Genomic DNA, 130,170 nt, shown 5'->3' on the forward strand with positions numbered 1-130,170 from the left:
CTCTACCCCCCTCTCTCTCTCACTCTACCCCCTCTCTCTCCCCCTCCTCTCTCTCTCCGCCCCTCTCTCTCTTCCCTCCCCTCTCTCTCCTCTCTCCCTCCCCCCTCTCTCTCTCTCTACCCCCTCTCTCTCTCTCTCTCTCCCTCCCCCTCTCTCTCCCCCTCTCTCTCTCTCCCTACCCGCCTCTTTCCCCCTCCCCCCCATCTCTCCCTCCCCCCTCTGCCCCCGTCTCTCTCCCTCCCCCTCCCTCCCCCCTCTCTCTGCCTCCCACCTCCCACCTCCCCCTCTCCTCTCCCAACCCCTCTCCCCCTCCCACCTCTCCCTCCTCCCTCCCTGCCTCTCTGTCTCCCTCCCTCCATCTCTCTCCCTCCTCTCTATCTCCCTTCCTTTCTCCCTGTCACTCTTTCTCACTCTCTCCCTCTGTGGTTCTCAAATTCAAATTCAAATTCAAATCGCTTTATTGGCATGATAAGGTACATCTTATGTTGCCAAAGCATCAAAATACATTTATGGTTGAACACATAAACGCAGTTCTATTCATACATTGTATAAACAGGTATATCCCTGAGTGTATAAATATACATTCGCATTTTTTATATATACTCTTTTCTTAGTTTACTGGTTGTCCCTCTGTTCATGGCAAGCTGTAACATAGTGTGCTGCCAGTGTTACACAGCTTCTCTCCTCTCCCAGTAGGTATGGGAGTTTTGGTTGTCATTCAGATTTCTGAATTCAGGGCATATTTGTGAGAATTTTTGGTAGAAATTCTCCCTGATGCCTGATATTTTTCACAGGCTGTGAGGAAGTGCATCTCTGTCTCCACTACTCCCTGACTGCAGTGAGAGCATATCCTGTCTTCTCTTGGCAGCCTGGTCTGCCTGTGTCTGCCTTTTTCGATCGCTAGGCTATGTTCGCTAAGTCTGTACCTTGTCAAGGTTCTTCTCAGTTTGTTATCCTTTACCATGGTCAGGTAATCAGCTATGTTGTATTGTCTGTTTAGGGCCAAGTAGCAATTGAGTTTGCTTTGGGTTTTTGTTGTTTCTGCCCAATATGTCAGATATTTTTCCTTTTGCTTAGCGACGATTGTGTTGGGTCGAATTCTTTGTGTTACCCTGTCACTGTCCTGGGCTGATTATTGTTAGTATTGTTAGTAGTTACTACGCTGAGTCCCAGGACTAGTTGACTGAGGGTATTCTTCTTTATGGTCTGCTCTTGGCATTTCAGGGCGTCATAGTGATAGCATTGGGGGTTGCTCATTTGAAGGTGATTCAAAATTTGGTGGCTCTTTTTTGGATAGTGATTATTAATGGATATTGGCCTAGTTCCGCCCTGCATGCATTGTTTACTGTTTTCCTTTGAGTCCGGAGGATACTTTTACAGAATTCTGCATGTAGGATCTCAATTGGGTGCTTGTCCCATTTTGCAAATTCTTGTTGTGTTAGCGGTCCCCATACCTCACTGCCATAGAGTGCAATTGGTTCAATTACTGATTTGAAAATTTTGAGCCAAATGCTAATTGGGATTTCTATTTGGATTGATTTTTTGATGGCATAGAAAGCCCTTCTTGCTTTCTCTTTCAGTTCATTCACAGCCAGTTTGAAATTTCCCGTAGAACTGATTTTTAAGCCCAAGTATGTGTAGTTAGTGGTTTGTTCAATTTTGGTTGTTCCTAGTGTGAAATTTATTTTGGGTCCCTGATGTTTGGATCTTTGCTGAAACACAAGGGCCTAGAATTCAGTGGGTTGCGCCAGCCGCTCACGCCATAAAAGGGCTATATTTCTGGCGCTAGACACTTAGCACCTGAACGCAGTCCGATCTGCGCCGACGCCCAAATTCAGTTGACATTTAGCGCCGGCGCAAAATGTTTGCGCCCACTCAGGTGCGCGCGCAGCTTATCACAGAATCACAGAATCACAGAAACCCCACAGTGCAGATAGAGGCCATTTCGGCCCATCGAGCCTGCACCGACACATATCCCACCCGATCCCTGTAACCCCTACACCAACACATATTCCCACCCTATCCCCGTAACACCACGTATTTAATCCCCCTAACACTAAGGGTCAATTTATCATAGCCAATCAACCTAACCCGCACATCTTTGGACTGTGGGAGGAAACCGGAGCACCCGGAGGAAACCCACGCAAACACGGGGAGAATGTGCAAACTCCACACAGACAGTCGCCCGAGGCCGGATTTGAACCCGGGTCCCTGGCGCTGTGAGGCAACAGTGCTAACCACTATGCCACCGTGCTGCCCATATCGTCGCGCAACGCTGTTTGTGCGCCCCAAACCGGAAATTCAGTGGCGCCCGCCCAATGTGGGCGTGGCGCTGCTAAGAACTGTGAGGTGGAATGCAAAAGAGGCCCTGTGGACCTCGGGGAGCGCAAATTAAAGGGCACTTACATTGACCTATAAAGCCCAGCCATTTTGCTGCAATGACTTTACTGCTTTGGATTTCTGGACAGAGACCAAGGGACAGAGGTTACAGATTTGGGACAACATAGGAGGTATTTTTGGCTTCTGGCCAGTGCTTTGACATTTGATTCATTGTGATTTATCTGTTCTCAACTTTATTATGGGGCTGTATGGGGGGCCAACCCTCAGTTGCAGCATTATGTGCGAAGGGCTCGCAGACGCTGTGAGAGAGGGCCAGCCATGCCTAGACGCAGAGGGGCCATCAGGCATCTGCAACGTAGGCCTTACCCACTCAGGCAATACCGGCAGCAGGTGTCCTATCTCACCATGACTGCGGCGCATTGTGTGAAGAGGCTGCGCTTCGGAAGGGAGGTGGTTGCAGAGATCTGCCAGCTGCTTCACACAGATCTGCGTCCACAGCTGATGTGCAGGACGTCTCTCTCGGTGGAAGTGAAGGTCACAGTGGCTCTGAACTTTTATGCAAGCGGCTCCTTCCAAGCCGCTGCTGCGGACATAGCGAACATCTCCCAGTTCGCCGCGCATCGCTGCATCCGGCAGGTCACCGATGCACTTTATGCGAGGAGACACCAATTCATCTCCTTCCCCATGACCCGACAGAGGCAGGAGCAGCGTGCAGTCGGATTTGGCAGGATCGCGGGCTTCCCCATGGTGCAGGGCGCCATTGACTGCACGCATGTGGCTATGCGGGCACCTATCCACAATGCCGAGGATTACCGCAACCGGAAGGGCTACCATTCCTTAAATGTACAGCTGGTGTGTGACCACAGGCAGCGCATCCTAGCTGTCAATGCCCGCTTCCCAGGAAGCAGCCACGATGCATTTATCCTGCGCCAGACTACTGTGGCTGACATGTTCGAGGCACAGCCTCCACCAAGGGGATGGCTTATCGGGACAAGGGCTACCCTTTGTGTACATGGCTCATGACCCCACTCCGCGCACCCAGGACCCCAGCGGAGGAGGCATACAACGAAAGCCATCAAGCCACAAGGAACATCATAGAGCAAACGATAGGTGTCCTCAAGCAACGGTTCCGCTGCCTGGATCGTTCCGGAGGATCTCTTCAGTATTCGCCGGATAGAGTCTCCCAGTTCGTCGTCGTGTGCTGCATGCTGCACAACCTGGCTATCCGCAGGACTCAGGCACTGCCACCTGGCATGATGATGGAGATGATGATGATGGAGGAGGAGGAAGAGGAAGAGGAGGAGGAGGAGGAGGAGGAGGAGGAGGAGGAGGAGGAGGAGGAGGAGGAGGAAGAGGAGGAGGAGGAGGAGGAGGAGGAGGAGGAAGAGGAGGAGGAGGGAGCGACAAGGGCCAAGGGCCGTCCGCCGGGGGCTTATTGATCGACACTTCTAGGCCCCTGTCAGGGAATGGCCTGTGGCAATGAACGCACCTGAGGCAGCCGCTCCGCAAGCCCTCAGCCGGTTAACGCAAAAACCACTTCAAACATGACACCTGGACATGCTGAATAAATCAAAAGCTTTATTTCACAAACTCAGGGCCCTTCCCACATGAAACAGAAAAACAGAAAAGACCCCCAAAAAACAGTCAAAAACGTCTGTCACTCCCAAAAACCTGGGAGGACTAACAAAACTTGCCCATCCAAAAGGCCTTCAACAGCGGCCTTACAAAAATAAGCCCCCCCCACAACAGAGACACCCCCATGAGAACAAAAAATGCCTTGATCCTCGGCCTTAACAAAATAATGCACCCCACAACACAAGCCCCCCAATATAAAAGAAACCGCTCTCACCACACTCTAATGGGTGTGCCGAGAGGGCGAGTCCTTAGACAGGCTTCTCCGGCCCCTGGCCGACCTGCTGCTCCGCCTCAACCTGGGCCCTGCGGGTGTGGCGAGGCTGGGGGAAGGCTCATGAGGGCCACAAAGCGTGTCGGCAGATGCCCTTGGGGGTCGGCCTAGACGAGGCCCGGCCCGGGAGGGGCCGGCTGGTGACTGCTGCAGCTGTCGCTGGGCAGCATCAGTCTTAGCAGCAGCTCGTCGCACCTTGGCTGGGGGAGTGGCAGTGTCGGCAGCACCATTGGGGGCAAGCTGGTTGATGGCAGGTGCGCGCTGCTCGCCAGAGACACTGGCACTCGGCCGGGCTGGCAGTGTAGCAAGCGCAGCAATCTGAGGGAGGCCAGACCGCTGTGCTGCAGCAGGGCGGCGGGTGCCATGGCTGTTAAGTCTGTGAGTTGTTCAAGTAATTAATACTCAGACTTAATCAGTAACAATAAAACAGGTCTTTACTGGTTGGAGGTAGGGACTACACTGAATACAAGATTACTGCACAGTGCTTATATACCGGTGTGTTCACCCCCGGTATTACGTCTACAGCAGCCTGAGAAAGTAGTACATCTCTTAAGGTGGAACAGGTTACATACACAACACTCCTCCCTTCTTAGCTTTATAGTCACCCCCCCATTTAACATAACGTAATAACATATATACATATATAACTTCATGTTTAACGTAACATATCACAGATTCAGTCTCTGCGGAAAACAGTTCACAGATTCAATCTCTGTGGTGTAGTCGGTTCACGTTACTCATTCAATAGTCCTTTCATGGATTTAACAGCTTGAACTTCCGAACTGATTTGGTTCCGTTCGGAGGGATCACGTGTGTGATCTGGTAGAGGTGATAATGGTTCAGATGGGTCATCTTCTGTTTTTACTTTTCCTTTTCTGCTTCTTGGAGACTCTCTGGGCTCCATTGTCAGCTGCCACAGCTGCCAGCTGCATGCGCAGTTCCTCCTTCTCTTCCTCCTTTTTTCGTAGTAGAGCCACCTTCTCCCAATGTTCCGTAGACTTTCGGTGCTCCTCCATGATTTCTGTATGGTGGGAGTCGAAGTTACAAGTTGGGCAGGACAGGACATAGTAATATTCGGAGTCGTCCGACAGGTCAGCGAGAGGGTCGTCTATTTCCTCCATACCCAGCTGGACGTTAGCCAGCTCTTGTTCCAAATCCAGACATCTTTCCTGAAGAGACTTCTTCATGTGTACCTCTGCATCCAGCTTTTTCTGGGCTTTCAGCAAGTCGTTTACTAGTGACCTCATTTGTGATTTTAATACTTCAACTTCCTTTGGAGATTGATTGATCGGACTATGCAATCCCTCTACCGGAGCAGCTGTTTCAGCGGTCTGTTGTTCTACATTGACATGAGTCAGCGTACTTTTGGCATCCAATGGCTGCTCTGTTGCAGTCGTTTCAGTCTGTGTCGTCACATCAGCCATCTCAATGACTTTTGAGAGCTCCGAACCCTTTTCCTTTGAAGATCGCAGCTCGTGTTCAAGTTTTTCCCATTTCAGAGTCTTGTCCCTCAGCATATGAAGGAGTTGGCTGACCGTTAACTCTTCTGACACCAGATTATGGCTCGCACCTTCAGAACCTGAATCAGCTTTGATTCGTTCGGCCTCCTCGCGCAGATGGTTGGTGTGCTCCTGCTCCATTTTCTCCATCAGTTGCTTCTGTTGCCTTTCCAGATTCTCCCACTCTGTAACAAAGAACTTTTTTATTTCATTCATCTCTTGCTCAAAACGGCGAATCATTTGTTCTAATTGCTGTTGTAGTTTGAAATGGAGTTGAGTTCGAGCCCAGTGTCCCTCAAGAATGTGCATATCAGTAGACTTGACAGACTCAGAATTCTCTGTTAAACTATGTTGTTGTTGCTCAGTGGAATTCTGTGCTGAAACTTTGTCTTTTGCACATGGGTTGGTCTTACCATCATCAGTTCTAGAGTCTGGGCTGATTATCTGCACCGAGTTCTCACTCTTTATGGCTTTTAGCGAATGCCAGTCCATATTTATGTTTCTAAACCACTCCCGGCCTAGTAGTGGTGGACCTCCCTCCGGTAGCACATATAAGTCCATTATTTGACTTCCTTCGCCCTTGTTGGCCACTGCAACCTTTATTGTCCCGATGGGGTACACTCTCTGCCCCGTGTAGGTTGTCAATATAATCTCCGTATCCTGTAGGGGAATATGTTGGAATAACCTTCTGTAATCTTTCTTATTCATGACCGACAATGCCGATCCAGTGTCCAATTCCATTTTTACTTGGACTCCTTCTATCTGAAGAGTAACCCAAATTGTCTGGAGGTCTGCACCCTTACCAACGTTGAGTACCCTTAAGCTAGCCAGTTCAATACTGCTTAAGCCAGCCAGTTCATTACTGCTAGCGTCTGAATCGGACTCCTGTTCGGCCACCTTGTGTACTTTTGCGTATTTTCCTTGCGGTGACTTCTTGTTGCTGGTCTTCTTCCCTGACCTGCATACTCTAGCTATATGTCCAAGCCTACCACAAGTTCTACATTCTTGGTTTTTAAACCAACACTGGTTCTGATCATGTGTTGTCTTTCCACAACGATAACATTTGCCAGAACTCACACCCAATTTGTGTGCACTGAGCTCCGGTGACCGTAGCTGCATTACTGCCGTGCCTCTCGCTGCGGCTTCGTGTGCTGCTGCCATAGTGACCGCCTTCTCAAGCGTCAGCTCATTCTCCTCGAGCAGTCGCTTTTGTGTATCCTGTTTAAATAAACCACACGCAAATTTGTCTCGTAGTGCATCTGTCAGTCCCGTTCCAAACTGGCAATATTTTGCTAATTTACGCAATTCCAGCAAATATTCAGCATTGCTTTCATGCTGTAGCTGCCTTCTGTCGTAAAATTTAAATCGTTCCGCTAGCATCAGCGGCGTGGGGTTTAGATGATCTTTCAGGACAGTAACAATCTCATCGAACGTCTTATCTGCCGGTTCATCTGGTGATAACAGGTGTTTCAATTGCCCGTATGTCTTCGCACCCATTAAATTTAATAATGTTAGTGCTTTATCAGCCTCACGAATTTTATTGGCCTTACAATAATTTTTAACTCGTTCAACATATATGGCCCAATCTTCGATGTCACTATCAAAGTTGCTAATATTCCCGTGTTTAGGCATTGTAGTACTTTATCAGATTTGCAATTTCTCAGATTTTTTTTTTTACTGCTATCAAAGATGGCGGCTTCCCGCTCTTGCCGTCGTCCTCCGCCCACAAAATGGCGGTTTTTCCGCGCTTGGCGGTCTTCACCCGTCCCCCGACGCCGTCTCCCTTCAGCCCCCGAGTGCGGCCCTTATCTCCGCCGCGATCGATGGCCCGCGCTTTTCACCGCGGCTCTCGCGCCTTCAGTGTCTGCCGACGCTGCGCCTTTCAGCCCGAGTGCGGCCCTTATCAGGGATTTCGATCGATGGCCCTTATACCTCCGACTTCCCCCAGCCCTGTCTTTGCAGCCAACGCTGCTTGGCTTACCCACCACCGAGGTTGAAAAAGAAGCTGCAGGATGTCTTCTGTCCTCCAGTTTTCAGTCGCTGATGGAGGCTTCAGGGTCCTAATGCCTGTCGCTTCCAGTGGGGTGGTGAGATTTGAAACCTCTCTTCAACGTCCTGTCTGTGGACGAAGCCGCTGTGGAATAACTGCCGCAGGGTAAGAACCTGAGTCGTCGCCAGTGTTAAGTCTGTGAGTTGTTCAAGTAATTAATACTCAGACTTAATCAGTAACAATAAAACAGGTCTTTACTGGTTGGAGGTAGGGACTACACTGAATACAAGATTACTGCACAGTGCTTATATACCGGTGTGTTCACCCCCGGTATTACGTCTACAGCAGCCTGAGAAAGCAGTACATCTCTTAAGGTGGAACAGGCTTAAGCTCTCTTAAGGTGGAACAGGTTACATACACAACAATGGCGATGCCTCCATGCCACAGTGAGTGTGGCAGAAGTGAGTGCCCGAACTGCCCTGGTATGTGCCCGCATCAGCTCTGCCAGTGTGTGGACGGCACCACTCATCTCGCGAGTCGCGTCCTGCGCTGCCGCCAGTTGCTGCACACCCCTGTCGTGCGCTGTGGCCAGTTGCTGGACACCCCTGTCGTACGCTGCCGTGAGTTGTTCGAACCCCCTGGCCTGTGATTCCCCGAAAGCCACCACACTCTGAGCCAGGGACTCAATGGCGTGAGGCATCTGTTCGACCACCCCCATGAACTCTTGGTGGCGCCGCTCAGACGCCGCCGACATCTCATCGAGGACGCGCACCTCCTGGGCGAGGACCGTGTCCGGACTGGAGGGCGGACTCTCCCTTCGGGGAGAAGGCCGCCGAGCTGGCCGACCCTTCCCGCGTGCGTCGACCCCACTTGGGCCAGGTTGTGCCCTCCCCTCCAACACCTCCCCCCTCTGGGGAGAAGGCTGGCGTGCTGCCGGACACTTCCCGCGTGCGTCCACCCTACTGGGACCAGCTTCGGCCCTCCCCTCCAACACCTCCCCCTGGCTCTCCTGCAGGCCAGACGTCTCCCCTCCATTGCCATCCCCTGGCGAGGAGGAGGGTTCCCCCGATGTGCCGCCTTCCTCCTGGTCCTCGACGTCCTCCTCCTCCAAGGGCCTGGCTCTCTGCGCTTCAGGGACCACCTCCTCCTCACCAGCTGAAAGCAGGAAGGCACAAGAGTAGCTTTAGAGTGAGGACAGGCCGTCAGCGAGGGAGGCCTGAGTGGTGCATTATGCGCATTTGTCGGTCAGTGGGAAAGGATGTAGATCTGAAGCGCGAGGGCAATGAGAGAGGTGCAACCGGTCATGTCCTTACCAGTGGGTACCAGTACAGGGTCCGCCTCGCCGATCGCGACAGGGCCAGTCACCCGGCCACGCATGAGTCGTGCCACGCTCTCCTCCAGATCAGTGAGCGCCTGGTACTCGGGACGGCCTCCACCAGTGACAGCCTGGCTCCTTACATTGCTCGCCAGCTTGGCCTGCAAGAGAAAGGACGGCCTCTAAGTACAGTGTGGTGCCCTGTCGCTGTGTGCACTGCCTCCCATGGTCGAATAGCTTGGCCAGTGTGGTGCCCTGTCACTGGGTGCACTGCCTCCCATGGTGGAATAGCTTGGCCAGTGTGGTGCCCTGTTGCTGGGTGCACTGCCTCCCATGGTGGAATAGCTTGGCCAGTGTGTTAAGTGCAGAAAGTGCTATTGATAAACATGCAAGTGCCATTGCTGCGGGAGTGGTTAAAAAGGCTTATGGGATACTTGCCTTCATTAGCAGAGGCATAGAATATAAGAGCAGGGAGGTTATGATGGAGCTGTACAAAACGCTGGTGAGGCCACAGCTGGAGTACTGTGTGCAGTTCTGGTCGCCTCACTATAGGAAGGATGTGATTGCTTTGGAGAGGGTGCAGAGAAGATTCACCAGGATGTTACCTGGGATGGAGCGCCTCAGCTATGAAGAAAGACTCAACAGGCTGGGGTTGTTTTCCTTGGAGCAAAGGAGGCTGAGGGGGGACCTGATTGAGGTGTACAAAATGATGAGGGGCATAGATAGGGTAGATAAAGAGGAACTTTTCCCCTTAGTAGGTGGTTCAATAACAAGGGGGCACAGATTCAGGGTAAGGGGCAGGAGATTTAGGGGGGATTTGAGGAGGAACTTTTTCACCCAGAGGGTGGTTGGAAGCTGGAACTCACTGCCTGAAAGGGTGGTAGAGGCAGGAACCCTCACAACATTCAAGAAGCATTTGGATGAGCACTTGAAATGCCATTGCATACAAGGCTATGGACCAAATGCTGGAAAATGGGATTAGACTGGACAGGGAGGGATGGGCGGCGCAGACACGATGGGCCGAAGGGCCTCTTTCTGTGCTGTAAAACTCTATGGCCTAGAAATTGGGTTCTGGTCTTGCCAGGGCTGTAGCGCCAGAAAGTTTGCGCCAGCGGTAATGCGGCAGCGCCCGACGAAAATTCGGGTGCGCCGGGCCCAGACGGCGGCGGGCGCTAAAACCCTCCTTTAGCGCCTCAAAACGGGCGTCAACTTGGGTTTCCCGGCGCTAATCCCCCGCTGCGGCACCCGATGCGGTGCGGCAGGCGGGGGAACTGCAGGCCTCCTCCTCCTGTTAAGGAGGAGCTGCCTGCAGCCGACAACTGTCCGGCGGATTGACCCGACATCTGAGCCCGGCACCTCGGGGAAGTGCCGGGCTCGCATGAGACACTGATCAGGGCCGCGGGGGGGGAATGCAGGAGTCCGGGAAGGGAGGTGCGGGCAGGCGGCCGCCGGGAACGCGGCCGGCTGCCGCTCCACCTTTATGCGCCGGCGCACACTGGGGGAAGACTCTGTTGCCAGAGTCTTAGTTGCGCCTGCCACGGGCGAGGCGGGCGCAACTGAATTTCGGCTTGGGGCCGGGTTACCACGGCAACCGGGACGCTGCGCACACCGATGACGTCATCGGTGCCGGCGCAGCGCTACCGGTCTACCGCCGCGGAAGGGCCCCAGGCAATTTAGGAACCGGCGCCAATTGCAGCGCTAGGCCCTCTAGCGCCGCAAAATCGGTGCTAAGGGCACTGAATTTCTAGGCCTATGACTCTATGACTATGATTAGGCCTTTGAGGTCCCTTTGCCCATAATGTGAGGTGCATATGCAAGGATGAGGGGGACACTGGAAAGGGTACTCACCTTGACCATCCGAGTGAGGTCGTTGAACTTCTTGCGGCATTGGTCCGCACTCCTGGGGACATCACAGGTGGATGACACCCTGCGGGCGATTTTGCCCCAGGCTCTCCTGTACTGGCTCCTGGGAGCCTTCCTGCCACTGTCCGGGCACAAGATCTCTCTTTTGTTTTCGACACCATTAATCAGCACCCTCAGAGCATGCTCTGAGAAGCGCTGCGCTCGTTCACGGGCCCTCTCCATGGCTCCAGGCGCTATTTTGGCCCACCAGCAGTGTTGAGGCCTGGCTGCAGGGCTCCAGTATGCAGGGCGTGACAGCAGTCAAAGTCGACCCTTCCCCCTTTAAGAGCTGGCCGGCGTCAGGGTGTCTGCTGTCAATCAAAACATGACCGCACCTGCGCTGCGCCCGGCTTCGGCGTTATTAGGCCGCATCGCTGGCTTAGCGCCGGAACACAGCATTTCAACGCCAGTTTCAGCGCTCGGCCAAACTTAGGGCCAACTCTACTGAATTTCGGCGATGTGGCCTACACTTTCCGGCGGGCGCTAACTTTAGCGAGCGCCCGACTTTAGCGCCCCAAAAATGTCCAGACTGAATTTCTAGGCCAAGGACTTTGGTTTTTTGGGGATTTATTGTCAGGGCCCAAGTCTGGCAGTACGACTCTAGCAGGTCCAGGTTCTGCTGTAGACCCTCCTTAGTTGGTGACAGCAGAACCAGGTCGTCTGCATAGAGGAGGAATTTAACCTTGGATTCATATAGGGTGAGGCCGGGTGCTGTAGATTGTTCAAGTAGTTTTGCCAATTCATTTATGTAAATATTAAAGAGTGTCGGTGAGATTGGCGAGCCCTACGTCACCCCCCGCCCCTGTGGAAAGTATTTTGTTTGTTTGTCTCCAATTTTAACTGCACATTTGTTGTTTGTATACATTGATTTAATTACATCATATGTTTTTCCTCCTACCCCGCTTTCAATAAGTTTCAGGAATAAACCGTCATGCCAGATGGAGTCGAAAGCCTTCTGGAAATCTATAAAGCATGCGTAGATTTTGCTCTTGTTATTGTGAACGTGTTTGTCAATTAGGGTCTGTAGGGTGAAGATATGATCTGATGTTCTATAGTTTGGCAGGAATCCAATTTGGCTTTTACTCTCTCTCCCACCCTCCATCTCTCTTCCTCCCTCTCTCTCGCACCATCTCCCTCTCCTTTCACATTCATTTGCTTCACATTTCTCTGCTGGCAGTTGAAGGAAAGGTGTTGAGACAGGTTGTGACAAAACTGAACAAGAGAATAAGCAAGTGAAGTATCAACAACAACAATTGTTTTTATATAGCGCCTTTAATGTAGGAAAATGTTCCAAGGTGCTTCACAGGAGCGATTATCAAATAAAATTTGACACCGAGCCACATAAGTACAAATTAGGGCTGATGTCTGAAAGCTTGGTCAAAAAGGCAGGTTTTAAGGAGCGTCTTAAAGGCTGAGAGAGAGGGTTTAGGGAGGGAATTCCAGTGTGTAGCCTAGGCAGCTGAAGGCACGGCCGCCAAAGATGGAGTGATTATAATCAGGGATGCTCAAGAGGACAGAATTAGAGGAGCGCAGAGATCTTGGAAAGAAAGAAAGAAAGACTTGCATTTATATAGCATCTTTCACGACCACCGGGTGTCTCAGTGCTTTACAGCCAATGAAGTACTTTTGAAATGTGGTCACTGTTGAAATGTATGAAGCACGGTACTCAATCTGTGCACAGCAAGGTCCCACAAAAAGCAATGTGGTAATGGCCAGATAATCTGCTTTAGTGATGTTGATTGAGGGATAAATATTGGCCAGGACAATATTGGAGGGTTGTGGAGCTGGAGGAGATTACAGAGATAGGGAGGGGCGAGGCCACTGAGAGACCTGAAATCAAGGATGAGACTTTTAAAATCAAGACTCTGCTTAACCCGGAGCCAATGTAGGTCAGCGAGCACAGGGGTGATGGGAGAATGGGACTTGGTGCGAGTTAGGACACGGGCAGCCGAATTTTGGTTGACCACAAGTAGGGTGGAATGTGGGAGGCCAGCCAGGAGTGTGTTGGAATAGTCGAGTCTGGAGGTTACAAAGGCATGGATGAGGGTTTTGGCCGTGGATAAGCTGAGGCAGGGGCGGAGACGGGCGATGTTACGGAGGTGGCCTAAGTAATGGCGTGAATATGTGGTCGGAAGCTCAACTTATGGTGAAATATGACACCAAGGTCACGAACAGTCTGGTTCAGCCTGAGACATTTGCCAGGGAGAGGGGTGGAGTTGTTGACCAGGGAATGGAGTTCGTGGCAGGGACCAGAGACAATGGCTTCGGTCTTCCCAATAATTAGTGGGAGGAAATTTCTGCTTATCCAGAATTGTATGTTAGACAAGCAGTCTGACAATTTAGAGACAGTGGAGCAGTCGAGAGAGGTGGTGGTGAGGTGGAGCTGGGTGTCGTCAGCATACATGTGGAAACTGACGCTGTGTTTTCGGATGATGTCGCCAAGGGGCAGCATGTAGATGAGAAATAGGAGGGGCCCAAGGATAGATCCTTGGGGGACACCAGAGGTAACGATGCGGGAGCGGGAAGAGAAGCCGTTGCAGGTGATTCTCTGGCTACGATTAGGTAGATAAGAATGGAACCAGGCGAGTGCAGTCCCACCCAGCTGGACGATGGTGGAGAGGCATTGTTGAAAGATGGAGTGGTCAATCGTGTCAAAGGCTGCAGATAGGTCGAGAAGGACTAGTTTACCATGGTCACAGTCACAAAGGACGTCATTTATGACTTTGATGAGAACCATTTCGGTACTGTGGCAGGGACGAAACCTGATTGGAGGGAATCAAACATGGAATTGTGGGAAAGATGGGCACAGATTTGGGAGGCGACAACACATTCAGGGACTTGAGAGGAAAGGGAGGTGGGAGATGGGGCGGTAGTTTGCAAGAACAGAGGGATCAAGCTTTGTTTTTTTCGATAGAGGTGTGAAGATTTGAGGGAGAGGGGGACTGAACCCGAGGAGAGAGAACCGTGAACAATATCAGCTAACATGGGCGCAAGGAAGGGAAGTTTGGTGGTCAGTAGTTTGGTTGGAATAGGGTCGAGGGAGCAGGAAGTGGGTCTCATGGACAAGATGAGCTCAGAGAGGGCACGAGGGGAGATTGGAGAGAAACTGGAGAAAGATGCCAGTTCAGAGGAATCTTAGAGGAAGTTTGGCCCGGTTAGCAGTGGATAATAGAAGCCGGGGGGTTATCTTTGAATTCCAGACAGGTCCTGGAATAGTGAGCAGTTTTGCTTTATGTGGTCCAGCCAGATCTGGTGATGAATGACTAAACCAGTTGTTCTCCATATCTGTTCAAGTCTGCATCACTTGGACTTAAGGGAGCAAAGATCAGGGCCGTACCGGGAGAATGGCCAGGGTGAGAGAGAGTAATGGTTTTAATGGGGACTAGGACTTCAAAGGTGGACACGAGGGCGTGGTTAAGCAGATCGGTAGCTGCAGTAATTTGGTGAATGGAGGGCCAAAGGATAGAGTTGGGATATTGAAAGTGAATTGGGAGACAGTTTTTTGCAGGCATGGACACAGAAGGAAGTAGGATTGGTAGGGGGAAAAGGGATGTGGGTGCAGAGTGATACAAGGAAGTGGTCAGAGTTGACCTTATCTGTGATTCACACGATGGGAGTACTGAAGCCACGAGAAATGGCAAGGTCAAGGAGCTGGCTGTGAATATGGATTGAGAATTTTATATGGAGGGAGAGATTAAGGGAGGATAGCAGGGCAGTGAACTCAGAGAAGAGGGAGCATGATGTATGAGATGGAGGTTGAAATCACCAAGCATGAGAAGTCACTCAGTGCAGAGGCTAAGTTAGGAGAGCAGTGAAGATATCTCGGTGATAGAAATTTTATGGTACTTGGGTGGGCAACGAGGATTTTAAATGAGAAGTGACAGGGGTGGAACAAAGTGAGATGCTCAAAGGGAGAAAAAGTGCTGGACGAGTAGGGGGACAGACCAAGGTGTGATTTGGTGATGAGAGCCACGCCATCACCACGGCGGTTCAGAGCGGGGCGAGTGGTGGAAGGTATAGCCAGGTGGGGACGTTTCTTTTAAGGATAAGGTGTCATCACCCCTCAGCCAGGTTTCCGTCAAGGCCATGATGTCGATGCAATCATCCACAATAAGCTCATGGATGGCAACAGCCTTGTTCATAAGTGAATGGACATTCTGGAGGGAGATGCAGAGAGTGGCGGTGATTGCTGATCCACTGCCAGCATCCACAGGGTCAGCGCTCGGAGGGGTGAGTTGGACGGGGAGATTAGCAGGAATGACCCCCCAGCGGGCACGTTGGGTGGGAAGTTTGGTGAGAGATTTGGATGGGACAGTTGGGGTTGCTGCTCGTAAGGAGGCAGCGATGAGTGCCTCGATGGGCCCTCTGGAGGATGCCAAGAGAGGCACAGAGGGAAGCTATAGGCTTATCTAAGAGCGAGTCAAGCCTGGCATGGCAACAGGAAAGTAGGAAGTTCGAGGAGTAATGAAGGAGTGGGGTAGGGATTTGGAAGGGCAGAGCACCCGAGAGAAGAGAGATGAAAGTCGGCATGATGACAGGAGAGAGTGGTCAGGGAGGGATAGAGAGAAAAGAAAAAGGGGCAGAAAATAGTTCAAATAGAATTGATGATCTCGGGTACGGAGTGGCAGCCATAACGAGCAAGTGATTGGACATAATGAAAACTCAAGTTACATAGGCCTGGTTACATAGCAATTATTAGGATACATATATCCTGGTAGTAACAGAGAGTTAAAGTCAGACGTCCCGAGGTGGGATAAATTTGATGCAGGTAGGGTGGAGTCGGCATCGAGCATTGACAAACTATTGTCCAAGTTCGGAGGCAGGTGTGACGGGCAAGTGAAGTCCAGAAGCAATTTGAAGTGTAGATTATCGGAGGACGCACTGCTGGAGGTATTTCCGTGGGAGTGAAGATCCAGGAGGTGTGCAGAACCGTTTGTGGGCCAGGAGAAAAACGGCGGCGAAGTTTGAGGTCACCCTAACATCCAGAGATGGCGGAGAAACGTACTTCGGCCCAGGAGAGTAAAACGCTAGCCAGGAACCAGATTGTAGCTGAAGCTGAAAAACCAGTAGAATCAGTAGGCCAGTCACAGGCCCTGCAGGAACACCAGCCGTGGGGGAAGGGCTGAGCAAAGTTACCTTAAAATTTACGCAACTGAGCAGCAGATCAGAGGCACAGCAGATGAGTCTTAGCGCGTAGTCCTATTGTAGTCCAGTACAGAAGCGTAGTCTTGATGTCCAGAGAACTCCAGGAATGTGGAAGCCAAACTTGAGAAGAGATGCAGTGCTCACAGAGCAAAGCAGACAGCAGGCATGGTCGGGGGATGAGCAGTGACGGTTTAAACTAGCAGTTAACTTGTAGTTGGGGCTTAAAATGCACCCACTATTGGAGCCAGGGGATTGGGGAGAAAGGGTCAAGGATGAGAGCGGATGGCCAAGGACAGAGGTGTAGAGTAAGGAGCACCCGAAGGAGCTGACTGCTCAGGAGCCATCTCGAACACTCAAACAGCTGACAGCTCCCTAAAAAAGAGAAACAAAACAGGAAGACTTTAAGTAAAGAAAGCCAGCACAAGCATACGCTGAAGATCACAGTACTCAGGGAGTTGGTTAAGAAATGGACCGGAGACAGCCTGGGAATACCAGGTGCAGTAGGCTGTTCTTGCCAGCAGAGGCTGCTCTCAGCCATGCAAATTCACCCTGCTTTCATGCACCAAACATTGTGCTCCTCGCTCTCACTCCCTTGACATTTAGCTCTCACACGCTTTATCTCTCCGTCTATTTTCACTTGCTTCGCTTTTCCCTGCTGGCACGAAACAGAGTGCGACAAATCAGAACAAGAGAATAAAAGTCTACAGCCACACTGCAGACTCTGTCACTGTGTGTGTAGTCTCTGTCACTGTGTGTGTAGTCTCTGTCACTGAGTGTGTGCAGACTCTGTCACTGTGTGCGTGTGTGTAGACTCTGTCACTGTGTGCGTGTGTGCAGACTCTGTCACTGTGTGCGTGTGTGTAGACTCTGTCACTGTGTGCGTGTGTGCAGACTCTGTCACTGTGTGCATGTGTGCAGACTCTGTCACTGTGTGCATGTGTGCAGACTCTGTCACTGTGTGTGTATTCTCTGTCACTGTGTGTGTAGACTCTGTGTGGTAAACCACTAATCTGCCTGTACAGAGCATGTCTGGGCATGCCTCAGCTGGCTCCGCCCCTGGCTCCACCCCTAAGCCCAGGTATAAAGGTGATTGACCTCCAGTCCCCCTGGCTTTAAGGATCGGTCTACCAGCAGAGGCATGCTCGTATTCTTTTGTTAATAAAAGCCTACTTGTTATAAGTTTAACTCTTAGTCTTCTGGAGTTATTGATGGCGCATCACTCTGTCACTGTGTGTGTGTAGACACTGTCACTGTGTGTGTGTAGTCTCTGTCACTGTGTGTGTGTAGTCTCTGTCACTGTGTGTGTGTATAGACTCTGTCACTGTGTGTGTGTAGTCTCTGTCACTGTTTGTGTGTGTGTAGACTCTGTCACTGTGTGTGTGTAGGCTCTGTTACTGTGTGTGTGTAGACTCTGTCACTGTGTGTGTGTGTAGGCTCTGTTACTGTGTGTGTCTAGACTCTGTCACTGTGTGTGTGTGTAGACTCCGTCACTGTGTGTGTATAGACTCTGTCACTGTGTGTGTGTAGTCTCTGTCACTGTTTGTGTGTGTGTAGACTCTGTCACTGTGTGTGTGTGTAGGCTCCGTCACTGTGTGTGTATAGACTCTGTCACTGTGTGTGTGTAGTCTCTGTCACTGTTTGTGTGTGTGTAGACTCTGTCACTGTGTGTGTGTGTAGGCTCTGTTACTGTGTGTGTGTAGACTCTGTCACTGTGTGTGTGTAGACTCTGTCACTGTGTGTGTGTGTAGACTCCGTCACTGTGTGTGTGTGTAGACTCTGTCACTGTGTGTGTCTAGACTCTGTCACTGTGTGTGTGTGTGTAGACTCTGTCATTATTAAGTACAGAAACATATCAGAACATGTTGTGGAGCAATTTACTGCTAAAATGAATGGAGAAACCAAAGTAATAAATATGCCTCTAGACTGGTTATTACCGGAGATTTATTCCTAATTTTGCTTCAATAGTGTCTCCCCTGACAGACTTGACGCAGAAGCGCAGATCCAACATGGTGCAGTGGTCTCCAGATGTGAGGCCCTTTGGTCTGCCTGCGCCCCGTCCCGGAGGTCGGAGCTGAGGGGGGAGATATGTGAGCTATGGGGGCGGATTGTTCTGGATGGACGGTATGTGGCCACCAGATGGAGACAAAGTCCCCCTCTCACTCCAATTCAGGTGAAGGCCACACCCACCTCCAACACACCTGAGGCAAATCTACCAATTAGTTCAAAAGGCAAACTAGTGCATCCCTTCAGGGCCAGTGCCTGAGGACAGAGCCGGGACTGCTGTTGAGGGCCGACTTGCAGTTGCCACAGAGAGGTCTACTATTGAACCCGGGTGGAATATTCTTTACTCCTGAGAGCCTGTTATGATCCCTGGACCGGCTAAGAAAGATCCAGTGGTAAAGTAACTCTGGCTTATTGTTTTTTGAAGAAAATTGATTTAAGGACTGCCGTCCTAACCACCCGGGGCGGGTGATGGTATTGTTCTTCATTTTTCTCTGAACGTCGTATGTTTTTTGGATTTTGCCAGACGTGAACCTTTTTTTTCCCCGTTTCCTAAAAATAAAACACAACTAATTGCTGTTTTTCATTTACCAACCTATTGACTGTGCTTGTGTCCTCACCGCCCCCCCCCCCCCCCCGCATCAACACACCCTTCAGTCTAGGTTGTGGTTGATTACAGTATGTAGACTCTGTCACAGTGTGTGTGTGTATATAGACTCTTTCAATATTTGTGTGTGAGCGGCAGCGGAGAGCCAGAGTGACCAAGTACTCTAAACAGAGCGGGGTCAGCGAGCCAGAGCGGCAGGGTACTTTAGACAGAGCCGAAGCGGAGAGCCAGAGCAGAGTACATTAAGTCTGCTAAATAGAGGCAAGGCAGGGCAGCTCGGTCCCGTGATTTGGCCATGTGTGATATCCTGGATGCTTCATGCGGCCTGGACGACCACATGTGCCGATAATGTCGGCAACTGCAGCAACTCGAGCTCCAGGTTTCGGACCTTGAGCGGAAGCTGGAGTCACTACAGTGCATCCGCAAGGCTGAGAAACACTTGGAAAACATGTTTCTGGAAGTGTTCACCCCGCAGCCTCGGAAATTTCAGGCAGAGAGGGCATGGGTGACTGCCAGACAGGGAAGGCTGACCAGGCAGGTAGGGCAGGAATACCCAGAGTGCAGCTCGCTCGCTAACTCGTTCACACTTCTGGAAACTGCTGGGGGTGATGGCTCCTCTGGACGAGCAGCCAGAGCCAAGGCCGCGGCATCACGGGTGGCTCAGGTGCACAGGGGTGGAAGGAAGACACGTGGAAGAGTAATAGTGGTAGGGGATTCGATAGTTAGGGAGCAGAGAGGCACTTCTGCGGCCATAGATGTGACTCCAGGATGGTATGTTGCCTCACTGGTGCCAGGGTCAAGGGTATCACTGAGTGGCTGCAGGACACTGAGGGGGGAGGGTGAACAGCCTGAGGTCGTGGTCCACATCCGCACCAATGACATAGACAGAAAAAGGGATGAGGTCCTGCAGGCAGACTATAGGGAGCTAGAGAGAGATTAAAAAGCAAGACCTTAAAGGTAGTAATCTCCGGATTACTCCTGGTGCCACGTGCTAGTGAGTACAGGAATAGGAGGATAGAGCAGATGAATGCCTGGCTGGTGAGATGGTGCAAGGGGGAGGGCTTTAGATTCCTGAGGCATTGGGACCATTTCTGGGGAAGGTGAAACCTGTACAAGCCGGATGGGCTACACCTCAACAGAGCCTGGACCAATATCCTCACGGGGAGATTTGCTAGTGCTGTTGGGGGGGATTTAAACTAGCTTGGCAGGGCGATGGACACCAGCTTATAGGAGTGGAGGGGAGGAATAAGGTGCATAAAAGAGTGAGTGTGTTGGCTAGTACTAGAGAAGAAAGTAGCACCAGAGGTGGAAGTAGTACCATATTAGATCGGAGCAGACTAAGAAAGACTACGAAAAATTCAAAAATGGGTTTAGAATGCATGAACATAAACGCACAAAGTGTGGTGAATAAGGTTGGTGAGCTACAAGCACAATTAGCTGTGTGGCAATATGATGTAGTGGCAATAAAGGAAACGTGGCTTAAAAATGGTGAGGACTGGGCACTTAATATTCAAGGGTACAAGGTGTTCAGAAAAGATAGGGGAAGAAAAAAGAGAGGTGGGGTGGCAGTGCTGATTAAGGAAGACATTGTAGTGTTGGATAGGGAGGATATTCTTGAGGGGACAAGGGCAGAATCCATTTGGTTAGAGTTGAAGATCACGCTCCTGGGGGTATTCTATAGGCCTCCAAATAGTGAGAGGGAGGTAGAGGAGCAAATCTGCAGGGAAATCAGAGATATGAAAGAGCTATAGTGTGGTGATATTGGGGGACTATAATTACCCAAATATCGATGGGATAATGTTAGAGTAAAGGGAAAGGAGGGGGAGGAATTTCTGAAATGTGTTCAGGAGAATTTCCTTTACCAATATGTTCTTGGCCCAACTAGGAAGGAGGCATTGCTGGATCTGGTGCTGGGGAATGAGGTGGGCCAGTTCGATCAAATGTTTGTGGGCGAACACTTGCGTACGAGTGATCATCTTATCATAAGATTTAGATTAGTAATGGAGAGGAGCAAGGAACAATCTAGAGTGGAACTTCTAAACTGGAATAGGTCTAACTTCAATGGGATGCGAAAGGATCTAGCCAGGCTAAAGTGGAACATAGAAACATAGAAACTAGGAGCAGGAGTAGGCCACTCGGCCCTGCTCCGCCATTCAACGAGATCATGGCTGATCATCCAAACCCTAGCACCCGGTCCCTACACCGACAGCCATCCCACCCAAGCCCTATCCCCGTAACCCCGTAACCCCACGTATTTAACCCCCCCTAACACTAAGGGTCAATTTAAATTTTTTTTTTTTTTATCATGGCCAATCAACCTAACCCGCACATCTTTGGACTGTGGGAGGAAACCAGAGCACCCGGAGAAAACCCACGCAAACACGGGGAGAATGTGCAAACTCCACACAGACAGTCACCCGAGGCCAGATTTGAACCTGGGTCCCTGGCGCTGTGAGGCAACAGTGCTAACCACTATGCCACCGTGCTGTCCTAGGACCAAAGACTGACAGGAAAAACTATAATGGAACAATGGGTGATCTTTAAGGTGGAGATGTTCCATGTGCAGGCTAGGTACATTCCAACAAGAGGGAAGGGTAAGGGAACCAAAGCAAGTTTGGATGATGAGGGAGATAGAGAAGATGATGGGAACCAGAGCAAGGGTTCCTTGGAAGACATGGGAGATAGAGCAGATAATGAAACAAAAAAAAAGGGTTTATGATGAATGACAGGTGAATTCTTCAAGGGAGAACCAGACCAAATACAATACGGAGAGGGGAAGTGAAGATGAAAATAAGATTGGCAAAGACAGAATATGAGAGTAGAATGGCAGTTAACATAAAAGGGAACCCAAAAAACTTCTACCGGCATGTAAACAGTAAGCGGGTAGTACGAGGCAGGGTGGGGCCTATTAGGGACAAAGACGGTGATATATGTTTAGAGGTGCAGGGCACGGCTAGAGTACATGATGAGTACTTTTTATTGGTGTTTACTAAAGAGGTGGATGCTGACAAAATATCGGTAGAAGTGGAAAAGGTAGAGGTAATGGATCGGGTGAAAATTGATAGACTGGATGTACTAGACAGACTGGGTATGCTTAGAGTGTACAAGTCACCTTGTCTAGATGGCTTGCATCCCAGGTTGCTAAGGGAAATGGGGGAGGAGACAGCAGAAGGGCTTGCCATCATTTTCCAATCTTCCCTAGATGTGGGGTAGGTGCCTGAGGATTGGAAAGTGGCAAATGTGACACCATTGTTCAAGAAAGGGTGTAAGGACTGTAAAGTCTGTGGGTTGTTTAGTTAATTAATACACAGACTACCAGGGTAACTTAAAACAGGACTTTACTATTCGAAGGTCAGGGCGAATCTGCCCAATAAATCCTGACACAGCACTTATATACCGGTGTGGTCACCGTCGGTATTGCAGTATACAGAAGCCAACAAAGTAGTGCAACACCTAAAGTAGTTCTCTTAAAGGTGGACGGTTACATACAATAGTTCTCTTAAAAGTAGACGGGTACATACACTACAATCCTCCCTTTTTAGCTTACAACATACTGATTCCCCATTAAACATACATTATAACATATATACAACTTTATGCAAGACAGTTCACAGATTCAGTCTCTCTGGAGGTTTCCGGACTCTGTCCGGATAACGCCTCGGTGGTGTCGTAACTCCCGGCGAGGTAGCAGGTGCTTCTGGCAAGGTCGATTCGGCTTGAAGGACAGTGTCAGGTTCATCTGATTCCAGTATTACCAGATCGGAGGTAGGTGTTCTGGGTATCTCTGTCTCAACATTAACCGTGCAAGGTGGTGGAGTAGATTGGCCATTTGTGGCTGACCCTATGATCTGGTCAACATGGCGCCTTATTATACTGTCCCCAATGTCCACCGTATACATCAACGGCCCTAGCCTTTTTCCAATAGTTCCAGGCTGCCATTTCTCGGTACGGTAGTCCCGGGCCAAAACTTGTTGACCTATCTGAAAAGATCTAGTTGGCCTTTCATTCATGCCCTGGAATTGCCGGTTCTCTATGTCCCTTCTGATGTTTGGCTTAAGCAAATCCAGCCGGCATCTTAGTCGTCTATTAAAAAAACATCATGGCGGGAGTTTGATTTGTGACCGCATGTGTTGCATTCCTGTACGCCAACAAGAAGCTATCCACCTTATGTTGTAAGTTAATGGCTTCATTACCCATGGCCTTTATGGCCTTCTTGAAGGTCTGGACAAACCTTTCAGCCAATCCATTGGAGGCGGGATGGTATGGGGCTGACGTGTAGTGCTTAACCCCATTGCTCTTTAAGAATTTCTTGAATTCTTCGGACACAAATTGCGGTCCATTATCAGAACAGATCTGTTCCGGCAGCCCATTCCTAGCAAACATGGTCCTTAACACTGTGATGGTTTTTTCCTTGGTGGTGGTGGACATCTTTATTACCTCCGGCCACTTGGAGTGTGCATCCACCGCTATTAGAGACATTGAGTCCATAAATGGACCAGCAAAGTCGATGTGTACCCTTTGCCAAGGAGATGAGGGCCACTCCCATGGATGCAGAGGAGCCTGTGGTGGCGCGTTTTGGACCTTCTGGCATCCTAGACAGCTCTTAGTGATTTCTTCGATGTCCCCATCAATGCCTGGCCACCACACAAACGCTCTTGCTAGGTTCTTCATTTTCACTTCACCCAGATGTCCCTCGTGCAGCTCCTTTAACACCTTCTGTTGAAGTTTGGGTGGAATCACCACTCTAGATCCACACATCAGGGTTCCTCGACACACTGACAGCTGTTCTTTTCTCTGCGAAAATGCTGGCAGCGTTGGTTCGCCCTGTGCTGGCCATCCCTCCACCGTTAAATCATAGACTCGTGAGAGAGTCGGGTCATTTCTCGTTTCGTTTTCGATCATCGAATTTGTTACTGGTAGACATTCCACTATGGATGAGTGGAACATCTCTACCGGGTCCACTGCAGTCGCTTCTTCTACTATCGGCAATGGCAAGCGCGATAACCCATCAGCATTTCCATGCTGTTTGGACCTTTTGTATTCGATGTCATATTGGTGTGCCCCAAGTAACACGGACCACCTCTGTAACCTTTGCGCTGTCATGGTGGAAACGGCCTTGTTAGGGTTGAATATGGACACCAACGGCTGGTGGTCTGTCAGTAATGTGAACTTCTTGCCCTGCAGGTAATGATTGAATTTCTTTACGCCCCACACAAGGCTGAGGGCCTCCCTATCTATTTGAGCATAATTTCGCTCCGCGGAGGTCAATGATCGGGACGCGAATGCCACTGGCCTTTCCGAGCCATTTGGTAACTTGTGTGAAAGTACTGCTCCAATTCCATAGGGGGAAGCATCGCAAGCTAGACGAAGAGGTAACGTTGGGTTGAAATGAGCCAACACTTCTTCAGAGGTAATCAATGCCTTGCTTCTGCGAAAGGCCTTTTTACATTCCTCACTCCACTTCCATGGTACTTCTTTCCGCAACAGAGCATTCAGCGGATGCAGCACCGTGGATAGATTCGGCAGAAACTTGTGATAATAATTAATCAACCCCAAGAATGATCTTAACTGTGATACGTTTTCCGGAGCGGGGGCCTTCACGACAGCTTCTATCTTGTCAGGTGACTTGTGCAGCCCCTCTCGGTCAATGACATGACCGCAGTACGAGATCCATTTTTGGAAGAACTCACATTTCTTGCGATTAACTCGAAGGCCATATTCCTTCAACCTAGTGAGCACCAGTTTCAAATTTGTGAGGTGTTCTTTCTCGTCTTCTCCCGTAATCAGGATATCGTCTAAGTAACACTGCGTGCTTGGAATTCCTTGTAATACCTGCTCCATGGCCCTCTGCCAAATTGCTGGAGCCGAAGCTACCCCAAAAACCAGTCTATTATAACGATAAAAGCCTCTGTGTGTGTTGATGGTGAGGTACTGACACGACTCTTCCTCGACTTCCATTTGTAAGTATGCCTGTGCCAGGTCTATCTTGGTGAAGTGTTTCCCTCCAGTCAACGAAGCAAAGGTATCTTCAATCCGCGGAAGCGGGTATTGTACCATGTGAAGCACCGGATTCACTGTGATCTTGAAGTCTCCGCAGATGCGGACCTTCCCCGGTCCCCCTGGCTTGTTACTTGGTGAAGACTTCATGATGGGAACAATGGGCGTGGCCCACTCACTCCAGTCCACTTTTGACAGTACCCCTGATCGTTCAAGTTCTTCCAGTTCTGCCTCCACAGCAGGTCGTATCGCGTAAGGTACCGATCTGGCTTTGAAAAATTTTGGGCTTGCATGTTCTGCAATCTTAACCTTTGCTTTAATTCCTCGCAGTGTTCCCAGTCCTTGCTGGAATACCTCTTTAGCTTCGTCTAATATTCTGGACAACCGTTCAGGTTTGACATCTTCCTTTCCGGAATCTACCGTCATGGTGTTTAGTGAATGCCAGTCTATCTTTATTTTCCTGATCCACTCCCGTCCCAGAAGTGGTGGACCTCCCTCAGGCAACACATACAGGTCCATCCTTTGGTGCTCTTTGTCCTTGTATCTCATCTTTCCGATGGGGTATACTTTGTGCCCCGTGTATGTCTTCAATACTAATTCCGTATCCCGTAGGGGAATATGCTTGAATAACTTTTTATAATCATGCTTATTCATGACCGTCAACACCGATCCGGTGTCCACTTCCATTTTCACTTGGACTTTTGCAATCTGTAGTGTGATCCAGATAGCTTGTCGGTCAGCTTCATTACTCACATTGTGAATTCTCAGACTATCCAGTTCCTTGCAGTTGGAGTGTGAGTCCGAATTCTGTTCTTCCGGACTCTTCCTAGTCACCTCATGTACCTTTCTGTACCTCTTTTGTGGTGACTCATTATTGTTGGTCTTCTTTCCTGACCGGCATACCTTAGCTATGTGACCGAGCTTGCCACATTTCCTACATTCCTGGTTCTTAAACCAGCATTGGTTCTGGTCGTGTGTTGTCTTCCCACAACGATAGCATTTCGTTGTACCCGAAGTAATTTGCTGCACCCTGAGTGCCGCTGCCTTTAGCTGCATTTCCGCCGTTCCTTTCGCTGCGGCTTCATTCGATGCAGCAATAAGGACAGCCTTCTCAAGTGTAAGATCGTTCTCTTCGAGCAGTCGTTTTTGTGTTTCTTCCTTCGACATTCCGCACACGAATTTGTCTCGCAATGCCTCTGTCAGATTCCCTCCAAACTGGCAGTGTTTCGCTAGTCTACGCAGTTCGACCAAGTATTCTGCGTTGCTTTCGTCTTTCCTTTGCGTTTTCGCATAGAATTTGAATCGTTCCGCCAACATCAACGGTGTGGGGTTCAAGTGATCCTTCAGAACAGTCACAATATCATCGAAAGTCTGATCCGTCGGTTTAGCTGGTGCTAGTAGATGCTTCAAGAGCCCGTATGTCTTCGTGCCCATCGAGTTTAGCAAGGTTATAGCTTTGTCATCTTCTTCTATTTTATTGGCCTCACAATAGATCTCAATGCGTTCCACATACGTGGCCCAGTCTTCTACCTCGGAATTAAAATCGTTGATGTTACCACGCTTAGGCATCTTCCTCTCTTCCGGATAACACCACGAAATATTTCTTTAAATTTTCTTTTATTTTTTTTTCCCCAAGATGGCGGTTCCCGCGAAAATGGCGGTTTCCCGCGCTTATCTTCTCTCCCCGCCCACTTCAATGGCGGTTTCCCGCTTCTGTCTTCTTCCCCGCCTAATGGCGGCTTCCCGTGTTTCTTCCCTAGTGGGAGGGGTACACTTTCCCCACGGGCGACGGCCGCTGGCTTTCAGGTTCACAGCCTGCGCGTCGGCTTCAGTGCTTTCCCTTTTCTCGGCAGGGCAACCGGCGCTGGGTACACCCCGTTGACGGCGAACAGTTTCAGCCGCTGGGCTGGCTCTCGCTCAGTTCCCCTTGCTCGGGCTCTGTCTCTCTCCCGCTCGCTCGGCTCTACCGGCGCTGGGTACCCCCCGTTGACGGCGAACAGTTTCAGCCGCTGGACTGGCTCTCGCTCAGTCTCCCTTGGTCGGCTCTGCCTCTCCCGCTCGCTCGGCTCCCAATCGCACCTCCCAGCCCTCTCGCAGTCCGGAGCTTCCCTCCCCGGCTGCGGCTGAGTTTTTATATCTTCCCGCGCCTACGCTCCCGGTCGCAGCGCTTCGTGGCTTCGGTCGCTGCCCGGCCTTTTTCGCCGGTCGCGGTCTAGCTGTCTCACGACGCCGTTGCGTCCCCAGCCTGTCTGTACCGCGGCTTCCTTGCTCCACGCTTCCCCAGTCTGAGCGCCTCTGGGCCCGACTTCTGTCCAGTTCCTTTCCCCCTCGACCGTGGTCGAGTGCACCGCCCTTATCCTCCGGTTATTCTTTTTACTTTTCCCTTACTCACAGTCACCATGGCCGGCTTGCTTCTCGTGCTGATCGGCTCACTCCTCACCGTGGCAGAAGGGACAGTCAGTGCCTGTTGCTGATGGAAGTCTTTGTCTCTGAATTCTTCCTCCTTTCCAGCTCTGCAGACTCGAGTTTTCTCCCAGCAGAATGACGAGGGCGGTTGCCCCTTCTCGACGCTCGTTAACTGCTTCGGAAGTATTGTTGCCACAGGGTACGATCGGACTCATCGCCACTGTAAAGTCTGTGGGTTGTTTAGTTAATTAATACACAGACTACCAGAGTAACTTAAAACAGGACTTTACTATTCGAAGGCCAGGGCGAATCTGCCCAATAAATCCTGACACAGCACTTATATACCGGTGTGGTCACCGTCGGTATTACAGTATACAGAAGCCAACAAAGTAGTGCAACACCTAAAGTAGTTCTCTTAAAGGTGGACGGTTACATACAATAGTTCTCTTAAAGGTAGACGGGTACATACACTACAAGGACAATCCAAGTAACTACAGGCCGGTCAGTTTAACATCAGTGGTGGGCAAAGCTTTAGGAAAAATAATTAAGGAAAAAATAAACGGGCAGTTGGAGAGGTTTAAGCTAATTAAGGAGAGTCAAAACGGATTCGTAAAAGGCAGGTCTTGTTTGACTAACCTAATTGAATTTTTTGATGAAGTATCAGGGAGGATTGATGAAGGTAATGCAATTCATGTTTTCTAAATGGATTTTCGGAAGGCACAACATTTGACAAAGTACCACATAGAAGGCTGGTTAACAAAACTGAGGCTCATGGAATAGGTGGGTCAGTGGAAGTTTGGATAAGGAATTGGCTTCACTACAGTGAGAGAGTCTGCACACACACAGTGACAGAGTCTACACATACACACAGTGACAGAGTCTACACACACACAGTGACAGAGTCTACACACACACACAGTGACAGAGTCTACACACACACAGTGACAGAGTCTACACACACACACAGTGACAGAGTCTACACACATACACACAGTGATAGAGTCTACACACAGTGATAGAGTCTACACACACACACAGTGACAGAGTCTACACACAGTGATAGAGTCTACACACACACAGTGACAGAGTCTACACACACACACAGTGACAGAGTCTACACACACACAGTGACAGAGTCTACACACACACACAGTGACAGAGTCTACACACATACACACAGTGATAGAGTCTACACACAGTGATAGAGTCTACACACACACACAGTGACAGAGTCTACACACAGTGATAGAGTCTACACACACACAGTGACAGAGTCTACACACACACACAGTGACAGAGTCTACACACACACACAGTGACAGAGTCTACACACATACACACAGTGATAGAGTCTACACACAGTGATAGAGTCTACACACACACACAGTGACGGAGTCTACACACACACACAGTGACAGAGTCTACACACACACAGTGACAGAGTCTACACACACACACAGTGACAGAGTCTACACACACACACAGTGAAAGAGTCTACACACATACACACAGTGATAGAGTCTACACACAGTGATAGAGTCTACACACACACACACACACACAGTGACAGAGTCTACACACACACACACAGTGACAGAGTCTACACACACACACACAGTGACAGAGTCTACACACACACACACAGTGACAGAGTCTACACACACACAGTGATAGAGTCTACACACACACACAGTGACAGAGTCTACACACACACACACAGTGACAGAGTCTACACACACACACACAGTGACAGAGTCTACACACACACACAGTGACAGAGTCTACACACACACACAGTGATAGAGTCTACACACACACACACAGTGATAGAGTCTACACACACACAGTGACGGAGTCTACACACACACACACAGTGATGGAGTCTACACACACACACACAGTGACAGAGTCTACACACACACACACAGTGATAGAGTCTACACACACACAGTGACGGAGTCTACACACACACACACAGTGACAGTCGACACACACACACACAGTGACAGTCGACACACACACACACAGTGACAGAGTCTACACACACACACAGTGACAGAGTCTACACACACACACACACAGTGACAGTCTACAAACACACAGTGACGGAGTCTACAAACACACAGTGACGGAGTCTACACACACACACACAGTGACAGAGTCTACACACACACACACAGTGACAGAGTCTACACACACACACACAGTGACAGAGTCTACACACACACACAGTGACAGAGTCTACACACACACACAGTGACAGAGTCTACACACACACACAGTGACAGAGTCTACACACACACACAGTGACAGAGTCTACACACACAGTGACAGAGTCTACACACACACAGTGATAGAGTCTACACACACACACACAGTGATAGAGTCTACACACACACAGTGACGGAGTCTACACACACACACACAGTGACAGAGTCTACACACACACACACAGTGATAGAGTCTACACACACACAGTGACGGAGTCTACACACACACACACAGTGACAGTCGACACACACACACACAGTGACAGTCGACACACACACACACAGTGACAGTCGACACACACACACACAGTGACAGAGTCTACACACACACACAGTGACAGAGTCTACACACACACACACACAGTGACAGTCTACAAACACACAGTGACGGAGTCTACAAACACACAGTGACGGAGTCTACACACACACACACAGTGACAGAGTCTACACACACACACACAGTGACAGAGTCTACACACACACACAGTGACAGAGTCTACACACACACAGTGATAGAGTCTACACACACACACAGTGACAGAGTCTACACACACACACACACAGTGACAGAGTCTACACACACACACAGTGACAGAGTCTACACACACACACAGTGACAGAGTCTACACACACACACACAGTGACAGAGTCTACACACACACACAGTGACAGAGTCTACACACACACACACAGTGACAGAGTCTACACACACACACACAGTGACAGAGTCTACACACACACAGTGATAGAGTCTACACACACACACAGTGACAGAGTCTACACACACACACACAGTGACAGAGTCTACACACACACACACAGTGACAGAGTCTACACACACACACACAGTGACAGAGTCTACACACACACACAGTGACAGAGTCTACACACACACACAGTGACAGAGTCTACACACACACACAGTGACAGAGTCTACACACACAGTGACAGAGTCTACACACACACAGTGACAGAGTCTACACACACACACAGTGACAGAGTCTACACACACACAGTGATAGAGTCTACACACACACACACAGTGATAGAGTCTACACACACACAGTGACGGAGTCTACACACACACACACAGTGACAGTCGACACACACACAGTGACGGAGTCTACACACACACAGTGATAGAGTCTACACACACACACACAGTGACAGAGTCTACACACACACACACAGTGATAGAGTCTACACACACACAGTGACGGAGTCTACACACACACACACAGTGACAGTCGACACACACACACACAGTGACAGTCGACACACACACACACAGTGACAGTCGACACACACACACACAGTGACAGAGTCTACACACACACACAGTGACAGAGTCTACACACACACACACACAGTGACAGTCTACAAACACACAGTGACGGAGTCTACAAACACACAGTGACGGAGTCTACACACACACACACAGTGACAGAGTCTACACACACACACACAGTGACAGAGTCTACACACACACACACACAGTGACAGTCTACAAACACACAGTGACGGAGTCTACACACACACACACAGTGACAGAGTCTACACACACACACACAGTGACAGAGTCTACACACACACACACAGTGATAGAGTCTACACACACACAGTGACGGAGTCTACACACACACACACACAGTGACAGGGTCTACACACAGTGATAGAGTCTACACACACACACAGTGACGGAGTCTACACACACACACACACACACACAGTGACAGGGTCTATACACACACACACAGTGACAGGGTCTATACACACACACACAGTGACAGAGTCTACTAACACACACACAGTGACAGAGTCTACTAACACACACACAGTGACAGAGTCTACACACACACACACAGTGACGGAGTCTACACACACACACACACACAGTGACAGTCTACAAACACACAGTGACGGAGTCTACACACACACACAGTGACAGAGTCTACACACACACACACACACAGTGACAGTCGACACACACACACACAGTGACAGAGTCTACACACACACACACAGTGACAGAGTCTACACACACACAGTGATGGAGTCTACACACACACACAGTGACGGTCTACACACACACACACAGTGACAGAGTCTACACACACACACAGTGATAGAGTCTACACACACACAGTGACAGAGTCTACACACACACACACATTGACAGTCTACACACACACACAGTGACAGAGTCTACACACACACAGTGACAGTCTACACACACACACACACACACACACACACAGTGACAGAGTCCACACACACACACACAGTGACAGAGTCTACACACACACACACAGTGACAGAGTCTACACACACACACACACAGTGACAGAGTCTACACACACACACACACAGTGACAGAGTCTACACACACACACACACACAGTGACAGAGTCTACACACACACACACACAGTGATAGAGTCTACACACACACACAGTGACAGAGTCTACACACACACACACACACACACAGTGAGAGAGTCTACACACACACAGTGATAGAGTCTGCTAACACACACAGTGATAGAGTCTACACACACACACACACAGTGACAGAGTCTACACACACACACAGTGACAGTCTACACACACACACACAGTGACGGAGTCTACACACACACACAGTGACGGAGTCTACACACACACACACACATTGACAGTCGACACACACACACACACACACAGTGACAGTCGACACACACACACAGTGACAGAGTCTACACACACACACAGTGACAGACTCGACACACACACACACACACACAGTGACAGAGTCTACACACACACACAGTGATAGAGTCTACACACACACAGTGACAGAGTCTACACACACACACAGTGAGAGTCTACACACACACACACAGTGACAGAGTCTACACACACACACACACAGTGACAGAGTCTACACACACACACACACAGTGACAGAGTCTACACACACACAGTGACAGTCTACACACACACACACAGTGACAGAGTCTACACACACACACACACAGTGATAGAGTCTACACACACACACACACAGTGATAGAGTCTACACACACACACACACAGTGATAGAGTCTACACACACACACACACAGTGATAGAGTCTACACACACACACACACAGTGACGGAGTCTACACACACAGTGACGGAGTCTACACACACACACACACAGTGATAGAGTCTACACACACACACACAGTGACAGAGTCCACACACACACACAGTGACAGATTCTACACACACAAAAACGGAAATTTTCACCTTTGCGTTGGGTTCGGTGCATGCGGGCCTTGTAGCATTTCCGGAATGGGATATTGTGAGGAATGTGCTGCTCAGAGCGACTTTCAGTTAATGGCCCAGTTGAAAAAGGCATGTGTATTTCCTGGCACTATTAAATGGTCTGGGTCTGATGAAATCATCGATGACTCATTTCCAGCGCCCATATTTAAAGAAGCCTTGTACTGAACTCACTTGAAAGTTGCTAGAGAAGGGTTGGAGTTGTGAATAAAAGGCCACAGAACATTTACAAATTTGTAAGGATGGCTAGCCAAAGGCAGAGGGCTGCACCATGCTTCGCTGATTCATCACTGCATACTCTTGTGGAGGATGTCACAGCACGTAGGGAGGTTCTCTTCCCTGCTGATAGGCAAAGGAAAACTCCACAAGAGACCAATGGAGCCTGGTAGCTGAGGGGGTCAACAGCAGGGATATGGTGAGGAGGACCTGGATCCAGTGTAGGAAATGCTTCAATGCTCTCCTGAGGTCAGGAAAGGTGAGTGCAATGCCACACTCACCGCATTCCTGATGTTCTTGTCACCACATTCCCCATCACTCTGCCTTCCCAAGCCTACTCCTGCACATCATTACTCATACCAACACACCTTGCATGTCCACCCATCCCTGCTGTCCTTTTCTACATACTCACATCCCCATCTGATTACCACCCCTCACACTCTCCCTTATCCTCATGCAATCATAGCAAGTAACAACACAGAAGGAGGCCATTTGGCAAAGTCACACCACTCCCTCATAGTCATCCTCTACAGGTGTAGCCCATCCATTCCTTACACTCATTCCATCATTCTGGCCCTCCAGTAATCGCACATCTTACAGCAGCAGAGGAGGCGGCTCTGTAAATTTCGGGAGCTCGAGACGCTGGTGGTGGGAGGCAGAGAGGGGGACATCCCAGAAACCTGGTGACAGAATCATATCTCAAAGCCATATGGCATACAACAGTCACCCATATGGTGACTGTTGTCGGCAGTCAGTGAAACGTCATCGAGTGCATAATGGTAACGTTACCCATTGTTACTATAGAATCATAGAAAGTTACAGCATGGAAGGAGGCCATTTCGGCCCATCGTGTCCGCACCAGCCAACAAAGCACTATCCAGCCTAATGTCTGCTTCGCCCCTCACCTATGTGAAAACAGACGCAAAGTATTCATTAAGAACACTAGCGACATCTCCCGCCTCAACATGCACATTACCCTCATGATATCTAATCGGCCCTACCCTTTCTTTAGTTATCCTCTTACTCTTAATATATTTATCAAACATCATTGGGTTTTCCTTGATTTTACTTGCCAAGAATTTTCCATGCTCTCTCTTTCCTTTCCTAATATCCTTTTTAATTGCACCAATGCACTTTCTGTACTCCTCAAATGATGCTGGAGTATTTAGCACTTGGTATCTGTCATATGCCGCCCTTTTTTTCTTTATCCTACCCTGTATGTCTCTAGATTTGTTAGTCCCACCTTTTTTTCTTTAAGGGCACATATTTGGTCTGAACCCCCCTTGAATGCCTCCCACTGCTCTGACACTGATTGACCTTCAAGTAGTTGTTTTCATTCCACTGTGGCTAAATCCACTCTGAGCTTAGCAAAATTTGCTTTTCCCCAATTTAGAATTTTTATTCCTGTTCTATTCTTTTGCTTTTCCATAAATACATAATCTAACATAATTATGGTCAAAAGCACCAAAATGCTCCCCCACTGATACGCCTTCTACCTGCCCAGCTTCATTCCCTAAAACTCAGTCCAGAACCACCCCCTCCCTTGTAGCGCTTGCTACATACTGGCTAAAAAAGTTCTCCTGGATGCATTTTAGGAACTCTGCAGCCTCTATACACTTCGCACTGAAACAGCTTTATTTGAAATTACAAGCTTTCGGAACGCTGCTCCTTCGTCAGGTGAAGTGGAGAAATGCATATAGACAGAGTTATATAGTCTGATATTACTGCCAGATGATTACAGGTAATCTTTCTAACTGCCCTTTATCACAACCCAGCAGAGAAATAATCACAGCAATCAAAGGTGTGAATGGTGTCCAAACAGGTCAGTCAGGAAAACATTACATTAAAGAACAATGAGGTGGGGTCACAAGGGGTCAAATGTTGCAGATGCAAAAAACAAACAGAAAACTATTTTTTTGCTGGAAATCACAACAGGTCTGGCCGCATCTGTGTAGAGGGAACAAACCAACGACGACTCGAGTCTGGATGACTCTACGTCAGGTGGGGTTACATGTAGCGTGACATGAACCCAAGATCCCGGTTGAGGCCGTCCTCATGAGTGCGGAACTTGGCTATCAGTTTCTGCTCGACGATTTTGCGTTGTCGTGTGGCTCAGAGGCTGCCTTGGAGAATGCTTACCTGAAGATCGGAGGCTGAATGTCCTTGACTGCTGAAGTGTTCCCCGACTGGGAGGGAACACTCCTGCCTGGTGATTGTTGCGCGGTGTCCGTTCATCCGTTGTCGCAGTGTCTGCATGGTCTCGCCGATGTACCATGCTCCAGGGCATCTTTTCCTGCAACGTATGAGGTAGACAACGTTGGCCGAGTCACATGAGTATGTACCATGTACCTGGTGGGTGGTGTCCTCACGTGTGATGATGGTATCTGTGTTGATGATCTGGCATGTCTTGCAGAGGTTGCCGTGGCAGGGTTGTGTGGTGTCGTGGTCGCTGTTCTCCTGAAAGCTGGGTAATTTGCTGCGAACGATGGTCTGTTTGAGGTTAGGCGGCTGTTTGAAGGCGAGTAGTGAAGGCATGGGGATGGCCTTAGCGATGTGCTCATCATCATCGATGACATCTGAAGGCTGCGATAGCCAAGTTCCGCACTCATGAGGACGGCCTCAACCGGGATTTTGGGTTCATGTCAGCTACATGTAACCCCACCTGACGTAGAGTCATCCAGACTCGAGTCGTCGTTGGTTTGTTCTCTCTACACAGATGCGGCCAGACCTGCTGTGATTTCCAGCAAAAAACTAGTTTTCTGTTTGTTTTTTGTTTTTCATACAGACCCCAGCATCTGCAACATTTGACCCTTGTGACCCCACCTCATTGTTCTTTGATGTAATGTTTTCCTGACTGACCTGTTTGGACACCATTTACACCTTTGATTGCTGTGATTATCTCTCTGCCGAGCTGTGATAAAGGGCAGTTAGAAAGATTGCCTGTAAACATCTGACAGTAATATCAGACTATATAAGCTGTGTCTTTATGCATTTCTCCACTTCACCTGAAGAAGGAGCAGCACTCCGAAAGCTTTTGATTTCAAATAAAGCTGTTGGACTATAACCTGGTGTTGTGTGACTTCTTACATTTGTCCACCCCAGTCCAACTCCGGCATCTCCACAGTATAGTTTTTGCACTTCTCAGAAACTTGTCTACATATTTGTTCTTCTATCTCCCTCTCAGTGTTTGGGGGTCTGTAGTACTACACTCCCAGCAGTGTGACCGCCCCTTTTTTGTTTTTCAATTCGATCCATATGGCCGCGTTTGATGATCCCTCCAACATATCATCCCTCCTCACAGCTGTAATAGTTTAGTTAATCAATAACCCGACTCCCCTCTTCCTTTTTACCTCCCTCTCTATCCCGTCTGAAAACCATGTAACCATACCTGCCCCTCTTTCAGCATGTCTCTGTAATAACTATAATATCATAGTCCCAAGTATCTACCTGTGCCCTCAGCTCATCTACCTTGTTCGCTATACTCCTTGCATTGAAGTACAATATATACCATTTAGTACAGGCAAACCTCATTGTTGACTACTATCTAGCCCTTGATTCCTCTGTCCTTCCAATTTACTTTATATTTTTGTTTTCCAAACCCAGATTTTCTTTACTCCCTATTGAGTCTATCCTTAGATTCCCATCCCCCCTGCCAAGCTAGTTTAAACCCTCCCCAACAGCACTAGTAAACCCTCCACTAGGATATTGGTCCTGTTCCCGTTGAGGTGCAACCCTCTGGCTTGTAGGGGTCCCACCTCCCCCCAGCAACGGTTCAATTCCTCAGGAATCTAAAGCCCTCCCTCCTACACCATCTCTCCAGCCACGCATTCATCTGCTCTATCTTCCTATTTCTGTACTCACTGCCAAGTGGCACTGGCAGTAATCTGGAGATTATGACCTTTGAGGTCCTGCTTTTTAACCTCTTTCCTAGCTCTCTAAACTCTGCCTGCAGGACCTCATCCCTCTTCCTACCTATGTCGTTGGTATCGATATGGAGCACGACTTCTGGCTGTTCACCCTCCCCCCTCAGAATGCCCTGCAGCTGTTCAGTGTCATCCTTGACCCTGGAACCAGGGAGAGAACATACCATCCTGGAGTCACGTCTGTGGCCGCAGAAACGCCTGCCTGCTCCCCTAACTATTGAATCCCCTATCACTATTGCTCTCCCTCTCCTCTTCCCCCCCCCCCTGCCTGTGCAGCTGAGCCTTCCATGGTGCTGTGGGCTTGGCTCTGGCTGCACTCCCCAGAGGAACCATCGCCCTCAACAGTACTCGGCACCGAATACTGGTTGGTGAGCAAGATGGGTCAGGGGACTCCTGCATTCCCTGCCTGGTCATCCTCTTCTGTCTGGCAGTCACCCATTCCCCCTCTGCCTGCACACTTTTAAGCTGCGAGGTGACCAACTCCCAAAACGTGCTATCAACGTAGCTCTGAGCCTCCCGGATGCACAGCAGTGACTGCAGCCGCCACTCAAGCTCTGTAACCCGGTGCTCGAGCTGCTGTAGCTGGCGACACTTCCTCCACATGTGGTCTTCCAGACCACGGGAGGTGTCCAGGACTTCCCACATGGCACAGGATGTGCATTCCACAGGTCTGAGCTGCCCTGCCATAACTCTGACCTAGCTGGAATAAACTTAAAAACTTTTAAAAAGCCAAGTAAAAACATTTACCAGATACTCACCAATAAGCTCCCTCTTTTTGAACGTTTAGTTTTTAATCCCTGTTACACTGTTATATTATTACATCGTTGAATGGAACTATTTGTTCCATCATTATATGGAACTACTTTGGTTAGTGTATTTATATTGTCATGTGACACACTGTGAACAGGTGTGCACAGTGCAAGGATGGACATCTTGTATCACTCCGCACCATGCGGCAGCAACAGCAACAAAGCAAGAATATAGCTGAGTAAAAGCAGTAACTAAAATGAGTTAAAAGTGTCTGTATTATATATAGTAATAAGAATACAAGGAGACACAACAATCCCGGCTCTTAATTTAAACCAATGCCCAAGATAAAGCGAGAAATACTGACCAACCAATCACTTCCCTTTTTTCCTGTGACGTCACTCCTTGTGCTTTGGACTCCTGGATTTTTTCCTCTCCGCTCCAGTTCCCGGCTCGGTCCGCTCCTCGTCCTCTCACAGTCAGTTCAGGCCCCTCTCCGACCCCGCTCTTTATTTACTGGCCTCTTCTCCGATTCCCGGCTCGGTCCGCTCCTCCTCCTCTCACAGTCAGTTCAGGCCCCTCTCCGACCCCGCTCTTTATTTACTGGCCTCTTCTCCGATTCCCGGCTCGGTCCGCTCCTCCTCCTCTCACAGTCAGTTCAGGCCCCTCTCCGACCCCGCTCTTTATTTACTGGCCTCTTCTCCGATTCCCGGCTCGGTCCGCTCCTCCTCCTCTCAGTGAGTTCAGGCCCCTCTCCGACCCCGCTCTTTATTTACTGGCCTCTGCTCCAGTTCCCGGCTCGGTCCGCTCCTCCTCGGCTGCTCGCATCTAGGCAGCATTTGACCGAGTGCGGCATCAAGGAGCCCTAGTAAAACTGAAGTTAATGGGAATCAGGGGGAAACCTCTCACTGGCTGGAGTCTTACCTAGCAAAAAGCAAGATGGTTGTTGTGATTGGAGGTCAATCAGCACAGCCCCAGGACATCGCTGCAGGAGTTCCTCAAGGCAGTGTCCTAGGCCAAACCATCTTCAGCTGCTTCATCAATGAACTTCCCTCCAACGTAAGGTCAGAAATGGGGAGGTTTGCTGATGACTGCACAGTGTTCAGCGCCATTCACAACTCCTCAGATAATGAAGCAGTGCATGCAGCAAGACCTGGATGACGTCCAGGCTTAGGCTGTTAAGTGGCAGGTAACATTCGCTCCACAGAATTGCCAGGCAATGGCTATCTCCAACAAGCGAGAGTCTAAACACTGCCCCTTGATATTCAACGGCATTACCATCACCGAATCCCCCACCATCAATATCCTGGGAGTTGCCATTGACCAGAAACTTAACTGGACCAGCCACATAAATACTGTGGCAACAAGAGCAGGTCAGAGGCTAGGTATTCTGTGGCGAGTGTCTCACCTCCTGACTCCACAAAGCCTTTCCACCATCTACAAGGCACAAGTAAGTAGTGTGATGGAATACTCTCCACTTGCCTGGATGAGTGCAGCGCCAACAACACTCAAGAAGCTCAACACCATCCAGTACAAAGCAGCCCGTTTGATTGGCACCCCATCCACCACCTTAAACATCCAGTCCCTCCGCCACTGGTGTACCGTGGCTGCAGTGTGTACCATCTACAAGATGCACTGCAGCAACTCGCCAAGGCGTCTTCTGCAGCACATCCCAAACCCGCAACCTCTTCCAACTAGAAGGACAAGGGCAGGAGGCGCATGGGAACACCACCACCTGCAAGTCACACACCATCCTGACTTGGAAATATATCGGCCGATCCTTCATCATCACTGGGTCAAAATCCTGGAACTCCGTCCCTAACAGCACTGTGGGAGTACCTTCACCACACGGACTGCAGCGGTTCAAGAAGGCGGCTCACCACCACCTTTCTACTTTACTTTCTTCACTTTGGAGGTTTTCTGAATCACAGCAGGATTGCTGGTGCTTTGGGTGCCTTAGCTTGGACCTCGGGCGGGCAGCAATATGACCAGCAGCAGCTATAGCAGCAGTAGCAGTAGCCTGCCGTTCAGAGACCTGTAGCTGGACAGCAGAGAGGGGAGCAGCAGAGAGGTGCAGCTCGCAGGAGACACTATATGTGACACAGAGCCTACAGGCAGAGGCTCAGTTTCCTTGACGTGTCTGAACAGCAGTGTCTCAGGAGGCGCAGGATGTCACGTCAGATGGCGGTAGACATCTGCAGCCTCCGAGAAGAAGACCCTGCTGGACCTGCTGGACCTGGTCGCCACACGTTACCAGTGGCCGTCAAAGTCACCATCTTTGCCTCCGGATCCTTCCAGGGTGCTACTGGAGGCCAGGGTCTCCCAGTCGGCGACCCACAAATGCATATGGCAGGTGACTGATGGCTTGTTTGTGTGTGAGCTTCGCCTGCGATGATGCCAGTTAGAATGAGCGGGCGCTCAGCTTTGCGGCTATAGCTGGCTTCCCACAGGCGCAGGACGTCATCGACTGCACACACGTGGCAATCCGGGCTCCCCCAGACCACCCAGGAGTATTCGACAACTGCAAGGGCTTCCGTTCCATCAATGTGCAGCTGGTGTGCAACCACAGAGATATTTCTGCAGGTGTGCACAAGATTCCCGGGCAGCTGCCATGATGCTTTCACCCTGCGGCAGTCCAGGCTCCCAGATGTCTTCGGACCTGCAAGCAGACTTGTGTGGTAGCTGCTAAGAAACAAAAGATACCCCTTTTTGAACCCATCAGAAACCCTACCAATGAAACCCAATAACGGTAAAACAACAGCCATATGACCACCAGATGTGTCACCGGGCAAGCAATCAGCATGCTCAAGATGTGCTTCAGAAGGTGCCTGGAGAGATGGGAAGATGCCCTACAATATGCACCAGCCAGGGTCCACAGATTGATCCTAGACTCCGTGTGCTGTTAATACATAGGTGGATCAGATCGGTATCATTTGCTCAACACTTGTCCAATGTATTACTGTATAGTGATTCAATTATCAGTTATTGAACTGTTCATTCAATAGTCATACCAGTAACAGATTGTGTGCAATCACCTCACCTGCCTGCCTCATGCAGAGAGTCTTTCTCTCTTGGTGCGACTGAGGAATGCTCATCGAGTTGACACTCTGCCCCCTGCTGCCCACTGCAGCTTGCAGAGTCTGGGCAATCTTCTCCTGGATCTGTCTCCTGGATTTCTGTAATGGTACAGGAGGGACAGAAATGCACAGTCAACCTGTCATCAGAGAACATAGCAACAACCTCTCACCACTTTAGTGTTCATATCTGCATCACATCAAGACAAAGGGTAAAGCAATGGGATAGAGGGAACTGAGCTGGGCAATAAAGTGGGTTAGATACTGACGGCTAGATGTTCAGTGCCTGAGCGCTAACGAGGCACTGAGGAGCTATTGACCGCCGCCCGCAAAATTCACCTGGTGGTTTGTGGAGTCTGTAACCCCGAGCACCGCAATATCCTGCGCTCGAGATTGCAACGTCTTCCGGCTGCGCATCGCCCCTGTAGCGCCCCAGTCACAAAATTCGTTGCCGCCCCCTGCAGCATCGCTGGGCAAAGACACCGACAGCTATAGGAGGTGTTGACCAGGAGTCCGGGCTCTTCAGGGGTGATACATAAAGGCGTGGTGGGTTAAAAAAATCTGAAATGCTCTTTACGCTTTTGTTGTTTGTTTCGTCACCAGCCATCAATCAGCCCGGCTCTCTGCTGCACTGCATCGGGCTGATCGGGCCGGATCATGAATTCCGTCGGGGACCAGGTAAGTTTTTTCTGTGTAAAACGTGCAGTGATGGCCCTTCACTTTAAGGGAGGGAAGGAGCCTTTGAACGTGGAAGCACTGCTGAAGTCTCCAGCCCGCTCTCCAACATTAGCTCCCTGAATAGGAAGTGGAGAGCTTGATGTAGCACTCCACTTCCCTCTTGGGGCGCTAAACTGAATTTCCTGGTTACTGGCGCTAATTAGAGCCGGGCGTTACAGCGACCCAAAATGGTCCATACCCAAATTTATCGCCAGAGAATTTTCCAAGCAGATTGGGTTCAAATCCAGCCCAAACTGATGCGATGAATCTCTGTTCATTTTAATGGTCCTGGCGAGAAGAGTTCTGAGTTGGCATGGGCAGTCAGCAAACCATTGCCCGGATCCACACAGGGCAGAGGCTCTCTTACAATGTGGGCACGGTCGTACACAGTTGGGGCAAGAGAGGCACCATTCAGAGAACAGCACAGCACAGCCTGGCTATTATAGAGGCACTCCACCAACCCCCTTCATTTGAGATATTCCACCATCCCACGTCACACACCCCAACACCCCGTCACACACCCCAACACCCCGTCACACACCCCAACCCCCCGTCACACACCCCAACCCCCCGTCACACACCCCAACCCCCCGTCACACACCCCAACCCCCCGTCACACACCCCAACCCCCCGTCACACACTCCAACCCCCCTTCACACACCCCAACCCCCCGTCACACACCCCAACACCCCGTCACACACCCCAACACCCCGTCACACACCCCAACCCCCCGTCACACACCCCAACCCCCCGTCACACACCCCAACCCCCCGTCACACACCCCAACCCCCGGTCACACACCCCAACCCCCCGTCACACACCCCAACCCCCCGTCACACACTCCAACCCCCCTTCACACACCCCAACCCCCCGTCACACACTCCAACCCCCCTTCACACACCCCAACCCCCCGTCACACACTCCAACCCCCCTTCACACACCCCAACCCCCCGTCACACACCCCAACACAACGTCACACACCCCAACCCCCCGTCACACACCCCAACCCCCCGTCACACACCCCAACCCCCCGTCACACACCCCAACCCCCCGTCACACACCCCAACATCCCGTCACACACCCAAACACCCCGTCACAAGCCCCAACCCCCCATTGCACACCCCAACACACCGCCGCATGCCCCAACCCCCACCGCACACCCCAACCCGCGGCGCAAGTCCCAAACCCCCGCCGCACGCCCCATCCCCCACCGCATGCCCCATCAAACCCACGAACCCCCGTCACATACCCAAACCCACACTGATAACCCAATGTACCACCCAGTCCCAGAGTGTGAAGGGACAGTGTGATAACATAGAAACATAGAAGATAGGAGCAGGAGTAGGCCATTCGGTCCCTCGAGCCTGCTCCGCTTTTCAATGCGATCATGGCTGATCATCCAAGTTCAGTACCCGGTCCCTGCTTTCTCCGCATACCCCTTGATCCCTTTAGCCGTAAGAAATATATCTAACTCCTTCTTGAATATATTTAATGAATTGGCCTCAACTGCCTTGTGTGGTAGAGAATTCCACAGGTTCACCACTCTCTGGGTGAAGAAATTCCTCCTCAAGTCTGTCCTAAATGGCCTACCCCTTATCCTTAAACTGTGACCCCTGGTTCTGGACTCCACGACCATCGGGAACATCCTTCCTGCATCTAGACTGTCCAGTCCTGCCAGAATTTTATAAGTTTCAATGAGATCCCCTCTCATTCTTCTAAACTCCAGTGAGTACAAGCCCAATCGACCCAATCTCTCCTCATACGTCATTCCTGCCATCCCAGGTATCAGCCTGGTGAATCTTCGCTGAACTCCTTCCATGGCAAGAACGTCCTTCCTCAGATAAGGCGACCAAAACTGCACACAATACTCAAGGTGTGGTCTCACCAAGGCCCTGTATAACTGCAGCAATACATCCTTGTTCCTGTACTCAAACCCTCTCGCTACGAAGGCCAACATGCCATTTGCCTTCTTAACCGCCTGCTGCACCTACATGCTTATCTTCAGCGACTGGTGCACAAGGACACCCAGGTCTCGCTGCACTTCCCCTTCTCCCAATCTATTGCCATTCAGATAATAATCTGCCTTCCTGTTTTTGCCACCAAAGTGGATAACCTCGCATTTATCCACGTTACATTGCATCTGCCATGCTTTTGCCCAATCACCCAACCTGTCCAAATCATGGTGGAGTTTCTCGGCATCCTCCTCACAGCACACACGCCCACCCAGCTTTGTGTCATCTGCAAATTTGGAGATATTACATCTAGTTCCCTTGTCTAGAGCATTAATATATTGTGAATAGTTGGGGCCCAAGGACCAATCCCTGCGGTACCCCACTAGTCACTGCCTGCCACTCGGTAAAAGATGCATTTATTCCAACTCTTTGCTTTCTGTCTGCCAACCAGTTCTCTATCCAAGTCAATACCTTGCCCCCAACCCCATATGCCTTAACTATACACGCTAATTTCTTATGCGGGACCTTATCGAAAGGCTTCTGATAGTCCAAATACACCACATCCACTGGTTCTCCCTTATCTATTTTACCAGTTACATCCTCAAAAAATTCCAGTAGATTAGTCAAGCACGATTTACCTGTTGTAAATCCATGTTGACTTTGTCCAATCCTGTCACTGTTTTCCAAGTGCTCTGCTATTACATCTTTTATAATGGACTCTAGCATTTTCCCCACTACCGATGTCAGGCTCACCGGTCTGTAATTCCCCGTTTTCCCTCTACCACCTTTTTTGAATAGTGGGGTAACAGTAGCTACCCTCCAATCCATTGGTACTGTTCCAGATTCCATCGAATGCTGGAAGATGATCAGCAAGGCATCAACTATTTCCAGGGCCACTTCCTTAAGTACCCTAGGATGTAGATTATCAGGCCCTGGGGATTTATCCGCCTTCAATCCCATCAATTTCCCTAACACCATTTCCCTACAAATACTGATTTCTTTCAGTTCCTCCCTTTCATCAGACCTTATGTTCCCCGACATCTCTGGCAGGTTATTTGTGTCCTCCGTTGTGAAGACAGAACCAAAATATGTATTTAATTGGTCTGCCATTTCTTTGTTCCCCATTATAAATTCCCCTGATTCTGTCTGCAAGGGACCTACGCTTGACTTCACCAATCTTCTTCTCTTCACATATCTATAAAAGCTTTTACAGTCAGTTTTTATGTTCCCCAGCGAGCTTACTCTCATATTCTATTTTCTGTTTCTTAATTATTCCCTTTGTTGAATCTTAAACTGCTCCCAATCCTCAGGTTTACTGCTTTTTCTGGCCAATTTATATGTCCTCTCCTTGGATCTTATGCTATCCCTAATTTCCCTTGTTAGCCACGGTTGAGTCATCTTATTTGTTTTATTTTTATGCGAAACTGGGATGAACAAATTCTGTAGTTAATCCATGCGGTTTTTGAATGTTTGCCATTGCCTATCCACTGTCAACCCTTTGAGTGACATTCCCCAATCAATCCTACCCAACTCACGCCTCAGACCATCGTAGTTTCCTTTATTTAAATTTAGCACCCTAGTCTCTGAGTCAACTACTTCATTCTCCATCTTAATGAAGAATTCGATCATATTATGATTGCTCCGACACAAGAGGCCTCGTATAACAAAATTGCTAATTAATCCTTTCTCATTACATAATACCCAGCCTAAGATGGCCTGATCTCTGGTTGGTTCCTCGACATATTGGTCGCGGAAACCATCCCTTAAACACTCCAGGAATTCCTCCTCCACAGAATTGTTACTGATTTGGTTAGCCCAATCTATATGTAGATTATAGTCACCCATGATGACTGCTGTGCCCTTATTGCACGCTTCTCTAATTTCCCTTTTAATGCCACCCCCAACCTCTGCATTAATGTTTGGAGGTCTATATACCACTCCCACTAACGTTTTCTGCCCCTTGGTATTTCTCAGTTCTACCCATACAGATTCCACATCATCAGAGCTAATATCCTTCCTTACAATTGTGTTAATCCCTTCTTTAACCAGTAATGCTACCCCACCTCCCTTTCCATTTTACCTATCTTTCCTGAATATTGAATACCCCTGGATGTTGATTTCCCAGCATTGGCCACCCTGGAGCCATGTCTCCGTAATCCCAACCAAATCATATTCGTTTACCTCTATTTGTGCAGCTAATTCATCCACCTTATTACGAATGCTCCTCGCATTAAGACACAAAGGCCTAGAAATTCAGTTTAGCCACTTTTGGGGTGGTAAAGTCGGGCGGCCGCTGAAGTTTGCGCCCGGCGCAAAGTCGAGGCCACTTCGCCGATATTCAGTAGCATCGCCCTAAGAGGTTGCTGCTGCGCTAAAACTGGCGATGCACGACTATCTTTAGGCGCTAAGCCGGCGGTGCTGAGTGATACCACCGAGGCCGGGCGCAGCGCAGGTGCAGTGATTTTTTGATTGACGGCAGACACGCTGGCCCCGGCCAGCTCTTAAAGGGGGAAGGGTCGATTTGTTTGCCTGCAACACCCTGGACACTGCAGCCCTCCACCTAGGCCTGAGCACTGCTGCTGCAACTCTTTACCGCCCAGGACAATGCAGAAGGCCCGGGAGAGAGTTCAGCGCTTTAGCGAAGGTGACCTGAGGCTGCTGGTTAGCTCAGTGGAGCGAAGACGCCATGTTTTGTTTCCTGACAGTGGCAAGAAGCTGCTGGCAGGCGTCTACCGCAAAGCCTGGAGGGAGGTCTCCAACAGGGTGACATCCAACAGCGTGGATGCCAGGAATCCTGTACAATGCAGGAAGAAGTTCAACGACCTCACTCGGATTGTCAGGGTGAGTACCCTTTCCAGTGTCCTCCTCATCCTTGCATGTGCACCTCACATTATGGACAAAGGGACCTGAAAGCCCTAATGGCCAGCCCTCATCCAGCAGCTATGGGACTGGCATGAACATCAATTGCACATTCTGCACTTTACACACTGTCCAAGGTATTCGACCATGGGAGGCATTGCAGACAAGATCAGGGCTACACACCGTACTTAGAGGCCGTCCTTTCTCTTGCAGGCCAAGCTGGCTAACAACAAGCGTAGCCAGATTGCGACCGGGGGAGGCCGACCTCAGCTCCAAGAGCTCACCGACCTCGACCAGCGTGTGGAGCACATTATGGGAGGCTGGCTGATTGGCCCCGTTGCCACTGGAGATGCCGGCCCTGTTCTGGGCACCAATGGTAAGGGCATCACCTTTTGGACCTCTCTCGTTCCACTTGCGCATCAGATCAACATCCTTTGCCACTGTCCGACCAATGCGGTGAATGGCACCACTCATGCCTCCCTCTCTGACGCCCTGTCCTCACTCTAAAGCTACTCTTGTGCCTTCCTGCTTTCAGATGGTGACTCGCCAGGTGAGGAGGAGGTCCCTCAAGCTGCCAGTGTCAGCCCCTCGGAAGAGGAGGAGGAGGAGGAAGAGGAAGCCGGCCCATCAGTGGCACCCTCAGCCGCGGCAGCCCATGGCGATGTAGGGGACACAGCTTCCCTGGAGGGGAGCCTGGGGGAAGGGTCGGAGGAGAGTCAAGTTCCGGGGCCCAGCGGCCTGCAGCAACGCGGGAGGGGTGGGGAAGCTCGGCGGCCTTCTCCCCAGAGGGTGAGTGCGGCCTCCAGTCCTGCGATGGTCAGCGCAGAGGAGGTGCGCCTCCTAGAGGAGATGGCCATCGACTCTGAGCGCAGGCAGCCTGAGCTCATGGTGGTAGTGGCACGGATGCCTGACTCCATAGAGTCACTGGCTAAGAGTGTCCAGGAATTCGGGGCAGCACAGGCCAGGAGTCTGCAGGAATTCGGGGCAGCACAGGCAGCTAGTATCCAAATGCTCAGTCGTGCCGTCCAGCCACTGGCTGATCTCATGCGGTCACAGACCAGGGCAACACGGGCACTAACTGCTGCCACACTCGCTGCATCAGGCAGGCATCGCCAGGGCACCCGCCGCGCTGCAGCAGCACAGCGGTCTGTCCTTCAGCAGATTGCTGCGCATGCTGCAGTGCTGGCCCGGGCGAGTGCCACTGTATCAGGCGACTTGCGATCAGCCAGCTTGCCCCCATTCCTGCAGCCGCCACTGCCACTCCACCAGTGCAGCTGCCACGAGCTGCTGGACAGGCTGATGCCGCCCAGCCACAGCTGCAGCAGTCACCAGCCGGCCCCTCGAGGGCCAGAGCTCGTGCAGGCCGACCCCCAAGGGCATCTGCCGTCACGCCATGTGCCCCTCAGGAGCCTTCCCCCAGCCTTGCTGCAGCCACTGGGCTCACATTGAGGAGCAGCAGGGCGGCCAGGGGCCACACAAAGATGCGCAAGGCATCACCCTCGCGGGGCAAAAAGTAGAATGTGTGGGCAGTTGTGTTTGTTTGTTATGAAGGCCGAGGATGTTGTGTTTGGTTTTTATGAAGGCCGAGGATCACGGTCATTTTTGTTTCACTGTTTTGATCATCCTCTCCAGGTTGTGGGAGCCAGTTATGTGTCTGACTGTTTTTTGGGGGATTTTTCTGTTGTTGTTTGTCATGCGGGAAGGGCACAGAGTTTGTGAAATAAACAATTTTCTTTATTCAGATTGTCCATGTTTGAACTTTGAAGTCTTTGTTGCCTTGACCGGCTGAGGGCTTGCGGATCGGCTCCATTCATCTTCTTTCATTGGCACAAGCCATTCCCTGAGAGGGGGCCTAGAACCTATGTTCAATAAGCCGCCGACGGGTGGCCCTTGGACCTTGTGCCTCCCTCCTGTGCTGGTCCTCCTCCTCCTGCTCCTCCTCCTGAGGTGGTGCTCCAATCTGTGGTGGCAGTGCCTGAGTCCTGCGGATAGCCAGGTTGTGCAGCATGCAGCAAACGACCACAAAATGGGAGACTCGCTCCGGAGAATACTGCAGGGCTCCGCCGGAATGATCCAGGCAGCGGAACCGTTGCTTCAGGACGCCGATTGTTTGTTCGATGATGTTCCTGGTCGCTTGATGGCTCTCGTTGTATGCCTCTTCAGCAGGGGTCCTGGGCGCGCGGAGCGGGGTCATGAGCCAGGTACACAAAGGATAGCCTTTGTCCCCGATAAGCCATCCTCGTGGCTGAGGCTGTGCCTGGAACATGTCAGCCACAGTAGTCTGTCGCAGGATGAAGGCATCGTGGCTGCTGCCTGGAAAGCGGGCATTGACAGCTAGGATGAGCTGCCTGTGGTCACACACCAGCTGCACATTCAGCGAATGGTAGCCCTTCCGGTTGCGGTAATCCTTGGCATTCTCCACAGGTGCCCGCAAAGCCATATGCGTGCAGTCAATGGCGCCCTGCACCATGGGGAAGCCCGCTATTCTTCCAAATCCCATTGCACGCTGTTGCTGCTTGTCCAGGGTCATGGGGAAGGAGATGAACTGACGTCTCCTTCTGAAAAGGGCATTGGTCACCTGGTGGATGCAGCAATGCACGGCGAACTGGGAGATGTTAGCAATGTCCCCAGCAGCGGATTGGAAGGAGCCGGTGGCATAGAAGTTGAGAGCCACCGTCACCTTCACTGCCACCGACAGCGATGTCCTGCACCTCAGCTGTGGCTGCAGATCTCTCTGAAGCAGCTGGCAGATCTCTGTGACCACCTCCCTTTGGAATCGCAGCCTCCTAACACACTGCTCGTCAGACATGTTGAGATAGGAGAACTGCTGGCGGTAGACCCTGGGTGGGTAAGGCCTCCCTTGGCGACGCCTGTTGCCACCTCTCCGTCTAGTCAGGGCTCTCTCACGGCGTCTGTGAGCCCTTTGGATGTAATTGTGAAAGCCAGCGTTGACACCCATTGCAGCCCCCATAATATGCTGGCAAACAATGAGATATCAGTGAGGCCAAAAACAATTGCAAAGCTGTGGCCTGAAGCCAGAAGTACCTGTCCTAGTGTTGGGCCAAAGCAGTAAGCTCTCTACCTTGGTCTCTCTCCAAAGATCCGTTTCACAAGAATGAGTGCTGCAAAATGGCAGCCTTTTATCGTGCAGGGGAAGTACCCTTTAATTTGCGCTCCCCGCGGCCCGCATCGGCTGAGCACCGTTCCACTCAACAGTCGCTAGGGCCGCCAGGCGCACAATGGGGCAGCGCGACTGAAGATCCGGTTGGGGGCGCACAAAGGGCGTTGCAGGAGGAAATGACGTCATGATCTGCGTGCGCAAAGACTTTGTGCCGGCGCTAAATGTCTACTGAAGTTGGGGCGAGGCGCAGTTCGCGCTGCGCCCGGGCGCTAAGCGCCTAGCGCTCGACATCTGCTCCTCCTAAGGCACTAACGGCTGGCGCAACCAACTGAATTTCTAGCCCAAAGCCTTCAGGCTTGTTTTTTTAACGCTCTTACACGTATTAGAATTATTGGCCTAGAAATTGGGTTTTGGCTTAGCCAGGGCTTTAGCGCCGGAAATTAGTGCCGGCGCTAAGTCCCCTGCGTGCGCCAAAATTTCAGTGGCGCCGCGCCCAAACGGCTGCCGGCGCTACTGAAGGGTCTTGCGCCTGGAAAAGGGCGCTAACTGCCGTTTCGCGCCGCAATTCCAGCGCTGCGGCACCCGATGCGGTGCGGCAGGCTGGGGAAGTGCAGGCCTCCTCCTTCCGTTAAGGAGGAGCTGCCTGCACCCGGCCGCGGCCCGCGCAAATCTGCTTAAAAATGAGCCCGGCACCTCGGACAAGTGCCGGGCTTGCATCTGTTCCGGGGGGCGGTGGGGAGAGAAGTCCGGGGAGGGAGCTGCGGGCAGGCGGCCGGCGGGAAAGCGGCCGGCCGCCGCGGGGCCTTTAATGCGCCGGCGCTAACTGCAGTAAGGCACCTCTGACAAAACGCTGGTTGCAGCTGCCACAGGCGAGGCGGCCGCAACTCAATTTCGGAGTTCGGGCGGGTTACCACGGCAACCGGGACGCTGCGCACACCGATGACGTCATCGGTGCCGGCACAGCGCTACCGGAGCAACGCCGATTTAGGGCCCCAGGGAATTTCACTACTGGCCATAACTCCGGCGCAAGGCCCTCTAGCGCCTCAAATGAGGCGCTAAGGCTACTGAATTTTCAGCCGATTATTTACTGTGGCCATGTTTGATTTAAACTGTTGCGGCTGAAAATTCAACCGCAACAGTTTAAATCAAACATGGCCACAGGGGACTTAGCACCGGCACTAATTTCTGGCGCTAAAGCCCTGGCTAAGCCAAAACCCAATTTCTAGGCCTTGATTTCTCTGACTGCCACTTTGGTTTATCTCCTTCCTATCTTTTGCTTCTATTCTTGTTTCCCTTTCCTCTGTCCCCTTGCTCAGGTTCCCAACTCACTGCCATTTTAGTTTCAACCCTCCCTCAGAGCACCAGCAAACACTCCCCCTAGGACATTGCTCCAGGCCCTGCCCAGGTGCAAACCGTCCGGTTTGAACTGGTCCCAACTGCTCCAGAACCGGTTCCAATGTCCCAGGAATTTTAATCCCTCCCCCTTGCGGCATTCCTCTAGCCACGTATTCATGTGAAATATCCTTCTATTTCTACAAACACACTGTACCCAGTCCCAGAGTGTGAAAGGACAGTGTGATAACCCACTGTACCAGTCCCAGAGTGTGAAAGGACAGTGGGATAACCCATCTACCAGACAGTGTCAGAGTGTGAAAATACATTGTGATTAACCACTGTACACAGCCCCATAGTGCGAAAGGACAGTCTGATAACCCACTGTACCCAGTCCCAGAGTGTGAAAGGACAGTGTGATAACCCACTGTACCCAGTCCCTGAGCGCGAGTGGACAGTGTGATAACCCAATGTAGCACCCAGTCCCAGAGTGTGAAAGGACAGTGTGATAACCCAATGTAGCACCCAGTCCCAGAGTGTGAAAGGACAGTGTGATGACCCACTGTACCCAGTCCCAGAGTGTGAAAGGACAGTGTGATAACCCACTGTACCCAGTCCCAGAGTGTGAAAGGACAGTGTGATAACCCACTGCACCCAGTCCCAGAGTGTGAAAGGACAGTGTGATAGCCAGTATTCATTTTATGTTAGTAATGTAACTGTTCAAGCCCTGCTGTGTTCTGCCCAGACCTCTTCCTCTTGTCGACCTACCTGTCACAGTTGACTTGATAGGAAAGCTCCGTTGTTTATCTGGTACTTTGGAGGACTGGAAGAAAGATAGAAAACGGTTCAGTTGGGGCAGTATCAAATTCGCACTGAATTGTGCTGTCGACTGCCTGTGTGTCATCAGTAAAAATCCCCCAGGATCGAAAAATCTGTCACATGAGTTTTGAATCGGCGAAGAATTTTCACAGCGACCTTCCGGAAACTGCTGCATCCCACAGCACACTGAGCGCCCGTGGAGCTCATTGGTTACTGGCATCAAGCAGTAGTCTCACACATCGGCTCACCATCTTCCAACCTCGGGAAGTTCACTTAAAATTTGACCTAATCACTGGTTTTCCTTTGCTGCAGGACAGGGAAATGTGAGCGAAGGGCGCAGGGGTCGTGCCTGATGCCACATTGTCTGTGAACTATGGTGTGGAGATGCCGGTGTTGGACTGGGGTGGACAAATGTAAGAAGTCACACAACACCAGGTTTTTGTCCAACAGTTTTATTTGAAATCACAAGCTTTCGGAGCGTTGCTCCTTCGTCAGGTGAAGTGGAGAGATGCATAAAGACACAGATTATATAGTCAGAGAATAATGTCAGATGATTACAGGTAATTTTTCTAACTGCCATTTATCAAACCTCGGCAGAGAGATAATCACAGCAATCAAAGGTGTGAATGGTGTCCAAACAGGTTAGTCAGGAAAACATTACATCAATGAAAAATGCGGTGGGGTCACAAGGGGTCAAATGTTGCAGATGCTGGTGTCTGTATGAAAAACAAAAAACAGACAAAAAAACATTTTTTTTTTTTGGCTGGAAATCACAGCATGTCCGGCCGCATCTGTGTAGAGAGAACCAGCCAATGACTATTCGAGTCTGGATGACCCTACGTCAGGTGGGCTTACATGTAGCGTGACATGAACCCAAGATCCCGGTTGAGGCCGTCCTCATGAGTGCGGAACTTGGCTATCAGTTTCTGCTCGACGATTTTGCATTGTCGTGTGTCTCGAAGGCCGCCTTGGAGAATGCTTACCCGAAGATCGGAGGCTGAATGTCCTTGACTGCTGAAGTGTTCCCCGACTGGGAGGGAACTCTCCTGCCTGGCGATTGTTGCGCGGTGTCCGTTCATCTGTTGTCACAGTGTCTGCATGGTCTTGCCGATGTACCATGCTCCGGGGCATCCTTTCCTGCAACGTATGAGGTAGACAACGTTGGCCGAGTCACATGAGTATGTACCATGTACCTGGTGGGTGGTGTCCTCACATGTGATGATGGTATCTGTGTTGATGATCTGGCATGTCTTGCAGAGGTTGCCGTGGCAGGGTTGTGTGGTGTCGTGGTCGCTGTTCTCCTGAAAGCTGGGTAATTTGCTGCGAACGATGGTCTGTTTGAGGTTAGGTGGCTGTTTGAAGGCGAGTAGTGGAGGCGTGGGGATGGCCTTATTGAGGTGTTCATCGTCATCGACGACATGTTGAAGGCTGCGAAGAACCTGGCATAGTTTCTCCACTCCGGGGAAGTACAGGACAACGAAGGGTACTCTGTTGGTTATGTCCCGTGTTTGTCTTCTGCGGAGGTCTATGCGATTTTTTGCTGTGGCCCATCGGAACTGTCGATCGACGAGTCGAGCATCATATCCCGTTCTTACAGGGGTGTCTTTCAGCATCTGTAGGTGTCCATCGCATTCCTCCTCGTCTGAGCAGATCCTGTGTATTCGCAGGTCTTGTCCATAGGGGATGGCTTCTTTAACGTCGTTAGGGTGGAAGCTGGAGAAGTGGAGCATCCTGAGGTTGTCCGTGGGCTTGCGGTAGAGTGAAGTGCTGAGGTGTCTGTCTTTGATGGAGATTCGTGTGTCCAATAATGAAACTGATTCTGAGGAGCAGTCCATGGTGAGTTTGATGGTGGGATGGAACTTGTTGATGTTATCGTGTAATCTTTTCAGTGATTCTTCACCGTGGGTCCATAGGAAGAAAATTTCATCGATGTATCTGGTGTATAGCATTGGTTGGAGGTCCTGTGCAGCGAAGAAGTCTTGCTCGAACTTGTGCATGAAGATGTTGGCGTATTGGGGTGCAATTTGGTCCCCATGGCTGTTCCATGTGTTTGGGTAAAGAACTGGATGTCGAAGGTGAAGACATTGTGGTCAACGATGAAGTGGATGAGTTGTAGGATGGCGCCTGGAGATTGGCTGTTGTTGGTGTTGAGTACTGAGGCTGCCGCAGCGATGCCGTCATCGTGCGGGATACTGGTGTAGAGTGCCGAGACGTCCATCGTGGCGAGGAGTGCTCCTGGTTCAACTGGTCCGTGAGTGCTGAGTTTCTGTAAGAAGTCTGTAGTGTCGCGACAGAAGCTGGGGGTTCCCTGTACGATGGGTTTCAGGATGCCCTCGACGTATCCAGAGAGGTTCTCACACAGGGTTCCGTTGCCTGATACGATAGGTGTGTTGGTGTGTTGGCTTTGTTTATCTTTGGGAGGCAGTAGAAGTCTCCCACGCGGTGAGTACGTGGGATGAGAGCACGTAGGATGCTTTGAAGGTCTGGATCGAATGTCTTGATCAGTCTGTTGAGTTGGCGGGTGTGTTCTGTGGTCGGATCTGCGGGTAACTGTCTGTAGTGTTCCTGGTTGTCCAGTTGTCGGTATGCTTCTTTGCAATAGTCCGTTCTGTTCTGTATGACGATGGCTCCTCCTTTGTCTGCTGGTTTGATGACGATGTTGCGGTTGGTCTTGAGAGCGTGGATGGCATTGCGTTGTGCTCGGGTGACATTCTGGACTGTCTTGGGAGTGCGGCTAATAAATCTGGCGTTGATGCATCTCCTGACAGCTTGAGCATACATGTCAAGCTTAGGGCAGCGACCCTCCGGAGGGGTCCAATTTGACTCTTTCTTCTTTGGTTGCTGCACTGCAGACCCCTCTGTCTGCTGTTCCTGATCATTGGTTGTCTCATTGGGTTTGCCGCTGACACCTTGGGATTTGTGGAAGAATTCCCAGAGCCTCATTCTCCAGAAGAATTCCTCTGTGTCTGCCGCGAGACCGATGGGGTCCATTTTGGTGGTGGGGCAGAAATTGAGCCCTCGGCTGAGAACTTCAATTTCGTCTGGTTGAAGGGTGTGGTTGGACAAGTTGATGATGGACCCACGGTGAAGAATCATTGAAAAGACTACACGATAACATCAACAAGTTCCATCCCACCATCAAACTCACCATGGACTACTCCTCAGAATCGGTTTCATTCTTGGACACACGAATCTCCATCAAAGACAGACACCTCAGCACTTCACTCTACCGCAAGCCCATGGACAACCTCAGGATGCTCCACTTCTCCAGCTTCCACCCTAACCACGTTAAAGAAGCCATCCCCTATGGACAAGCCCTGCGAATACACAGGATCTGCTCAGACGAGGAGGAACGCGGTGGACAGCTACAGATGCTGAAAGACACCCTCGTGAGAATGGGATATGATGCTCAACTCGTCGATCGACAGTTCCGACGGGCCACAGCTTAAAATCGCATAGACCTCCTCAGAAGACAAACACTGGACATAACCAACAGTGTACCCTTCGTCGTCCAGTACTTCCCCGGAGCGGAGAAACTATGCCATGTTCTTCACAGCCTTCAACATGTCATCGATGATGACGAACACCTCGCTAAGGCCATCCCCACGCCTCCACTACTCGCCTTCAAACAGCCGCCTAACCTCAAACAGACCATCGTTCACAGCAAATTACCCAGCTTTCAGGAGAACAGCGACCACGACACCACACAACCCTGCCACGGCAACCTCCGCAAGACATGCCAGATCATCAACACAGATACCATCATCACACTTGAGGACACCACCCACCAGGTACATGGTACATACTCATGTGAATCGGCAAACGTTGTCTACCTCATACATTGCAGGAAAGGATTCCCCGGAGCATGGTACATCGGCAAGACCATGCAGACACTGCGACAACGGAAGAACGGACACCGCACAACAATCGCCAGGCAGGAGTGTTCCCTCCCAGCAGTCAAGGACATTCAGCCTCCGATCTTCGGGTAAGCATTCACAGAAATCACAGAAACCCCACAGTGCAGATAGAGGCCATTTCGGCCCATCGAGCCTGCACTGACACATATCCCACCCGATCCCCGTAACCCCTACACCAACACATGTCCCACCCTATCCCTGTAACCCCACGTATTTAATCCCCCTAACACTAAGGGTCAATTTATCACAGCCAATCAACCTAACCCGCACATCTTTGGACTGTGGGAGGAAACCGGAGCACCCGGAGAAAACCCACGCAAACACGGGGAGAATGTGCAAACTCCACACAGACAGTCGCCCGAGGCCGGATTCGAACCCGGGTCTCTGGCGCTGTGAGGCATTCTCCAAGGTGGCCTTCGAGACACACGACAACGCAAATTCGTAGCGCAGAAACTGATAGCCAAGTTCCGCACTCATGAGGACGGCCTCAACCGGGGTCTTGGGTTCATGTCATGCTACATGTAACCCCACCTGACGTAGGGTCATCCAGGCTCGAGTCGTCGATGGCTGGTTCTCTCTACACAGATGCGGCCGGACCTGCTGTGATTTCCAGCAAAAAATATGTTTTTTTGTCTGTTTTTTGTTTTTCATACAGACCCCAGCATCTGCAACATTTGACCCCTTGTGACCCCACCTCATTGTTCTTTGATGTAATGTTTTCCTGACTGACCTGTTTGGACACCATTCACACCTTTGATTGCTGTGATTATCTCTCTGCCGAGGTGTGATAAATGGCAGTTAGAAAGATTACCTGTAATCATCTGGCATTATTCTCTGACTATATAAGCTGTGTCTATATGCATCTCTCCACTTCACCTGACGAAGGAGCAGCGCTCCGAAAGCATGTGATTTCAATAAAACTGTCGGACTATAACCTGGTGTTGTGTGAGCTATGTGTTTGACTGGCTGATATTCTGTGCACTGTTCTTATACTTGTTAACCTGTTTCTTTTATCCTTCTACACAGGAATTGGTCAGTCACCTGTTGACCAGTATATTGAAATAGTGCAACACGAAAAGCAAAATGCTGCATATGCTGGAACTCTGAAATAAACAGAAAATCCTGGCAACGTTCAGCAGGCCAAGCAGCTGGAATGTAGAGCAGAGGGTCAGGTTAATCGAGCTGAACCAATAACCCTCTCACCACAGAGAATGCCTAGACTGCTGACTCACACTTGGACACTGTTCAACATGGACTCACACTCAGACACGGATCTCCTTGGACTCTCACACTGAAACTGCTCACCATGTATTCACATTCAGACACTGATCACCCTGGATTCGCACTCAGACACTGATCACTATGGACACACACTGAGACACTGATCACCATGGACAAACTCAGACACGGATCTCCTCGGACTCTCACACTGAAACTGCTCACCATGCACTCACATTCAGACACTGTTCATCATGGACTCACACTCAGACATTGATCACCATGGCCTCCCACTCAGACACTGCTCACCATGGAAACACACTCAAACACTGATCACCATGGAAACACACTCAAACACTGATCACCATGGACTCATGCTCAGGCACTGCTCACCATGGACGCACACTCAGAAACTGCTCACCATGGACACACATTCAAACACTGACCACCATGGACTCACTCTCGGACATTGATCAACATGGACTCAAACTCAGACCCTGATCACCATGGTCTCACAATCACTCAGAAACTGATCACCATGGAGACACACTTGGACACTGTTCACCGTGTACTCACACTCGGACACTGCTCACCATGAACACACACTCAGACACTGATCACCATGGACTCACACTCGGACAATGATCACCAGGGGCTCACACTCAGACACTGCACACCATAGACCCACACTCGCACACTGCTCACCATGGACACACACTCAGACACTGATCACAATGGACCCACATTCAGGCACTGATCACCATGGACTCACTCTCGGACACTGCTCACCATGGACACACACTCAGACACTGATCACCATGGACTCACTCTCGGACACTGGTCACCATGGGCTCACTCTCGGGCACTGATCACCATGGATACACACTCCGACACTGATCACCATGGACTCAAACCCTGAAACTGATCACCATGGGCACGCTTACTCAGAAACTGAGCACAATGCACACATTCTCTCAGACACTGATCACGATGGAGACATACTCGGACACTGCTCACCATGGACTCACAGTCAGACAATGATCACCATGGACACACACTCAGATACTTCTCACCATAGACTCACAATCAGAAACTGATCACAATGGACACTCTCAGACACTGATCACCATGGACACACTCACTCAGACACTGGTCACCATCGGCTCACACTCGGACACAGATCACCATGGACTCGCACTCACACACTGATCAGCATGGACTCACATTCAGACTCTGATCAGCATGGACTCGCAATCGGACACTGCTCACCATGGATTCACACTCGGACAAGGATCACCATGGACTCACTTTCAGATACTGATCCCCATCGACAAACACTCCGAAATTGATCAACTTAGATGCACACTCAGACACTGATCAGCATGGACTCGCACTCCGACACTGATCACCATGGACTCACACTCAGAAACTGATCAACATGGAGACTCACTCAGACAATGGTCGCCATGGTCTCACACTCTGACACTGATCACCAAGGATTCACGCTCAGACACTGCTCACTAGTGGTTTACACCCAGACGCTGATCACCATGGACTCGCACTCAGACACTGCTGACCATGGACTCACACTCAGACACTGCTCACCATGGACTCACACTCAGACACTGCTCACCATGGACACACACTCAGACACTGATTACCTTGGGCTCACACACAGACACTGATCACCAAGGACTCACACACAGGCACTGATCACCATGGACTCACACTCGGAAACTGATCACCATGGACTCACACTCAGACACTGCTCCACATGGACTCACACTTGGACACTTCTCACCATGGACTCACACGCAGATACTGCTCACCCTGGACTCGCAATCAGACACTGATTACCTTGGGCTCACATTCAGGCACTGATCACCATTGACTCACACTCGGACACTGATCTCCATAGACTCAAACTCGTACACTGATCACCATGGACTCACACTCCAAAACTGATCACCATGAGGGACAGATACTCAGCCACTGATCACCATGGACTCGCACTCAGACAATGATCACCATGGGCTCAAACTCTGACACTGATCACCATGGACTCACACTCAGACACTGCTCACCATGGACTCACATTCAAAAACTGCTCACCATGGACTCACTTTCAGACACTGCTCAGCATCGATTCACTCTTGGACACTGATCCCCATGGGCACACATTCAGACACTGATCACCTTGGACACACTCTCAGACAGTGATCACTTTAGACACACTCACTCGGATACTGATCGGCATGGACTCGCACTCCGACACTGATCACCGTGGTCTCACACTCAGACACTGACCCCATGGACTCACACTGAGACACTGATCTCCATGGACTCACTCTCAGACACTTTTCAGCATGGACTCACATTCAGGCGCTGCTCACCATGGATTCACACTCAGACACTGCTCACCATGGACTCACACTCTGACACTGATCACCATGGACTCACACTCTGACACTGCTCACCATGGACTCACACTCAGACACTTATCACCATAGACTTTCACTCTGACACTGATCACCATGGACTCACACTCAGACACTGATCATCTTGGTCACAAATTCAGACACTGCTCACCATGGACTCACACGCCGACACTGCTCACCATTGATTCACACTCAGAAACTGATCACCAATGGACTCACACTCACACAATGATCAGCATGGACTCACATTCAGCCACTGCTCACCATGGACTCACACTCAGACACTGATCACCGTGGTCTCACACTCACACAATGATCAGCATGGACTCACATTCAGCCACTGCTCACCATGGACTCACACTCAGACACTAATCAGCATGTACACACACTGACTCAGGCACTGATCACCATGGACTCACACTCAGCCACTGATCACCATGGACTCGCACTCAGACAATGATCACCATGAGGAACACACACTCAGATACTGATCATCATGGACTCACACTCTGACACTGATCACCATGGACTCACACACCGACACTGCTCACCATTGATTCACATTCAAAAACTGCTCACCATGGACTCACTTTCAGACACTGCTCAGCATCGACTCACTCTTGGACACTGATCCCCATGGGCACACATTCAGACACTGATCACCTTGGACACACTCTCAGACAGTGATCACTTTAGACACACTCACTCGGATACTGATCGGCATGGACTCGCACTCCGACACTGATCACCGTGGTCTCACACTCAGACACTGACCCCATGGACTCACACTGAGACACTGATCTCCATGGACTCACTCTCAGACACTTTTCAGCATGGACTCACATTCAGGCGCTGCTCACCATGGATTCACACTCAGACACTGCTCACCATGGACTCACACTCTGACACTGATCACCATGGACTCACACTCTGACACTGATCACCATGGACTCACACTAAGACACTGCTCACCATGGACTCACACTCAGACACTGCTCACCATGGACTCACACTCTGACACTGATCACCATGGACTCACACTCTGACACTGATCACCATGGACTCACACTAAGACACTGCTCACCATGGACTCACACGCAGATACTGCTCACCCTGGACTCGCAATCAGACACTGATTACCTTGGGCTCACACTCAGAAACTGATCACCATGGACTCACACTCAGGCACTGATCACCATTGACTCACAGTCGGACACTGATCACCATGGACTCACACTCCAAAACTGATCACCATGAGGCACAGATACTCAGCCACTGATCACCATGTACTCACACTCGGACACTGATCACCGTGGACTCACACTCACACAATGATCAGCATGGACTCACATTCAGCCACTGCTCACCATGGACTCACACTCAGACACTAATCAGCATGTACACACACTGACTCAGGCACTGATCACCATGGACTCACACTCAGCCACTGATCACCATGGACTCGCACTCAGACACTGATCACCGTGGACTCACACTCATGCACTGATCAGCATGGACACTCACTCAGAAACTGCTCACCATGAACTCACACTTGGACACAGATCACCATAGACTCACACTCGGACACTGATCACTGTGGACTCACACTCTGACACTGATCACCAATGGACTCACACACTGATCAGCATGGACTCACATTCAGGCACTGCTCACCATGGACTCACACTCAGACAATGATCACCATGAGGGACACACACTCAGATACTGATCACCATGGACTCACACTCAGACACTAATCAGCATGTACACACACTGACTCAGGCACTGATCACCATGGACTCACACTCAGACACTGATCACCATGGACTCGCACTCAGACAATGATCACCATGAGGGACACACACTCAGATACTGATCACCATGGAATCACACTCTGATGCTGATCACCATGGACTCGCACTCAGACAATGATCACCATGATGGACACACACTCAGATACTGATCACCATGGACTCGCACTCTGACACTGATCACCAATGGACTCACACACTGATCAGCATGGACTCACATTCAGATACTGATCACCTTGGACTCACTCTCAGACACTGATCACCATGGACTCACACTCGGACACTGTACATCGTGGACTCACACTCTGACACTGATCACCAATGGACTCACACTCACACATTGATCAGCATGGACTCACATTCAGACACTGCTCACCATGGACTCACACTCAGACACTTATCACCATAGACTCGCACTCTGACACGGATCATCATGGTCTCACATTCAGAAACTGCTCACCATGGACTCACTTTCAGACACTGCTCACCATCGACTCACTCTTGGACACTGATCCCCATGGGCACACATTCAGAAACTAATCACCTTGGACAATCTCTCAGACAGTGATCACTTTAGACACACTCATTCGGATACTGATCACCCTGGACTCGCACTCAGACACTGATCACCGTGGTCTCACACTCAGACACTTTTCAGCATGGACTCACATTCAGGCACTGCTCACCATGGACTCACACTCAGACACTAATCAGCATGTACACACACTGACTCAGGCACTGATCACCATGGACTCACACTCAGCCACTGATCACCATGGACTCGCACTCAGACAATGATCACCATGAGGGACACACACTCAGATACTGATCACCATGGAATCACACTCTGATGCTGATCACCATGGACACACACTCAGATACTGATCACCAATGGACTCACACTCACGCACTGATCAGCATGGACTCACACTCAGAAACTGCTCACCATGGACTCACACTTGGACACAGATCACCATAGACTCACACTCGGACACTGATCACTGTGGACTCACACTCTGACACTGATCACCAATGGACTCGTACTCACACACTGATCACCAATGGACTCATACTCACACACTGATCAGCATGGACTCACATTCAGACACTGCTCACCATGGACTCACACACAGACACTTATCACCATAGACTCGCACTCTGACACTGATCACCATGGACTCACACTCGGACACGGATCATCATGGACTCAGATTCAGAAACTGCTCACCATGGACTCACATTCAGACACTGCTCACCCTCGACTCACTCTTGGACACTGATCCCCATGGGCACACATTCAGACACTGATCACCTTGGACACACTCTCACACACTGATCACTTTAGACACACTCGCTCGGATACTGATCGGCATGGACTCGCACTCAGACACTGATCACCCTGGACTTGCACTCAAACACTGATCACCGTGGTCTCACACTCAGACACTGACCCCATGGAATCACACTGAAACACTGATCTCCATAGACTCACTCTCAGACACTGATCAGCATGTACACACACTCACTCAGGCACTGATCACCATTGACTCACACTCAGACACGGATCACCATGGACACACTCTCGGACACTGATCACCGTGGACTCACACTCAGGCACTGATCCCCATGGACTCACTCTTGGACACTGATCACCATGGACACATACTCAGACATTGATCACCATGGGCTCACATTTAGACACTGCTCACCATGGACACACACTCCAACACTGATCACCAGTGAATCACACTGGGACAGTGCTCACCGTAGATGCACACTCTGACACTGATCACCATTGACTCACACTCAGACACTGATCACCACGGACTCACACTCAGACACTGATCACCTAGTCACAAATTCAGACACTGCTCACCATGGACTCACACACCGACACTGCTCACCATTGATTCACACTCAGATACTGCTCATCCTGGACACGCACTCAGACACTGATTACCATGGACTCACACTCAGTCACTGCTCAACATGGACTCACACTCCGACACGGATCACCATGGACTCACATTCAAAAACTGCTCACCATGGACTCACACACCGACACTGCTCACCATTGATTCACACTCAGACACTGTTCACCATGGGCTCACACTCGGACACTGATTACCATGGACTCACACTCAGACACTGCTCAACATGGACTCACACTTCGACATGGATCACTATGGACTCGCATTCAAAAACTGCTCACCATGGACTCATTTTCAGATACTGCTCACCATCGACTCACTCTTGGACACTGATCCCCATGGGCACACATTCAGACACTGATCACCTTGGACACACTCTCAGACAGTGATCACTTTAGACACACTCACTCGGATACTGATCGGCATGGACTCGCACTCCGACACTGATCACCATGGACTCACTCTCAGACACTTTTCAGCATGGACTCACATTCAGGCACTGCTCACCATGGATTCACACTCAGACACTGATCAGCATGTACACACACTCACTCAGGCACTGATCACCATGGACTCACACTCAGCCACTGATCACCATGGACTCGCACTCACTGATCACCATGGACTCACACTCGGACACTGATCACCATGGACTCACACTCGGACACTGATCACCATGGACTCACATTCGGACACTGCTCACCATGGACTCACACTCCGACATTGCTCACCAAGGACTCACCCTCTGACACTGCTCACAATGGACTCACACTAGGAAACTGATCACCATGGAGTCACACACGGATACTGGTTACCTTGAACTCACACTCCGACTCTGCTCACCATGGACACACACTCCGACATTGCTCACCAATGACTCACACACTGACACTGCTCACCATGGACTCACACTCAGACACTGCGCCACATGGACTCACAGTCAGACACTACTCACCATGGATTCACTCTCCGACATTGCTCACCAAGGTCTCACACTCTGACACTGCTGACCATGGACTCACACTCAGGCACTACTCCACATGGACTCACACTCAGGCACTGCTCACCATGGACTCACAGTTGTACACTTCTCACCATGGACTCACACGCAGATAGCGCTCACCCGGGACTCGCACTCAGACACTGATTGCCTTGGGCTCACACTCAGGCACTGATCACCATGGACTCACACTCGGACACTGATCACCATGCACTCAAACTCGTACACTGATCACCATGGACTCACACTCCAAAACTGATCACCATGAGGGACAGATACTCAGCCACTGATCACCATGGACTCACACTCAGACAATGATCACCATGAGGGACACACACTCAGATACAGATCACCATGGACTCACACTCGGACACTGATCACCGTGGACTCACACTCGGACATTGATCATGGTGGACACACACTCTGACAATGATCACCAATGGACTCACACACTGATCAGCATGGACTCACATTCAGACACTGCTCACCATCGACTCACTCTTGGACACTGATCCCCATGGGCACACATTCAGACACTGATCACCTTGGACACACACTCAGACACTGATCACTTTAGACACACTCACTCGGATACTGATCGGCATGGACTCGCACTCAGACACTGACCCCATGGACTCCCACTGAGATACTTTTCAGCATGGAATCACATTCAGGCACTGCTCACCATTGATTCACACTCAGACACTGATCAGCATGTACACACACTCACTCAGACACTGATCACCAGTGACTCACTCTCGGACACTGATCACCATGGACACACTCACTCATACACTGATCCCCATGGACTCACACTCTGACACTTATCACCATAGACTCGCACTCTGACACTGATCACCATAGACTCGCACTCTGACACTGATCACCATGAACACACACTCGGACACGGATCAGCATGGACTCACACTCGGACACTGATCACCGTGGACTCACACTCACACACTGATCAGCTTGGACTCACACTCAGACACTTATAACCATAGACTTGCACTCTGACACTGATCACCATGGACTCACACTCGGACACGGATCACTATGGACTCACATTCAGGAACTGCTCACCATGGACTCACATTCAGACATTGATCACCATCGACTCACACTTGGACACTGATCCCCATGGGCACACATTCAGACACTGATCACCTTGGACACACTCTCACACACTGATCACTTTAGACACACTCACTCGAATACTGATCGCCATGGACTCGCACTCAGACACTGATCACCCTGGACTCGCACTCAGACACTGATCACCGTGGTCTCACACTCAGACACTGATCAGCAAGTACACACACTCACTCAGGCACTGATCACCATTGACTCTCACTCAGACACGGATCACCATGGACACACACTCACTCAGACACTGATCACCGTGGACTCACACTCTGACACTGCACATGATGGGTTCACACTCAGACACTGATCCCCATGGACACACTCTTAGACACTGATCACTATGGACACACACTCAGACATTGATCACCATGGGCTCACACTCAGACACTGCTCACCATGGACTCACAATCAGACACTGATTACCGTGGACACACTCACTCAGACACTGATCACCTTGGACTCACACTCAGTCACTGATCACCAGTGAATCACACTGAGACAGTGCTCACCGTAGATGCACACTCTATCACTGATCACCATTGACTCACACTCAGACAATGATCACCATGAGGGACACACACTCAGACACTAATCACCATGGACTCACACTCAGACACTGATCACCATGGACTCACACTTCGGACAATGATCACCATGAGGGACACACACTCAGAGACTGATCCCCATGGACTCACTCTTGGACACTGATCACCATGGACACACTCTCAGACACTGATCATCATGGGCCCACACTCAGACAGTGCTCACCACGGGCTCACATTCAGACACTGCTCACTATGGACACACACTCAGACACTGAGCACCATGAACACACTCAGACACTGAGCACCATGAACACACTCACTCAGACACTGATCACCTTGGACTCACACTCCAACACTGATCACAAGTGAATCACACTGGGACAGTGCTCACCGTAGATGCACACTCTGACGCTGATCACCATTGACTCACACTCAGACACTGATCACCATGAGGGACACACACTCGGACACTGATCACCATGGACTCACACTCAGGCACTTATAACCATAGACTCGCCCTCTGACACTGATCACCATGGACTCACACTTGGACACGGATCACCATGGACTCACATTCAGGAACTGCTCGCCATGGACTCACATTCAGACACTGCTCACCATCGACTCACTCTTGGACACTGATCCCCATGGGCTCACATTCACACACTGATCACCTTGGACACACCCTCACACACTGATCACTTTAGACACACTCACTTGGATACTGATCGGCATGGACTCGCACTCAGACACTGATCACCGTGGTCTCACTCTCAGACACTGATCAGCATGTACACACACTCACTCAGGCACTGATCACCATTGACTCACACTCAGACACGGATCACCATGGACACACATTCACTCAGACACGGATCACCATGGACACACACTCACTCAGACACTGATCACCATGGACTCACACTCCGACACTGACCATGATGGGTTCACACTCAGACACTGATCCCCATGGACTCACAATCAGACACTGCTCACCATGAACACACACTCAGACACTGATCAGCATGGACACACTCACTCAGACACTGATCACCATGGACACACACTCACTCAGACACTGACCACCATGGACTCACACTCCGACACTGACCATGATGGGTTCACACTCAGACACTGATCCCCATGGACTCACAATCAGACACTTCTCACCATGAACACACACTCAGACACTGATCACCATGGACACACTCACTCAGACACTGATCACCTTGGACTCACACTCAGACACTGCTCACCATGGACTTGCACTCCGACACTGATCACCAGTGAATCACACTGAGACAGTGCTCACCGTAGATGCACAATCTATCACTGATCACCATGGACTTGCACTCAGACAATGATCACCATGAGGGACACACACTCAGACACTGATCACCATGTACTCGCACTCAGATACTGATCACCGTGGACTCAAACTCTGACACTGATCACCAATGGACTCACACTCACACACTGATCAGCTTGGATTCACACTCGGACACGGATCACCATCGACTCACACTTGGACACTGATCCCCATGGGCACACATTCAGACACTGATCACCTTGGACACACTCTCACACACTGATCTCTTTCGACACACTCACTCGGATACTGATCGGCATGGACTCGCACTCAGACACTTATCACCGTGGTCTCACACTCAGACACTGACCCCATGGACACACATTGAGACACTGATCTCCATGGACTCACTCTCAGACACTGATCACCGAGGACACACTCACTCAGACACTGATCACCTTGTACTCACACTCAGTCACTGATCACCATGGACACACTCACTCAGGCACTGCTCACCATGGACACACACTCAGACACTGCTCACCATGGACTCACACTCCAACACTGATCACTAGTGAATCACACTGGGACAGTGCTCACCGTAGATGCACACTCTGACACTGATCACCATTGACTCTCACTCAGACATTGATCACCATGAGGGACACACACTCAGACACTGATCAACATGGACTCACACTCGGTCACGGATCACCATGGACTCACATTCAGGAACTGCTCGTCATGGACTCACATTCAGACACTGCTCACCATCGACTCACTCTTGGACACTGATCCCCTTGGGCACACATTCAGACACTGATCACCTTGGACAGACTCTCACACACTGATCACTTTAGACACACTCACTCGGATACTGATCGGCATGGACTCGCACTCAGACACTTATCACCGTGGTCTCACACTCAGACACTGACCCCATGGACTCACACTGAGACACTGATCTCCATGGACTCACTCTCAGACACTGATCAGCATGTACACACACTCACTCAGGCACTGATCACCATTGACTCACACTCAGACACGGATCACCATGGACACACACTCACTCAGACACGGATCACCATGGACTCACTCTCGGACACTGATCACCATGGAGACACTCACTCAGACACTGATCACCGTGGCCTCACACACCGACACTGACCATGATGGGTTCACACTCAGACACTGATCCCCATGGACACACTCTTAGACACTGATCACCATGGACTCACACTCGGACAATGATCACCATGAGGTACACAGAATCAGAGACTGATCCCCATGGACTCACTCTTGGACACTGATCACCATGGGCTCACAGTCAGACACTGCTCACCATGGGCTCACATTCAGACACTGCTCACCATGGACACACACTCAGACACTGATCACCGTGGACACACTCACTCAGACACTGATCACCTTGGACTCACACTCCAACACTGATCACCAGTGAATCACACTGGGACAGTGCTCACCGTAGATGCACACTCTGACACTGATCACCATTGACTCACACTCAGACATTGATCACCATGAGGGACACACACTCAGACACTGATCACCATGGACTCACACTCGGACAATGATCACCATGAGGGACACACACTCAGACACTGATCAACATGGACTCACACTCAGACACTTATAACCATAGACTCGCGTTTCTGACATTGATCACCATGGACTCACACTCGGACACGGGTCACCATGGACTCACATTCAGGAACTGCTCGTCATGGACTCACATTCAGACACTGCTCACCATCGACTCACTCTTGGACACTGATCCCCTTGGGCACACATTCAGACACTGATCACCTTGGGCACACATTCACACACTGATCACTTTAGACACACTCACTCGGATACTGATCGGCATGGACTCGCACTCAGACACTGATCACCGTGGTCTCACACTGAGACACTGATCTCCATGGACTCACACTCAGACACGGATCACCATGGACACGCTCACTCAGACACTGAACACCTTGGACTCACACTCCGACACTGATCACCAGTGAATCACACTGAGACAGTGCTCACCGTAGATGCACACTCTATCACTGATCACCATTGACTCACACTCAGACATTGATCACCATGAGGGACACACACTCAGACACTGATCACCATGGACTCACACTCCGACACGGATCACCATGGACTCACATTCAGAAACTGCTCACCATGGACTCACTTTCAGACACTGCTCACCATCGACTCACTCTTGGACACTGATCCCCATGGGCACACATTCAGACACTGATCAACTTGGACAGACTCTCAGACAGTGATCACTTTGGACACACTCACTCGGATACTGATCGGCATGGACTCACTCTCAGACACTTTTCAGCATGGACTCACATTCAGGCACTGCTCACCATGGATTCGCACTCAGACACTGATCAGCATGTACATACACTCACTCAGGCACTGATCACCATGGACTCACACTCAGCCACTGATCACCATGGACTCCCACTCGGACACTGATCACCATGGACTCACACTCTCTGATCACCATGGACTCACACTCGGACACTGATCACCATGGACTCACATTCGGACACTGATCTCCATGGAATCACACTCCGACATTGCTCACCAAGGACTCACAGTCTGACACTGCTCACAATGGACTCACACTCAAACACTGCGCCACATGGACTCACACTCAGACACTGCTCCACATGGACTCACACGTGTACACTTCTCACCATGGACTCACACGCAGATAGCGCTCACCCTGGACTCGCACTCAGACACTGATTACCTTGGGCTCACACTCAGACACTGGTCACCATGGACTCACACTCAGGCACTGATCACCATGGACTCAAACTCGTACACTGATCACCATGGACTCACACTCCAAAACTGATCACCATGAGGGACAGATACTCAGCCACTGATCACCATGGACTCGCACTCAGACAATGATCACCAGGAGGGACACACACTCAGATACTGATCACCATGGGCTCAAACTCAGACACTGATCACCGTGGACTCACACTCGGACACTGATCACCGTGGACTCACACTCGGACATTGATCACCGTGGACTCACACTCGGACATTGATCACCGTGGACTCACACTCGGAGACGGATCACCATGGACCCACATTCAGAAACTGCTCACCATGGACTCACATTCAGACACTGCTCACCATCGACTCACTCTTGGACACTGATCCCCATGGGCACACATTCAGACACTGATCACCTTGGAAACACTCTCAGACACTGATCACTTTAGACACACTCACTCAGACACTGCTCACCATGGACTCCCACTCGGACACTTCTCACCATGGGTTCACACGCAGATACTGCTCACCCTGGACTCGCACTCAGACACAGATTACCTTGGGCTCACACTCAGACAATGATCACCATGGACTCACACTCAGGCACTGATCGCCATGGACTCACACTCGGACAATGATCACCATGGACTCAAACTCGTACACTGATCACCATGGACTCACACTCAGACACTGATCAGCATGGAATAACACTCGGACACTGATCACCATGGACTCACACTCAGACACTGATCACCATGGACACAATCTCGTATACTTAACCCCATGGACTCACACTCCAAAACTGATCACCATGAGGGACAGATGCTCAGCCACTGATCAACATGGACTCGCACTCAGACAATGATCACCATGAGGGACACACACTCAGATACTGATCACCAAGGCCTCACACTCAGACACTGATCACCATGGACTCACACTCGGATACTGATCACCGTGGACTCACACTCTGACACTGATCACCAATGGACTCACACTCACGCACTGATCAGCATGGACTCACTCTCAGACACTGCTCACCATGGACTCAAACTTGGACACAGATCACCATTGACTCACACTCGGACACTGATCACTGTGGACTAACCCTCTGACACTGATCACCAATGGATTCACACTCACACACTGATCAGCATGGACTCACATTCAGACACTGCTCACCATGGTCTCATACTCAGACACTGCTCACCATGGACTCACATTTAGACACTGCTCACCATGGACACACACTCAGCCACAGATCACCATGAACACACTCTCAGACACTGATCACCATGGACACACTCACTCAGACACTGATCACCTTGGACTCACATTCCGACACTGATCACCAGTGAATCACACTGGGACAGTGCTCACCGTAGATGCACACTCAGACACTGATCACCATTGACTCACACTCAGACAATGATCACCATGAGGGACACACACTCAGACACTGATCAACATGTACTCACACGCAGAAACTGATCACCATTGACTCACACTCAGAAACCGATCACCATGGACAAAAAATTCAGACACTGCTCACCATGGACTCACACACCACCCTGCTCACCATTGATTCACACTCAGTCACTGTTCACCATGGGCTCACACTCGGACACTGACCACCATGGACTCACACTCAGATACTCTTCTCCATGGAATCACACTCGGATACTGACCACCTTCGACTCACACTCCAACGCTGATCACCATGGACTCGCACTGAGAAAGTGCTCACCATGGACTCACACTCAGACACTGCTCACCATGGACTCACACTCAGACACTGCTGACCACGGACTCACACGCAGATACTGCTCACCCTGGACTCACACTCAGACACTGCTCACCATGGACTCACACTCAGACACTGCTGACCACGGACTCACACGCAGATACTGCTCACCCTGGACTCACACTCAGACACTGCTCACCATGGACTCACACTCAGATACTGCTCACCATGGACTCACACTCAGACACTGCTCAACATGGACTCACACTCGGACACTGCTGACCACGGACTCTCACGCAGATACTGCTCACCCTGGACTCACACTCGGCCACTGCTCAGCATGGACTCACACTCAGACACTGCTCACCGTGGACTCGCACTCAGGCACTGCGTACCTTGGGCTCACACTCAGACAATGATCACCATGGACTCACACTCAGGCACTGATCACCATGGACTCACACTCAGACACTGATCACCATGGACACAAACTCGTACACTGAACCCCATGGACTCACACTCCAAAACTGATCACCATGAGGGACAGATGCTCAGCCACTGATCAACATGGACTCGCACTCAGACAATGATCACCATGAGAGACACACACTCAGATACTGATCACCAAGGCCTCACACTCAGACACTGATCACCATGGACTCGCACTCGGATACTGATCACCATGGACTCACACTCACGCACTGATCAGCATGGACTCACTCTCAGACACTGCTCACCATGGACTCAAACTTGGACACAGATCACCATTGACTCACACTCGGACACTGATCACCGTGGACTAACACTCTGACACTGATCACCAATGGACTCACACTCACGCACTGATCACTGTGGACTCACACTCACACACTTATCACCATAGACTCACACTCAGATACTTATAACCATAGACTCGCAATCTGACACTGATCACCATGGACTCACACTCGGACACGGATCACCATGGACTCACATTCAGGAACTGCTAACCATGGACTCACATTCAGACACTGCTCACCATCGACTCACTCTTGGACACTGATCCCCATGGTCACACATTCAGACACTGATCACCTTGGACACACTCTCACACACTGATCACTTTAGCCACACTCACTCGGATACTGATCGGCATGGACTCGCACTCAGACACTGATCTCCATGGACTCGCACTCAGACACTGATCAGCATGTACACACACTCACTCAGGCACTGATCACTATTGACTCACACTCAGTCACGGATCACCATGGATACACTCTCACTCAGACACTGATCACCGTGGACTCCCACTCCGACACTGACCATGATGGGTTCACACTCAGACACTGATCCCCATGGACTCACTCTTGGACACTGATCACCATGGACACACACTCAGACACTGATCACCATGGGCTCACACTCGGACACTGATCACCATGAACACACTCTCAGACACTGATCACCGTGGACACACTCACTCAGACACTGATCACCTTCGACTCACACTCAGTCACTGATCACCATGGACACACACTCAGACACTGCTCACCATGGTCTCACACTCCGACACTTATCACCAGTGAATCACACTGAGACAGTGCTCACCGTAGATGCACACTGTATCACTGATCACCATTGACTCACACTCAGAAAATGATCACCATGAGGGACACACAGTCAGACACTAATCACCATGTGGGACACACACTCAGACACTGACCCCCATGGACTCACTCTTGGAAACTGATCACCTTGGACTCACAATCAGTCACTGATCACCATGGACACACTCACTCAGGCACTGCTCACCATGGACACACACTCCAACACTGATCACTAGTGAATCACACTGGGACAGTGCTCACCGTAGATGCACACTCTGACACTGATCACCATTGACTCACACTCAGACATTGATCACCATGAGGGACACACACTCAGACACTGATCACCATGGACTCACACTCAGACAATGATCACGATGAGGGACACACACTCAGACACTGATCACGATGAACTCACATTCAGACACTGATCACCATGGTCACAAATTCAGACACTGCTCACCATGGACTCACACACCGACACTGCTCACCATTGATTCACACTCAGACACAGTTCTCCATGGGCTCACACTCGGACACTGACCACCTTGGACTCACACTCAGACACTGATTACCGTGGACTCACACTCAGACATTGCTCAACATGGACTCACACTCGGACACTGCTCAACATGGTCTCACATGCAGATATTGCTCACCCTGGACTCGCACTCAGGCACTGATTACCTTGGGCTCATACTCAGCCTCTGATCACCATGGACTCGCACTCAGACAATGATCAGCATGAGGGACACACACTCAGATACTGATCACCATGGACTCACACTCACTGATCACCATGGACTCACACTCGGACACTGATCACCATGGACTCACACTCTTTCACTGATTACCATGGACTCACACTCTGACACTGCTCACCATTGACTCACACTCCGACACTGTTCCACATGGACTCACACTCAGGCACTGCTCACCATGGACTCACACTTGGACACTTCTCACCATGGACTCACACGCAGATACTGCTCACCTTGGACTCACACTCGGACACTGATCACCATGCACTCAAACTCGTACACTGATCACCATGGACTCACACTCCAAAACTGATCACCATGAGGGACAGATGCTCAGCCACTGATCACCATGGACTCACACTCAGGCACTGATCACCATGGACTCACACTCGGACACTGATCACCATGGACTCAAACTCGTACAATGACCACCATGGACTCACACTCCAAAACTGATCACCATGAGGGACAGATACTCAGCCTCTGATCACCATGGACTCGCACTCAGACAATGATCAGCATGAGGGACACACACTCAGATACTGATCACCATGGACTCACACTCACTGATCACCATGGACTCACACTCGGACACTGATCACCATGGACTCACACTCTTTCACTGATTACCATGGACTCACACTCTGACACTGCTCACCATTGACTCACACTCCGACACTGTTCCACATGGACTCACACTCAGGCACTGCTCACCATGGACTCACACTTGGACACTTCTCACCATGGACTCACACGCAGATACTGCTCACCTTGGACTCACACTCGGACACTGATCACCATGCACTCAAACTCGTACACTGATCACCATGGACTCACACTCCAAAACTGATCACCATGAGGGACAGATGCTCAGCCACTGATCACCATGGACTCACACTCAGACAATGATCACCGTGAGGGACACACACTCAGATACTGATCACCATGGGCTCACAATCAGACACTGATCACCAAGGACTCACACTCGGACACTGATCACTGTGGGCTCACACTCTGACAATGATCACCATTGGACTCACACAGCGATCAGCATGGACTCACATTCAGACACTGATCACCATGGACTCGCACTCTGACACTGATCATCATGGACTAACACTCGTACACGGATCACATTTGACTCACACTCAGACACTGATCACCATGGACACACACTCAGACACTGCTCACCATGGGCTCACACTCAGACACTGCTCACCATGGGCTCACATTCAGACACTGCTCACCATGGACACACTCACTCAGTCACTGCTCACCATGGACTCACACTCCGACACTGATCACCAGAGTATCACACTGAGACAGTGCTCACCGTAAATGCACACTCTATCACTGATCACCATGGACTCACACTCAGACACTGATCACCTTGGTCACAACTTCAGACACTGCTCACCATGGACACACACACCGACACTGCTCACCATTGATTCACACTCAGACACTGTTCACCATGGGCTCACACTCGGAAACTGACCACCATGGACTCACACTCAGACACTGCTCACCATGGACTCACACTCAGACACTGTTCAACATGGACTCACACGCAGACACTGCTCACCATTGGCGCACCCTCAGGCACTGATCACCATGGACTCACACTCAGGCACTGATCACCATGGACTTGCACTCAGACACTGATCACCATGGACTCACACTCAGACACTGATCACCATGGTCTCACACTGAGACACTGATCTCCATGGACTCACTCTCAGACACTGATCAGCATGTACACACACTCACTCAGGCACTGATCACCATTGACTCACACTCACTCAGACATTGATCACCATAGACTCACTCTCGGACACTGATCACCGTGGACTCACACTCCGACACTGACCATGGTGGCTTCACACTCAGACACTGATCCCCGCGGACTCACTCTTGGAAACTGATCACCATGGACTCACTCTCAGAAATTGATCAGCATGTACACACACTCACTCAGGCACTGATCACCATTGACTCACACTCAGACACGGATCACCATGGACACGCACTCACTCAGACACTGATCACCATGGACTCACTCTCGGACACTGATCACCATGGACACACTCACTCAGACACTGATCACCGTGGACTCACACTCCGACACTGACCATGATGGGTTCACACTCAGACACTGATCACTATGGACACACACTCAGACACTGCTCACCATGGGCTCACATTCAGACACTGCTCACCATGGACACACACTCCAACACTGATCACTAGTGAATCACACTGGGACAGTGCTCACCGTAGATGCACACTCTGACACTGATCACCATTGACTCTCACTCAGACATTGATCACCATGAGGGACACACACTCAGACACTGATCAACATGGACTCACACTCGGTCACGGATCACCATGGACTCACATTCAGGAACTGCTCGTCATGGACTCACATTCAGACACTGCTCACCATCGACTCACTCTTGGACACTGATCCCCTTGGGCACACATTCAGACACTGATCACCTTGGACAGACTCTCACACACTGATCACTTTAGACACACTCACTCGGATACTGATCGGCATGGACTCGCACTCAGACACTTATCACCGTGGTCTCACACTCAGACACTGACCCCATGGACTCACACTGAGACACTGATCTCCATGGACTCACTCTCAGACACTGATCAGCATGTACACACACTCACTCAGGCACTGATCACCATTGACTCACACTCAGACACGGATCACCATGGACACACACTCACTCAGACACGGATCACCATGGACTCACTCTCGGACACTGATCACCATGGAGACACTCACTCAGACACTGATCACCGTGGCCTCACACACCGACACTGACCATGATGGGTTCACACTCAGACACTGATCCCCATGGACACACTCTTAGACACTGATCACCATGGACTCACACTCGGACAATGATCACCATGAGGTACACAGAATCAGAGACTGATCCCCATGGACTCACTCTTGGACACTGATCACCATGGGCTCACAGTCAGACACTGCTCACCATGGGCTCACATTCAGACACTGCTCACCATGGACACACACTCAGACACTGATCACCGTGGACACACTCACTCAGACACTGATCACCTTGGACTCACACTCCAACACTGATCACCAGTGAATCACACTGGGACAGTGCTCACCGTAGATGCACACTCTGACACTGATCACCATTGACTCACACTCAGACATTGATCACCATGAGGGACACACACTCAGACACTGATCACCATGGACTCACACTCGGACAATGATCACCATGAGGGACACACACTCAGACACTGATCAACATGGACTCACACTCAGACACTTATAACCATAGACTCGCGTTTCTGACATTGATCACCATGGACTCACACTCGGACACGGGTCACCATGGACTCACATTCAGGAACTGCTCGTCATGGACTCACATTCAGACACTGCTCACCATCGACTCACTCTTGGACACTGATCCCCTTGGGCACACATTCAGACACTGATCACCTTGGGCACACATTCACACACTGATCACTTTAGACACACTCACTCGGATACTGATCGGCATGGACTCGCACTCAGACACTGATCACCGTGGTCTCACACTGAGACACTGATCTCCATGGACTCACACTCAGACACGGATCACCATGGACACGCTCACTCAGACACTGAACACCTTGGACTCACACTCCGACACTGATCACCAGTGAATCACACTGAGACAGTGCTCACCGTAGATGCACACTCTATCACTGATCACCATTGACTCACACTCAGACATTGATCACCATGAGGGACACACACTCAGACACTGATCACCATGGACTCACACTCCGACACGGATCACCATGGACTCACATTCAGAAACTGCTCACCATGGACTCACTTTCAGACACTGCTCACCATCGACTCACTCTTGGACACTGATCCCCATGGGCACACATTCAGACACTGATCAACTTGGACAGACTCTCAGACAGTGATCACTTTGGACACACTCACTCGGATACTGATCGGCATGGACTCACTCTCAGACACTTTTCAGCATGGACTCACATTCAGGCACTGCTCACCATGGATTCGCACTCAGACACTGATCAGCATGTACATACACTCACTCAGGCACTGATCACCATGGACTCACACTCAGCCACTGATCACCATGGACTCCCACTCGGACACTGATCACCATGGACTCACACTCTCTGATCACCATGGACTCACACTCGGACACTGATCACCATGGACTCACATTCGGACACTGATCTCCATGGAATCACACTCCGACATTGCTCACCAAGGACTCACAGTCTGACACTGCTCACAATGGACTCACACTAGGAAACTGATCACCATGGAGTCACACACGGATACTGGTTACCTCGGACTCACACTCTGACACTGCTCACCATGGACTCACACTCAAACACTGCGCCACATGGACTCACACTCAGACACTGCTCCACATGGACTCACACGTGTACACTTCTCACCATGGACTCACACGCAGATAGCGCTCACCCTGGACTCGCACTCAGACACTGATTACCTTGGGCTCACACTCAGACACTGGTCACCATGGACTCACACTCAGGCACTGATCACCATGGACTCAAACTCGTACACTGATCACCATGGACTCACACTCCAAAACTGATCACCATGAGGGACAGATACTCAGCCACTGATCACCATGGACTCGCACTCAGACAATGATCACCAGGAGGGACACACACTCAGATACTGATCACCATGGGCTCAAACTCAGACACTGATCACCGTGGACTCACACTCGGACACTGATCACCGTGGACTCACACTCGGACATTGATCACCGTGGACTCACACTCGGACATTGATCACCGTGGACTCACACTCGGAGACGGATCACCATGGACCCACATTCAGAAACTGCTCACCATGGACTCACATTCAGACACTGCTCACCATCGACTCACTCTTGGACACTGATCCCCATGGGCACACATTCAGACACTGATCACCTTGGAAACACTCTCAGACACTGATCACTTTAGACACACTCACTCAGACACTGCTCACCATGGACTCCCACTCGGACACTTCTCACCATGGGTTCACACGCAGATACTGCTCACCCTGGACTCGCACTCAGACACAGATTACCTTGGGCTCACACTCAGACAATGATCACCATGGACTCACACTCAGGCACTGATCGCCATGGACTCACACTCGGACAATGATCACCATGGACTCAAACTCGTACACTGATCACCATGGACTCACACTCAGACACTGATCAGCATGGAATAACACTCGGACACTGATCACCATGGACTCACACTCAGACACTGATCACCATGGACACAATCTCGTATACTTAACCCCATGGACTCACACTCCAAAACTGATCACCATGAGGGACAGATGCTCAGCCACTGATCAACATGGACTCGCACTCAGACAATGATCACCATGAGGGACACACACTCAGATACTGATCACCAAGGCCTCACACTCAGACACTGATCACCATGGACTCACACTCGGATACTGATCACCGTGGACTCACACTCTGACACTGATCACCAATGGACTCACACTCACGCACTGATCAGCATGGACTCACTCTCAGACACTGCTCACCATGGACTCAAACTTGGACACAGATCACCATTGACTCACACTCGGACACTGATCACTGTGGACTAACCCTCTGACACTGATCACCAATGGATTCACACTCACACACTGATCAGCATGGACTCACATTCAGACACTGCTCACCATGGTCTCATACTCAGACACTGCTCACCATGGACTCACATTTAGACACTGCTCACCATGGACACACACTCAGCCACAGATCACCATGAACACACTCTCAGACACTGATCACCATGGACACACTCACTCAGACACTGATCACCTTGGACTCACATTCCGACACTGATCACCAGTGAATCACACTGGGACAGTGCTCACCGTAGATGCACACTCAGACACTGATCACCATTGACTCACACTCAGACAATGATCACCATGAGGGACACACACTCAGACACTGATCAACATGTACTCACACGCAGAAACTGATCACCATTGACTCACACTCAGAAACCGATCACCATGGACAAAAAATTCAGACACTGCTCACCATGGACTCACACACCACCCTGCTCACCATTGATTCACACTCAGTCACTGTTCACCATGGGCTCACACTCGGACACTGACCACCATGGACTCACACTCAGATACTCTTCTCCATGGAATCACACTCGGATACTGACCACCTTCGACTCACACTCCAACGCTGATCACCATGGACTCGCACTGAGAAAGTGCTCACCATGGACTCACACTCAGACACTGCTGACCACGGACTCACACGCAGATACTGCTCACCCTGGACTCACACTCAGACACTGCTCACCATGGACTCACACTCAGACACTGCTCAACATGGACTCACACTCGGACACTGCTGACCACGGACTCTCACGCAGATACTGCTCACCCTGGACTCACACTCGGCCACTGCTCAGCATGGACTCACACTCAGACACTGCTCACCGTGGACTCGCACTCAGGCACTGCGTACCTTGGGCTCACACTCAGACAATGATCACCATGGACTCACACTCAGGCACTGATCACCATGGACTCACACTCAGACACTGATCACCATGGACACAAACTCGTACACTGAACCCCATGGACTCACACTCCAAAACTGATCACCATGAGGGACAGATGCTCAGCCACTGATCAACATGGACTCGCACTCAGACAATGATCACCATGAGAGACACACACTCAGATACTGATCACCAAGGCCTCACACTCAGACACTGATCACCATGGACTCGCACTCGGATACTGATCACCATGGACTCACACTCACGCACTGATCAGCATGGACTCACTCTCAGACACTGCTCACCATGGACTCAAACTTGGACACAGATCACCATTGACTCACACTCGGACACTGATCACCGTGGACTAACACTCTGACACTGATCACCAATGGACTCACACTCACGCACTGATCACTGTGGACTCACACTCACACACTTATCACCATAGACTCACACTCAGATACTTATAACCATAGACTCGCAATCTGACACTGATCACCATGGACTCACACTCGGACACGGATCACCATGGACTCACATTCAGGAACTGCTAACCATGGACTCACATTCAGACACTGCTCACCATCGACTCACTCTTGGACACTGATCCCCATGGTCACACATTCAGACACTGATCACCTTGGACACACTCTCACACACTGATCACTTTAGCCACACTCACTCGGATACTGATCGGCATGGACTCGCACTCAGACACTGATCTCCATGGACTCGCACTCAGACACTGATCTCCATGGACTCACTCTCAGACACTGATCAGCATGTACACACACTCACTCAGGCACTGATCACTATTGACTCACACTCAGTCACGGATCACCATGGATACACTCTCACTCAGACACTGATCACCGTGGACTCCCACTCCGACACTGACCATGATGGGTTCACACTCAGACACTGATCCCCATGGACTCACTCTTGGACACTGATCACCATGGACACACACTCAGACACTGATCACCATGGGCTCACACTCGGACACTGATCACCATGAACACACTCTCAGACACTGATCACCGTGGACACACTCACTCAGACACTGATCACCTTCGACTCACACTCAGTCACTGATCACCATGGACACACACTCAGACACTGCTCACCATGGTCTCACACTCCGACACTTATCACCAGTGAATCACACTGAGACAGTGCTCACCGTAGATGCACACTGTATCACTGATCACCATTGACTCACACTCAGAAAATGATCACCATGAGGGACACACAGTCAGACACTAATCACCATGTGGGACACACACTCAGACACTGACCCCCATGGACTCACTCTTGGAAACTGATCACCTTGGACTCACAATCAGTCACTGATCACCATGGACACACTCACTCAGGCACTGCTCACCATGGACACACACTCCAACACTGATCACTAGTGAATCACACTGGGACAGTGCTCACCGTAGATGCACACTCTGACACTGATCACCATTGACTCACACTCAGACATTGATCACCATGAGGGACACACACTCAGACACTGATCACCATGGACTCACACTCAGACAATGATCACGATGAGGGACACACACTCAGACACTGATCACGATGAACTCACATTCAGACACTGATCACCATGGTCACAAATTCAGACACTGCTCACCATGGACTCACACACCGACACTGCTCACCATTGATTCACACTCAGACACAGTTCTCCATGGGCTCACACTCGGACACTGACCACCTTGGACTCACACTCAGACACTGATTACCGTGGACTCACACTCAGACATTGCTCAACATGGACTCACACTCGGACACTGCTCAACATGGTCTCACATGCAGATATTGCTCACCCTGGACTCGCACTCAGGCACTGATTACCTTGGGCTCATACTCAGCCTCTGATCACCATGGACTCGCACTCAGACAATGATCAGCATGAGGGACACACACTCAGATACTGATCACCATGGACTCACACTCACTGATCACCATGGACTCACACTCGGACACTGATCACCATGGACTCACACTCTTTCACTGATTACCATGGACTCACACTCTGACACTGCTCACCATTGACTCACACTCCGACACTGTTCCACATGGACTCACACTCAGGCACTGCTCACCATGGACTCACACTTGGACACTTCTCACCATGGACTCACACGCAGATACTGCTCACCTTGGACTCACACTCGGACACTGATCACCATGCACTCAAACTCGTACACTGATCACCATGGACTCACACTCCAAAACTGATCACCATGAGGGACAGATGCTCAGCCACTGATCACCATGGACTCACACTCAGGCACTGATCACCATGGACTCACACTCGGACACTGATCACCATGGACTCAAACTCGTACAATGACCACCATGGACTCACACTCCAAAACTGATCACCATGAGGGACAGATACTCAGCCTCTGATCACCATGGACTCGCACTCAGACAATGATCAGCATGAGGGACACACACTCAGATACTGATCACCATGGACTCACACTCACTGATCACCATGGACTCACACTCGGACACTGATCACCATGGACTCACACTCTTTCACTGATTACCATGGACTCACACTCTGACACTGCTCACCATTGACTCACACTCCGACACTGTTCCACATGGACTCACACTCAGGCACTGCTCACCATGGACTCACACTTGGACACTTCTCACCATGGACTCACACGCAGATACTGCTCACCTTGGACTCACACTCGGACACTGATCACCATGCACTCAAACTCGTACACTGATCACCATGGACTCACACTCCAAAACTGATCACCATGAGGGACAGATGCTCAGCCACTGATCACCATGGACTCACACTCAGACAATGATCACCGTGAGGGACACACACTCAGATACTGATCACCATGGGCTCACAATCAGACACTGATCACCAAGGACTCACACTCGGACACTGATCACTGTGGGCTCACACTCTGACAATGATCACCATTGGACTCACACAGCGATCAGCATGGACTCACATTCAGACACTGATCACCATGGACTCGCACTCTGACACTGATCATCATGGACTAACACTCGTACACGGATCACATTTGACTCACACTCAGACACTGATCACCATGGACACACACTCAGACACTGCTCACCATGGGCTCACACTCAGACACTGCTCACCATGGGCTCACATTCAGACACTGCTCACCATGGACACACTCACTCAGTCACTGCTCACCATGGACTCACACTCCGACACTGATCACCAGAGTATCACACTGAGACAGTGCTCACCGTAAATGCACACTCTATCACTGATCACCATGGACTCACACTCAGACACTGATCACCTTGGTCACAACTTCAGACACTGCTCACCATGGACACACACACCGACACTGCTCACCATTGATTCACACTCAGACACTGTTCACCATGGGCTCACACTCGGAAACTGACCACCATGGACTCACACTCAGACACTGCTCACCATGGACTCACACTCAGACACTGTTCAACATGGACTCACACGCAGACACTGCTCACCATTGGCGCACCCTCAGGCACTGATCACCATGGACTCACACTCAGGCACTGATCACCATGGACTTGCACTCAGACACTGATCACCATGGACTCACACTCAGACACTGATCACCATGGTCTCACACTGAGACACTGATCTCCATGGACTCACTCTCAGACACTGATCAGCATGTACACACACTCACTCAGGCACTGATCACCATTGACTCACACTCACTCAGACATTGATCACCATAGACTCACTCTCGGACACTGATCACCGTGGACTCACACTCCGACACTGACCATGGTGGCTTCACACTCAGACACTGATCCCCGCGGACTCACTCTTGGAAACTGATCACCATGGACTCACTCTCAGAAATTGATCAGCATGTACACACACTCACTCAGGCACTGATCACCATTGACTCACACTCAGACACGGATCACCATGGACACGCACTCACTCAGACACTGATCACCATGGACTCACTCTCGGACACTGATCACCATGGACACACTCACTCAGACACTGATCACCGTGGACTCACACTCCGACACTGACCATGATGGGTTCACACTCAGACACTGATCACTATGGACACACACTCAGACACTGCTCACCATGGGCTCACATTCAGACACTGCTCACCATGGACACACACTCAGACACTGATCACCATGAACACACTCACTCGTGCACAGCTCACGATGGACTCACACTCCGACACTGATCATCAGTGAATCACACTGAGACAGTGCTCAACGTAGATGCACACTATCACTGATCACCATTGACTCGCACTCAGACAATGATCACCATGAGGGACACACACTCAGACATTGCTCACCATGGACTCACACTCAGACACTGATCACCATGGACTCACACTCAGACACTGTTCAACATGGACTCACTCTCAGACACTGATCAGCATTTACACACACTCACTCAGACACTGATCACCCTGGACTCACACTCCGACACTGACCATGATGGGTTCACACTCAGACACTGATCCCCATGGACTCACTCTTGGACACTGATCACCATGGACACACTCACTCAGGCATTGATCACTTTGGACTCACACTCCGACACTGATCACCAGTGAATCACACTGAGACAGTGCTCACCGTGGATGCACACTCTATCACTGATCACCGTGGACTCACACTCGGACAATGATCACAATCAGGGACACATACTCAGACACTGATCCCCATGGACTCACTCTTGGATACTGATCACCATGGGCTCACACTCAGACACTGCTCACCATGGGCTCACATTGAAACACTGCTCACCATGGACACACACTCAGACACTGATCACCATGAACACACTCTCAGACACTGATCACCGTGGACACACTCACTCAGGCACTGCTCACCATGGACACACACTCAGACACTGCTCACCATGGACTCACATTCCGACACTGATCACCAGTGAATCACACTGAGACAGTGCTCACCGTAGATGCACACTCTATCACTGATCACCATTGAATCACACTCAGACAATGATCACCATGAGGGACACACACTCAGACATTGATCACCATGGACTCACACGCAGACACTGATCACCATGGACTCACACACCGACACTGCTCATCATTGATTCACACGCAGAAACTGTTCACCATGGGCTCACACTCGGACACTGCTCACCATGGACTCACCCTCAGGCACTGCTCACCATGGACTCACATTCAGACACTGATCACCATGGACTCACACTCGGACACTGATCACCATGTACTCGCACTTAGACAATGATCACCATGAGGGACACACACACAGAAACTGATCACCATAGTCTCACACTCACTGATCACCATGGACTCACTATAGGACTTTGATCACCATGGACACAAATTCAGACACTGCTCACCATGGACACACACTCTGAAACTGCTCACTATTGACTCACACTCAGACACTGTTCACCATGGGCTCACACTCAGACACTGACCACCATGGACTCACACTTAGACACTGATCTCCATGAAATCACACTCAGATACTGACCACCATGGGCTCACACTCCGACATTGCTCACCAAGGACTCACACTCTGACACTGCTCACCATGGACTCACACTCAGACACTGCTCAAAATGGACTCACATTCGGACACTACTCACCATTGACTCACACTCAGACGCTGTTCACCATGAGCTCACACTCGGACACTGACCACCATGGACTCACACTCAGACACTGATCTCCATGGAATCACAATCAGACACTGCTCACCATGGACTCACACTCCGTCAATGCTCACCAAGGACTCACACTCTGACACTGCTCACAATGGACACACACTAGGAAACTGATCACCATGGACTCACACACGGATACTGGTTACCTTGGACTCACACTCCGACACTGCTCACCATGGACTCACGCTCAGACACTGATCACCATGGACTCACATTCAGACATGGATCACCATGGACTCGCACTCTGAATCTGATTACCTTGGACTCACACTCGGACACCGATCACATTGGACTCACATTCAGACACTGTGCACCATGAACTCACACTCAGTCACTGCGCACCCTGGACTCGCACTCAGACACTGCTCAACATGGACTCACACTCGGACACTGCTCACCTTGGACACTCACGCAGATACTGCTCACCCTGGACTCGCACTCAGACACTGATCACCATGGGCTCGCACTCAGGCACTGATCACCATGGACTCACACTCAGGCACTGAACACCATGGACTCACACTCGGACACTGATCACCATTGACTCACACTCCAAAACTGATCACCATGAGGGACACATACTCAGCCACTGATCACCATGGACTCACACTCGGACACTGATCAGCATGGACACAAATTCAGACAAAGATAACCATGTACTCACACTCTGACACTGCTCACCATTGACTCACACTCAGACACTGTTCATCATCGGATCACACTTGGACACTGACCTCCATGGACTCACACTCCGACACTGATCACCATGGACTCACACTCAGACACTGCTCACCAAGGACTCACACTCTGACACTGCTCACAATGGACTCACACTAGGAAACTGATCACCATGGACTCCCACATGGATACTGCTCACCATTGACTCACACTCAGACACTGTTCATCATCGGATCACACTTGGACACTGACCTCCATGGACTCACACTCCGACACTGATCACAATGGACTCACATTCAGACACTGTGCACCATGAATTCACACTCAGACACTGCTGACCATGTACTCACACTCAGACATTGATCACCATTGACTCACACTCAGACACTGCTCACCATGGACTCGCACTTAGACACTGATCACCATGGGCTCACACTCGGACACTGCTCAACATGGACTCACTCAGGCACTGATCACCATGGACTCACACTCAGGCACTGATCACCATGGACTCACACTCAGGCACTGATCACCATGGACTCACACTCAGGCACTGATCACCATGGACTGACACTCGGACACTGATCACCATGGACTCACACTCCAAAACTGATCACCATGAGGGACACATACTCAGCCACTGATCACCATGGACTTGCACTCAGACAATGATCACCATGAGGGACACACACTCAGACACTGATCACCATGGACTCACACTCGGTCCCTGCTCACCATGGACTCACACTCCGACACTGCTCACCATGGACTCACACTCCGACACTGCTCACCATGGGCTCACACTCGGACACTGATCTCCTTGGAATCGCACTCAGTTACTGACCACCATGTACTCACACTCAGACACTGATCACCATGAACTCAGACTCCAACACTGATCACCATGAGGTACACACTTTAGTTGCAGTCAGTGAGGTGAATTTAGAGATGGATCAGGCTTGATCTTACCTTCACCAGACAGACTGAGATGTTCTCTTCATCTACTTCTGAAAATTAAGAACAATTAGTTTACCCGGAATCTCAAAGAAGTACCTTAAGCTGCCCTAAACTCCATTTGCTGGTAATAATCCTGCCCACTGAACATTTATGAGAGAGCGAGAGAGAGAGATAAATAATTAGTGCCACTCTGTTGCTCTTTCAACATAGTCCCATTATGTTTTCTGCCACAAACGCTGTTCCCCCGCCACCTACTCCATCCCACTCCCTGGCAACTGTCTGAGGCTAAACCAGGCCATTCCCAAACATGGTGTCGTAATTGACTGCGAGACGGGCTTCAGACCACACATCTGCTCCATCACCACTGTGAGTAATACTGTGGGGTCAGAGTGTATACTGTGGGGTAGAGAATTCCAAAGATTCACCACCCTCTGAGTGAAGAAATTTCTCCTCATCTCAGTCCTAAATGGCCGACCCCTTATTCTGAGACTGTGACCCCTGGTTCTAGAAACATCCTCCCTGCATCGACCCTGTCAAGCCCTGTAAGAATTTTGTATGTTTCAATGAGATCACCTCTCATACTTCTAAACTCTAGGGAATATAGACCTAGTCTACTCAATCTATCCTCATAGGGCAACCACCCCGCTCCATCCCAGGGAACAGTCTGGTGCTCTGCCTCTAGGTAAGGAGACCAATACTGCACACAATACTCCAGGTGTGGTCTCTTATGTTCCAATCTTTTTGTAATAAAAGCTAACATACCATTTTCTTTCCTAATTGTAAAGGCATGTTAACTTGCAGCGATTCATGTACAAGGACACCCAGGTCTCTCTGAACACCAATATTCCCTAATCTCTTACCAATTAAAAAATACTCTGCTTTTCTATTTTTCCTACCAAAGTGGATAACTTCAAATTATGAGTATAAATCGAGCGGGAGGCCCAGAGAGAACACAGACTGGAGCAGCGGGGGCAGTGAGGAGGTGGAGTATAATTCGAGCGGGAGGCCCAGAGAGAACACAGACTGGAGCAGCGGGGGCAGTGAGGAGGCAGAGTATAATTCGAGCGGGAGGCCCAGAGAGAACACAGACTGGAGCAGAGGGGGCAGTGAGGAGGCAGAGTATAATTCGAGCGGGAGGCCCAGAGAGAACACAGACTGGGGCAGCAGGGGCAGTGAGGAGGTGGAGTATAATTCGAGCGGGGGGCCCAGAGCGAGCACAGACTGGAGCAGAGGGGGCAGTGAGGAGGCAGAGTATAAATCGAGCGGGGGGCCCAGAGCGAGCACAGACTGGCGCAGAGGGGGCAGTGAGGAGGCAGAGTATAAATCGAGCGGGGGACCCTGAGAGAGCACAGACTGGAGCAGCGGGGGCAGTGAGGAGGCAGAGTATAAATCGAGCGGGGGACCCAGAGCGAGCACAGACTGGAGCAGAGGGGGCAGTGAGGAGACAGAGTATAATTCGAGCGGGGGACCCAGAGCGAGCACAGACTGGAGCAGAGGGGGCAGTGAGGAGACAGAGTATAATTCGAGCGGGGGGCCCAGAGTGAGCACAGAATGGAGCAGAGGGGGCAGTGAGGAGGCAGAGTATAATTCGAGCGGGGGACCCAGAGCGAGCACAGACTGGAGCAGAGGGGGCAGTGAGGAGGCAGAGTATAATTCGAGCGGGGGACCCTGAGAGAGCACAGACTGGAGCAGAGGGGGCAGTGAGGAGGCAGAGTATAATTCGAGCGGGGGGCCCAGAGTGAGCACAGACTGGAGCAGAGGGGGCAGTGAGGAGGCAGAGTATAAATCGAGCGGGGGACCCTGAGAGAGCACAGAATGGAGCAGCGGGGGCAGTGAGGAGGCAGAGTATAATTCGAGCGGGGGGCCCAGAGTGAGCACAGAATGGAGCAGAGGGGGCAGTGAGGAGGCAGAGTATAAATCGAGCGGGGGGCCCAGAGAGAGCACAGAATGGAGCAGAGGGGGCAGTGAGGAGGCAGAGTATAAATCGAGCGGGGGGCCCAGAGCGAGCACAGACTGGAGCAGAGGGGGCAGTGAGGAGGCAGAGTATAAATCGAGCGGGGGACCCTGAGAGAGCACAGAATGGAGCAGCGGGGGCAGTGAGGAGGCAGAGTATAAATCGAGCGGGGGACCCTGAGAGAGCACAGAATGGAGCAGCGGGGGCAGTGAGGAGGCAGAGTATAAATCGAGCGGGGGACCCTGAGAGAGCACAGAATGGAGCAGCGGGGGCAGTGAGGAGGCAGAGTATAATTCGAGCGGGGGGCCCAGAGTGAGCACAGACTGGAGCAGAGGGGGCAGTGAGGAGGCAGAGTATAAATCGAGCGGGGGACCCTGAGAGAGCACAGACTGGAGCAGAGGGGGCAGTGAGGAGGCAGAGTATAAATCGAGCGGGGGACCCTGAGAGAGCACAGACTGGAGCAGAGGGGGCAGTGAGGAGGCAGAGTATAATTCGAGCGGGGGGCCCAGAGTGAGCACAGACTGGAGCAGAGGGGGCAGTGAGGAGGCAGAGTATAAATCGAGCGGGGGGCCCAGAGTGAGCACAGACTGGAGCAGAGGGGGCAGTGAGGAGGCAGAGTATAAATCGAGCGGGGGACCCTGAGAGAGCACAGACTGGAGCAGAGGGGGCAGTGAGGAGGCAGAGTATAAATCGAGCGGGGGGCCCAGAGTGAGCACAGACTGGAGCAGAGGGGGCAGTGAGGAGGCAGAGTATAAATCGAGCGGGGGACCCTGAGAGAGCACAGAATGCAGCAGAGGGGGCAGTGAGGAGGCAGAGTATAATTCGAGCGGGGGACCCTGAGAGAGCACAGACTGGAGCAGAGGGGGCAGTGAGGAGGCAGAGTATAAATCGAGCGGGGGACCCTGAGAGAGCACAGAATGGAGCAGAGGGGGCAGTGAGGAGGCAGAGTATAATTCGAGCGGGGGGCCCAGAGTGAGCACAGACTGGAGCAGAGGGGGCAGTGAGGAGGCAGAGTATAAATCGAGCGGGGGACCCTGAGAGAGCACAGACTGGAGCAGAGGGGGCAGTGAGGAGGCAGAGTATAAATCGAGCGGGGGGCCCAGAGTGAGCACAGACTGGAGCAGAGGGGGCAGTGAGGAGGCAGAGTATAAATCGAGCGGGGGACCCTGAGAGAGCACAGAATGGAGCAGAGGGGGCAGTGAGGAGGCAGAGTATAATTCGAGCGGGGGGCCCAGAGTGAGCACAGACTGGAGCAGAGGGGGCAGTGAGGAGGCAGAGTATAAATCGAGCGGGGGACCCTGAGAGAGCACAGACTGGAGCAGAGGGGGCAGTGAGGAGGCAGAGTATAAATCGAGCGGGGGGCCCAGAGTGAGCACAGACTGGAGCAGAGGGGGCAGTGAGGAGGCAGAGTATAAATCGAGCGGGGGACCCTGAGAGAGCACAGAATGGAGCAGAGGGGGCAGTGAGGAGGCAGAGTATAATTCGAGCGGGGGACCCTGAGAGAGCACAGACTGGAGCAGAGGGGGCAGTGAGGAGGCAGAGTATAAATCGAGCGGGGGACCCTGAGAGAGCACAGAATGGAGCAGCGGGGGCAGTGAGGAGGCAGAAAACCTCCAACGAAAACAACAACAACAAAACAACAACTGCAAAACCACTAAAGTGACGTCACAACCAGGGAAGGAGCTGATTGGTGAGTAGCTGGTAATTGTTTCTAGTTAATATTCTATTAACTAAAGGCATGGCAGCGCAGCTCAGTCCTGTGGAATGCACCTCCTGTGCCATGTGTGGGCTCCAGGCTGCTTCCTGTGTCCTGGACAATCACATGTGCAGGAAGTGTCGTCAGCTGGAAGAGCTCGAGCTCTGGGTTTCAGAGCTTGAGCAGAAGCTGGTGTCACTGTGGTGCATCCATGAGGCTGAGATCTTCGTAGATAGCACCTTTCAGGAGGTGGTCACCCCGCAGATAAAGAGTGTGTAGGCAGAGAAGGAATGGGTGACTGCCAGACAGAAGTGGAGGACCAGGCAGGAAGTGCAGGATCCCCTGAGTGCATCTCGCTCTCCAACCAGTATTCGGTTCTGAGTACTGGTGAGGGAGATGGTTCCCTGCGGAGTGCAGCTGGAGCCAAGTCCACGGCACCATGGGTGGCTCAGCTGTACAGGTGGGGGGGAAGACGATCGGGAAAGCAATATTCGTAAGGGATTCGATAGTTAGGGGAGCAGACAGGTGTTTCTGCGGACACAGACGTGACTCCAGAATGGTATGTTGCCTCCCTGGTGCAAGGGTTAAGGATGTCACTGAGCGGCTGCAGGACATTCTGAGGGGGAGGGTGAACAGCCAGTGGTTGTGATCAATATCGGTACCAACAACATAGGTAGAAAGAGGGATGAGGTCCTGCAGGCAGATATTAGGGAGCTAGGAAAGAGATAAAAAAGCAGGACATCAAAGGTAGTAATCTTCAGATTATTCCCGGTGCTACGCGCCAGTGAGTATAGACATAGCAGGACAGAGCAGATGAATGCATGGCTGGAGAGATGGTGCAGGAGGGAGGGCTTCAGATTCCTGGGACATTGGGACTAGTTCTGGGGGAGGTGGTGCATGTACAGGCCGGACGGGTTGCACCTCAACAGAACTGGAACGAATATCCTCGCTGGGAGGTTTGCTAGTGCTGTTGGGGAGGATTTAAACTAATTTGGCAGGGGGATGGGCACAAGGATGTAACAGAAGGAGGACATTCAGCCCATCGAGTCTGTGCCGGCTCTCTGTAGAGCAATCCAGTCAGTCCAATTCCCCCGCTATATCTCCGTAGCCCTGCAAATTTATTTCCCTCAAGTGCCTCTCCTGTCTCCCCTTCAAAACATTGAGTGTCTCCGCTTCCACCACTTCCGTTGGCAGCGAGTTCCCTGGCAGAGAAGGTTGAGAGGAGATTTGATAGAGGTGTTCAAAATCCTGAGGAGTCTGGACAGAGTAGATGGAGATAAACTGTTCCCATTGGTGGAAGGGTCGAGAACCAGAGGACACAGATTTAAGGTGATTGGCAGAAGAACCAAAGGCGACAGGAGGAAAAACTTTTTGACGCAGCGAGTGGTTATGATCTGGAATGCACTGCCTGAGAGGGTGGTGGGGGCAGATTCAATCACCGCTTTCAAAAGGGAATTGGATAAGTACCTGAAGGAAAAACATTTGCAGGGCTACAGGGGAGTGGGACTAGCTGAAGTGCTCTTGCAGAGAGCTGGCACGGGCTCGACGGGCCAAATGGCCTCCTTCTGTGCTGTAACCATTCTATGGTTCTATGATTCCGTTCATAAAACCGTGCTGTTACCACGTCCCTAGTAATAGATGCAAGCATTTTCACTACTGCTGATGTCAGGCTAACTGGTCTGTAGTTCTGTTTTTTCTCTCCCTCCTTTCTTGAATAGCGGTTTTACATTTGCTCTGCTGGGGCCGCTCCAGAATCTAGGGAATTCTGGAAGATCACAACAAATGCATCCATTATCTCTGCTGCCACCTTTTTTAGAACCCTATGATGTAGGCCGTCAGGACCCAGGGGATTTTTCGGCTTTTCATCCCATTTATTTCTCCAGTACCATTTTTTTACTAATACCAATGACATTGCTGCCCTCCATCTCAGAGGGAGATCTCAGGACAGGGAGGTTATTTGCTGCAGTCGGTCTCCTGTAGATTGCTCACACTGCAGCCACGGTTTGCCTGTCGGGAAGGGGCTGGATATTGAGTTCAATGACAAGAGTATACAAACTGCGCTGCTCTGGGTGGTGTGTATCTTGGAGCTGCATCCATTCAGGTAAGTGAAGATTATTTCATCATACTCCTGAGCTGAGCCTTGTCGATGGTGGAGTGGCTTTGGGGAGTCAAGAGGTGAGGCACTCGTCACAGAATATTAAGCCTCTGACCTGCTCTTCTAATCACGGGACTGATATGACTGGACCAGTAAAATGTCTGATTAATGGTGACCCTCCAAGATGTTGCTGGTGGGGACTCGTGTTGTGTTGAAGGTCAGTGGCTGTGCTGATGGGACAGGTGGAATTGAACAGATGAGAAAGGCTGTACCTCATGGAGGAGTGCTTTGCCATGACTGGTTCACTGAAACACAGCGCCATAAGTTAAATATTTAAGAACACAACCGCATGGATATGAGAAGGCCATTTGGCCAATCGAAGCCCACCCATGGAGTATCCCAATCTCCAAGCCCTGCATCCAGATACATCTCTACTCTACCTGGTTGCTTGCTCCAATTATTTATTCCTGTTTGAGTAAAGTGATTTTTTCTAATATCTATTTCAAAAGAACTTGCTCAGTTGGTAGCACTCTTGCCTTTCAGTCAGAAGGCTGTGGGTCCAATCGTCACCCCAGGAATTAAACACATAGGGGTAGAATGTCTCCATTTCCTGCCATAAACTGCGATCTCCTGCCAGTTATGCAATATCCCTGCAGACATTCCAGGTTATAATCACAATTTAAAAAAAATTTGTTTATGGGATGTGGGCGTCGCTGGCAAGGCCAGCATTTATTGCCCATTCCTAGTTGCCCTTGAGAAGGCGGTGGTGAGCCACCTTCTTGAACCGCTGCAGTCCGTGTGGTGAAGGTACCCCCCAACAGTGCTGTTAGGGAGGGAGTTCCAGGATTTTGACCCAGCGACGATGAAGGATCGGTGATATATTTTCAAGTCAGGATGGTGTGTGACTTGGAGGGGAACTTGGAGGTGATGGTGTTCCCATGTGTCTGCTGCCTTTATCCTTCTAGGTGGACGAGGTCACGGGTTTGGGAGGTGCTGCGGAAGAAGCCTTGACGAGTTGCTGCAGTGCATCTTGTAGATGGTACACACTGCAGCCACGGTGCGCCGGTGGTGGAGGGAGTGAATGCTTAAGGTGGTGGATGGGGTGCCAATCAAGCGGGCTGCTTTGTCTTGGATGGTGTCACACTTCTTGAGTGTTGTTGGAGCTCCACTCATCCAGGCAAGTGGAGAGTATTCCATCACACTCCTTACTTGTGCCTTGTAGAAGGTGGAAAGGCTTTGGGGAGTCAGGAGGTGAGACACTTACCGCAGAATACCCAGCCTCTGGCCTGCTCTTGTTGCCACAGTATTTATGTGGCTGGTCCAGTTCAGTTTCTGGTCAATGGTGACCCCCAGGCTGTTGATGGTGGGGGATTCGGCGATGGTAATGCCATTGAATGTCAAGGAGAGGTGGTTACACTCTCGCTTGTTGGAGATAATCATTGCCTGGCACTTCTGTGGTGCGAATGTTACCTGCCAATTATCAGCACAAGCCTGAATGTCATCCAGGTCTTGTTGCATGCGGGCATGGACTGCTTCATTATCTGAGGAGTTGTGAATGGAACGGAACTCTGTGCAACCATCAGCGATTGTCTCACACCCTTGAAACTATACTGAAGTGTCACATGACAGTAAAGCAAGGCCCTGTCGGCCTGTTCAGTAAAGATTGTGTGAAACTATTTGAAAAAAATGCAGGGAGTTCTTCTGGTCAATGTTCTTGTCTCAACTAAAAACAGATGATCTGGTCATTTATCTCGTTTGCTCTTTGTGGGATATTGCTGAACACAAATTGGCTGCTGCATTTACTGCATTACAATAGTGAGTACTTCAAAATCATCTATTGCTTGAGAGTTGGGACGTTCTAAGCAGATAAAATCACAGAATGATACAGCACAGAAGGAGGCCATTTGGCCCATCGTGCCTGTGCCGGCTCTTTGAAAGAGCTCTCCAATTAGTCCCATTGCCCTGCTCTTTCCCTGTAGCCTGGATTTTTTCCCCTTGGAGAATTTATCCAATTCCCTTTTGAAAGTTACTGTTGAATCTGCTACCACCGCCCTTTCAGGCAGCGCATTCCAGATCACAACAACTCGCTGTGTAAGGAAATGTCTGCTCGCCTCCCCCTCTGGTTAGAATCATAGAATCACAGAAAGTTACAGCACGGAAGGAGGCCATTTTGGCCCATCGAGTCCGTGCCAGCCAACAAAGAGCTATCCAGCCTAATCCCACTTCCCAGCTCTTGGTCCGTAGCCCTGCAGGTTAGAGCATCCCAAGTGCACATCCAAGTACTTTTTAAATGTAGTTAAGGTTCCTGCCTCTACCACCCTTTCAGGCAGTGAGTTCCAGACCCCCACAACCCTCTGGGTGAAGAAATGTCCCCTCAAATCCCCTCTAAACCTTCCCCCAATTACTTTGAATCTGTGCCCCATGGTTTTTCATTCCACTGCTAAGGGAAATAGGTCCTTTCTATCCACTTTATTTAGGCCCCTCATAATTTTATACACCTCAATAAGGTCTCCTCTCAGCCTCCTCTGTACCAACGAAAACAGACCCAGCCTATCCAGTCTTTCCTCATAGCTAAGATTCTCTTCTCCCGGTAACATCCTTGTAAATCTCCTCTGTACCTTCTCTAGTGCAATCACATCTTTCCTGTAATGTGGTGACCAGAACTGCATGCAGTACTCTAGCTGAGGCCTAACTAGTGTTTTATACAGTTGAAGCATAACCCCCCTGCTCTTGTATTCTATGCCACGGCAAGCATTCCGTATGCCTTCTTAACCATCTCATCTACCTGTCCTGCTACCTTCAGGGATCTGTGGACATGCACTCCAAGGTCTCTCTGTTCCTCTACACTACTCAGTGTCCTACCATTTAATGTGTATTCCCTTTCCTTGTTAGCCCTCCCAAAATGGATTACCTCACATTTCTCCGGATTGAATTCCATTTGCCCCTGTTCTGCCCACCTGACCAGTCCATTGATATCTTGCTGCAGTCTACAGCTTCCTTCTTCAGTATCAACCACACAGCCGATTTAGTATCATCTGCAAACTTCTTAATCATACCCCTGTAGGAACGGAGGCTCCTATCAAAAAGACTGAGTTCGACTCAGGTAATTAAATTAATGAACTTTAATGAAAACAAACGAGTTTAAACTGGAAACTGTTAGAACACATCAATAACAGGTCTACTCATAGAGTCATAGAGTCATACAGCACAGAAAGAGGCCCGTCAGCCCATCGCATCCGCGCCGGTCATCAAGCCCTGTCTATTCTAATCCCATTTTCCTGCACTTGGTCCATAGCCTTGTATGCAATGGCATTTCAGGTGCTCATCCAAATGCTTCTTGAATGTTGTGAGGGTTCCTGCCTCTACCACCCTTTCAGGCAGCGAGTTCCAGATTCCAACCACCCTCTGGGTGAAAAAGTTTTTCCTCAAATCCCCTCTCAACCTCCTGCCCCTTACCTTGAACCTATGCCCCCTTGTTATTGACCCCTCTACTAAGGGGAAAAGTTCCTTTCTATCCACCCTATCTATGCCCCTCATAATTTTGTACACCTCAGTCAGGTCCCCCCCTCAGCCTTCTCTGCTCCAAGGAAAACAACCCCAGCCTGTCCAGTCTCTCCTTGAGGGCTCCACAAGGACTGATCCTCTGGTCAGGAGACTGACGTCATGACGTCATCGCGTTCTTCCCGCCATTGGGGCATCACGTGACTAACGGCATGACGTCATCACGTTGAAACCGTGCTGTAAAGGTAACTAGGCATTGTACAGTCAAACAGTGTAATTAAAGGTACAGGCACAGACAGTAACTACATTGCTTTTAAAGGAATTATGTACAAACGTTCTGAGCCCTTTGGTGGCTCCGCCACATGCGCCCCCCCCGAATTGTCTTTAACAGAAAAGGTGAGGTGAGGAGGAGGCCTGGTGAGCCTGTCCGATCGACTTTGATACCCTGGTAGAGGAAGTTGACAACTGGTGGACGAGTTGGCAGTCGGTGGCGGCTGAGCAGGCGCGGCGAGCGCAGTCGAGCTGTCAGGCAGCTTTGGTTGATCAGGTGCGGAGGCAACGGGCGGTCGGCCACATTTTGGTGGTTGAGCGACTACGACAGGGTAGTCCAGGCCCAGGTGAGCTGGCTTCAAGCGGTCCACCGCGATGTGATCCGGTTTCCCTCCGACGTCGATCAAAAAGGATTTGTCTCCCGGTTCGATGGCGCGGAAAGGACCAGTGTAAGGGGGCTTGAGCAGATCCCGGTGAGCGTCGTGTCGGATGAAGACATACTCCGCATTCTTCAGTCCTGGTGGCACATAGGAGGTCTGCAAACCGTGATTGGACGTGGGTATCGGAGCAAAGCATCTGGCTGCTTCTTGGTGGCGAACGAGATGCTGGGAGGCGGACCATGGCTCTGTGGGAGAAGGGAGGAAATCTCCTGGTACACGGAATGGCTGGCCATAGACGAGTTCAGCCGAAGACGATTGTAGATCATCTTTGGGTGCCGTACGGAGACCCAACAGGACCCATGGGAGTCTGTCCACCCATCCTGCACCTTGAAGACTGGCCCAAAGAGAGGCTTTAAGTGACCTGTGGAATCGCTAACAAAGGCCGTTTGCCTGCGGATGATAGGCAGTGGTGCGATGAAGTTTGGTACCAAGCCCCTGAGCCACAGCATTCCAAAGATCCGAGGAAAATTGTGGCCCGTGACCAGAGGAGATGTCTGCCGGTACCCCGAAATGGGCGACCAAACAGGAAATGAAAGCTCTAGCGACGTCTGCCGACGTGGTGGAAACCAAAGGAATTGCCTCTGGCCACCTAGTGGTGGGGTCCACTATGGTGAGGAGATGAGTATAACCGTGAGAAGGCGGACGCGGCCCCACGAGGTCCACATGCACGTGGTCGAAAGGACGCTCCGGAACAGTGAACGCAGCCACTGGAGCCTTGACATGACGCTGGACTTAGGCCTTCTGGCATACGACGCAGGTATTAGCCCAGTCACGGACATCGATGTGCATACCTTTCCAGAGGAACTTGGCTGACATAAGCCGTTGCGAAGCCTTCATCCCTGGGTGCGACAACCCATGTATGGCATCAAAAACCCTCCGGCGCCATGTGACTGGCACTATGGGGTGAGGAACTCCCATGGAAACGTCGCAAAGGAGCATGGCACCTGCAGCCTGGAAGATGATGTTGGTCGCTTGGAAGCTAGAGGGAACGGTTCGATATGATTGGACCTCCGAATCCGAAACCTGATCTGCCGCCCTGAGGGCGTTGTCGATTCCCAGGTGCACCGCGTGGACCGTCGCACGGGAGAGGCAATCTGCCACCAGGTTGTCCTTACCAGTCACATGTTGAATGTCCGTGGTAAATTCGGAAATGAACATCAAGTGACGTTGTTGCCAAGCGGACCACGGTTCGGTGGTCTTGGCCATGGCGAACATAAGGGGTTTGTGGTCGACAAAAGCCGTGAAGGGGCGCCCCTCCAATAAAAACCAGAAATGGCGAATGGTGAGGAAAAGGGCCAGTAGTTCCCTATCGAAGGTGCTGTACTTTTTTTCATTTGTTCGCAAATGACGGCTGAAAAACGCCAGCGGTTGACACGTGCCGTTGACCCACTGTTCTTGCACCGCACCGATGGCGTAGTCTGACGCGTCGGTGGTAAGGGCGATAGTAGCACCTGGAAGTGGGTGCGCCAGCATGGTTGTGTTGGCCAAAGCGTTGTTGGTGTCGCCGAATGCCTGGATCATTTCAGCTGTCCAGCTGATTGGGTCTTTACCGGACTTGCCCTTGAGGGCCCCGAACAAAGGTTGCATGAGTTGAACCGCCTTGGGGACGAAACGGTGGTAGAAGTTGACCATCCCCAGGAACTCCTGCAAGGCCTTGACTGTCGACGGCCGCGGGAAAGAAGTAACCGCCTCAACCTTCATCGCCAAAGGGACGGCGCCGTCCGATGTTATGCGATGTCCCAGGAAGTCGATTTGTTGTAGGCCGAACTGGCACTTGGCCGGGTTGATGATTAAACCGTGTTGGCTGAGGCACGTAAAGAGGGAACGCAAATGGGAGATGTGCTCCTCCTTGCTGGCACTGGCGATGAGTATGTCATCAAGGTAGACGAAAAGGAAATGGAGGTCCCGAAGAACGGAGTCCATTAAACGCCGGAACGCCTGTGCTGTGTTCTTTAAGCCAAGCGGCATCCGCAGGAACTCAGAGGCCATAAGGGGTGATGACTGCGGTTTTCGGGACGTCTTGTGGGTGCACTGCAACCTGGTGATATCCACGGACAAGGTCGACTTTAGAGAAGATAGAATTTCCCGCCAAGTGGGCCGAGAAGTCCGGGATATGCGGGATCGGGTACCGATCCGGAAGGAGGCGTCGTTGCGGCGTCAGTAGTCACTTCATGGCCGCCAGCCGCCGCCTGGTTTTGGCATGATGTGGAGAGGCGAAGACCAGGGACTCTTCGATCGCCTAATGATGCCGAGCCGCTCCATTGTGGCGAACTCCGCCTTTGCAGCTGCAAGCTTGCCGGGTTCAAGCCATCTAGCCCGCGCATAAATCGGGGAGCCAGTAGTGGTGATGTGATGTTCAACACCATGGCCTAGAAATTCACTATGGCCCCGCCAGCTGGCTAGCGCCCAAAAGTTAGCGCTGGGCGGGAAGCCTATAGCGATCATCAGATATTCATTGTTAGCGCCCCAATTCAGAGCCTGGCGCTATACCAGGGTGTGCCCGCCTCCGCTTGGGGCGCTGACACTGAATATCAGCGCTCTTGGTGCCGCTGCGCCAGCCGCTGCGGAGTGGCAGGCTGCGGTACTGCAGGCCTCCTCCTTCTCTTAAGGGGGAGGTGCCTGCAACAGCCGGAGCCCCGATCGCGAGTGCCGGCAAAAGAGCCCGGCACAACGGAGAAGTGCCGGGCTCCCGCAAACCAGCCAGCAATGCCGCGGGGGGGGGGGTGGAGGAGGCCGGGGAAGGAGGTGCAGGCAGGCGGCTGCCGAAAAAGCGGCCGGCCGCACCTTCCCCTTTAAAGCGCCCCACTAAGGATTCAGGACGGCCCCGTTTTCTGGTCGCTGTTTGCGGCCGCTTCGGAGGAGGCGGCCGCAACTAAATATGGGGATCGGGCCGGTTTCAGGGCGGTACCGGGGCACTGCGCACACCGATGATGTCATCGGTGCCGGCGCAGCGCTAACGGCTACTGCCGCCAATACCGCTGCGCTGAATATCTGCGCAAACTCATTTTTGGTGCAAAATCACTCTTTAGGCGTTAACTGGGCGCAAAGCTGGCAGCGCCTTAATGAATTTCAAGGCCCATGTTTCATCGCCAAAGAGGAGAAGGTGGGCCTTGTCAGCTCCGGAAACTCCCCGAGGAGCCGCGTGAAGTCATCTGGAGGAGGGAAAGCACAGGCAATGGGACGCGCCACGGAGGTACCGTGGAAGCACGGAATCGAGTGGAAGGTGGCAGCATTGATCAGACGGCGGTGCCGGACATTGACCAGTAGGCTGTTGGCACACAGAAAATCTGCCCCTAGGATAGGCTGTGAGACTGTAGCCATGACGAAATCCCAAAAGAAACGCTGACCGCCGAAACAGACTTCGACCCGCTGCTTTCGGAACGTTTGAATAGCTGCACCATTAGCCGCTACGAGGGAAAAACCGAGGTTCCCAGTCTGCGTGTCGAGCTTCGATGCAGGTAGAATGCTACACTGCGCCCCGGTGTCACAAAGGAAACGGCGGCCCGAGAGGGAAAAAGTGATATAGAGGAGTTTCCCCTTAGATCCGATGGCCATCGCCACCATGGAACGCCCGTTAGACTTGGTCATCCAACGCCAGGGACGCCGCCTGCGCCTTCCTGTTTTTTTTTGTCGAAAAATTGCAGGGGGAACGGCAGCATCGTGCTTTCGTGCCAAAACGGGTGTGGTAGGAGCACCAGCCCGCTGTAGGAGAAGCCGGGACTGCGTCTGTGGGGGGTGGGCGCCTCATGGCTGCGCAGCACTGCTGGGTAACTGTGAAAATCTTATCGGCTTCGGCCGCAAGCTTGGCGCAGTCAGTAATGTTGGAGCTGGCCAGGGCAGCCTGAACCTGTTCAGGCAGTTGATAGAGGAAAAGCTCCCGGAAGATGAAACATTCAGCACCCAAGAGCGTGAGCATTTGGCTCATGAGCTCGGACGGTTTGGAGTCCCCGAGGCCGGGCAGCGTGATGAGCCGGCGAGCACGCTCCGACTTTGATAGCCCGAAAACCTGAAACAACCGCGCCTTAATTGCATCATACTTGCTGTCAGTAGGAGGACTACCGATGAGGCTGATGATCCGTGATGCAGTTGCGCTGTCGAGGACGGAGACCACGTAATAATAACGGGTCTGATCCGCGATGGTGTTCCGAATGGCGAACTGGGCTTCAGCCTGGATGAACCAGGCATCTGGTTGTTGCTCCCAGAACTGTGGCAGTTTCAGCGTGACGGCATTCGTATCCATGTCGAATCTTCCATGAAAATCGTTCGTAGAAGTCGGGGTCACCAATGTAGGAACGGAGGTTCCTATCAAAAAGACTGAGTTCGACTCAGGTAATTGAATTAATGAACTTTAATCAAAACAAACGAGTTTAAAGTGGAAACAGCTAGAACACATCAATAACAGGTCTACTCTCCTTGAGGGCTCCACGAGGACTGATCCTCTGGTCAGGAGAGTGACGTCATGACGTCATCACGTTATTCCCGCCATTGGGGCATCACGTGACCAACGGCATGATGTCATCACGTTGAAACCGTGCTGTAAAGGGAACTGGGCATTGTACAGTCAAACAGTGTAATTAAAGGTACAGGCACAGACAGTAACTACATTGCTGTTAAAGGAATTATGTACAACCGCTCTGAGTCCTTTGGTGGCTCCGCCACACCCCCTATATTCAAGTCAACATCATTCATATATACCACAAAAAGCAAGGGACCGAGTACTGAGCCCTGCGGAACCCCACTGGAAACAGCCTTTCAGTCAAAAAACACCCATCAACCAGCACCCTCTGCTTCCTGTCTCCGACCCAGTTTTGAATCCAACTTGACACTTTGCCTTGGATCCCATGGGCTTTTAACTTCATGACCAGTCTGCCATGTGGAACCTTATCAAAAGCCTTGCTAAAGTCCATATACACTACATCAAATGCACTACCCTCATCTACCCTCCTTTTTACCTCCTCAAAAAATTCAATCAAGTTTGTCAGACACGACCTTCCCTTGGACTCGGGAATTGGAGTACAATTTCAAAATTTGCGGATGACACCAAATTGGAGGGTGTCGTTAATACATAGATACATAGATACATAGAAGATAGGAGCAGGAGTAGGCCATTCGGCCCTTCGTGCCTGCTCCGCCATTCGATGAGATCATGGCTGATCCTTTAATTCAGTATCCCGTCCCCGCCTTCTCTCCGTAACCCTTAACCCCTTTTGCCCGTAGAAATATATCTAATTCCCTCTTAAATATATTTAATGAGCTGGCGTACACTGCCCTCTGTGGCAATGAGTTCCACAGGTTCACCACTCTCTGAGTGAAGAAATTCCCCCTCATCTCTGTCCTAAATGGTTTAGCCCTTATCCTTAAATTATGTCCTCTAGTTCTGTTCTCACCCGCCAAGGGAAACATTCCTTCTGCATCCAGTCTGTCTAGACCTGTCAGAATTTTATACACTTCTATGAGGTCCCCTCTCAATCTTCTAAACTCCAGTGTGTACATCCCTAAACTACATAGTCTCTCCTCATAGGTCATTCCCGCCATTCCTGGTATCAGCCTGGTGAATCGCCGCTGCACCCCCTCCATGGCAAGAACATCCTTCCTCAGATGAGGCGACCAAAACTGTACACAGTACTCGAGGTGTGGTCTCACCAGTGCCCTGTACAGCTGCAGCAAGGTATCCCTGTTCCTGTATTCTAACCCTTTTGCTATGAAGGCCAGCATACCGTTTGCCTTCTTGACCGCCTGTTGCACCTGCATGCTCGCCTTCAGTGACTGGTGTACAAGAACACCCAGGTCTCTCTGTACTTCCCCCTCTCCCAATCTATTGCCATTTAAATAATAATTTGCCCTCCCGTTCCTGCACCCAAGGTGGATAACTTCGCACTTGTCCACATTATAGTGCATCTGCCATTTATCCGCCCAATCGCCCAGTCTGTCCAAATCGCTCTGGAGCTTCCTGGTCTCTTCCTCTGAGCCCACCCCCCCTCCTAGTTTAGTGTCGTCTGCAAATTTGGAAATGCTGCATCCGACTCCCTGATCCAGGTCATTAATGTAAATTGTGAACAGCTGGGGGCCCAGGACAGATCCCTGTGGTACCCCACTTGTTACTGCCTGCCATTCAGAAAATGAGCCGTTTATTCCAACTCTCTGTTTTCTATCTGACAGCCAGTTCCCTATCCACGCCAAATACAGAGGAGGTCTGCGACAAAATACAGGATGGCATTAATAAACTTGCAGAATGGGTGTGCAATTGGCAAATAAACTTCAAATGTGATGGCACGCAGGGGAAAAAGAAAGAGTAGAAATACAGTAGCCATAAGGGATTGATAGTTAGGGGCACAGACAGGTTTTTCTATAAGTGCAGACGTGATTACCCAAATGGTATGTTGCCTCCCTGATGCCAGGGTAAAGATATTACTGAGCGGGTGCAGGACATTGTGTGAGGGGAACAGGCAAAATTCATGATCCATGTTGGAACCAATGAAATAGGTAGAAAAAGTGTTGAGGTCCCTCAGGCAGAGTTTCAGGAGCTGAGAAAAATATTAAAAAACAGGACCTCAAAGGCAGTAATCTCAGAATGACTCCCTGGGCCATGTTCTAGAGAGTATAGAAACAGAATGATAGTGCAGGTGGATGCGTGGCTGGAGAAGTGGTGCAGGAGGGAGGGTTTCAGATTCCTGGGGCATTGGGACCGGTTCTGGGGGAAGGGGCACCTGTACAAGATGGACGGGTCACAGCTAAACAAAGCTAATGTTCTCGCCGAGAGCTTAACTCGTATTGTTGGGGAGGGTTTTAACTAATGTGGCAGGGGGAGGGGAATCAGGAACTAGAAGGAAGGAGCAGTAATGAGATCAGAGGACAGAGAGATGTAAACAGCAGTAAAAATAGAAATACCCCAAAAATTGCAGGGATCAGATTGAGGAAAATATCAGAAGTGAGGAAGGAGGTATTAAATTGTATGTACGTCAATGTCGGCAGTGTAACTAATAAGGTTGGTGAGCTGCAGGCACTGGTTGCCACATGGGATTATGAGCTGGTTGCATTAACAGAGACATGGCTCAAACAGGCCAGGAATGGGTTATTAATATTCCTGGTTGCCAAGTATTCAGGAATGATAGAGGAGGAAAGGAGAGGAAGGGAGGTAACAGTATTGATTAAGGATGATGTTACAGCTCTAAATAGAAAGGATTTACTCAATGGTTCTAGATCTAAATCTATTTGGCTGAGTTGAGGAACAGAGGGGGAGCTGTTACGTTGCTGGGAATGTTTTTATCGAATTCCAAACAGTGAGAAGGAGATAGACGAGCAAATTTGATGGGAAATTTCAAAGGCGTGTAACCAAAATAAAGTAGTAATATTAGGAGACTTTAATTGCCCGAATATGGACTGGGACAAACATTGTGCTAAGGGTTGGGAAGGAGAGGAATTTCTGATATGTGCACCAGAGAACATTCTCGATCAATGGCCCAGAATTTCCGGTTGGAGGCTTCCCGCGGGCGCAAGCCCCCGACCTGTACTTAAGAAGCGCGCCTACCGTTAAGCTCTGGGCCCGTGCTGAATTCCATTGCTGTGCCTGCTCCAGCTACCGGTGTGCAGGACACGCATATCCCGGGGGCGCAGCTAGTTTGCAGCGTCCCTGGGATCACGTGGGCCATGGGGAGCCAATCAGAGCAGGGAATCTCCATTCATAGATTTGACAGGAAGACCTGTCAAATCTATGAATATGATCAGCCCCTTAAAACCTAAGTAAAACTTCAAATACATTTTTTTTTTTAAATCCCATTTTTAAAATAACTATAAATTACATAAATTAACTATTTTAAACAAAAATTTAAAGTTTTTAACGAGGCTAAAAATAAACTTAACTTTCTGTAAAGTATTTTAAAATGATAAACCTGTGGAAAATGTTTTTAATTTTACTTACTTCACCACTTACCTTGTTAAAAGCAGGTCTTGCACCTGCTTTTCCACGCGCAGCTGCTAGGGACTTAACCAGACTGAAAAAATTGAGAAACAAGCGGAAGTTCGATGCGTACTCACTGACTCTCTGGTGCACGCGGTTGACCTTCGAACCCCTTTCTTCAAGAGCGCAGAAGTTCCGGTTTCCAGCGCATGTGCAGTGCATGCGTGAAACCAGCACTTCCGTTGGCCCTATGGGTGATTACACAGCACGTACTCACCCGTAGGGAACAGAATTTCAGCCCCATTATGTCTCCAGTCCAACAGGAAGGAAGCAGTGTTGGAGCTGGCTCTGGGAAATGAAGTAGGGCAGGTGGAGTGTGTTACAGTCGGAGATCATCTCGCTAACAGTGACCACAACAAAATTCGGTTCAGAGTAATTGTGGAAAGAGACCAGAAAATATCCAAGGTCAAAATGCTCAACTGGGGAAGAGTTAATGTCAGTGATTTAACAAGGGGCCCAGCACAGGTGAAGGAAAGGTGATTGCAGGGAAAGCAGTAACGGAGCAATGGAGGACATTCAGGAAAGAGAGAGTTCAGTTAAAAATTGGGCATATCCCTTTGAAGGGAAAAGGTAGAGCATCCAAAGCTAATGTACCCTTGATGACAAAGGAAATAAAAGTTAAAATAAAACAGAAAAAGGAGGCTTATGACAAACAAGGAAAATTATGGAAAGTACAGGAGGGAATTGAAAAAGTTAATACAGGAGGCAAAGAGAGGTTATGAGAAAAGATGAGCAGGCAACATTAAATTGAACCCTGAAACATTTTATAAACATATAAAGTGTAAGCGGTTAGTTGGGCCTATTAAGGAAATCTTCATGTAGAGCAGAGGACATGACTAAACTATTAAATGAGTACTTTGCATCTGTCCTCACAAAGGAAGTGGATGATGAAGGTTACACTAAAAGAGGGGGAAGTTATGGACAGGATAGTAAAAGATAGAGAAGACATATATTGAAAAGATTAGCATTACTGAAAGTTGGTAAGTCACCTGGTCCAGATGGAATGCATGCTGGTTTGCTGAAAGAATTAAAGGTAGAAATAGCAGAGGCATTGGTCACAATCTTTCAATCCTCATTGGATACAGGAGTAGTGCCGGAGGATAGGAGGGTTGCTAATGTTATACTACTATTCAAGAAAGGGGAGAGAGATAAACCAGGAAATTATAGGTCAGTCAACCTAACATTGGTGCTGGGAAAGTTATTGGAAACCATTATCAGGAACAAAATAAACTTTCATTTGGAAAGGCATGGGTTAGTCAAGAAGAACCAGCATGGATTTGTTAAAGGCAAATCGTGCCTGACTAACTTGATTGAATTCTTCGATGAGGTAACAGAGAAGGTTGATCAAGGTAGTGCAGTAGATGTTATATATGGACTTTCGGAAGGCATTTGACAAAGTGCCACACAGGAGGCGTGTTAAGAAGATGGCAGCCCATGGGATTAAGGGGAAAGTGGCGGGATGGATACGGAATTGGCTCAGTGACAGGAAGCAGAGGGTGGTGGTGGATGGATGTTTTTCAGACTGGGAGGTGGTTTGTATTGGTGTTCCCCAAGGGTCAGTTTTGGGTCCATTATTCTTTGCAAATTTTTATAAATGACCTAGACTCGGGTGTAGGGAGCAGCATTATAAAATTTACAGATGATACGAAACTTGGCAATGCACTAGATAGTGAGGAGGATAGTTGTAGTCTTCAGGATTACACAGACAGGATGGTGAAATGGGCAGAAGCACGGCAGATGGAGTTCAATGCAGTAAAGTGTGAAGTGATGCACTTTGGGAGGTCTAATATGGAAAGACAGTGAACTATAAATGGCACGATTTTGAAAAGTGTAGATGAGCAGAGAGACCTTGGTTAATAATTTGGTTAAAAAAGCATCTGGGTTACTTGGGTCTTTAAATAGAATATAAAAGCAAAGAGATCATACTGGAACTTTATAAATCACTGGTTAGGCCTCAGCTGGAGTATTGTGTCCAATTCTGGGCACCGCACTTCGGGAAAGATGTAAAGGCCTTAGAAAGGGTGCAGAGGAGGCTTACCAGGATGTTACCAGGGATGAGCGAGAGGTTGGAAAGGTTAGGACTGTTCTCCTTGGAACAGAGAGGGTTAAGAGGTGACCTAATAGAGGTTTTCAAGATGATGAGAGGTTTTAATAGAGTAGATGGAGAAAAACTATTCCCTCTGGCGAGTGGATCAATAGATTCAAAATCATTGGCGAAAGATCTCGAGGGGAGATGAGGAGAAATGTTTTCACTCGGAGAGTTGTGGGGATCGGGAACGCTCGAACTGAAAAGGTGGAGGAAGCTGATTCCAGCAATAATTTTAAAAGGGAGTTGGACGGGTTCTGGAGGATGAGGAACTGACAGGGTTACAGACATAAAGCAGGGGTGCGGGACTGAGCACGACTGATCTTTCTAAGAGCCGACACAGGCACGACGGGCCAAATGGTCTCCTTCTGTGCTACAAGTTTCTATGATTCTATGATTCTAATATAAATAAGTGTGAGATGGGACATCTTGATAGGAAGAATAAGGAGGTCACCTATTCGTTAGAAAATGAGGGGGGAAATTGGGTTTCACCCATTTTGGGGCACTAATATCGTCCGGGTGATATGAGTTCTAAATCAAGCGCTACGCACCTCTGTTAGGGTGCTAACATCAGGGAATGAGGTGCACCCTCAGAGCGCTACTGAAGTTCAGGCCATGTCAATCACCTTGTACTCAGACAGACTGGCGACGTCCAGTTCTTAAAGGGAAAGGTCCATCAAGCTGCACAGCCTCACCCTGATCATTGCAGCTTCGAATCTCGGCCTGAATGCACCTACGTATATACCTCAACCATTACTGATGGATACTCCGAGGCCCAGGGAGAGAGCTCGCCGGTTTAGCAACCAGGTATTGGTGGCTCTGGTTGGCGCTGTGCGAGTAAATACTGTGTCCCCCGAGGGTGACACTTCCGACACTGGGGCCACCCCTTCCCTGAAGGGGAGCAGGGGATTTGGATCTGATGTGGGAGAAGCTCCGGAACCCAGCGGGCTGCAGCAATGCCACGGGGAAAGAAAAGCTCGGGGGCCATCTCGAAGGTGAGTGCGCGCATGGGTTCTGCTGCACAGGACTCCAATGAGGACCTCAATATAGCGCCGATGAATACTCAGGCTCTGAGCATGCATACAGAGCTCATGGGTGCAATGGCAAGGGTGCCCGACAACATGGATGTACTGGCTAGGAGCGTAGAGGTGTCTGCCACCAGCACAGCTGTCATCTGTGTGCAAACCCTTGAACCCATCCTTGCCTCGTTGCAGAGGATGGTTGAATTGCAGGGAGACGGTGGGGAACCAGAGTCCATGCCGCGTGTAATGGGTGAGGTGGCAGGATCTACTGCAGCACAGGCCGAGGCAACGCAATGCCTTAGTGCTACAATTGAGTCATTGGCTGCTGCCATCCAGTCTCAGACTGCTCTCATGCAGTCTCAGATTGATGTCACACAAGCACTGACTGCTGCCATCCTCGCTGGGTCACCCACAGTCCACCGGGGATCTCATGGTGCCGCAGCAGGCCAGCAATCTGTGCTCAAGCAGATTGCTCCGGATGCTGACGTGCTGCCCCGTGGGAGTGGCAGTGTGTCGGTCGAGCAGGAAGGTGCTGTCCTCTCTCAGGATGACAGCATTCCTGCTCCCACCACTGCCACTTCCCCATTGCACTTGGCACGGCCTCTAACACAGCCAGCCCAGACTGCATTTGCCCATGCAGAGTTGGTGCAGTCTGCAGCCGGGCCCTCCAGGCCCAGAGCTGGTCGAGGCCGTCCTTCAAGACCATCTGCCGTCTCTGGATCCAGTATTCAGCAGCCTTCCACCAGCCTTGCTGCTGCCACTGGGGCCACATTACAGAGCAGCAGTAGGGTGGGAAGGGGGGAAGTGCGGAGGGGATGGTGATCACCCTCGAAGGGCGAAAAGGAAAATTTAGCCAATAAATGGGGGGAATGTTTGTGGGAAAGTTTGATGTTCATCTTAATATGTTGTTCACTGTGTTGACGCTTATCTCGATGTGGTAAGAACAAGCTTTGTTAGTTAATGAATTGTCGTGTTTGTTTGTTATTGTTTGTCCTGAATAAATAAGACACGGTTGGTCAGAAAAATAATTTTTTTATTGAAACTTGACAGATTTGCTCATTTGACTCATTGGAGCTTTGCCCGGTAATAGGGGCTGCGGGATGGTTGTGATGATGTGCTTGTTCATCCCAGAAGCCATCTTCTGTGTCATTCGTCAGAAGCGGTGTTTTATCAGGAGTTCACGAACGGCCCTTGCAGAGGCAACATTGAGCGCCTCCCGCCCATGTTGCTACTGCTCATCCTCCTCTTCATCCTCCTCCTCCTCCTGCTCCTTTCCCTCATCCACCTCCTGAGGTGGTGCACCAATCCCTGGTGGCAATGGCTGGGTCCTCAATATTGTGAGGTTGTGAAGCATGCAGCACACAAAAATGTAAAGCGAGTCTCGCTCGGGAGAGTACTGCAGGGCTCCTCTAGAGTGGTCCAGACACCAGAACCATTGCTTCAAGATGCCGATCGTCTGCTCAATGAGGCTCCTGGTGGTGCTATGGCTCTCATTGTATGCGAGCTCAGCAGGGGTGTTGGGGTTACGGAGTGGTGTCATCAGCCAGGTGCAGAGTGGATAATCCTTGTCCCCGAGGAGCCAACCACGAGGTTGGCGCGGTGGTTGGAAGAGGTCTGGGACACCAGTCTGGTGCAGGATGAATGCATCGTGGCTGCTGCCAGGATAGTGGGCATTGACGGTGAGGATGCGCTGTCTGTGGTCACAGACCAACTGCACGTTCAGCGAGTGGAAGCCTTTGCGGTTTCGGAACACCTCTACATTTTCATGTGGTGCCCACAATGCCATGTGCCGTCAATGGCGCCCTGAACCATGGGGAAGCCAGCTATCCTGGCAAAGCCACATTCGCGTTCACGCTGTTTGTCCTAGGTCATGGGGAAAGAGATGTACTCCCTTCCCCTTTTGTACAGAGCATTTGTGACCTCCCGGATGCAGCAATGGACAGCAAATTGGGAGATATTCGCTATGTCCCCAGTTGAAGCCTGGTAGGAGCCGCTGGCATAGACATTCAGAGCGACTGTCACCTTCACAGCCACTGACAGAGATGTCCTGGTCCTGTGCTGGGGCTGCAGATCTGGTTGCAGCAGGTGGCAGATCTCAGTGACCAACTCCTTGCTGAAGCGCAGCCTTCAGAAACATTGCTCCTCGGGCAAATGAATGTAGGAGAATTGCTCCCGGAATAGCCTGGGTGGATAAGGTCTCCTGTGCAGAGGCCCGTTCACCCTCCTCCCTCTGGCCACATTTGCCACTCTCTCTTTGTGCCTCTGCTGCCTCCGAAGGTAAAGCTGGAGGACAACGCCCCGAGTTAGTACAGCACCCTAAATATGGTAAATATGAAGCTCAGAGAAATAAGAACCTGAAAAGTGTTGCTCAAGAACAGAACTCCTTAGGATAGCGTTAAATCTCTCCAGATGTCTTTATCCCTCTCAACCTGCGTATGCCAAATATTTTGCCGACAAGAGAAAGCAGAAATGCCCGGCTTTAAATAGCGCTCCCCAGCTCCTTGCCAACTGCAAAATGTCCCCCTCTACCTGTCGTTCCTTGCAGCAGGCGCTAAGGCAGGGGGAGAGAACCAATTTCTGGTCTGGGGCGCTACCGGAGCATTGCATGCTTGGATGACGTCACGATCTCCGGGCGCAGGAGATCATGGCGGTAGTGTTTAGCGTCACCGCAAAGCGCCACGTCAATTTCACGGGTGGCGCTAAAATTGCCACGCTCAGGTGGTAAGTTGTCAGTGCCCCGTTATCGCCCCCGCCCCCCGGAGGCTCTAACCAACCCAATTTTTCCCCCTTAATGGTGTAAAGGAACTGAACGATCTGGAGGTATAGATACACAAATCACGAAAAGGAGTGATGCAGGCTAGTAAGTCCAAACAAAGCACTGGAGAAGTGATGATAAACTTGTATCGAACCTTGGTGAGACCACACTTGGAGCACCGTGCACACCTGGTCTCCATATTATAATAAGAATATAGGCACTGGAGAAGGTGCAAAAAAGATTTATAAGGATAATACCAGAACATAGAAACATAGAAGATAGGAGCAGGAGTAGGCCATTCGGCCCCTCAAGCCTGCTCCACGATTCAATGAGATCATGGCTGATCATCCAAATTCAGTACCCTGTCCCTGCCTTCTCCCCATATCCCTTGATCCCTTTAGCCTCAAGAAATATATCTAACTACTTCTTGAATATATTTAATGAATTGGCCTCTACTGTCTTCTGTGGTAGAGAATTCCACAGGTTCACCACTCTCTGGGTGAAGAAATTCCTCCTCATCTCTGTCCTAAATGGCCTACCCCTTATCTTTAGACTGTGACCCCTGGTTCTGGACTCCCCGACCATTGGGAACATCCTTCCTGCATCTAGTCTGTCCAGTCCTGTTAGAATTTTATAAGTTTCAATGAGATCCCCTCTCATTCTTCTAAACTCCAACGAGTATAAGCCCAATCGACCCAATCTCTCCTCGTACGTCATTCCTGCCATCCCAGGTATCAGCCTGAGAGATTATACCTATCAGGAAAGGTTGAACAGGCTGGGGCTCTTTTTTCTAGAAAAGAGAAGACTGAGCGGCGACCTGATAGAGGTCTTTAAGACAATGAAAGGATTCGATAGGGTAAATGTAGAGAAAATGTTTCCACTTGTGGGGGAGACCAGAACTAGGGGCCATCAACATAAAATGGTCACTAATAAATCCAACAGGGAATTCAGGAGAAACTTTTTTACCCAGAGAATGGCGAGAATGTGGAACTCGCTACCACAGGGAGTGGTTGAGGCGAATAGCACAGATACATTTAAGGAGAAACTGGATAAAAACATGAGGGAGAAAGTAATAGAAGGCTATGCTGACAGGGTTAGATGAAGAGGGGTGGGAGGAGGGGCGTGTGGAGCATAAACACCGGCACAGACCAGTTGGGCCGAATGGCCTGTTTCTGTGCTGTAAATACTGTGCAATAATATGTAATCAACTTGACCTGCCACCTTCAAAAATGTTTGTACACTCACCCCGAGGTCTCTCTGTTCCTGCACCACCTTTAAAATTGTACCCTTTAGTTTATATTGCCTCTCCTCATTCTTCCTACCAAAATGCATCATTTCACACTTCTCTGCGTTAAATTTCATCTACCACGTGTCTGTCCATTTCACCAGTCTGTCGATGTCCTCCAGAAGTCTGTTACTATCCTCCTCACTGTTTACTACATTTCCGAGTTTCATATCATCTGCAAACTATATGCCCTGTATACCCAAGTCCAGGTCATTAATATATATATCAAAAAGAGCAGTGGTCCTAATACCGACCCCTGGGGAACACCACTGTATACTTCCCTCCAGTCTGAAAAACAACCGTTCACCACTGCTCTCTGATTTCTGTCCCTTAGCCAATTTTGTATCCATGCTGCCACTGTCCCTTTAATCCCATGGGCTTCAAATTTGCTCACCAGTCTATTGTCTGCCACATGTAAGAAGCTTTATAAATCCAAGTCGTTCCCTTCGACTAACTTAAACTACAGGCTTTCATGGCACGGGTGATCATATCACGCACCTGTGTCAAAGGCTACCTGACCTAATCGGCTTCCATTTATTTATTTGAGTTTAGTATCCATTCTTTCTCTCAGTTACTGTACTGTGTGATTACCTGCTGTGGCTGAAATCTGTTGATGGGGGATCATCAGAATCGCTGGAGTCGGCCGTCGTCTTCGTATCTTAAAGTGCAAGAAAAGGACTTTCAGTTTTCCTGTCGATTTGTTTGAATTAATATTAAGCAACAGAGAGGGCTAAAAATTCGTTTGCGTACCACCCGTTGTTTGGGCAATGTGAGTGGTGAATTGGTGCGAAAATGGCGTCCAAGCAGCGTGCACACACTTCTGTTGTGGGCCGTGTCGGACACCATTTTGGTGAGGGGATTAGTGTTGGTGCTGGAAGTATGCAGAGTAGGCAGTTCGTGACGTCAATCCACGTGTAATGCTGATTTTGCGCCACCGCTGTCGTTTTCAGCTTCAATGCTGGAGCTAACACCCTCCCTTAAACTCGCACAGCTGAATTTGCATTCAGCAGTGTTATGTACATTAATAACTAGACATTCTTATTATGAACACAGCTAGCTTTTACTAGTTACTTTATTGAGCACATGTGGACTGGGTACTGTATCTGTAGAGGCTTGACTGCTGCCTTCTGGGTAGCCTAGTGCCTCATGGGTAATGTAGTCTTAATATATATACAGCTGGGTAGTGTAGTCTTATATACGGCTATATACCGCTCTACACAGCTCTACGGCGCCACCTAGTGTCCACTATAGAATGACATGTTATTGATCACTACATCCCCCTTTCTTTGAGGTTTAACAAAATCAATATCAATCAACTTTCAAGAAAGCAATAAAGATAATATCAGTAACACTTTTGTTAGTGCTCTATAAACGTAAACATTTTCAAAACAGTCAACACATTTTCAAAGCTTTACATTGTACTCAAAGATTAAGTCTATCAGGCTTTTTTACTTCACGTGTGGATCTTCTCAACACGTGTAAGTCTGATGTGTCTTCATGAGATTGTTCTGGCGGTGAATGACAAGATGCAGTTGCGGCATTGTCATCAATCTGCTCTTGTATAGATCGAGGTCTCCTTGCGATCTTTGCTTGGAGAGGGTTTCAGTGTTTCCTTCACTCTTCATGCCATAACTCTCAATGTATTCAATGCACTCTCGAAAAACTGCTGGCAGCTGGATCCAATCATACAGCATAGTCCTCTCAGCAGCCTCGGCTAATGGAACACCAAAGATTGGCCTGAGGGAAGGAGTATCCACCGGAACTGCTTCCTGCTCTGGTGCAGGCTTCTTCTTTTTCTTTTGCTCTTTCCACTGCTTAACAACATCTGCTGCGGTTATATCTTTGGACTTTTTCTCCTTGTCATAGAGTCATAGAGTCATAGAGTTTTACAGCACAGAAAGAGGCCCTTCGGCCCATCGTGTCTGCGCCGCCCATCCATCCCTGTCCAGTCTAATCCCATTTTCCAGCATTTGGTCCATAGCCTTGTATGCAATGGCATTTCAAGTGCTCATCCAAATGCTTCTTGAATGTTGTGAGGGTTCCTGCCTCTACCACCCTTTCAGGCAGTGAGTTCCACATTCCAACCACCCTCTGGGTGAAAAAGTTCCTCCTCAAATCCCCTCTAAATCTCCTGCCCCTTACCCTGAATCTATGCCCCCTTGTTATTGACCCCCCTACTAAGGGGAAAAGTTCCTCTTTGTCTACCCTATCTATGCCCCTCATCATTTTGTGCACCTCAATCAGGTCCCCCCTCAGCCTTCTTTGCTCCAAGGAAAACAACCCCAGCCTGTTTAGTCTTTCTTCATAGCTGAGGCGCTCCATCCCAGGTAACATCCTGGTGAATCTTCTCTGCACCCTCTCCAAAGCAATCACATCCTTCCTATAGTGAGGCGACCAGAACTGCACACAGTACTCCAGCTGTGGCCTCACCAGCGTTTTGTACAGCTCCATCATAACCTCCCTGCTCTTATATTCTATGCCTCGGCTAATGAAGGCAATTATCCCATATGCCTTTTTAACCACCTTATCTACTTGTTCCGCTGCCTTCAGAGATCTATGTACATGTACACCGAGGTCCCTCTGACCCTCTGTACTTCCTAGGGTCCTACCACTCATTGTGTATTCCCTTGCCTTATTTGTCCATCCAAAATGCATCACCTCGCACTTTTCAGGGTTAAATTCCATTTGCCACTTTTCCGCCCATCTGACCAACCCGTCTATATCGTCGTGTAGCCTGAGGCTTTCCCCCTTGCAATTTACCACCCCACCAATTTTCGTGTCATCTGCAAACTTACTGATCATCCCTTTTACATTCTCATCCAAATCATTTATGTAGATCACAAACAACAAGGGACCCAGCACCGATCCCTGAGGTACCCCACTGGACACAGGCTTCCAGTCACAAAAGCAACCTTCGACCATCACCCTCTGCCTCCTGCCACTCAGCCAGTTTAGGATCCAACGCGCCAAGGCACCCTGGATCCCATGGGCTCTTACCTTCTTGACCAGTCTCCTATGCGGGACTTTGTCAAAAGCTTTACTGAAGTCCATGTAAACCACATCCACAGCATTTCCCTCATCCACCTCCCTAGTCACCCCCTCGAAAAATTCAATCAGATTTGTCAGACATGATTTACCCTTGACAAAGCCATGCTGACTATCCCCGATTAATCCTTGCCTCTCCAAGTGGAGACTAATTTTGTCCCTCAGAATTTTTTCCAATAATTTCCCTACCACAGATGTTAGGCTCACTGGCCTGTAATTCCCTGGTTTATCCCTGCTACCCTTCTTGTATAATGGTACTACATTAGCTGTTCTCCAGTCCTCTGGTACATCCCCTGTGGCCAGAGAGGTTCTGAAAATTTGAGTCAGAGCCCCTGCAATCTCCTCCTTTGCCTCCCACAGCAACCTGGGATACATCTCGTCCGGGCCTGGGGATTTATCGACTTTTTGGCCTGCTAAAACCGCTAGCACCTCCTCCCTCTCGATGCTAATATGTTCAAGTATATCACAGTCCCCTTGTCCGATTTCTATGTCTGCATCGTCTTTCTCCATAGTGAACACAGATGCAAAAAATTCATTTAAAACCCCGCCTACATCATCTGGTTCTACACACAGATTGCCACTTTGGTCCCTAATGGGCCCTACCCTTTCCCTGGTTATCCTCTTGCCCTTAATATACTTATAAAACATCTTAGGATTTTCCTTTATTTTGCTCGCCAGTGTTATTTCATGGCCCCTCCTCGCCCTCCTAATTTCTTTTTTAAGTATGCCCCTGCACTTTTTATACTCCTCTAGGGCTTCTTCCGTCTTTAGTCTTTTGTAACTGCCAAAAGCCCCCCTTTTATTTCTAATGCATTTTTGTATCTCCCTTGTCATCCAAGGTTCCCTTTGCTTGTTGGTCCCACCCTTGACCTTTACAGGAACATGCTGGCGCTGTACTCTCTCTATTTCCCTTCTGAAAGTCTCCCACTGTTTTGATGTGGATTTTCCTATAAGTAGCTGCTCCCAGTCCACTTTGGCCAGATCCTGCCTTATCATATTAAAATCGGCCTTCCCCCAATTTAGAACCCTTATTTCCGGGCCGTCTTTGTCTTTTTCCATGACCACCTTAAATTTCACCAAATTATGGTCACTGTCGCCAAAATGCTCTCCTACTGATACTTCCACCACTTGCCCGGCTACATTCCCCAGAATTAGGTCCAGTACCGCCCCCTCTCTTGTAGGACTTTCTACATGTTGGCTCAAAAAGCTCTCCTGGATGCACTTTAAGAATTCTGCACCCTCTAAGCCTTTCACACTCTGACTATCCCAATTTATATTGGGGAAGTTGAAATCCCCCACTATTATTACCCTATTATTTTCACACTTCTCTGAGATTTGCCTACATATCTGTTCCTCTATCTCCCCCTGACTGTTTGGGGGCCTATAGTACACTCCCAGCAAAGTGCTTGCCCCCTTTTTGTTTTTAAGTTCTACCCATATGGCCTCATTTGTGGAACCCGCTAATATATCATCCCTCCTTACAGCAGTAATTGACTCCTTAATTAATATCGCAACACCCCCTCCCCTTTTACACCCCCCTCTGTCTCGCCTGAAGATTCTATACCCCGGAATATTGAGCTGCCAGTCCTGACCCTCCCTCAACCATGTCTCCGTGATGGCAACAATATCGTACTCCCATGTGTTCAACAACAACTTCAGTTCATCCACCTTATTTGCAAGACTCCTTGCATTAAAATAAATGCCTTCCAGCCCTGCCATATTCCCTTTTGCCTTCACATATTTGCTCTGCCTTCCCAGCTGACTTGTTTTTTCCTCTGTATTTGGCTGTAAATCACCCCCTACTATAGCTCCACTCTGTATCCCATCCCCCTGCCAAGTTAGTTTAAACCCCCCCCAGCAGTGCTAGCAAACCTCCCCGCAAGGATATTGGTTCCCCTCTGGTTCAGGTGTAAACCGTCCGACTTGTACAAGTCCCACCTTTCCCAGAAGCAGACCCAGTGATCCAGGAAACTAAAGCCCTCCCTCCTGCACCATCCCTTTAGCCACGCATTCATCTGTTCTATCTTCCTATTTCTATACTCACTAGCACGTGGCACCGGGAGTAATCCAGAGATTACAATCTTTGAGGTCCTGCTCTTTAATCCTTCACCTAGCTCCCTAAATTCTTGCTGCAGGACCTCATCCCTCTTTTTACCTATGTCGTTGGTACCAATGTGGACCACGACCTCTGGCTGTTCACCCTCCCCCTCCAGAATGCCCTGCAGCCGCTCAGTGATATCCTTGACCCTGGCACCAGGGAGGCAACAAACCATCCTGGATTCACGTCTACGGCCACAGAAACGCCTATCTGTTCCCCTTACTATAGAATCCCCTACCACTATTGCTCTCCCACTCTTTTTCCCCCCTTCCTGGGCAGCAGGAGCACCCCCAGTGCCAGGAAGTTGGCTGCTGCTGCCTTCCCCTGGTGAGTCATCCCCCTCAACAGTATCCAAAGCGGTATACTTGTTTGAGAGGGGAATGGTCACAGGGGTCTCCTGCACTACCTGCCTGCTTCTATTGCTCCGCCTGGTGGTCACCCATTTCCTGTCTTCCTGTGCATCCCTTCCCTGCGGTGTGACCAACTCACTAAACGTGCTATCCACGACCCTCTCAGCATCGTGAATGCTCAACAACCCATCCACCCGCAGCTCCAGCGCCTCAATGCGGTCTGCTAGTAGCTGCAGATGGATGCATCTCTGGCACACGTGGTCATCAGGGGCACCGGGGTCCCTGAATTCCCACATAGAGCAAGAGGAGCATATCACGGGGCTGGGCTCACCTGGCATGACCTTCCCTTTACTTAATTTAAATTAATTTACTATCACCAATTAAAATTATCTCTAAGGCGCTTGTATAGTCTACCAACAGTCCCTACTACACCAGAAAAGACCCTAGTAACTCTAAACTACAGAGTTAAAGTTTAAAAAAGAGAAATACTCACCAACCAATCACTTACCTGCTCCCTGGTGACGTCACACACTGATTACTTTTTACCTCTCTCCCCGCTGCTGAGTTGGTAAGCCTCTGCTGGTCGCCGGTTTTTATACCGGGCTCCTCCTCTGCTGCTCCCGCTGCTCCGACTGGTCTCGGGCCTCTGCTGGTCGCCGGTTTTTATACCGGGCTCCTCCTCTGCTGCTCCCGCTGCTCCGACTGGTCTCGGGCCTCTGCTGGTCGCCGGTTTTTATACCGGGCTCCTCCTCTGCTGCTCCTGCTGCTCCTAGTTTTTCCTCTTTGTGCTTTTCTTCCTTTGGCTTCTCTTTGACCTTAAAGTCTTTTTCTTTCTTCTTGGAGAAACTAGGCTTTTTGAAGATATGGATACCCTTTGGCCTTTTCATCCTTGATGGGCTCTCTGCTTCATCACCTGAGTCATCTGGTCTGCTTATGGCACAGTTTATATGGTAGACTCTCTTGACCAGTTCTAAGTCTTCACAAGTTTTGTCACCTAGTATCGAATCAAGTCTTTCAGCCACAACAGAAAACATGAGATGATGCACTTTGTCTTTGACTGTCACTTTAAGTCTGCATACACCTAAGCTATCTATTTTCTGTCCATTATATTTCTTCAGTAGTACTGACTTTTTCTGTATTTTGGGCTTTTCTTTCATATTTTTTATGTCACTCATACTGATTAAGTTTGCTTTTGCCCCAGTGTCTAGTTTCAATGTAACTAATGCTCCATTTATCTGCAGTGGGATCATCCATTTGTCCACTTTTACTGCATTGACTTTATGTTCAGCATTGTCCATTTCTGAGGGCTGCACATTTTCTGTATCTTTTTTGATATCATCACATGACACCATTCCTACAAAAAATGTCTCACTTAAATCAATGTCCTCAATCACATTAACTTGTTGCTGTTTCGTTGTTTTTACTTTTGAAAAGCATTGTTTGGCAAAGTGATTCTTTCCATTACACTTTGTGCACATTTTTCCAAACGCTGGGCATTGTCTTAACTGGTGTTTGTAACCACAGCGTTTACAATTAAAAATGTCATCCTCCGATTGCTTTTCATTTCTGTTCTGCCCACGTTTCTTCCCCTTGTAGGACACAGCACCGACAGCAGCATTTTCACTCAGTACAATCGCATCATTACTGATTTCACTGAAAGTCTTCGCGTGCTTTCGAGCTAGCTCGCTGGCTTGGCATATTTTCACCGCATTTTCCAAATTTAGTTCGGTTTCTCTCAACAGACGTTCCCTGACTTTTTTATCATGAATACCAAACACAATCTGGTCACGAAGCATGGATGATTTCAGCTCAGAGAAATTACATGTCTGTGCTTTCAGTTTCAGATCAGTTATAAAGCTATCAAAAGTCTCATTTTGTTGCTGTGTCTGAGAACAGAAGATGTATCTTTCATAGGTCTCATTCTTTTTGGGAGAGCAATGTGCATCAAATTTTTTTAGCACATCTTCTAATTTTTCTCCATTCTCCTCTGGATTAAATACAAATGTATTAAATACCTCTATCGCCTGTGGGCCTGCAACCGTAAGCAGCAACGCTATTTTTCTTGTGTCTGGCTTCGTACCGAATCCGATGGCTGCAATGTAGAGTTCGAATTGCTGTTTAAAAGTCTGCCAATTGTAGTCGATTATTTCTGTGAGTTTCAAACGCTCTGGTGGCTTCAAATTCTCCATGTCGCTTTTCACAATTTTCAGCAGATCTTCACCACCCTGGTATCATGTTATGTTCATTAATAACTAAACATTCTTATTATGAACACAGCTAGCTTTTGCTAGTTACTTTATTGAGCACATGTGGACTGGGTACTGTATCTGTAGAGGCTTCCATCTTGTCTGCTGCCTTCTGGGTAGCCTAGTGCCTCATGGGTAATGTAGTCTTAATAATATATATACAGCTGGGTGGTGTAGTCCTATATACAGCTCTACACAGCGCTACGGCTCCACCTGGTGTCCACTATAGAATGACATGTTATTGATCACTACAAGCAGCAGGAAGGACCCCAAACCAGCACTATTTAAATGGATCATAACCTACTATCAGGTCAGTTGTTGATTGATTTCTATTAGCTGTTGTTGAGTTTGTAGAAGTGTTTGGTGCTTTTTAGACATCTTTAAATTTGCCTAAAGCCTTAATGGAGAAGTGTAGTCACTGTTGTAATGTAGGAAATGCGGCAGCCAATTTGCGCACAGCAAGCTCCCACAAACAGCAATGTGATAATGACCAGGTAATCTGTTTTTTCAATGATGTTGATTTGGTGATAACTATTGGCCAGGACACCGGGGAGAACTCCCCAGCTCTTCTTCGAAATAGTGTCCTGGGATCTTTTACGCGCACCTGAGAGAGCAAATGGTGCCTTGGTTCAATGTCTCATTCGCAAAACGGCACCTCTGTCAGCCTCGACTTCTGGGCATGATGACAAAAGGAGCTTTGTTACAAAAAGGAAAAATGTGATTGTGACTAGCTTGCCACATGGCAAATTTTAATTGGCTTCCTTGTTTTCTCCTCCTTTTCCTCATGGCACTGACTCTCACTGGGCTGTGGTTTTATGGGTACCCTGCCTTTTCCAAATCGCTGCTGTGTGGTTTTAATGGTTCCAGTAACCCCTCTGGAAAGCACCATCTCTGGCTGGTGTATGGTTTTGTGGGTGCTATCGCCTTCTCCTGAGGTGCCAGCTCCCCAGAGGACAAGGTCGCATACAAGTTTTGCAGCACAGGGCTCAGATGAGGGCATTGATGCGGCGGCCAACAAAGCAAAGCTGATGGGTAGGCAGAACAAAATACGTGGTGCATTGGCAGGCCTGCCAGAAAGCCTGAATTCAATGTCAAGGAGCATGGAGGAGTCCAGCTCCAACCTCGCACAGGCTTTTGCACAGAGCTTGGAAGGGGAGTGGCAGTGGCTCCGTGGAGCAAGGATCTGCTGTCCTCTCTCAGGATGACAGTATTCGTCCTCCACCTCTGCCACTCAGCCAGTGCCCTTGCTGTTGCCTGTCAGCCAGCCAGCCCAGACTGCTGCTGCCCAGGCCAAGATGGTGCAGTCTACAGCCGGGCCTTCTAGGCCCAGAGCTGCTTGAGGTTGTCCTGCAAGGCCATCTGCAGTCTCCCCCATGGACACTCAGCAGCCTTCCACCAGCAATGCTGCAATCACTGGGGCAGCACTGCATAGGAGCATTAGAGTAGGCAAGGGAACAGAACAGACAGACATGAAGGGAATGCACAAGGTTGATTGATTGACTTTTGAATGAAATATTGCAATGGTTTGATTCATTAAATTGGTTTGAAATGTTTGTTTTGTGGTGAAATTTATTTTTGCATTGTGGCCAAGAGGACGCTGTGATGGTCACTAACAGAGAGAAGGTAAGATGTGGGACTGCGGGTGAAAGGGGAATTGGGGTTGTGTTCACTGATACCACAGTCGGATCAGTCGATCATGGACAGGCCGGGCAGAAAGGGGCTGCCTGAGTTACAGGGTAGAATCCAATGGAGGGGTTCGAGTGGTTTATATATAGAATAACAGATACCCGGGAGTGAGTTACAGGCTGGAATCTAATCGAGGGGTTTGGGGGGTTTATATATAGAATAACAGAAACCCGGGAGTGAGTCACAGGCAGGAACCTAATCGGAGGGTTCGGGGGGTTTATATATAGAATAACAGATACCCGGGAGTGAGTTACAGGCTGGAATTTAATCGAGGGGTTTGCGGGGTTTATATATAGAATAACGGATACCTGGGAGTGAGTTACAGGCTGGAATCTAATCGAGGGGTTCGGGAGGGGGATTATATAGAATAAAAGATACCCAGGAGTGAGTTACAGGCTAGAATCTAATCGAGGGGTTCGGGGGTTTATATATAGAATAACGGATACCTGGGAGTGAGTTACAGGCTGGGATTTAATCGATGAGTTCGGGGGTTTATATATAGAATAACAGATACCCGGGCGTGAGTGACAGGATGGAATTTAATCGAGGGGTTCAGGGGGTTTATACATAGAATAACAGCTACCCGGGAGTGAGTTACAGGCTGGAATCTAATCGAGGGGTTCGGGGGTTTATAGAAAGAATAACAGACACCCGGGAGTGAGTTACAGGCTGGAATCCAATCGAGGTGTTCGGGGGGGTTACCTGTAGAATAACAGATATCCCAGGAGTGAGGTATAGGCTGGAATCTAATCGAGTGGATCGGGTGGTATATATTTAGAACTAGCTGGAGTGCCCGGCGGTGCCGAGGATTTTTTGGGAAATAATTTTTGTATCTATCTATCCATATATATAAACGGATCGATCTGTCTGTCTGTCTGTCTATCTGTGTGCGTCTGTCCGGCTATGTGCTCGAAAGTTATAGTGCGTACCTACGCGTGCGTTACGTCGAAAGAAAGCTTACCGTTCTGAAACGGTCGTAAGCATATTTAGGTTTCGGCCGGACAAAAATCGCGCCCGTGGTATCCGAAAAACGTTCAAAATTCTGCTCATTAGCATCTCATTATCCACTCATTAGCAACAGAGTGACCTCGAGGTCGCCCAATCATACGCCGGGTTCCTGGCGCATGCGGCCGGGCCCTCCTACGGTCGAGTGACGGGACGATTGACCAATCCTACGCTTTGGTGACCTGACGGTCGACCAATCGGTGCGTGTGTGGGCGGGCCTTATCGTTCTGAACCGAGGTGAGTCGCCGCCATCTTGATTCCAAACTTTTCCTTTCATTTTCCCGCTTTCTGCGTCTTTAAAAAAAACGTTGCTTTTTAAACACATATTGTTTTTAAAAGAAGTTAATTACTTTCTAAATCTTTTATCTAATCTCATTAATTTTCCTACCTTTCCCCATTTTTAGAGGTAGGCCTCGAAGCCTCGGCCTCTCCTCCGCACCCAAGCCCGAACTAGGCACCTCCCGGCCCCAGTCAACAAGCGGCCCCCGATCGCCTCCCATCTATGTGAAGGCTGGAGGGGCGGGCCTCAGCCGAGCGCCGCTACCACCGCCATCTTAGTAAAGGCTGGTGCAGCGCTGGCGGCACGGAGCTACGCGGAGCAGCAGCGCGGCGGCGTCTAACTCTCCCCCCCCCAGTCTGTCTCTCTCTCTCTTCCCCGCGCCTCCTGAATGCGCGGGGGAAGAGGCCCGGGGTACCGTGGCCGCTTTCGGAGACTTCAACTCCGTGACAGGTGAGGAGGGTCGTTGTTCACGTTGGGCAGCGGCCGGGTTCCACGGGTGCTGATTCCTGCCGGTGTGGGTGTGGGGCCGGAGCCCGGCTCTTACCTTGCCCCGGAGAGCGGGCGGACGGCGGGGCCTGGAGTAGCAAATCGGGCACCGGCGCCAAGATGATTTCTATACAGAGCCTGAGCGGCCGGCGAGCTCGCAGACAAAAAACGGCAGAAGAAAAACTGAGAGAGGCAGAGGGGAACAGACATCAGAGAGACAGAGAAATAGGGAGGGAGGAGAGGCAGAGGGAGAGGACAGGGAGAGGGGCACGGAGGGAGAGAGGAGAGGGGCAGGGAGGGAGAGAGGAGAGGGGCAAGCAGGGAGAGGGAAGAGAGAGAGGGTGGGGGGAGGGGAGTGAGAGAGGGTGGGGGGAGGGGAGGGAGAGAGAGAGGGGTGGGGGGAGGGGAGAGAGAGGGTGGGGGGAGGGGAGAGAGAGAGGGAGGGGGAGGGGGAGCGAGAGAGGGTGGGGGAGGGGGAGGGAGAGAGGGTGGGGGGAGGGGAGGGGAGAGAGAGAGGGTGGGGGGAGGGGAGTGAGAGAGGGTGGGGGAGGGAGAGAGAGAGGGTGGGGGGAGGGGAGAGAGAGAGGGTGGGGGAGGGGAGAGAGAGAGGGTGGGGGGAGGGGAGAGAGGGTGGGGGGAGGGGAGAGAGGGTGGGGGGAGGGGAGAGAGAGAGGGTGGGGGAGGGGAGAGAGAGTGGGTGGGGGGAGGGGAGTGAGAGAGGGTGGGGGGAGGGGAGAGAGAGAGGGTGGGGGAGGGGAGAGAGAGAGGGTGGGGGAGGGGAGAGAGAGAGGGTGGGGGGAGGGGAGAGAGGTTGGGGGGAGGGGAGCGAGAGAGGGGAGGGGAGGGAGAGAGGGTGGGGGAGAAGGGAGGAAGAGAGGGTGGGGGGAGGAGAGAGGGTGGCGTGAGGAGGGAGGGAGAGGGGGAGGGAGAGGGTGAGGGAGAGAGAGTAAAGCAGGGAGAGACGGGGAGGGAGAGAGAGAGGGTGAGGGAGGGAGAGGCGGGGGAGGAGAGCGAGGGTGAGGGAGTGAAAGAGTGAGGGGGTGGGACAGGGAGGGAAATAGTGAGGGGGTGGGACAGGGAGGGAAAGCTTACCTTCTTCCTTCCTTCGCAGGGGTCCATTGAGCCACCTTCCCCCCCCGTCGCTCTCTCTCTTCCCCCCCAGTCGCTCTCTCTCTTCCCCCCAGTCACGCTCTCTCTTCCCCCCCAGTCACGCTCTCTCTTCCCCCCCAGTCGCTCTCTCTTCCCCCCAGTCACGCTCTCTCTTCCCCCCCAGTCGCTCTCTCTCTTCCCCCAGTCACGCTCTCTCTTCCCCCCCAGTCGCTCTCTCTTCCCCCCAGTCACGCTCTCTCTTCCCCCCCAGTCGCTCTCTCTCTTCCCCCCAGTCACGCTCTCTCTTCCCCCCCAGTCGCTCTCTCTTCCCCCCAGTCGCTCTCTCTTCCCCCCAGTCGCTCTCTCTCTTCCCCCCCAGTCGCTCTCTCTCTTCCACCCCAGTCGCTCTCTCTCTTCCCCCCAGTCGCTCTCTCTCTTCCCACCAGTCGCTCTCTCTTCCCCCCCAGTCGCTCTCTCTCTTCCCCCCCCAGTCGCTCTCTCTCTTCCCCCCCGTCGCTCTCTCTCTTCCCCCCAGTCGCTCTCTCTTCTCCCCCAGTCGCTCTCTCTCTTCCCCCCCAAGTCGCTCTCTCTATTCCCCCCCGTCGCTCTCTCTCCTCCCCCCCAGTCGCTCTCTCTCTTCCCCCCCAGTCGCTCTCTCTCTCTCTTCCCCCACCCCCCCCAGTCGCTCGCTCTCTCTCTTCCCCCACCCCACCCCCCCAGTCGCTCTCTCTCTCTCTTCCCCACCGCCCCACCCAGTCGCTCTCTCTCTCTCTTCCAACAACAACATGCCCTCGAAAAAGCCTCGGCACCGCCGGGCACTCCAGCTAGTATCTATATATATAAACGGATCGATCTGTCTCTCTGTCTGTCCTTCTGTCTGTCCTTCTGTCTGTCTGTCCTCACGTGTGCGTCTGTCCAGCTATGCGCTCGAAAGTTGTAGAGCGTACCTACGCGTGCGTTACGTCGAAAGAAAGCTTATCTTTCCGAAACGGTCGTAAGCGTATTTACGTTTCGGCTGGACAAAATTCGCGCCCGCGGTATCCGAAAAAACGTTCAAAATTCCGCTCATTAGCATCTCATTATCCGCTCATTAGCGACAGAGTGACCTTGAGGTCGACCAGTCAATGCCGGGCTCCTGGCGCGTGCGGCCGGGCCCCTCCTACAGTCGAGTGACGGGACGATTGACCAATCCTACGCTTTGGTGACCTGACGGTTGACCAATCGGTGCGTGTGTGTGGGCGGGCCTTATCGTTCTGAACCGAGGTGAGTCGCCGCCATCTTGATTCCAAACTTTTCCTTTTTCCCGCTTTCTGCGTCTTTCAAAAAAACGTTGCTTTTAAAATACATATTGTTTTTTTAAAAGTTAATTACTTTCTAACTCTTTTATCTAATCTCATTAATTTTCCTACCTTTCCCCGTTTTTCCAGGTAGGCCTCGAAGCCTCGGCCTCTCCTCCGCACCCACGCCCGAGCTAGGCACCTCCCGGCCCCAGTCAACAAGCGGCCCCCGATCGCCGCCATCTTTGTGAAGGCTGAGGGGCGGGCCTCAGCCAAGCGCTGCTACCTTAGTAAAGGGTGCGCGCGCAGCAGGAGCAGCTGAGATGCAGCGTCTCTCTCTGTTCCCCGCTCGGCTCGGGCGGGGCTCTCGGGAGTGCTGATCTCGGGAGGGGCTTGGAGAGCGGGAAGAGTTACACCGGCAACCGGGCCCGCCGGCTGTCTCTCACAGCCGCAATCGGCGCTCTTCAAGCCAGCTCGGGAGGGCGGGGCCATGTCAGTGCGTGGGGTGGCACGGAGCTCCGTGGAGCCATCGCCGGCGCTGGGCTCGGGTGCTTTGTGGCCTGCGGCCGAACAGCGGCTGCGGACCTCGAGCTGACCGGGGCGCTGGACTCGGCTGGGCCATGTCTTTGTGGGTGTTCGCCTCGGCCAACGGCATCAGGGTGACGGCCGAGGGAACGCGTTCATCCAAGTGCCGAGGCCCGGGCCCCGGGGCGGAAAGAGGGATTGGAGCGGGGGATGAGGGCATGGGCAGGGGAGAGGGAGAGGGGGTAGAGAGAGGGGGGAGGAGGGAGAGAGGGAGGAAGGGGGTAGGGAGGTGGTGAGAGGGAGGAGAGGAGGGGAGAGAGAGAGGGTGGGGGGGGAGAGAGAGAGGGTGGGGGGGGAGAGAGAGAGGGTGGGGGGGAGAGAGAGAGGGGGGAGGGGGGGAGAGAGAGAGGGTGGGGGGGAGAGAGAGAGGGGGGAGGGGGGGAGAGGGGGGAGGGGGGGAGAGAGAGAGGGTGGGGGGGTGGGGGGTGGAGAGAGAGAGGGTGGGGGGGGAGGGGGGGAGAGAGAGAGGGTGGGGGAGAGAGAGAGAGGGTGGGGGGGAGGGGGGGAGAGAGAGAGGGTGGGGGGGGAGGGGGGGAGAGAGAGAGGGTGGGGGGGGAGGGGGGAGAGAGAGAGGGTGGGGGGAGGGGGGGAGAGAGAGGGTGGGGGGAGAGAGAAGGGTGGGGGGGAGGGGGGAGAGAGAGGTGTGGGGGGAGGGGGGGAGAGAGAGAGGGTGGGGGGGGAGAGAGAGAGGGTGGGGTGAGAGAGAGAGGGGAGGGGGGGAGAGAGAGAGGGTGGGGGGGAGAGAGAGAGGGGGGAGGGGGTGAGAGAGAGGGTGGGGGGAGAGAGAGAGGGGGGAGGGGAGGGGGAGAGAGAGACGGTGGGGGGGGGGAGAGAGAGAGGGTGGGGGGGGAGGGGGGGAGAGAGAGAGGGTGGGGGGGAGGGGGGAGAGAGAGAGGGTGGGGGGGAGGGGGGGAGAGAGAGAGGGTGGGGGGGAGGGGGGGAGAGAGAGAGGGTGGGGGGGAGGGGGGGGAGAGAGAGAGGGTGGGGGTGAGGGGGGGAGAGAGAGAGGGTGGGGGGGAGGGGGGGAGAGAGAGAGGGTGGGGGGAGGGGGGGGAGAGAGAGACGGTGGGGGGGGGGGAGAGAGAGGGGTGGGGGGGAGGGGGGGAGAGAGAGAGGGTGGGGGGGGAGGGGGGGAGAGAGAGAGGGTGGGGGGGAGGGGGGGAGAGAGAGGGGGAGGGGGGAGAGGAGAGAGAGGGGGAGGGGGGAGAGGAGGAGGGGGGAGGGGGAGAGAGAGAGGGTAGGGGGGGAGAGAGAGAGGGTGGGGGGGGGAGGGGGGTGAGAGAGAGAGGGGGGAGGGGGAGAGAGAGGTGGGGAGGGGTGGTGAGAGAGAGAGTGGGAGGGGGGGAGAGAGAGTGGGGGAGGGGGGAGAGAGAGGGGGGAGGGGGCGAGAGAGAGGGGGGGAGAGAGAGGGGGGAGTGATGAGAGGGGGAGGGGGAGAGAGAGAGGGGGGAGGGGGAGAGAGAGAGGGTGGGGGGGAGTGGGGAGAGAGAGGGTGGGGGTGGAGGGGGGGGAGAGAGAGAGGGTGGGGGGGAGAGAGAGAGGGGTGGGGGGGGGAGAGGAGAGAGGTGGGGGGGAGGGGGGGAGAGAGAGGGGTGGGGGGGGAGAGAGAGAGGGTGGGGGGGGAGAGAGAGGGGTGGGGGGGAGGGGGGAGGGGAGAGGAGGGTGGGGGGGAGGGGGGGGGAGAGAGGGTGGAGGGTGGGGGGAGGGGGGAGAGTGAGTGGGGAGTGTGGGTGGGGGGGGAGGGGGGGAGAGAGAGTGAGAGGGTGGGGGGGTGAGGGTGGGGGGAGAGAGAGTGAGGGTGGGGGGGGGTGGGGGTGAGAGAGAGGGGTGGGGGGGGGGAGAGAGGGGTGGGGGGAGGGAGAGAGGGGTGGGGGGGAGAGAGAGGGTGGGGGGGGGAGAGGGGTGGGGGGGAGAGTGAGAGGGTGGGGGGGGGGGAGAGAGAGAGGGGTGGGGGGGGGAGGGGGAGAGAGAGAGGGTGGGGGGGGGGAGGGGGGAGAGAGAGAGGTGGGGGGGGAGGGGGGAGGTGAGGGGGGGGGGGAGGGGGGGGGAGAGTGGGTGGGGGGGGGGGAGGGGGTGGGGGAGGGAGAGAGGGGTGGGGGGGGAGAGAGGGGGGGTGGGGGGAGTGAGAGAGGGGTGGGGGGGGAGTGAGAGGGTGTGGGGGGGGGGGTGAGAGAGAGGGTGGGGTGGGGTGGGGGAGAGTGAGGGGTGGGGGGGGGGGTGAGAGAGAGGGTGGGGGGGGAGGGGGTGAGAGAGAGGGTGGGGGGGGGGTGGGGGGGAGGAGAGGGAGGGGTGGGGGGGGAGAGAGAGTGTGGGGGGGGGGGGGTGAGAGGGTGGGTGGGGGGGTGGAGGTGGGTGTGGGGGGGGTGGTGGGGAGTGGGTGGGGGGGGGGGAGAGGGTGGGGTGGGGGGGGTGGGGAGAGGGGGTGGTGGGGGGGGGGGGTGTGTGGGGTGGGTGGGGGGGTGTGTGAGAGGGTGGGGGGGGTGGGAGGGGGGGGGGGGAGAGAGTGTGGGGGGGGGGGGTGGTGTGAGGGTGGGGGGGGGGGGGGTGTGGGTGGGGGGGGGGGTGGGTGTGGGGGGGGGGGGGGGTGGGGGAGTGTGTGGGGGGGGGGGAGGGGGGGGAGAGAGTGTGGGGGGGGGGTGTGTGGGGGGGGGTGAGGGGGTTGGGGGGGGGGGGGTGTGGTGTGGGGGGGGGGTGGGGGGGGGGGGTGAGTGGGTGGGGGGGGGGGTGGGGTGGGTGGGGGGGGGGGGGGTGGGGGGAGTGGGAGGGGTGGGGGGGGGAGGGGGGGGAGTGAGAGAGGGGGGGGGGGAGGGGGGGGAGTGAGAGGGTGGGGGGGGGTGGGGGGGTGAGAGTGGTGGGGGGGGTGGGGGAGAGGGTGGGGGGGGGGGGGGTGAGTGAGAGAGGGTGGGGGGGAGGGGGGTGGGGGGGTGGAGGGTGGGGTGGGGGGGGGTGGGGGGGTGAGTGTGTGGGTGGGGGGTGTGTGGGGGGGGGGGGTGGGTGAGGTGGGGGGGTGGGGGAGAGAGTGGTGTGGGGGGGGGGAGGGGGGGGGTGGGGGGGTGTGGGGGGGTGGGTGGGGTGGGGGGGGTGAGAGAGGGTGGGGGGGGGAGGGGGGAGAGTGAGAGGGTGGGGGAGGGGGGGGAGAGAGGGGTGAGGGGGGAGGGGGGGAGAGAGGAGGGTGGGGGGGAGGGGGGGAGGAGAGAGGGTGGGGGGGAGAGAGAGAGGGTGGGGGGGAGGGAGAGAGGGTGGGGGGGGGAGGGGGGGAGAGAGAGAGGGGGGGGGG

General features: G+C 51.1%; 1 long non-coding RNA gene across 1 annotated transcript; it reads right to left on the reverse strand.

Moving 5' to 3' along the window:
• Positions 1-12,205: 12,205 nt before the first annotated feature.
• LOC147098446 (uncharacterized) lies at positions 12,206-113,400 on the reverse strand. The gene is made up of 5 exons (XR_015074176.1): positions 113,338-113,400; positions 87,698-87,735; positions 51,395-51,449; positions 40,612-40,747; positions 12,206-16,469 (listed from the first exon to the last, which is right to left on the reverse strand). It is a non-coding gene; the product is annotated as an uncharacterized LOC147098446 (long non-coding RNA).
• Positions 113,401-130,170: the final 16,770 nt, after the last annotated feature.

This window comes from Somniosus microcephalus, chromosome 29, assembly GCF_052327205.1.
Source record: "Somniosus microcephalus isolate GS21.2 chromosome 29, FLI_Smic_1.0, whole genome shotgun sequence".
In the NCBI taxonomy this organism is placed as follows: domain Eukaryota; kingdom Metazoa; phylum Chordata; class Chondrichthyes; order Squaliformes; family Somniosidae; genus Somniosus; species Somniosus microcephalus.